The following is a 130,114-nucleotide window of genomic DNA, read 5'->3' on the forward strand; positions in this document are numbered from 1 at the left end:
ATGTTCATGTGTCGACAGAATTATACACCAAAACTGAAGTTGTGCTGTTGTTTTCAAAAAAAATGCAACCTGAAATTGCTTTTTAAACGGTCAAGCACAAACTTTTCTGTTGTGAAATAAATTACATATTATATTTAGGATAATAAATGGAATCAAAAGAACAGAGTGCAATTTAAATAAAAAGCACCCTCCACCACCAGGGACACGGGTGGTCCTGTGGGTTAAACCACAGAGCCTAGGACTTACCGATCAGAAGGTCGGCAGTTCGAATCTTCACAATGGGGTGAGCTCCCGTTGCTCGGTCCCTGCTCCTGCCAACTAGCAGTTCAAAAGCATGTCAAAGTGCAAGTAGATAAATAGGTACCGCTCCAGCGGGAAGGTAAAAGGCATTTTTGCTGCTCTGGTTTGCCAGAAGTGGCTTAGTCATGCTGGCCACATGAACCGGAAGCTGTACGCCAGCTCCCTCGGCCAATAAAGCGAGATGAGCACCGCAACCCCAGCGCAACTGGACTTAACGGTCAGGGATCCCTTTTTACCCCCCACCACCAGTAGCAGGACAGGAGCAATAGCCAGGTCAACTGCAAAGTAGATAAAACTTTTGCTACCATCTTCCTGCTTTGTTTTGCTACTGCTCCAACCTGAAGGGAAAGGAAAGATGTCAGACCACCTCTGGAGGACACTTGGACCCACCCACCACTGATTTGTAACAGCTGGCCTTGACACCAGGCTTCAGGGAGGGCTGGGGAGGTTAAAGGGGGGAAGTCGTTGGTTCGATGTAAATGATTTTTGGACTGGGGGAATTGAGGTTTTGTTTATTTTTGTTTATTTGCTAATTAGGGGTGAGAGTATTGCTTTGTTTGTTATTTTTATTTATGTGTTAGTTAGTTAGTGGGTCACAGTATTGCTTTGTGTATTATTTGAATATGTTTTTTATGAATGTTATGTTACCGGTATATGAAACACTAGTGTATTATATGACACACCCCTCCCACTTCCCCCCCCCAATGGTATTATGCATTGTATATCTATTTTTTGTTTTTCGGCTGTGTGTTGCTTGGAGACCTTTGGATGACAAGTGACTAATAAGTCTAATAAGATCACAAAAAATATGTATTCAGCTCTTTGTGCCAGTAGCAAAGTCATTATTCAGGAAAGAAAACTGAGTGGAGTCCAGAGCAGTGGGAACAGAGTACCACTCTGAGACAGGGCTTCACTTTTTTGCTCCTCTCCCCTCTGTACACCCCCAAAATCTATTGTGGAGGCTCTCCTAACCCACTGAAACCAAATGTGAGATTGTTGCAAGGAGGAAAGGAAAGTCCCACTGTGTGAGCAGAAGTCTGTTCCTCTCACACACAACAGCACTGGATACAACTCACAACCCCTCAGGACTGGAGAGTTTTCACTGTTTTGTTATTGACACAGTAATAGTGAATTTATGCTGGACTGTCTACACATCATTCTGCTATTTTAGTCATTCTGTGATGCTTCCTCAATGCTACCACATTAGCGCCATCTAGAGGGATGTTCTTGCCCTGAAACTTTTGCAGGTGCCAACAGTATTGAAATTGGGTTTGCTTCTAACCACCCCAATATCACCATGAGCACAAATAACCATGAATGAACAATAAAAAGGATGTCTGGATGGCCCCCTGTTATTTGTTGCAATTTTTCTTTGGCTTATCATGAGGTGCTAACATTAAACTAGGAATGATAGTGTGTGTTGGCAGGCCATAAGACCAACAACAGCTCAATTCTATTTTTTCAAGCTCCTTTCAATGTCACAAGTCCCATCAAAGTTCTGCCTCCTGGTGGCACATGTGGTATTATGGGTAATACAGGATTTGGGCTATACCAATCATCTATCTTACCACGTACAATCTCCTGGTATCTATGTGGATGCTTGGCGAGGCTCCCCAGTAATCAATGCTACTGTGCCTCAAATGTGAATATGGTTTGGTCATCCTGGTGGCTTCTGGCACCAGACCCACCGGCAGACTAACTCCATGTTACAAAGAAGTCTGCAAATGAGACATGAAGGTTTGCAACACCAACCACTTGCAGATGACCGTTGTGCCTGAAGACAGACAGTCAGGTTGTCAGAGTCAGTGGCCAGAGAAGGAATGACAACTGGGAGGAGCGCAGGCAGAAGAAATACCATGATGCAGCAGCAGCAGCACAACTGGACGCCTTCATCTGCCCCAGCTGCAACAAAACATGTCTCTCCCATATTGGTCTCTACAGCTACAGCAGGCGCTGTAATTCTCCAATGGTTTGACTTCACCCCCAAAGGTGCACTCCTCCATTGTCTCCCGGGACAGACGGATGCCAACAATATTAACCAGCCTTTGGACAAATTCTCAGGAGAAGCATCCATGAATGGAAGCAACCAACGGATTCAAAATGCAAGGAATGAGATTCTAACTAAACATTAGGAAGAGCTTTCTCATGGGAAGAGCTATTCAGCAGTGCACCGGATAGCCTCGGAAGGTGCTGGACTCTCCTCCATTGCAGGTTTTGGTAGCAGGTTGTGTGGAGCAGCAGCAGTGCTTAATTGTCCTCCTGGTGGGTGCATTGGTGCTGCTTACCAGGAGGAAGGGGTTGGAGCAAAGTGGGAAGGGAGTTAGTACCAGTGGAGTCAATCCAGCACTCTTGCCAGTGGATTTGCTCCTGCTGCACCTCCCACTTTCCCTCTCGGGAAGCAGCAGTGACTCAGCTGTTGGGAGTTCAGATAAGCACAGCCAGCCACCCCACCATGCCAACCACTGCTACCAAGCAGGACGGTAACAGTATTTTGGATGACAGCAGTTTTTCATCAACTAGCACACTCTACTTGGAATGTAGATTAGCAAAAGTGGAGATAAAAGGGCAAGACCTGCAGCTAGAGAGTTCAGTTTCAGCATTATCAGAAGACTGAACTCTTCTGTGCCCATAAATAATAGGCCTTTTCAAAATTCATTTTTTACTGCAGTCCCTGGTGAGGCTTTCTGTGATTTCTTTATCAATATGCATGAGAAGTACGTGCCAAGGATGTATGTGCTGTTTGTTTAGCATCTCATTTTCTGGACTCAAAATATCACCTCCTCTGGGACTTGCTCCAAAATGCAGGTTTAGCAGCAGGTCCTCTGCTGTTACTTGCCATGCCACCTAATTGCCTAGATGCCTGCTAGGAATTTGTTTCACAGCAGGTGCTTGAGACTAACCGCCAATGGGGAACAGCAACCTAAAATAGTGGCATCAACGATGAAGGTCTTTCTAATAGCAGTGGCTGGTGTACATCAGTTCTTGTTGGGTAGAAGGCAGGGAATCCAACAGTAGGGGGAGCCAGAGCCAAAGACAGGCAAAACCAACAAGTTTTGTCTCATCCTCCACCCTGCTGCGCTTTACAAGGGCAACACCGGCACTAAGGAGGAGGAAGGTGAGAGTCAATGCCATCCTCTGGACTGATGGTAAGTAAGAAGGCATCAGGTGGGAGCCCTTCAGGTCTTGGGCTCCTAATCCCTTCAGCCAGCATAGCCAGTGCCCAGAGATGATGGGAGCTACATTGCAACAATTAGCTTTAGCTCTTTGACAAGTTGGGATGTGGGTGGTGCTGTGAGTTAAACCACAGAGCCTAGGACTTGCCAATCGAAAGGTCGGTGGTTCTAATCCCCACGACAGGGTGAGCTCCCTTTGCTCGGTCCCTGCTTCTGCCAACCTAGCAGTTCGAAAGCATGCCAAAGTGCAAGTAGATAAATAGGTACTGCTCCGGTGGGAAGGTAAACAGTGTTTCCATGCGCTGCTCTGTTTCGCCAGAAGTGGCTTAGTTATGCTGCCCACATGACCCGGAAGCTGTACGCCAGCTCCCTCGGCAAATAAAGTGAGATGAGCACCTCAACCCCAGAGTTGGCCACGACTGGACCTAATGGACCTAACTGGACCTTTACCTTTACCTTTACCTTGACAAGTTGGGAACAGTTTACCTATGAGATTGCCTTACCGTTTCAATCTGAGGAACTGGTACAGTTACAGGTGCCACCACAATCCCTGTTCCAGATTTGTAAGATTAGTTTAGCGTGGCATCACTTAACCTTGGGAATCTCTTCCTCTTGATATCAGGCAGGTGCTTTCACTGTATTCATTTGGCACCTGTTAAAAACATTTGTGTGCAGACAAACCTACCCAGGTATTTAGAATACTGATGTGTGTCAGTCAACATATTATACATTTTAGAAACCAAACTCTTCACTTCAGAAATGTGCTAAATTCTGTGAACAATTCAAAACCTTCTTTGGAGCATGTGTGGCCTTCTGAATCTTTGGTTGTTGTTGTTTAGTCGTGTCCGACTCTTCGTGACGCCATGGACCAGAGCACGCCAGGCACTCCTGTCTTCCACTGCCTCCCGCAGTTTGGTCAAACTCATTTTAGTAGCTTCGAGAACACTGTCCAGCCATCTCCTCCTCTGTCGTCCCCTTCTCCTTGTGAATCCTTGGTAGTGAACCTAAAATGCCACACGGTGGCAGCATTTCCATACATTAAGTGTCCTGTTGCCTGTTCCGATACTCAGCTAAGGGCCCTTCAAGGCATTTTCCAATAAATCGTGTGAATTGGATTATGTGAAGAGGGCAATTAACAGCTCAGTCCTAGGCATACTTATCTATGAGTTGGCAGGTAAATGTACATTGAATTAGAGTCCATTGAGCACAGTGGGGCTTAATATGCATAGCATCACAGTCTACAACGCACTGTCCAGGTAGGTTGAAGGTGAGAGACGAGCTCTAGGCAAGCAGTCATTATAAGGAGAAAAGCAAGCTAATAAGCAACCTTACCTAGCTGGTTTTGTGCAGTTGGGCAACACTTCTTCGGAGCAAATGAAAATATTGTTATGGCTGCTGGCCAGCTATTCATTGTGTCTCGCAGATTTCTGCTTAATGACCCAGGAATGATGGCTGGGAGATGTTGCCTGAAAGGGAGCTAATGGTTAGGAAAGAGTTGAGAACTCTTTTGAGGGTGAGTTTTCAGAGCTTTGAAAGGTGACGCACCTTTTCCCCTGGCCTCCTTCCTCAAGCTGGTGCTCTCTGGCCTATAACGCCCATCATTTCTGACCTTTGGCCATGTTGACAGCAGTTGGAGTCCAACAACATCTGGAGGTGGCTGATGACGCTAGCATTGTATGTGAAGGAACAAGGAGAGTGAGTACACCAGAGCTTTCCAAACTTTTCATGCTGGTGACACATTTTTTAGGCATGCATCATTTTATGACACAATAATTCAGTTTTACTAGCAAACTGGAGGTTAAACCAACCCCTTTCCAACCCCAGGAGGAGCGTGGGGAGTGTCTGAGTGACACACCTACACACTACAGCCAACATATTAATGTGTTGTAACACACAGTTTGGAAAGCTCTGGTGTACACCCTAGATGAAATATGAGGGTGACTGGTTTGAGTTTTGATTTGCTGCAGAGTTGATTGGTGTTCCTGACATATAGCCAGTGTTGTTGATTCATCCTCTATACTGCTTTGAAGTATAGTGTCTGGATCAAGGGAAGTAGTAGTCTTGGGACTCAAATAGTCTTGGGAGCTGCAAACAAAACGTTTTAAATGTGTTGTAAAGTGCAATATACAAGTGTGACACTAGATGGTGACACTGTGCCATGCAAAATTCAATGTATTTTTCAAAATGTTGTTTAAAAAAGCATTTTCACAGTGTTTCTTATATCTCTGTAGATTCCACCTTGCTGTATTCTGCCTTGGTCAGTCCACACCTGGAATACTGTTTCCAGTTCTTGGAGCTATATAATTTAAGAAGAATATTGACAAGCTGGAACATGTACCGAGGAGGGTGACCAAGACGATCAAGGGTCTGGAAACCTTATGAGGAACAGTTGTCTTTTATAGGTAATTTTAATGTTTTAATTGTTATTTTTCTAAGCCGCTCTGAGTTCTCATCACAATCAAGAGGTGTTTAAATTGTGTTAATTAATTAATTAAAATAGACTTAAGTTATTTGTCTGTTAATTGCAAGTGGGTCTACTCACGACTAACACTCAATATCACCCACTATTTCTTTGTCCTCAAGCTTGGAATCTACCCATCCAGACTTCTGCAGCACAAACATCAGAAAACAAACAAATACTGAACATTAAAGCATGGTGAATTGTGTCCCATCCATATGGAAATACTTGTTTCCCGAATAAATTTGTTCCCTGTATAAACTTTCCCACCCAGCATTATTCCTGAACCAGTGTTGAAGGGGCTTTCACCACTTCTTCAAACGCAACCCGAGCCTTCCTGTATCTGAGCCCATTATCACAATGGCACTGTCTAATTACATACATGAGATTCTAATATGTAATTTCCCATTCCTGGAGCAACAGCCGAGTTTAAGCCTTATATGAACGAACCTATTGTTCGCTTCAAAGGATTCTGGAGGAGATGGTTTCCCCATACAGGTGTGGTGTTGCCTCTGCCTTCAAAGGAATTCTCCCTTATTAAGGGGGAAAAGGAGTCCTGTCTGATACACAGGCTTCTCAGATTAGCTCTATGAACATCTTTTTAGAGTAATTCTTACTATCACAATAGACATACCTACAAAAAAACACAACAGCCATAAAATACAGGGAACTGTGAGGTGTTTCCAGGTGGGAGTTCAGTGTGGAATCAGGGCTGCTCATCCACACAAGGTTTTTTCAGAGTCTGCAAATATCTTCCTCATCAAAATTCCAACCTGTGTCTTTGTTGTTGTTGTTGTTGTTGTTGTTTGTTGTTTACACTTCATACAAATTTGGAAATGTGGAAATCCAGTGAGTAGAAAAAATAACCTGTTATGCATTTGCAGTCTCTGTTAGTGTGAAAACTTGTTTGGTGCCTTTGGGGTGGGTGGCTGCTGTGCTATGTCAATGGACAGACCCCAAGGCCGTTTGCTCATTGCCTGGGCAAAACCATGCCATTTTGCTCCTGAACGCTCAAGTAATGCAAGTGTTCCTATTTCCACCGACTGTCATGTGCTGAAGGCATGTTTGAATGTTAAGAAACCAGTTAGGAAGAGCTTCTTGTCCCAAGATCTCCCTGTGCTACATGTGAGAGATTGCTTTGGAGACTAATGCAATACATACTTTTTTATCATAAAAACAACAACAAGGTTTTGCACAATACCTCTTTCTCACTCTTGAGCAAGACTAAGTCAGGTAAATATTGCTGTTGAGCATGACCTCAGTATTAAAAGCCATTATTCAAGAAACCCAGATGGAAATTGCCCTCCCTTTTCAAAAAACAGAAGCTTCTAGGAACATAGGAAGCTCCTTCATACTAAGTCAAACTATTTGTCCATCTAGTATTGTCTACACTGACTGGCAGTTCCACAATTTCTGGCAGGAATTTCTCCCAGCCCTACCTGGAGGTTGAACAAGGGATTGTCTGCTTGCAGGTCAGATCCTCTACCATTAAGCTAGGGTATTCTTCCCCTGTTTCTGCCTCTTGTGAAATAGGACAGCTAAGGCTGGTAACATTTGCTCTTGCACTCTTCTGTCCTTCCTGGGATTTTTTTCTCCCTAAAGAAAAGGTGCACAGGTCTATGCATACCTGCCAGAGAAAAAGGCAAGGGAAGGGCCAAAAAGCCACCTCTGGACTTTATGAACTTCAGATTAACTTCAAGTATTTTTGTACAGTGCAGCTCCCATTGTCTTTAAAACACGTGCACAGAATTTATACCCCAGCTTTTTATCTCAGGAGCTCACAGTGCCATACATAGTTCATGGAATAACAGAATTGTTGATTACATGCTTTAATGGCTGTTACTAATGACAAATGAGAGGTAATTCCTTCGATTTCTGCTCCTGTGTAATTAATTCTTCTGTGATTAAGAATTTAAAAGTTAACCAATTTCCCTATAAATAAACAAGAACAGCTTTGGGAAAAGAGAAAAATACTGCATGTGCAGGACTGTGATACATTAGCTCAGAGGAGAACTGCTGGGGTGTAACAGCTGATGCACTTTCCTTTTCCTTTTTTAGTGACAAATAGGCCCCATACCCCCAAAGCAGAGACATCATCTTGCCAACCAAGGTCCATATAGTTAAAGCTATGGTTTTCCCAGTAGTGATGTATGGAAGTGAGAGCTGGACCATAAAGAAGGCTGATCGTCGAATAATTGATGCTTTTGAATTATGGTGCTGGAGGAGACTCTTGAGAGTCCCATGGACTGCAAGAAGATAAAACCTATCCATTCTGAAGGAAATCAGCCCTGAGTGCTCACTGGAAGGACAGATCCTGAAGCTGAGGCTCCAATACTTTGGCCACCTCCTGAGAAGAGAAGACTCCCTGAAAAAGACCCTGATGTTGAGAAAGATGGAGGGCACAAGGAGAAGGGGACGACAGAGGACGAGATGGTTGGATAGTGTTCTCGAAGCTACCAGCATGAGTTTGACCGAACTGTGGGAGGCAGTGGAAGACAGGAGTGCCTAGCATGCTCTGGTCCATGGGGTCACGAAGAGTCAGACACGACTAAACAACAACAACAACAAAGTATACTAGTTTTAATAAGTGTTGCAAGATTTAGACTGGGAAGTACTCTAAACCTCCTGAGAAGAGAAGACTCCCTGAAAAAGACCCTGATGTTGAGAAAGATGGAGGGCACAAGGAGAAGGGGACAACAGGGGATGAGATGGTTGGACAGTGTTCTCGAAGCTACAAACATGAGTCTGACCAAACTGCGGGAGGCAGTGGAAGACAGGAGTGCCTGGCGTTCTCTGGTCCATGGGGTCACGAAGAGTCGGACACAACTAAATGACTAAACAACAACAAAGGCCCCATACTTTAAAAAACCATTGGTTCATGCAGCCTTTGCCAAGCCAGTGCCCTCCATCAGGGGCTGATGGGAGTTCTAGTCCCAAACTTCTGGAGGGCACCAGCTTGGCAAAGGCTGCCTTCATGATACAATCTCCACTCGCCAAAAAAACACCCAGATGGGCGCTGTCCAACAAAGTAGTTCCATTAGTGCAAGGACTTCTGGCTGAACAGGGGAACTTCCTCTCCCTCTCCTCTCCCTCAAATCTAAATCTGCTCTGTTGGGAGCGTAGGGGCACACAGAAAGAGAGAAGACCTTCTGTTGCTCTCGTTTTTCCTCATGTGATCTTTGCTTCTTTGAGAAACAAGGATAGTCAAACTTTATATAAGCAAACGCAAATGGTAACAATCTCTGAAACACTGTTTTTGTTTCCTTTGTAAGAGGTGGAGCAAAGTCTCCGTTTCTGCAAGAGCATGATTTATAAAGAGCCGGGGTGAAGTGCGGAAGACTCCACTTTCCCTCAGAACACTTAATCACATGGAATTATATGTGTAATAAAATAATAAGTGTGTGCAGCTGGAAGAGAATGAATCACTGCTGGTGGCAGACTTAGCTTGGGACTATATGTAAGACTAGGAGATCTCGCTGTTATTAGTTTCTAAAATAAGATGCTCCAGCTCAAACCTGCCTGGAAGCCATACTTTCCAATGGCCGGCACCCTCACTTTTCTGCCAGATGTGTGGGGTGCAACAATAAAGAAAAAAGCACTCTTAATATACTCAGAGGTGCTCTTTTTCTTATTACTGGAACTGTATCAGGGTGTTGAACACGGGCTCTGGTACTAAATCTGGGAAACCACTGTTAAAATTAACCTGAGAGGGAAGATTTGCTGGAAAATATAGCATGAATTCCTCTCAGTTGCCCTTTCCCATCTAAATTATTTTGTTTAAGGCATTTTGAGCTTACGTTTTTATCCTGTGGTCCAAGGTCACAGTCAGTTCAATACATTGGCTTATTGAAGCAATACCTAGGCTTCTCACTGAATGTCCAGAATGAGGTGGAGAGCTCTCTGATATAGAAGGGTGTGTAGGTGCATGAAATATGCATCGTTTATTTTACAGCCAATGCATAACTTAATAACTACATACATATATGTTCCTATGGCTGCGTATATAAAAGCCACAACAGAAGACAGGTAACACACTAGTTACATATCTCAGCAGACCTCAGCAGACTCACAACATTTGGAAGTCCAGGAACTGTCCTGCGTGCCACAACCATCTACAGTCGTATCTTGGAAGTCAAACGGAATCCGTTCTGGAAGTCTGTTCGACTTCCAAAATGTTCAGAAACCAAAACACGGCTTCTGATTGGCTGCAGGAAGATCCTGCAGCCAATCGGAAGCCACGGAAGCCCCATTGGACATTCAGGTTCCAAAAGGATGTTTGAAAAACTGGAACACTCACTTCTGGGTTTCGATCATTCGGGAGCCAACGTGTTTGAGATCCAAGGTACGACCGTATTAATGATTGTGTCCCTCAATGGCAATATCTAAGGATTTGTTGTCTTATTAAAAGGGAATCAAACCTTTAGGCTAGGGGCAGGAAACCTTTTTCAGCCTAGGGGCTGTATTTCCTTCTGGACAACCTTCCAAGAGATGCACACTGGTGGCAGGAGGACCAGAGGCAAAAGTAAATAGGGCGATTACTATGAATTTTGCCTTTGTACTGTAAGCTGGTATCTTCACACTCAACACACCATTCTGCTTCTTCCATGCAGGCAGGCAAGAGGCATTATCAGCCAGGCAAAAATACATAAGGAGGATGCAAAGTAGGTCTGGTGTGGGATGTGGCCGGGGGGGGGGTGGCTTGGAGAGAGTTCCAAGGACCAGACAGAGATGCCCATGGGGCCACATTTGGCCCTGGATTTGAGCTTCCACACCTCCTTTCTCAGCTTGTGAAAACCCTCTGATCTATTTGTGCATGTGACTTTTGTGGTTGGGGGTGGGGACCTCCTGAGCAATGAGCTCACTTCTGTAGTCTTACTCCAGCTTAAAAATGTGCTTCCACAGACCTGAAAGAGGAAGCAATCCAACTTGGCAAGCAGCCATAGTGCCTCAAAAGACTAGGCAAGATCAGAATACAGCTACAAGCTGTGCGTCTGTGTGTGTGTGTGTGTGTGTGTGTGTGTGTGTGCATGTTAGCAACAACAGAAAGTTACAGAAATCACTCAGAAGCCTTGCAACCTCAAAGCAAAACAGCCTCTTTGGATGACCAGAGATTTGCAGCTTAGGGTCGAACTACATGCTACATACAAGCAGGTGTAACTTAACTCCTGCGTCCTTTCATTTTACGTATGTAGGGAAGGGGAACCACTTTCACAAAGGGGCCATTTGGAGAAAGGGTGAGGGGAATCATCTGAGCCCCCACCTCCACCCCTTTCATTATGAAGGTAGCCTCATTCAAAGGAACCTCCATAAACTCTGAAGTTATTTGGATAGTGAAACATCCAAACGAATCTATGTATTTTGTAAATACATGCTCATTTTATTTGAAATCTCTGGTGATTTCATAAGTGGCTAAATGTCATGCACATCCATTCCCCCTGCCAGTTATTTTCAACAGAGCAAACTCCTGGCAAGCAGTAGCTCTGCTCAAAGAACCTAAAACATTTAACAACATTTACAAGTAACTACGGGCTCCCAAAATGGTGCAGGGAGATGGGAAGGATGGAGCTAATATTTCCCACTCCTAAAATCGGGGAGCGGTATAATTATGCTCAAGCGTGCATCTTTGCATAATGAAGCTTGGCTGAGAAGAGAATGGATGGGCTTTATTCCTGAGCTGGGCCCTGTGCTGCTTCAGAGTATAAATGCAATGGGAACTGCAGCAGGCCGTGGAAAGCGGGGAGTCACTTTTCGGGATCCCTCATGGTTGCTCCTCTCGCAGCTAAGCATGTTGGTGAACAAGCACGTTTGGTGGAGCAGAGAAAAAACATGTCCTTGAGCATCTGTAGCCCACCTCGCTGGGACTCCTCCAGGAATGATTGCAGCTGGCCGTTCTGCTGGAGCAGAAGCTACAGATGGGGAAAAGACTGATTGCCCTTGAACAGGGAACAGGAGGTGCCTTTGCTACCTGCAGACTAGATTAGACATGCAGAGAATAATGTGTCTAGGATACACAGTGCTGCTGTGAAATAAAGGGTTCATTATTTCTCTATAGTGTAGTGCTAAATCCTCAGGGCTATAGAGCTGCTTGTATTTATTTCACTGCTGTGTGCTTGCAGCTTAGTAACTAGAATACTGACCCTGGAAAAGGCCACCTGTACCTTATTCTGGGTGCGGGGAGTGGATCACAGCAGAAGCTAATGCCATGAATAAAGGGAAAAGACAAATCATGGACATTGATGCGACTAACAGGATGATAGCAGGGCCAGGCCAGCTCTCTTCTCACGATCAAGGTCCATAAGTACCCAAGAATGGCCAAGTCATTTTGGCACCAGAGGCTGAAAATCCCACAAGCACCTCTCCCTAAGCATAAAAATGTAGTAATAAAGCAATTCAAACTCTGACCAGGCAGGGTGTGACACAGTAGCACAGCCACTGCCAGATCTGCAGCCCTGGCATTCACACTGGCTGGGGGAGAAGGCAAGGGAAAAGCCTGCTCCGGAGCTGGCACAGGAAGTGGGTCAGGATCTGGCCCGATAGTGTTGTGGGGCCAGATTAAGATCCAGTGAATTCCAGGCTGGCTCAGCCCCTCTTCATTCCCAGAATGCCTCGTGTAGTCCTTCCCAATGGTGATAATTCTCCCCTTCCACACTTTCAGCCAGTGGAACAAGGAGATCCATGCTGACAGAGTGTCACTGTTGTCAATTGGTGGGGACAGGCCATTGGAGCTCTTGTGGGCTGGGTGTAGGGAGACATCCACCCCATTCACACACCCTGTGCAGCAGATGGGGGGGGGGTTGTGCCTGAAAAGTTGTTGCCTTTCCATGATGCCCCAAATCAGCTGCCATTGGTGGTTGCTTCACTCTGCCTAATGGTTTGGTTAGACCTGAGGAAAAGCGTCCAGCTCAAAATACATTGATTGATGAAACCTTCTGGGGTTTCTGTTGAAGAGCTGAGCTTACTAGACCAAAGCAAAGTTCTTTGTGTGAGTTTTTTCCAGTACAGTGGTACCTTGGGTTACATACGCTTCAGGTTACAGACTCCGCTAACCCAGAAATATTACCTCGGGTTAAGAACTTTGCTTCAGGATGAGAACAGAAATCGCACAGTGGCAGTGCAGCGGCAGCAGCAGGAGGCCCCATTAGCTAAAGTGGTGCTTCAGGTTAAGAACAGTTTCAGGTTAAGAACAGACCTCCAGAACGAATTAAGTTCTTAACCCGAGGTACCACTTTCAATAGAAGAGGGAAGGAGGCCACTTTCACCAATTTTCCTCATCCCCAACACCACCTCTCATGCTGTTATGAAGGGTCCCACAACCACGCAAAGCAGATTTGGGGAGTGCTCTGACCAGGGCAGAGAGAGATTGGGTGGGGGGAGCAAGGAACTAAGTGTTTCATCATCACTCTCCCTGGCATAAGGCCAGAACATCACACTTGGATTCATCAGGAGTTGTCTTCTGAAACTGCTTTTTTCTCACCTGAAGGAGCTTCGGATTAGAGGGAAAGCAATAATGATGGATTCACATTTTGACTGAGAGGCTATTTGGGCCTCACAAGCATACTCTAGGAAAAGAAGCCCCAGAGCCTAATGAAAATGTCCTCTTCTTAAGACCCAGCCACAGAGATACATAGTTGGCTTCTTCTTCTTATTGTCTACATTAAGGATTAAAGGCTGCTTTTGGTTTTCTAAGGAAACACAGCAGACAAACATGTTTCCAGTTCCAGAGTTTGCTCACACCTAATGTCTGGACTTGCCTAATCTACCACAGGCTTGGTAAATCCACAGGAACTCAAGGGCTGGGCCATTATAACATCAGGAAATGCAGCTGATGGCAGCTGCTGACATTGCTAATTTGGAGCTGCAGTCCATGTTGAATTTAGGCTGATCTAGGCTGTGGTGGAAAAATACATGCTGAGGTCTTTCTATATTGTCTTCAGGGCCAGCTCAATACATTTTGCTGCCTGAGGTGGACAAGATGGTGCACCTCCACATTTCAAGCAGGCAAGCAGCCTTGACAGGCAGCTGAATCTTCCTTCAGTATTGGGGATGGGATAGTGTCCTCTGCAACACCTGAGGCAGCAGGCTAGTTTGAGGAGTCAAAGGCATGCTGTTTAGCAGGCATAGGTGTACTCACAAACAGAGAGCCTTAGGAGAAAAAAATCAGGGGCTGTTGCCGCGCACCCCAGCATATGCCGCCTGAGTCAGGTGCCTCATTTTGCCTAATGGCAGGGCTGGCCTTGGTTGTCTTGCAATACAAGCCTTTATTCTCTCTAAAAAAGCATGTTTCTGAAGCAGATATAAACTGCAGGCATTCTGCATGGATTGGATGGCGACATAAGATTATGGAAACTGAGGAATTCATATTATTTATCTGCAGATACAAGCTTTAAGTGATAATCAGTGTGATCACTTATCAGAGCTATAACTGAGGGGTAAGCTGTTTGGACACCAAGTGATAAAAATCCCTGGGATCCTAAATAACAACTGCTTTCCCCCTCCCCTTTACTGTACTTTTCCTGCTTGTCTCATTTTCTAGTTCTTGCAATAGCTGTAGTTTGCATAAAATTGCAGCCCACAACAGCCTCCTGCCATGCAGACAGACCATGCAGAGAACCCAGAGAATCCATGCAGAGAATTCACACTTTCTATACCAGATTTAATTGAAGCAGACCCTTTCTTCCAGTTTGTATCCAAAGCAAGCACACAGTTTGCCTTTCAGTTTAAAAACTCACATTGAAATCAGCAGCACAAGGACAACGCAATATGTAAAAAAAATAAAAATAATAATCATAAAGGAGTCTGAAAAATCCTGGAATGAAGAGGCAGAAATAGCAGCAGTATTACAGGTTGGAACATGTACTTATGATCATGCAAGAAGCAACAATACTGCAGAATAATTCTAATGTGGGTTGGACATCAGCTGTGTTTATAGTGATCGTGTGTGTGTGTGTGTGTGTGTGTGTGTGTGTGTGTGTCTTATCAATCTGTGCTTCCTAGTCTCTCTCTTTGAAAACTTAGCATGGGGTAACTGAGTAAGACAGATTCCATGGCTAGGCAAAATCTTACCATTAATCCCAGGGTCTAGTCTTTCTTGTTAGGTGGGCTGAGAGTGTAGATTTGAGAGGTATGTGTTGAATGTAACTTGTTCTCACTTAGTGCCAAACTTTGCAATCATAGAATTGTAACATTGGAAGGGTCATCTATTCCAACTCCCTGCAATGCAGAAATCCCAACTAAAGCATCAATGGCAGACGGCCATCCAACATCTGCTTAGAAACCTCAGTCTGTTCCACTGTTGAACAGCTCTTACTGTCAACAAGTTATTCCTGAAGTTTAGTCAGAATCTCCTTTCTTGAATCCATTTGTTCAGCTCCTACTCTCCTACTTTCTCCAACTTCCATGCGACAGCCCTTTAGATATTTGAAGATGGCTGTCATATTTCCTCTCAGTCTCCTCTTTACCAGGCTAAATATACCCAACTCTCTCAACCATTCCTCATAATGCTTGGTTTCCAGATAATCTTTGTCGCCCTCCTCTGTTCATGTCAATATCTTGTCAATATCTTTCTTAAACTGTGGTGCCCAGAATTGGACACAGGCAGATGTGGGCTGACCAAGGCAGAATAGAGTGGGACTATTACTTCCCTTGATCTGGACTCTATACTTCTGCTGATGCAGCCTAGAATAGCATCAACATCTTTTTTTGCTGTTGCATCACATTGTTGACTCATGTCAAGCTTGTGGTCTACTAAGACCCCTAGACCCTTTCTACACGTACTACTGGTTTTTCCTGCCTAAGTGCTGAACCTCACATTTGTCCCTATTAAAATTTATTTTGTTAGTTTAGGCCCAGATCTGCAATCTGTTAAGGCCATCTTGAATCATTGAATTCAAAGGGACAGAAAGAGAAGGGTCTGTGTTTGGTTTCACTACGGGGTAGAGGAACTTCCTGGCTGAAATACAATTTTTTAAAAATGCAATAAATATATAAACCACTAAAAAAAAATAAACAGCAGAAGCTGTAGTTAAAACAAATCTATAACATTCATATGGACAGATAAAATAACTATCAAGGCTGATTTACCTTTCACAGTTGCAAGACAGACGACAAATGAATAGCATTTGTCTCAGCTCCAGGTCATAACATAATTCTGATCATATCCCTTCCAAACTACAAAATAAAACCCTCCAGATGTGCCCATATCTGCCTTACGATAAATCATAAAGCAGTTATTCTATTAGCAATCTACCACACATGTGCCATAATAGTTTGAAGGCAGGAAATTGGTACATAAACATTTCCCAGCATGGAGATGAAGTGATAGGATATTGCACCTGCTAAATTGCAGCCTTTCCTACACCTGCTCAAAGCACAGTGAGTCTGCCAGAGAAAAGTCATCAGTCTTAGGCCAGGCACTTGGCAGAATCTGTCCCAGCCACACTTCCCTATGTTATGTCTAGCTACTGATTCTCAATCCAACAACAAGGTAGATTTGACAATATATTTGATAGTCTGCTCAGCAGGTGAACTGTTCCCCGCCCACCCTAAAACTGTTCTGGGGGTTCTGTCATCTCTTCAGAGCAGATTTGGGAACATTGGTGGGGTACATGTGGGGCGGGAGGGGGAGACCCCTTATGCAAGCAGAATTTGTTCTGCCTGTGCATTTATTACCACCCAGTGACTCCATCTGAAAGGGACCTGGTTTCCATTAAATTTATCTATGATATTTTCAGAGGCTGTGCAGCCAGTTTTCAAAGATGGCAAGGATGTTTTCTCTTTTTGTCCAGCTCTTGTTAGGGGCCAAATGAGGTTCATTGTGAATTCTGTGGATGCAATTAAAGTGCACATTTTTTAAAAAATGTAAATGGTTGAAGGAGTGGGGAGGTGGAGCTCCACCCTTTCCCTTCTGCTGTGATCCTGATGAAACACACACACACACACACATGGCTGCTATTTGCATTTGAAGGGAATCCTGTACTGCCTTGAGAAGGGCAACTTTTGTAGGACATAAAATTCTTTCTCCACCCGTCCCCCATGGTCCCCATACCACTCACCATGTTAATTTCATTCACACAATGTCACCTGGTTTGGCCTTTTTTGCATAGCACTTCCTATATCCCATTTCACAGTACAGAAGCCAAGAAACAACATTTGATGTAATTATTTGAAAGGACTTTTTACAAAGTTAGGCTGCAGGCCACCAATGTTTAGAAGGAGTTAAGTCAGATGACCCAAGTCTTCTTGCTGCGGGATAATTATTTCTCCATAATATTTATTTAATTCCCACTGTGTTTTAGGACTGCTTAAAAGTAACATGGTCTCTGCCAGAAGCATGTGCAATCTAAGTAGAATGAGCAAAGGAAGAAGATTGAGAATATTACTAATATCTTGGCAGACAATAACAAACATCAGTAGTACAGGAAAGTTACCGAAATCTTTCCAAGATCTGGAAGAAAACCTAGACCTAATAGACATATGGAGACATCTACACCCAACAGAAAAACAGTTCACCTTTTTTTCAGAAGTGCATAAAAGTTGGGGCAGAATAGATCAAATCTGGACCTCGAGAACACTCACCCTAAGAGCAACAAGCTGTGAAATCCACCCAAGAACACTTTCAGATCATAATTTGATAACTTTAGAAATTAAAGGTGCAACACATGGAAGTTTCAGATGGAGACTAAATGAATATCTATTAGAAAGTGATGACGTCATTGAAAAGGCCAAAACTACCTTAAAAGAGTACTTTGACTTGAATCTGAATATAGGAATAAACATAGAAGTGGTATGGGACGCCAGTAAGGCGGTAGCAAGAGGCTTATTTATTCAGCAAAATAACTATAAGAAGAAGATAAGACAGCAGAAGAAGGAAGAAATACTTAAGCAACTAAGAGAGTACGAGAAAAAATTAATAGATCACCCGAAGGACGAGCAAAGTATTCGAACAATAAAAATCCTACAAACACAATTTTCGATGCTGACGAGTCAAGAAATTGAATGGAAAATCAAACAAATGAAGCAAAGATATTTCGAGTCAGCGAATAAAATAGGGAAATTCTTGGCCTGGCAACTGAGAAAAAGACAGAAGCAGAATACGATAAACAAAATAAAGGTAGAGGAAGATCTGATAGTAGACCCAATAAGAATACGAAAGAAGTTTCTCGAGTTTTATGAGGAACTATATAAGAAAGGGGAAGAGGATACAACACAAATAGACAGATATTTGAAGAGACATAAAGGGAAGACCATTACAGAGGAAGAAAGATTCCAATTAAATAAACCCATTAGTATAGAAGAGGTACAGAATGCTATAAAAAAAATGAAAATTGGAAAAGCTCCAGGCCCGGACGGTCTCTCGGCTAAATATTATAAAGTTCTAGGAAATCAATTATTACCGACGCTCTGTGATACCATGAACAATATCTTAAGGGGAGGAAAAATACCTGAGTCGTGGAGGGAAGCCTTTATAACATTAATCCCAAAACCGGACACAGATAAAATGTACATTAAAAACTACAGGCCAATATCTCTATTGAACAACGATTATAAAATATATGCCGATATTATGGCAAACAGATTAAAAAAATGCCTGATACATCTAATACACAAAGACCAAGCAGGCTTTTTACCGAATAGATTCCTGAAAGACAACGTGAGACACACCATAAATTTAATCGAATATTTGGAAATCAACAACGATACACCAGCGGCTTTGATTTTTATAGACGCAGAAAAAGCGTTTGATAATGTCTCTTGGACGTTTTTACTAAAGACCATGGAAGAAGCGGGGATAGAGGGAGAATTTCTGAAAGGAATACAGGCAATATACTCAAAACAATCGGCTAAACTGGTGATAAATAACATTCTTACAGATACATTCCAAATTGAAAAAGGAACCAGGCAAGGCTGTCCCCTCTCCCCGCTTTTATTCATTATAGTATTAGAAGTCCTGGCAAACATAATAAGATCAACATCTGACATCCGAGGAATTAAAATAGGATCAAGGGAGTTTAAACTAAAAGCTTACGCAGACGACCTGATGTTATCTTTAGAAGAACCGCAAAGGAGTATCGAGAAGGTGTTGGAAATATTAGAAGAATATGGCAGACTAGCAAGATTCAAATTGAATAGATCAAAGACCAAGATATTAACAAAGAACCTGAGAAATGAGACAAAAGAAAAACTAGAGAGACAACATGGAATTGAAGTAACCAAGAAAATAAAATATCTAGGTATATGGCTCACTCCTAAAAATATAAACTTAATTGAAGATAATTATACAACGACCTGGAATAAAGTTAAAAAAGACCTGGATGTCTGGAATAGAGTAAACCTTTCGTGGCTCGGCAGGATGGAGGCAATAAAAATGAATATTCTCCCTAAGATGTTGTTCCTTTTCCAAAATATTCCGGTTATTAGAGGGACTAAAATATTTAAAGATTGGCAGAAAGTCCTCTCAAGGTTTATATGGCAGGGAAGGAGGCCAAGGATCAGATACAAACTACTTACAGATCGAAAGGAGAGAGGAGGATTGGCGGTACCCAACCTAAGATTGTATTATGAAGCGGCCTGCTTATGCTGGGTGAAAGATTGGATAACTCTGGAAAACAAGGATCTACTGGAACTTGAGGGGGTAGAAAACAGGTTTGGCTGGCATGCCTACCTTTGGTCAAGTAAAGGAAAAGTACATAAGAGCTTTTTGAACCACATTATCAGAGGTCCGATATATGAAGTCTGGGAAAGAAACAGAAAACTGTTAGAACCCAAAACACCCTGGTGGCTGTCCCCAACAGATATTTTATCATTTAAAAAAACAAATTTGGATGAACAAAGCTTAACATATGAAGATCTACTGACAAGTTCCCATGAAGGTTGTAAATTAAGACTGTACGAGGAGTTGAAAGAAAAGTTGAAGGGTTGGCTACATTATCATCAAATTAATGCAAGATGGATGGAAGACAAGAAAGTAGGAATGAGCGAGAAGAAATCAAAATTCCAAATTGAAATAATTGAAAGTAAGTTTAAGTTATTATCCAAAATGTATAATATTTTACTAGAACATGACACAAAAGATGTAGAAATTAAAGAAGTTACGGTAAAGTGGGCAAGAGACCTGGGACACAATATAGAACATGAGAAATGGCTAAAATTATGGAGTGAGGGAATAAAATTTACAGCAAGTGCTGCAATTAGAGAAAACTTAGAAAAAATGATATACAGATGGTATTTAACCCCAGAAAAACTAAATAGGATGTATAAGACCGGTAACAAGGCCTGCTGGAAATGCAAAACAAATGAAGGGAACTTTATACATATGTGGTGGATGTGTGAGGGAATAAAAAAATTCTGGAATCAGATATATGATGAATTAAAAAAAATATTTAGATTCACATTTCCCAAAAAACCAGAGGCCTTTTTACTAGGGATGGTGGGAAAAGAAATACCGGAAAAAGATAAAACCCTGTTCCAATATGCAACAGCCGCGGCTAGAATGTTAATTGCCCAAAATTGGAAAAACTCAACTTTACCAACGGTGAAAGATTGGCAACTGAAACTCTATGGCTTTATAGAAATGGCAAAAATGACGCAAAGAATTAGAAATCAAAAAAACACAAAGTTAAAAGAAGATTGGAATAAATTTATGGTATACATTGAAGGAAATCTTAGTAACTTACCAACTACAGTAGGTCTGACCTAAATCTTCCAATGTTACAAACTAAAAATCTACACCAGCTGTATAAAGAAATCATTAAAGGTAGAAATCCGAAATCAGGAGGGAAGGAAGTTGTTATTAGCAAACTGTCTGTATGTACTCTTTCTTTTTTCTTTTTTTCTTTTTCTTCTAATTCTTTTTTCTTTTTAATGTCTTTTTAATGTGTATTGGTTGTGTTTTTTCTTTGGATGTGTGTGGTGAAGAAAACTTAATAAAAAGCATTTATAAAAAAAAACAAAGTAGAATTGTTTTATTTATATAATTTACAAACCACTTCCCTTGAGGCACCCCAAAGAGATCTACAATATTGTAAAAGTGACATTACTGTACGTAAAACAGTTGATAATAGAGATAGACTTTTAACCATTCAAGCAACAACAAAAACATAAAAAATCATTTTGCCCACTTGCGTTCTTCTCACCAGGGTGGTGGCTTTGATTTGCCTTCCTGTTACTGACCATGCATATGGCTTTGTGTTTCCAACTCAAGACCCGTTGAAGAACATCTCATCCAGTTCAATCTTTGAAAAACAGCTTTGAAAAACTTTTTCATATTCTCCAGTGTGCTACCCTTGCCATTGTGGCGCAACGGGGTTGCCATTCTGTGACTGAACTTACGCTACTTGTTGAACGGTTCATTTATCCAGTCTGTATAATGTTTATTGCACATGTAACTTGTTAAGATACAGTTGTACATTTATCCACTCCATGTTTACAGTATCTCCAGGCTTTGTTTTGCATATGGCACCTTAGTATGTTTGTTGCTTGAATGGTTACAAGTCTATCTCTATTCTAGCTATTATTCTAGTAAATTTGGTTTTATACTTATAAGCCAGTCTGTGGTGTTGTTGTTTTGTTGCATTATTATTACTGTCACCACATTTGACACTTTGTGCATATACGTAAAACAGTTGAAACAACTGCATATAGAAAGGCAATTCAACAAACATTCTAAATATAAAAAACCAGTGTAAAACATCAACATCACATGCACAAAATCAATTCAATTAATAGACGGGTAGCAGCTGGGATTTTAGAAGGCTTGTTTGAAAGAGGAATGTTAGCAGGCGTTGAAAAGATGATAGAGAGAGCACCTGTTTGGTATGCAATGCCAGGGAGTTCCAAGCTGCTGAATGAACTATCAATTTTAGTCCTGGAGGCAATGATGTTGTATGCATCATCTGGGCATGTTACATGCATTCCTTCCACCCAAACCAAATAAGTAATCACACCCAAGCATAGGCTTTTTTTTGGGGGGGTGCAGGTGTTTCAGGAAGCCAGCTCAATTACAGGTCAGTGGGTCTACCCCTCTCCACAGCTGGCGCTTTTAAATCTATATATAGGCCTTGATTTAGATTTGAAGCATAAAGAGCTGCTAAGCCAGCAAACTGATGACATGTAATTGGAAAAACTTTCAGGGGATGCATATAAGGGGGTATGGCAGGTGGCTTTGCTTGAAAAGTTAACACAAATGTTAAAGAGTTGCCAGTGGGCCGGGGAAAAAAGACTTTTCTGAATGGGTTTGATACATGTTTAACTTTGCTTGCAGAACATGGATGATCACCACCACCAACATATACTTGATTTTGGACACTATTAACTGGGCTGGACTCTTTGCTCTGGAAAGCAGAGATGAATGGACTCTCTTTTGACTGAGACTGGAGCTCAGGGGCTCTCACTCAGCCTTTGGAATTGACAAACATACCTTGGACTTCTGATGTGAAATGCAACTGTTTTCTTTCAACAATGCAGCAGGGGGGAAGCATGCTGTTCAAGTTTTACATGCGTTAAAATGCATTGGGGGGGGGAATCACATTTCTGGCCCAACTTGGTTATGATAGCTACTGATGGATACTAATGAGTTTCACAAATAATTTTTGTATTGTTGGGGGGAGGGAGAATCTCCTTTCCCATTTTGTATGCACACTCTTCTGTCTTTTAGTAGCATCTTTTAGTAGCATCCAAATCTAAATAAGAAAAAAAACACCTGATTAAAGGTAAAGGTAAAGGTACCCCTGCCCGAACGGGCCAGTCTTGACAGACTCTGGGGTTTGTGCGCCCATCTCACATCTATAGGCCGGGGGCCAGCGCTGTCCGGAGACACTTCCGGGTCACGTGGCCAGCGTGACAAAGCTGCATCTGGCGAGCCAGCGCAGCACACGGAACGCCGTTTACCTTCCCGCTGGTAAGCGGTACCTATTTATCTACTTGCACCCGGGGGTGCTTTCGAACTGCTAGATTGGCAGGCGCTGGGACCGAGCAGCGGGAGCGCACCCCGCCGCGGGGATTCGAACCGCCGACCTTTCGATCGGCAAGCCCTAGGTGCTGAGGCTTTAACCCACAGCGCCACCCGCGTCAAATACAAAAGCAAAATATTCTATCTGTCTGGGGGAATGAGGGAGCACCGCGCCTGCTAACTTTGTTTTCTTTTAATAACATTCTTTGCCTTGTATTCCAACATGCAAATTTTTCCATTTATAATCACTATTTGCATCATTATCTACCTGCTACAAGATCCTGGTGTCATTCCATATGTTAATCACAACATAGTCCATGTTTTCTATCCCCTGCTTTGTATTTGGATTCTTAAATCACCTTATGCTTCCTTCAGGTTAGAAGTTAGCCTGGAATTAATTATTCCAGTTCCTGCGATGGCAAGGACGCAATAAAAAATGAGTGTGAGGTGGTGGTGATGATTAATTAAATAATTTCAATTTTGATGGTGTTCACACCTTCACTTGTCTGATGTGGATATCTATTTGGAGGAAGCCGGGTTTGGTTTTGCTTTTAAATAACATTTTGCAGCAGAAAGCAGATAACAAAATCCACTGCAGAAAAATGGGGAAGCGACTGAATACAAAAGCCAAGTCACAAAATAATAGGCTTGTGTTTTCATTGCTATTGAAAAGGGGAATTGGATTGTTGGAAATGATCACAGGGCTGTCAGATCTACCTCATGTTGTTGTTTCTGTCCTTGGAACGGCAGAAATACTTTGCCCAGTGCAATTCAGCACTGGCAGATAACATGAGTAAGGAAATCCTGGTGCCAGCCCTATTTTCCTGAAATGAATAGAGGAGATCAGGCCTCATTCAGACCTCCTGTATGACCCAAAGCCTAACCTTATGTCTACAGAATGGCAATATTGTGTGCCCATCAACTTGGAGGGGGCGACAGTGATCCCCTCAAATATTTTATTGGGGAGGGGCAAAGGGACCTTGGTCCCTAGGAATCGGCTCCTATGGCACTAGTGAATGAACGTAAATATGCCGGATTTACTTATAAGCTAAACAAGCTATAGCTTAGGGCCCCACTCTCCCCCCCCCAAAAAAAATTTCACTATTAATATACAGTGGTACCTCGGGTTACATACGCTTCAGGTTACATATGCTTCAGGTTACAGACTCCGCTAACCCAGAAATATTACCTCGGGTTAAGAACTTTGCTTCAGGATGAGAACAGAAATCATGCTCTGGTGGCACGGCAGCAGTGGTGCTAAAGTGGTGCTTCAGGTTAAGAACAGTTTCAGGTTAAGAATGGACCTCCAGAACGAATTAAGTACTTAATCCAAGATACCACTGTACTTCTTCTTAATTGGATTTCAGTTCAACAATTACTTTGATAAAATACATATTTTGTTATGTGAAAATGGCTTTAGATACCTATTAGGTCCATAAATTATCATATAGCATATATTAGGTCCTGTTGTGACCGACTCTGGGGTTGTGGCGCTCATCTCGTTTTACTGGCCGAGGGAGCTGGCATACAGCTTCCGGGTCATGTGGCCAGCATGACTAAGTCACTTCTGGCAAACCAGAGCAGCGCACGGAAACTCCGTTTACCTTCCCGCCAGAGCGGTACCTATTTATCTTCTTGCACTTTGACGTGCTTTCAAACTGCTAGGTTGGCAGGAGCTGGGACTGAGCAATGGGAGCTCACCCCGTTGTGGGGATTCGAACCACCGACCTTCTGATCGGCAAGCCCTAGGCTCTGTGGTTTAGACTTAGACCACAGCGCCACTCGTGTCCTACCATATAGCATATATTCAACACAAAAAAGAGCGACAATTTGTTGTTGACAAAGGACAGCTGGACATATAAAGGGTCCCGTTACCTTCATCAAACCTAAATCTGGCCCTGGGCACTACCTGGATATTGGGGGCTGTTTTGAACCTGGGATCTTCTGGATGCAAAGATGATGCCCTGCCACCGAATCATAGAATTGTAGAGCTGGGAGAGACCCCCAAGGATCATCCAGCCTGACCCCTGGAGCAAACGGTTCCACGAAAAGCAGCACCTGTTGAATTTCCGCCTTGCGCGCCGCTTTGCCGCTGACAGAGCGGCATCTCTAAAGCGGGGGGGGGGGAGGCAGCCCCGCCCCCTCTGCAGCCTCAGCAAAAAAAAAAAAAAAAAAAGAACACCCCATAGCACCCCACGCCCGATGCCACCGAGCGACGGGGGGAGGAGCCAGCGCCGCGCGAAGTCGGATTGGTGGCTCCCTAGCCCTGGCTCCGCCTCCTCCTGCCTCAGGTTGTCGCTGGAAACCAGAAGCCGCCAGTTCTGCTTTCTGCTCTCGGCCGGCCGGTGAGGAAGACCCGGGAGTCCCAGCCGGGGCGTGGAAGAAGGGCGAGGCGCGCGGGCGCGTGGAAGTGGGGCTCGGCTGCTTCTCGAAGGGGAGCCCCTCGGAGCCGGTAAGCCCTCGCCGGCTCGTGCCCTGCGTGGCGCGCTTCTCTCTTTCAGTTCGGCGGCGCGGCAGTGTAAACAGAGCAAAGGTGGGGCGAGGAGGAGGAGGAGGCTCCAGGAACAAGCGCCTTTTCTTGCAGGGCCCCCTTCGAGCTAAGCTCTCCAGCTCGCTCCTTCTCGGCTGCTCGCCTCTTAGGGGTGCGATTGTCGATGGCTGTGTGTTGGGGCTCTCGAAGGGAAGAAAGTTCAGACCCCGGAGGAGACTCGGGGAACTGACTCGGTTTGGGGGAGAAGGCAGCAGCCCAAACAGACCCTGGGATTTGAAGGTTAACCTCACCTCTGACTTCCCTGGGTCTAAGTTTTGACATGGCAGAAGGAAGTTGTGAGCTCTCCCTCCATGAGGACTGGTGACAGATTCCTCCACACAGAAAGCTAGCCCGTTACTGAGGTAATACAAGGACCAGCCTTCTCTCTGAATAGCTGGCTTTCTGTGTGCATGGAGTTATTTTCTAGGGAGCACGCAATCCTGTGCAGGGTCCACTTGCGGTTTGGAGCATTCACAAGTTTATCCCTGTATCTTGTGTGTTTAAAAACCCAGGCCATGCCCTGTGTTTATCTTTAGGCGCATGCTGGCTTATCTGAAATCTTTGATGCCTGCAGACCATTCAGATAGTGAAGTTGGACATTATGTAACCTGGGGAGTCTTGTGTTCACCGGGAAGCCTCCCATATCTTTTAAACCATATTATCCTGGCCTCCAGACCCCTTGAGGTGGACTTCTGTCAGGTACAAGCTTTTGTAGGAGAGGAGGAGAGGAGGAGGAGGAGGGAAGGGAAGGGAAGGAACTCTGCTTTGGAAATCCAGTATAAGATTCTTCAAGCCTATTCTTCAGAGGTTTCTGTTTTTCTCTGCTACCTGATGTAATGTCCAAGCAAGAGTTAATCTAAAAGATTAAGCACAATCTTTTGCTCATACAACATTTTGGATTCCTCCAGCATCTCCATTGTTTTTCTGAGTTCATGGAACAACTATCTTTAAAATACTTATTTGACATGGTTTTCTTCCATAGAGTTAAGAGATTCCCTAAGCAAGATGAGATAATGCATAAGACTGGAACCACCTGTCTTGCCCGACTAGAATTTGTGCCAGGGGTGTTTAAACTGACTGTTCTCTCTAAGAAAACAAAAGGGAGAGTGACTTTCGCAGATGGATGAGCACAATACTGGCATTAATTGTGAAGGGGAAGACCTAGTACCTTGAAACTTCAGGCTTCTGGCATTGATTTTTAATTTCTTCCAGCCAAGTGAGTTGGAGTTGATTGGCATGTTGCTTTAGGGGTGAGGAAATTGTTACTGTAAGGATGATGATCTCTAATAAAGTTGAAGACAAGCATATAAGGTATTAAGGAAGCTGGTGGAGTTGCTAGGCATTTTTAGCAGCTGACTTATAAAGGGACAGTGGAAAAAACAATGGGTGGCAGAACAGGAAATCTGTTCAAATGTGACCTTCCTTCCATCACAAAGGGTTTGGTTTTTTTTAATAGTAATATTAGACTGCAAGCATTTTCTCCAGTGGACATTAGTATGTTCTGTTCTCATTTGTATTCATCATTCCCTTCAGCTGGAAGTAGATCTAGTGGAGGAAGCTGTGCCATTCAGAGATGGGGATGCTTCCACTTTCGTATAATCTTGGAGCGAGCACTTCATATGAAAGTATTCTGTAAAGAGCCAAGCTGTGCTGTTGCAAGCAACACCTTTTCCCCTACTGTTGCTATGCTACACAGGTTGCCTAAAAGACTGTCTCCATTCTATTCCATCCCTTTCGTACATTTATCGCAAGTCCTGAAATGGGAAGGGAGTGAGCAGGTGTGTGTTCAGTTTCTGCAAGCATTCTATGAAGCTCTGACCCTTCTCTTGGCTTGTGCCTCTTACAAGAGTGCATATTGCACGACGTTCCCAATGCCTTTTATACGTCCTTAAACTTTTGACTAGCCGGCTATTCATAGTGCACCAGCGTTTTTGAAATTTTCCATGAGTAGGAGCAGCTGCTACATTTAGTGTCTGTGGGGAAGAATCCACTTTGAACCTGACTAACTTGAGGGAAAGAAGTTAAAAAAACAGAACCGGTGGCATTTGTTAGTACGCTGGAGGAATGTTGTTAGTCAAGGCTTATTGACACAATCAAATAGCAAAGGTTGTTCCCTCATAACTGATATCTTGGGGTGTTCATCCCTGTTTACTCAATCAAAGAATTCCAGGTTCTTTTAGGTGTATTACCCACAGAGCCACCTTTCTGACACTAGCATCATGGCTGCTTACCTGGACAGTGAGGAGTGAGGCAGGCCAACAGAGAGGTTGGTCCTATGGACGTCTGTTCTATCCTGACTCTCCATTTGTACCATCCAAGTAAATGCCGGTGGTGCCAGTGTCAGGACAAGGGCACCACAGCACTGTGTTGGCCACTCTTGAGACACCCTGCTTCCTATTCTGACAGAAATGTTGATGCTACTGTGTTTTTCTGTGAATGCTACATGACATGGAATCTCTCTTGTTAGAGGTTATTGGGTGACCACCTAGTCTTCTCATCAGATGTCTCACATCGAATGTAACTGATCTGTAGAAAAGGCTCTACGATCCGAAAATGCACATACTTCTGCAACCCAAGAAAATATTTAATAATTTGTTTTTAAAAATACGCTGCAGTAGTAGTAGTAGGTTTCTTGAATTAGCAAGGGGTTGGACTAGATTAGCGTTTCCCAACCTGTGTCCATGAGCTTCATTCAGGTGGTCCGTGATGTGTCTGTATTAAATATTCATATTGATTTATAATTGAATTTTTATTGCTTCTTTTATTTGCTGTAATGCAATAAAATGGAATTTGAATTCAGGTTGTAAAACAACAAAATACAATATAAGAAATAAAAGAAGCAATAAAAATTCAATTTAAATCATGTGGCATCTATTATTGCACATTACAATTGCTACAGCAGGCAGGCAAATCATTAAGTGGTCTGCCAAGACGCTTAGCAATTTTCATGTTGCCATTGGAAGGGGGGAAGTTTGGGTACCACTGGACTAAATGAACTTTAAGGTGTCCCCCCCCCAACTATATTATTATTGGTATGGGTACAAAAGGTCTTCCTGGGAATTATGGACTTTCTGCCAATTTATTTCAATCTGCAATTCTTCTCTTGAAAGTGGCAATAAAGAAGCTGAAGTGAGGTGATTCCAGAGACTTTTATATCCCAGGGTGGTTAATTCCATAAGATACTGTTCTTGGGGGATGCCTTCAAGAATGTGGATTTGAACCTGCAGCCCCTCACTGATAATCTGCACTGTAGAAGAGGCATTTTCCATGTATAATCTATCTGTGTGAGCAAAAGTAAGAGAAGGGCAAACTGGGGAGTTATCACTAGTTGGAGGGGGGGAGAGATCAATATATTGGGTAGAGATGCAAATAGTGTGGGTTAAAGGTCCCAAGAGAGAGTCCCTGTTCTTCTGAATAAATTCAGAATTGGACTACAGTGCATAATATATCAGCTGGCAGTCTTGCTCTTGCACATCTATTCAGGCAAGATTGAAAACTTACCCTGGGGGCTACTGTGCTACATCCAGTTACAGTGCTTTCCTTATATTAAGAGAGCTGTGGCTGCACATTCTTATGAGCAATTCAGAACACGGCAACCACTTGTGCCGCTATAACTTATTTTAAAATCTGGATTGTTTCAGTTTCTGACATTTTAGCTGCCACAATGCAAATTTGATTGGTTTTCAGTATTGTGGTAGCACCCTCTAGCAGCTAGCTCCAAGGTCCCTCATGCAAGGCAGCTCATCCACTCTAAACCACAAAGGAAAATTACTGCCCACAGAATAAAAACAGGGCCCTGAGGCATATGAATTTGCTTGACGTTTCAAGTGGAGCTTCAGAATAGAGATAGAAGTCGAACGCTGACCCAGTGGCGTAGCGTGGGTTGTCAGCACCCGGGGCAAGGCAAGTAATTTGCGCCCCCTAACCCGGGGCAAGGCAAGTAATTTGCGCCCCCTAACCCCTAACCTGCCGCCGCTGCCAGCTTCTTCTTGCTGCTGCCTGGTCTGGTCTGGTGTGGTTCTCTCCTGCGCTCAGTGCTGCGCTGGGCGGCCGCTGCACTGTCCCTCCCCCAGATAGTCCCTCGCTCTCTCTCTGCACCGCACGCCTGGCACCCACCCCCTCCACAGTGGGCGGCGACCCAGCGGCTCGGATCGGATTCGCACAGCCAGCACTGCAGTGAGAGAGAGTGAGTGAGCCAGGTAGGGGCAGAGAGCTGCGAGTGCGAGCGCCTCCCCCAGATGTTGCACCCAGTGCGGCCTGCACCCCCCACGCCACGCCACTGCGCTGACCTTGCCAGTCTTAGGGCAGTGTTGTGTCCTTCAAATTCTTTTTTCCTTGTGGCCTGCAACCTTGGACCCTTTCCCTTTCTCTTTTGAAAAACTCCAAATGGCAAAACATTATGTATCCCTGATGAAAGAAAAATTTTGGTTGTTCCATTGAGTTTAATTTATAATCCATCTATGGAGGTGTACTTCATAGCTTTAGCTGTAAAACCCGTGCTTGCAGTTTGATAAAAGAATATTATCTTTTTCATCCAAAAAAATAATAATCTCATTTTTGTCATCTTCAATGTCATTTTGCCTTCCTGGAAACAGATATTTTAGCATGCAGGAAAAAGCACATTTTCCTTCTGGCTTTGTTACACACATCAGACTTTGGTCAGCTAAAAGGCAGGACTTCCTGAAGTTCACAAAGCTCTCAGTGGAGCAAAATATCCCTATCATGGTCAAAGTTATTCTTGATACCTTCCAGGTGCAGTACTGTAATAACATTGTTCATAAGAACAGTTGCTTGAGTTATGTGAAGAATTGTAGGGAGAAAACTTCCCCTTGTCTCCTTCAGTACTTTCAAAAAAATTCCTTTTGAGAGTCCCTTAAAAGTAGTTCCTGCTAGCCTGGCTTTCTTTCACAGTGCCAAAATTGAGTTATAGGGAGAAGTCAGAAGTAAAGCCAGGAAGTCAGACCCAAAAAGCAAGGCCCAGAGGAATGAACACAATGTGGCCTAGATCACATTAAGCCAAATCTTACTTAGTGCAAGTGTGCATGTCTCCAGAGAGGAGATAATGGATGCTTTGCTTCATCCTTGGCTGCCTTCCTGATATGCTGCCATGAGCTAAGCCAGGGGTCAGCGACCTTTTTCAGCCATAGGCCGGTCCACCGTCGCTCAGACCATGTGGTGGGCCGGACTATATTTTTTTTGGGGGGGGGGGGATGAACGAATTCCTATGCCCCACAAATAACCCAGAGATGAATTTAAAACAAAAGGATACATTCTACTCATGTAAAAACATGCTGATTCCCGGACCGTCCGCGGGCTGGATTGAGAAGGAAATTGGGCCGCATCCGGTCCATGGGCCTTAGGCTGCCTACCACTGAGCTAAGCCATGGTTTATTGGGTTATCTGAACAGATGCTCTCAGTTTGCCCCCTCCGGACAAACCTTGAGCTATAAAGAGCAAACCTTGGTCACAGCTCGTGGTTTGTCTGGAACAGCAGCATTCTAAGTTAAACCATGGCTTAGATCACAGTAGCATCACAACAGGAAGGCCAGAGAAGTAGCAAATCAACTGCAATCACCTCTCCAAGGAACCACACACTTGCACATTTGTACTAGTGTTTGGCATAGGATGGCTTGATTTGTGTGATGTGTGAACCAGACCTTTATAGATTCTTTATTAAGTGTGTTGGGCACCCAATACCATGTACTTGACCCCATTTTTCATCTAGTATCTATCTAGTAAAAGGAAAAGCAAATGATGGAAGTGCTCTTCTGGTTCCCCCTACCCCAGGAAATTGGAATCTGTTTGTGCAATCTGCCTATTGAATCTGTCCCTTATCCCCTTATTAATGTGCAGTGCCCTTTTTTGCAAAGGGAAATGAGAAACAGAAAACTGCCTGGTGGCTGCTGTCGATGAAAGTGCCTGGATTTCAATCCTGCAAGCAATTAGGCTTTGCAGAACTGTAGGTAATCATCTAAAAATTCCAATCAAGATTCCTTTTTAAGGTGGCATTCCCCCCCCCCTTGTCATGTCTGTTGCATCCTGCACTTGCTCCAACCCTACAGGCTTTGCTCTGGGGGCATTGTGAAGCTGTTCTTACCGAAGTATAACATCTACATTGGATATTGGAAAGAACAAATGCACTAGAAGCCTTATCATTTGTACCAGTTCCTTGCAATATCTCATTATCTGCATTAGACATCTACTTTTGGAATGTCTAACTGTTTTGAGACCCCAGTACTATGAACGATTCTGAGCATACAAAGAGTAAAATTTGGCTTGGTAGTGAATGGCTGCATCACTCACATATTTGGGAATAGTCTGAGGGTGCTACTTTCAGAAGTCACTGAGCCCTGAATTGGAAAGCTAAAGCCAATAGAAAGGAATTTGCTCAAGCCCTCCATGTGAGCCTGAGCACTTTTGAGTCTCAGATAGGGGGTATGTGCACCTCGTCCCAGAAATATGAAACCCAATCCAGATCTTAGGGGTATTTCTAGATGGTGGACTTGTCACATATCATGAATGCTCATTTGGTGTGTCTTGCCCTCACAAGCTACACAAGGATTATGCCAGTCCTCTTGCTTGAGCCTTGCTACTTTGCTACTCCTAGAAGCAGAACACAGACTTGCAGAATTAGGTGGCACAATCCCAAACAGCACTGGTTGCTCCAAACCTCAGCAGGGATGAGTTCCTCTTTCTTGTTGCACCTCTCTACAAACACACACACATATGCACATGTTGTTTGGGGGCACAGTCTAGGGACCCCAAACTCCAGGTCTTTTGCACTGAGCCCCAGATTTTCTTTCTCACCACCTTCTTAAAAAAATTGCTTACAGGGTTGCTGGGCATGACACAAAGTGCTGTGACCCCCAGCCACAGACACCCCAAATTAATTTGCTCAAGAGACCTAAATCTGCATCTATACATATAAGTTAGTACATGCATTTCCACCCCACCCCCACCCCCACCTTCATATTTGTGTCATGGGCCTGTGCTCTGAGACTTTTCAGTATCTAGCAATGGCTCTTTGTGTACACACACATGGACTCTCTGACTCTCTAACACACACACACACACACACACAGAGAGAGAGAGAGAGAGAGAGAGAGAGATTATTGCTTAGCAATACAGTTAAATTTATTTTCTAGATTTCTACAAGTGAGTGGGAGAAACTGGTGTTCATAACTGTCTTATCTTTTTGGCTTCTACAGGGGCCAGAGGGCAGCAGATGCTTTCTTTCACTATCCCTGCATTCTGTAAACAATGAAGCAGTCAATATGTTTCTCTGCCACCTGCCTCCCTGCACAGATATTCATGTTGTATGGATTATTTCCAGAGCATGTCTGGAACTAACCACGCTCAGGCAGAGAGATGAGTAGGGCCAAAGTTGTGACAGTCTCTTGTTTCAGATGTGGGGAGTGGGCATTGGAGGGCTTGTGAGGCAAAGCAAATTATGCTGTGTCCTAGACCTGGCTGTTTCATATCTGCACACCTTGATGCACTAAACTCATTTCAGACAGACAGGGAAGTAAACCTAGATGCACAGTCAGGACTAAGGAATTAGGTAAGGTTTTGATCTAATCTTTCTGAAAAAAGCAGAAGTAAGAAAAGGCATGTGGTTCTTGAAGACAGCAGCACATCAAAGGCATCCACTAGAGAAGCACAATAGAGAAATGTTCTTATGAAACAGGTGAGAGATTAGATAAAAGAGAAACAGAGGGAATTGTGATGGGTGCACAGAAAAGGCTAGCCTAAATCAGTCTAGCTATTACATACAATGTCAGCTGCCAGAGTATTGCCTGGTACAATTGAAATAGCTCCAGATGAGACATAAGGTCAAATGATATGTGATGGTGTAGTTAGGTTTGTTGTTCATGTGCCTGCTCTATTCATCTACAAAGCAGTGCACGGGGTCTATTTTTAATATAAAAAGGGATATTTGGGTGAGGGGAGTTTAATTCTCCTGTGCCTTAGCTGCTGTCTCCCCAGACACTCCCCCTGCCCACTAGATGTCAATACCATGTGCTTTTTGGCACATCAACATTTGCATTATAGAAGCAAGGAGCTTTGTGTCTGGCATAGAGTCCAGTATCCTATGTTGCTCCATTTCATCTTTCTCCTCTTAATCCCTGTTTCAAACCTGTATTGCTGCATAGATAAATTTGAAAACATGTCTGCAAAAGCCAATCTCAATTCACAAACTGCAAGGAGACTGAGCAAGACTTTTGATGGCCTGGTGGAGCTCAAGTGCTCTGCTAGGTCCTCATTTCAGCAGAAGACTGCAGTGGTGGGGGTGTGAGGACATCAATCAAACTCACTGGCGGAGGTTAGGTTTGGTTCAAAATGTGCCCCTGGAGTAGTGGTGAACTTTGGAATTTGCCATTCAGAGAACAATCCAAACCCCTGACCAGCAGAGGGATGGTTCAGTGAAGTGGTGGGTCCACACCCACAGCCCTGATTCAAGGCTGGTTGCAAGGAGGGGGGAATGTCTCTTTGCCACACCAACTCCCAGGCTGCTACAGTCAAGGGGCCCAAATCATAACAGAAGGATCCAGTGGAACCTATGCCAACCCCATAACACCCAGTTCCAGGTCTGTCCACTGGCTGCTGCCAGCAGGGATACCATCGGCAGTAGTTTCCACCCACCATTTGGATGGGTGCCTTCCTCTTCACCAGAATTTCTTCTCCAGCAGCAGCAGCAACAGCAGCAGCAGCAACAACAACAACAACATAGCCAGGCAGAGCCTAATCCAAACTCTCTCCAGTATGACAGGTTGCGGAGGTTTGAATGCTTTGTCACCCAGTTCCAAGTATTTGCTGCCTAGATGGGAAATGGGAAAACAGGAATTGGCTTAATATTTCCATCCTTTCCCAGGGAGTGGGGAACTGGATCTGGCCAGCAGTTCCCCCACTGTCGGTGGACCACTTTGTCAGGTGGGCAGGGCCAAGTTTAAGCAAAAGTATGTCTGGCCTGCTCTCGCACCTAATCTGACCCCAGCTGCTTCTGTAATCCGGGTGTCAAAGGATCCTACCCTATGCTTTGTCACCTTCTCTCAGGATTACTTGAAGCTTACTCAAGTGTTAAGGAAACACATGGGCATTCCTCCTGAAATCGTGCTGCCACTCAGAATCCATGTGGGAGATGACATGTTCAAATGTTTCCTTAACACAAAACCATCACTTGCTTCCCCATATATGGAAAGCTTGCATGTCCGAGAAAAGGTACGGTAATCCAATACCTTTATCCCAGTGTGTTAGCTTTCTACCTGCAGGGAGTTCTTTATGTGGGAAAATCTGGCATTCTTAACTATGAAGTACCAGTGAGCTTCTTTCCCTGCTTTCCCCACCACTGCTGCTTGCATTGCATCCTCTCAGAAATAAAGCAAGCTATTCCCCAGAAAATAGCTTGCCTTATTTCTGAGCTAATCCTCCTTCTACCTAACTCCATCCCTGTGAGCTTCGACATGCCTCCCCTTTCCATTTAAATCTAGAAGCAGAAAGGATTCTGCAGCAGAGGGAGGAGAGGCAGGCCTACAGCAATGACTCTGGGAGGAAATTACATTTCCTTAGGGCAGGGGTAGGCAACCTAAGGCCCGGGGGCTGGATCCGGTTCAGTCGCCTTCTCAATCCGGCCTGCAGACGGTCCGGGAATCAGTGTGTTTTTACATGAGTAGAATGTGCCCTTTTATTTAAAATTCATCTGTGGGTTATTTGTGGGGCACAGGAATTCGTTGTTTTTTCTTTCTTTTTCAAAATATAGTCCGGCCCACCACATCTTCTGAGGGACAGTGGACCGGCCCACGGCTGAAAAAGGTTGCTGAGCCCTGCCTTAGGGCTACTTCCTTAGAAGCAGAAGTAAAACAATTTCTCTAAGATGTGTGATAGGATCTTAGATGGAATTGTGTCTCCGGGTGCTCGGCTTCCAACAACCATCTCTGTGCCAGATCCACAGCTTGTCATCCTTCCTTTGGAGATCTCCCCAAGCCATAGCCTGAGTATCTTTCAGAAACAGTGTAAAATTATTCTCTTTGCTCTGGAGAGGGGATATGTAAGCTGGTAAGAGGGCTTTAGGTTTTGGCATTTGTTATTAGCGATGGTGGCGTTTGCTACTTTTTAATTCTGTTATAGTGAACTAGCTTAATTTTTGTTGCTATTGAGTATTGTCAGACAGTTTGTTCACAACTAGGTAACCACTTCACTATGCTGAAGATTATGGAAAAAACAACAACTAGTTAACAGATGTTTACTCTAATTTAAAGAACGAGTGCATTTTAACCATCTCTCTTAACCTAAGTGGAAATATGTTGACATCTGAAAATATTTAATGCGAATTTCTCTTGGTGTGTTAGTTTTATACCCAACATTATAGTCTCTCTTATCCTTTTATGATCAAGGTAAATAGCATGGTGTGTGTGATTGTTCTTGCTAGGATGTTTTTGAGAGAGTGTGTGTGCACGTGTGTGTCTGGGCTATTTCTGTACACTGGAAGTGATTTTGAATTTGCTGTGGCAAAAGACTGCTCCACACTTCATGCATTTCCCTGGCATACACAGTTTATAGGTGTGTGTGTCTCCTGTGTACCTCTCAGTGTGTTAGAGTCATACCATGGGTACACTGTGTATTCATGCCAAAGGAATCAGTGAATGATCCTGAATTTCCACAGCGTGTGTATGTACAGATAGATAAGGGTAAACAAAAAGGGTGTGTGCCTCTTTCCACTTGAAATATACAGCATTACAGACATTTCACAAATTTATGTAACATGGAGCATTCCTAATATTTGGTCGAAGCCAGGGGCGCGGCTGAATCTCTTGTTAAGTGATTAATAATTGTTGCACAGGATTAAGGAATTATTAACTGTGATTTGCCGAGCATGCCAAAGCCCCCTTCCCCCTGTAAGATGCATGTTGCAGTTTATTGACTTCTGCCAGAAATTGCTGTAATGGCTCTTATCAAACCCAGTTTGTACATTCAATTTATGTTACAGTTTACATATAGGACTCCAAAGATTTCTCAAACTACTTAGGCTGGATTAGTCCTATTTTACTTCAGAAGATTTTATTTTTCTTTACAAAGTCCCAACAGCTTGTGCATACAATAGAGCAATTGTGCAATTTTGGTAATAGAATATAGCTTTTTGTGTGTTTGAGCTATGGAGAAGGGGGTGTGCGTGCTCACCAGTAATTGTACAGTTGTGTATTTGTAAATAGCATTGGTTTGAATGGTCATTACTGCTGCAAATAGAAAATTCAATGGGACCCAAGAAACTCATTTGTTTAGCTTTTGCATTTCCCAGCTTGTGTATTAAAGACGTGTGTCAGGAAGCAGCTGCAATATGACCAAAGTCCATCATTGTAATGTTGAAAAAAACTAGCCGCAAACCTTTATGCATTTATTCCCTCTCCATGCCGCCAACACTTGTGCTCCATCTTTCACTAATGAAAACTGAAAGCAGCTTGCAGTGCTTTTTGTAAAAATAAAACTACAACTAAGACCAAGACCAAGAACAAATATAATAAAAACAGGCAATTAAACAACGTATCATTACAAGATCCTTGTAAATTTCAGTCCAAACAATCAAACATAACAAGAAGTCAAAAGATAACAGGAAAAGTATCCTGATCATTGGAGGATGGGTACAACGTAGCCAGAATGGTTGCAGAAGAATTGATACTTAGAATTTTTGCAGGGATGCGGTTTTCTGAAAATTTCCATGTTGAACTTATCCTTAGCAATTCCCCCTGTAATTATCATTTTTCTCTTTGATCTGCACAAGAATTGGATTTTTTATTATACCCCTAAAGTAAACAGCTGCATATAACAATACATATGAACTCTATACAAACACGTATTAATACTTACAAAATTATCCTGCAGAAATATACAACCATGTAGGGCATGATTTTTTCATATATATTATACTTCTAATATACATAGTGTATATATATGTGTGCCTGTATGACAAAAAGTGAGCAGCTCTTTCATAAGTGGGTGATTCATACAAGGGGTAATTCAATCCAGGCAAAACTTGATTTCCATGTATAAATCCATGTAAAACAGATTCTTCTTCCATCCGTAACTTTAATGTATTATTATTAATGTAATGTAATTTATAATAAAATGGCAATATTTTGAGAGGGCAACCCTTTCCTCTGTGTTTAGACTCTGAGGAACAAACATGTTTTTACTTTATAGTGCACCAATTGCAATCTGAGAAGCACACACAAACTGTGAAATTTAGTGATTTCTAAGCTGGATGGAGTCTCCATGGAGACTGAAATGTTTCTGTACTGGTTTCTGTATGTTCCAGTTTTTCATGCCTCATTAGTGTCCATTTTGTTGAAGAGTAATTATGGCAGCAGAGATTCACACATGATATTCAGCAGCGTTGAAAGTTATTTTAGGTTTATTTGCATGTTACATTGTGGTGGAAACTAGTGTTTATGTATGAAGCCGTGAATTGGTCATCAAAATTTTGAGAAGGGGTGGGGGGAGGCCATAAGGGAAAGGAAGGTGCAGTGCACCAGAAATCAAGTGTCACCAAACCATGGTTGAACTCATGAAAGTGTGACTCTAACCACTACTTCCCTTGGCAAAAGTGTTATTTGTTCAAGCTTTGTCTGAAAGCATCAAAGGCGGATGCTTGATACCCCTGTCTTATTGGAGGCAGTTTTTATCCCTGAGTTTCATCTCTACATTTCTCAGTGCATTTATCTTTTTTCCTGATTAGACACCTCATTTCCACAAACCTTTAGACATGATAGCAAATGCCAGTTTAGAAGCTTTAATTTACAAAGCTGTCATATAGGTCTAAAAACGATGTCTGTGTGTCAGAGTGAGTTCCCATGTCCCAGTCTGCTTTGCTTTCCTCATATATCTACTTCCATCTCTGTCACAAAACCTTCTAGTTCTCAGTTATCAAACAAGGTAAAGTTCCCGTTTTATTTTTCCACTAAGAAGTTTGTTCCTAATCATGAATGCTGCACCCGGATGAAAATGGTGAATATGCATAATTGTGTATTAAATACTTGGGATTGCTTCTCGGCTGGTGTGTAAATTCTTGAATCTCGGTCTGAAACTTGAAGCATCCATGTTGCTATGGAGGCAGTCTGACATATCCTCCAAAGTCAGTGATGTTACCCAAACACCCAACCAAGGAATATGTGCTCCCACACAGATTCTGGTATGGTGAGCAGCACCCAGCATGAACTGAAAATGCACTCCAGAATCCTCTGTTCCTCATTAATAAGTTGCATGGCAAACAGACCCAACCAAAAGGCCTGGTTTCCCTTTCTGCATTGTAGTAGGTTATGCTCTGAGTATATACAGTCATACACCACCTGGATTGCTCAGTTGGTTAGAGCATGGTGCTGATAATGCCAAGTTTGCAGGTTCGATCCTCGTATGGAACAGCTGCATTGCAGGGAGTTGGACTAGATGATCCTTAGGGTCCCTTCCAGCTCTACAATTCTATGATTAAATCCATAATTAAACCAATTGGACAGTGTAGCACATACATATGTGGCTATAATGCATTGATGATTTAATGATTTTAGAACATCAGGCTCATGTCATCAGCAGTGTTCTTTACAATAATAAAAGTAGATTACTTGTTCTTCTGAAACTCTTTCACAGGCATTGAATGTTTTGAGTGGGGGTTGTGTTCCTGACACCTGCACACACTGGCAGAGCATGTGTATGCCTGCCCTGCCCCGTTATGACCCCTGCCTCACCCCCTTTTCCAGCCACTTCTGGATTGTGGCGATGCACACATGCACAACCGCACATGCTTTGAACGCATGCAAAACGGTTGTTGCCTGTACTCAGAATACTGTAATGCAGTGTTCTTCAACCTTGAGTCCCCAGATGTTTTGGAACTGCAGCCAGTAGCAGATTTAGGGGAGCACAATCAGTTTGCTTGCACTGAGCACAGAGCCCAAAGGGATACCACAGCTGTTATTAGGAATGGAGTGCAAGTGGTGGGGGGCACCAAATTTTGGCATTGCACAGAGCGCTGCTGAAATAACATCATGTGGGTTATCTTCCCTCTTCTAACTGGGGCAGAGAAGGCTCACTCAACCTGTTTATGTGGGCTCTAGGCTGCATGAGGAGACTCTAGGCCAGGGGTCAGCAACATTTTTCAGCCATGGGCCAGTTCACCATCCCTCAGACCATGTGGTGGGCCAGACTATATGCCTATACCCCACAAATAACCCAGAGATGCATTTTAAATAAAAACACACATTCTACTCATGTTAAAACACGCTGATTCCCAGACCGTCCACAGGCCAGATTGAGAAGGCGATTGAGCCGCATCCGCCCCCAGGCCTTAGGTTGCCTACCTCCTCTAGGCTGCTTTGGATGCAAATAAAACCAAGATCTCGAGTACTTACATAAAGGAGGCGATGACAGCAGGACAAAAACTTGACAGCCTTAGATGAAAACTGCAGAGGCTGCCTTAATCCTGGGCTTTTCAGTCAAGGGGGAAGCAAAGCCCAGCAAATGTAAGGCTGGAAGCCTGGAAAGTTGGGTTTGGAGAGATCCCTCCAGCTCTGAGGACAAACCCACACATGTGCACTCTGAAGTAGTCGTGTGCTTTGTGTGCACTTTGAAGGGGAAATACTTTTGAGCTTTTGAAAGAAGAAATCTGTTGCTCTTATGAAAAAGGAGTTTCTCTTTAGAGAAAGAAGAGCACCCCCATTTGCAAGCAGTATTATCCCTAGCATGAAAATAAATACCCCACCCCAGCAAATTTCTACCTTAATTCCTCTCCTGACTCGTATCTGGACCTCCCTCCCTGCGTATCAATAAATCTCCTTGGGCCCCTGGGCAGGAACAATAGCAGCACTTTTCTGTGCTGCAGTGAGAATTTTCTTAGTGCTGTCCATTGGGCTTTGTTGTTGTACAGTTTCTAAAGAGCTGTGGTTACTTTGTGACGCTTTAAAGGCATTGGCGGTGCAAGCAATGTGCTCCCCCCCCCCCGCCTCAGATTGGGACCCAGCAAGGGGAATTATGCTGAGGTGGAAAGAAAGCCAGTGCAACACAGTGAAAAAGCTCTTTTTTAATGTTAAGCTCCCCTGCCTTCCTGCAGGAAAGGAGATTGCCTCAAAGTGTTTTCTGTTAGAGATTGAGAACAGGCCATTGGGAAATGAACCACCCCAGCAGCCCGCCTTCTGTTTTAAGCTCTTAATCCATCCTAGCCTCCCATTATGAATGATTAATTTATACAATTAGTAGTGTTATGGTAATGAGCTAATGGCATCTTTGTTGCCATCCTACGTGGGGATATAGCTAATTGCATGTTGCATGATTGTTCCCAGAGGCTTTTTTTAACACAAGAGGAGAGTGACTTCTACTTCTTGCCACTGAGGCAATGCCTATTACTGATCTGTAGGTGATTTAGGTGCCTACTCAATTAGGTAGAGTATGGTGCTGGTAATGCCAAGGTCACGGGTTCGATCACCATATAGGCCGCCTGAATATTCCTACACCGCAGGGGGTTGGGCTGGGTTCCTTTCAGCTCTACAATTCTATGATTCTAAGTACATAGTAGAATTATGTGCTTCCCAGTATTGCACACTCAGGGGGCCCTAGGGGTACCCACAGATGCTAATGTTGCTCTATAATCTGGAGGCTGGATGCTTCTAAGGTGACTTTCAGGCATTTGATGCAACCAGTAACCCAGACTCTACCCTGATTTCTGTGAATACACTGTACCTTTGCATAATTGGTAGGCGCTTAGGAGGAAGGTGTTGATAGCTGGTGCTCCCGTCAGCCTTCTGACACCTTCATGGCAGTTCAAAACACCTGAAGAGTACAACACTTATTCCAGTTAATGGGGCAGGTTTCTGCCCTATATTGGTGTATCCAGCACACACAAATTATTTTTCTAACTGTTCAATGGTTCGCATATTTCTTGTTTAGATTTATACTTTGCCCTTAAAATATCAGAGTGGCTTATGCTAAAATTAGTAAAAGCATAATTAAATAACTAATATATTAAAGTCATCTGCAAACAACAGCATTTTTGTAAATGCAGCATAAAACTAATCCAAGTAAAATCATTCAAAATATATTCATCTGGTGCTAGAAAGGTATCTGAGCAGATGCCGAGCAAGGCTTTTCGGAGGAGAGTATTCCAAAACTGGGGTACCACCACTGAAAAGGCCCTTTGCCAAATAGCCATCTATCACATCTTATTGGTTCTGATGTTCATTATTATAAAACAGTGATTTAACCTAAGCTGATCTGAGAATGTGCCCTCCTCACTCCCATCAGTTCAGAGAGTCAACTTGGGCTGCATCAACTGTGTAGCTGAGAACCTGTAAGAGAAACAGAGTAAATTAAAATTTGTATTCTTCCCCACCTCAGATGTATTCAGATCTTGTTCCCGTGCTTAGTCTACTTCACTCACCCACTCTTCTTCCTCTTTGAAACTCTCCGATCTCTTGTTCTGAGGCAGCCGTTTAGTCTCCCACACAGGTTCAAGTTTTCTCTACATGCAAGTAACTCTGATTCTGGTGTCCTTGAGAAATTAGCAACACTTTCAAAAGAAAGGGAGAGAAAAGGGGGTGAACTTTGGGAGGCTGGGGAGATGACAGAACACCGCATGAGGTAGAGAGGGTGTTCAATCAATTCTGAGAAAGATGCACAGCAAGGTTTTGCTGCCCTTCTTGTTCTGCCCAAAAGCATCAGGTCCAACAAAGAATGAGTAGGTAGCACTGATGGGCAGGTGACTCATACACACACTTTTTCTTTGTGTGGCTTTGGGCACATTATTCACTTGCTCTTCCCTGTCTTATGTGTAAATATGATAGTGATTCTATATTGTATCCCTAGTGTTCTTTAGGTTTTCAGGATAAGGAACTTTTCTGTGCTTTCCCCTGCATATCAAGGCAACAGCCATCTTCATGGAAGGAATTTTAAAAGTGCATGATAGCACTAGGCCTACTGAACAAGAGTCTTCTAATGTGGTTAGATTCCTGTTGCATGACCTAACTATCAACTCAGCTCCACTCACCTGATTTTGGATGGGGTAGCCCCCTCTTTCTCTTTAGTATGGCTGTGTAGGAATTGCCAAGTCACAAAGAGAACTCAAATTGTCAAAATACAGACCTATCTTTGGAACATGAATATAGGCATATTCAGTAGGAGGTCACGTAATTCACACCTTTGTGTTGCCAGTTTCATACGCTAGTTTTTATTTATTTTTTATTGTAGTTAGATTTCCATGAATTCAGTATTATTTCCCTAGCCCTGGCGATGATGGTGATAAGTAGTAGATACAGTATCTGCAGTAAGGATATCTGAATAAGCTGCAGCTTCTCAAATTATGAAGGGTGCTTTTCAAATGAATTTAAATAGTGTAAGTTTAGCATCAAAAGCGGACCCACTCAGGGAATTTGCAGCACACTTTATTTGCAAAGAATTGCATACTGAGAAGTGATGTATGTATCTGTGTGGGAGGTACTGTGAAGGCCACAGGGGCAGAAACTGTGGTTTCTCTGAGCTTGTGAATATTTCCAGATTCTAGATGATAATTCTTAGCAGCTACTGGTCAGATTTTACAGGGATAGTATGAATGCTGGTTCAAAATCTATCAAACTGCAGAAAACTGTGGCTCCATAATTGCAGAATCCACAGGGCTTTGTTGTTGGTTGTTGTGTAGTCCTGTACCTTTCTTTCTTTATTGGCACTTTTGGATGCAGTATTTTGTGGAAGCTGGTGAAAATGCCATGTATGCTACTCTTTATTAGGAAGCTAAGGCTTGCGTTGGGACTGAGCCTGCAGAAGCAATTTGTTTCATGTGTTATAGAAAAATGATAACAGAAACGAACATCTTGCCCCCATTAGACTATGACAACCTGACATGAATCAGGATGTTCAGAAGTTGGATCTGTACTACTTCTCCTTTTGTGGGAAAACCAAGTCAAGTACTCCATTCTCTGTGAAGCAAAGCTACAAGTAAGGCTATAAATTGGCAGAAAGGAGGTAGAGTGTTAGGATCCACGTCAGAGTTCTGCTCCTTCAAGGCCTTATCCTTGAGAAAGAAAGGAAGTGATCTTCTGGGGTCATCCAGCCCTGGAGGAATAAAAGCCTTCAGTTCGCTCATCACTTTGAGCTTGCCTTGCCTCATCTGGGTGGTCTTGCTAAGGGAGGGGCTAGATACTGCAAAGCAAAGTTGTTTGGATGAAGGAGTTAGGGTTGTTATCCTACTGTTATCCGGAATGAGGCAACCAGTTTGGGGTGTCCTGATGCGGCAGGGAAGTGCTAAGTTATTTAATTTATTGTTGTACTATAATAATAATAATAATAATAATAATAATAATAATAATAATAATAATACCCTGCCCATCTGGCTGGGTTTTCCCAGCCACTCTGGGTGGCTCCCAACAGAATTAAAAACACAATAAAACACCAGACATTAAAAACTTCCCTAAACAGGGCTGCCTTCAGATGTCTTCTAAAAGTCAGATAGTTGTTTATTTCCTTGACATCTGATGGGAGGGCATTCCACAGGGTGGGTGCCACTACCAAGAAGGCCCTATGCCTGGTTCCCTGTAACCTCACTTTTACTGCCAGAGAAAACCACATGCAGATTTTCTGCCTTGGCTGCCAAAATAATACGACCAGCTTCCCGGGAGATATGCAGCTTCCCGGGAGATGGGGAGAGATTTGTTCACCCTGCCTCAGGTAGCAAAATGTCTTGGGCCTGTTCCAGAAGTAGTAGTAGTAGAACCTGGGACTGGAGAAGTGGATTGTTCACTTGTTTAAGATGTAGTACCAGCACCTTGCATGATATGCTGCAAAATGAAGGGCCTTGCACACACCTTGCATCAGACACACCACTGAATAATGGGACCTTATGGTGAAGGGTGGTTAATAAATCAAATTGATGAAAATGTTGATGTGAGGAGAATACAATGAGACCTTCCTCACGTGATGTGTGACCAAGAGACAGGTGCTTGGAACTCAGCTGCGATATAGTAACCCCTCTGTTTTAGAATGTGTTTGTGTGTGTTTGCTAGTTAGATGTTAAAACTAGCCCCAAAGTTGCCATGGTAGCATATAGATTAGGTGCATCTTATATGTGCAGATTTGAGTTCAGTCCCAGAGAGATGCCAACTGTTTCTGGTCCCTAAAATGCTTCCTACACTTCTGGTGTTTGCCTTGAAATGTGCCTACATGGATACTTAACTGCATTGATGCTGTGGTTTTTTTTCTTCTAAAATTTGCTGCTGAAATACCTTCATGTCTTGAACTGTTAGCTATATTCTTATTGAAATATTGTTTTTGAAACCATGTTTCAAAACCACGTTTTTGTTGTGATCTGCTTTGAACATAATTTATTTTGTGAAAAGGCAAAACATTAATTAGACTAGTCATAGGATAAACAGGGACATGTGTAGCTTTCTCCCTTGGCCCATTGTGAATGCATATGTATCGCTGTTTAGGCTCAGGTGCAACTTAAGTTATTGTTTCTAATTTCCAAATTTGCACAGTAGTGATCGGCTAGCCCTCATTTCACTCGCAAAGCAAACACACACACCCCTCTGAGAATTTTTTGAATTGTTTTTTGTCTGAACAAAGATTTTAAACAGATACTTGAATATGAACATATACGAAAATGTATTGCCTCCTTGAAGTTTGGGAAGGAAGGGCAGGGAGGACTGAGCAGGTACAAAAGCAACTGTCTTTGCAAGAGGGAAGGTGTAAAAAAAGCAAAGCTCATTCTGCAACGAAAGCCACCCACCCACCCCTGTTCACAAGTACATCTGCCTTCACAATTATGCATCTGTGCTGCCAAATAGCTTCCAGATACCAGTGGAGTCCCTAGCATAGCTAAATGCCAAAAGGCTGCTGCTTCCATTTTATAATGAACTACATGATTTGTACTGTTCTTGCAAATGAATATAGAGGGCTAGAAGGCGATTATACTGACTCTGGAAAGCAAGCATTTATTTTTCTTCACTTTCCTCAGAAATTTCAAATCATCTGTATGCAGGGACAATTTGATGTCAGTTGGTGTCTGGTCACTTCCTGGCGACCTTTTTATTCACCCTGATTTGCTTGCACAAAAATTTGCAGAGAGGCTTTGCAGGATCATATCAATATATTGTTACCCAGTGCATTTTCTCATCACTTCCCTTACTGCAAGAAGACTGGGTGGAAGTTCAGGGTTTGGAAGCAGGATTGGTGCACATGGACCACACATCCACATTAATTGCCCAAACTGAACTTGTCAGTATGTGACTGGATCCCACCTGCAAAGGAGCAAACCATTTGCGCAAGCTCCACACCTGAACCAGGAAATGCTAGTCAAGCCCCATTGATCTCCATAGGACTTGTGTTAATCATATCCTGTTTATATTAAAGGAATTTAAACATGGTATCACTTCTATCCTTTGCACATTTTGTTTGAATTCAGTGGGACATACTTCTGACTAAATATGCATTGTGTTGCTCTGTTGCTGTCTTTGGATTGGGCCCCTAGTATAAAGGTCAAGGGACATGGGTGGCACTGTGGGTTAAACTACAGAGCCTAGGACTTGCCGATCAGAAGGTCGGTGGTTCAAATCCCCGCGATGGGGTGAGCTCCCATTGCTCTGTCCCTGCTCCTGCCAACCTAGCAGTTCGAAAGCACGTCAAAGTGCAAGTAGATAAATAGGTACCACTCTGGCAGGAAGGTAAACAGCGTTTCCGTACGCTGCACAGGTTCGCCAGAAGCGGCTTAATCATGCTGGCCACATGACCCAGAAGCTGTATGTCGGCTCCCTCGGCCAATAAAGCGAGATGAGCGTCGCAACCCCAGAGTCAGTCACGACTGGACCTAATGGTCAGGGGTCCCTTTACCTTTACCTATAAAGGTCAAATGTAGCTCACTTCAAATTGCTAATGGTGCAGTATGAAGGAAAGAGTTCAGCTAAGTGCAGAGTGGGCTGGTAAGACATCAAACTACAGAGACTCACGTAAAAGAATTTCTAGGAATGTAGAGTTTTAGCAGCATGTAATACTTCGCCTCCAATACAGAGTAGGGTGGGTCTTGCCAAGCTTCGCCAAACCTGAGGAATGTCCACCCATTGAGGGCAAATGAGAACATTCAGGGAGTTCATTTGAGGAAACTGTTTGTTCTGCTGCAGTGATCTTTTCAGCCTGGCTTGGAAATAGGTACTTCATCTGAGCTCTTACCAAATGTGCGGCCTCAAATCAATCAGGCGTGCGTGAGATGTTGGAACATGATGCCTGTCTCACTCGCTTGCTGTGGTTTTTATTTCCCTTGCTGCCTACCAATTTGTTCTGGAAAGCAATGGGCACAACTCTCCTAATTTCTAATAACTTCTCACCACCTCCTGTAGCAATTATTCTCCCTGCTGAAGTAGAGCAAACCCACCCACACTGCATGCTTTCAACAAAGAATGGAAACTTCCCCAGAGACAATTGCAAATGATGCTCCAGGCATCCCACTGCCTGGAACAATGTGGGCTGTGTGTTGCAGGAGCAGGGGCAGACTTTGGTAATATGGTGCCCTGACTGAGGACAAAATTGGGCACATGCCCCTAAATATTTCTTATTTTCACAATAATACCTTTTGGTATAGTTGCTTTTTAAATGGATCTTCTCAGTAGGTACCTATATAAATATATGTTGTTGTTGTTGTTGTTGTTGTTGTTGTTGTTGTTGTTATATATCTTGGCTTAGCATCCTGTGCAGGAGAGCCAGCTGCACCACCCTAAATCCGGTGCTGCTACTGGGTAAGACTGATGAGGTAACTATTTGAAATAGAGCGATGGAAAGAGATTTCATCAAAAAACGACACACATTATCAGCTTAGAGCTCCTAATTTTTGCTAGTAAGAGCAGTGATTTGGTGTGGGGGAAATTAATTTTGTTTTGTTAACTGATATTGATTCTGTCATATTGAAGAGTTAGAAATGTGTGGAAATATTAATAAAACTATATCTGTTCTGATGACACAAGATTAGACTGTGATGAATGTGTCTTCTCGGCTCAGCTGATTATATAAACAAGCAACTCTTTTTCTGTATGCGTGCCTTATTTTGTTTTTCTGCATTGTTGTTTTTTATTTTTAGTATGGCTAGAGGCCTCAACAGCTGGAGGTGGCCCAGGCCTCCCTGGACCTCTAATTTGCATATGTAAGATAACCACTGCAGAACAAATGCTACAGATAAACTGCTTCTCAATGGAAGTAGTTCACATGTCAGCTATAGGGAAACACAGTTAGACATTGTCTCTCTGAACTTGTACAGAGAAGGGGGTTGGGGATAGTGCCTGCTGATCCCGTTAGTGATGCATGTTCATTGTAATGTCTGAAAGAACCTGAATGCCTGTGAGTAACCTGGGACCCTTGTAATATGCAGAGTCCCTATTGTGCAGACAGAGCCTACATGAGCACACTTGGTAAGCATATAGGCTCTTTCAGACATTGTGTAGAAATTGTACCAGGTTAGGGAACAGCAATCACGAAATTAAAAGACGCCTGCTTCTTGGGAGAAAACCTAGACAGCATCTTTAAAAGCAGAGACATCACCTTGCCAACAAAGGTCTGTAGAGTTAAAGCTATGGTTTTCCCAGTAGTGATGTATGGAAGTGAGAGCTGGACCATAAAGAAGGCTGATCGCCAAAGAATTGATGCTTTTGAATTATGGTGCTGGAAGAGACTCTTGAGAGTCCCATGCACAACAAGAAGATCAAACCTATCCATTCTGAAGGAAATCAGCCCTGAGTGCTCAGATCCTGAAGCTGAGGCTCCAATACTTTGGCCACCTGATGAGAAGAGAAGACTCCCTGGAAAAGACCCTGATGTTGGGAAAGATTGAGGGCACAAGGAGAAGGGGACAACAGGGGATGAGATGGTTGGACAGTGTTCTTGAAGCTACCAGCATGAGTTTGACCAAACTGTGAGAGGCAGTGGAAGACAGGAGTGCCTGGCGTGCTCTGGTCCATGGGGTCTTGAAGAGATGGACACGACTAAATGACTAAACACCAACAGGGGACAATCCTACCCCTCAGAGTTCAGAGTATGATTGAGCAGGGCTTAAATGAGATAAGTCATTTAGTGACATTGAGTGGCATGTAGAGTCAAGTGTGAATCAGACTGGGTTTTTTGTTTTTGTTTCTAAATAAAATAGAATCTGAATTCTAAATGCAGTTCCCACTGGGTTGCTACTGGTCATTTTATATTGCTTGGCAGAATAAGAAAACCAGAACTTCCAGATCTGAAAGTACAGAATATCTGAATAATCCAGTCCCATTGTATTTCTTTGTATGACTTTTTCAGAATTGGGAAGAGAACATAAGCAAGTTATTTAGATTGTAAATTGCTCAGAGGTGGAGAGAATGTCTCCTATTCTATAACTTCTACACATAATCCTTAGTATGCTTAACAGAAATGACAATAACTATGTCTTCAATTACAGGTCTCCTACCTTTTTTGGAAATTATATCCATGAGTTCATAGTGAAACAAATATGCAGTGAAATGCATGAATGAAAGGGACACAGCAAAACAATGGGAAATTTAAGGACTGAACATTCTAATTTTATTCTGCTGAAATTTTGTTCAGCATATATTTCCTTTTGATTCAAATGCAAAGTGATAACCTAATTTAAGAGGCAGTATGTGCCATAGTGATTTAATCAAATTAGTAGTTGAAGTCTGTCATTCTCCAAAGTCTGCAGTTACATAGTTTACCCATGTCAGCAGATATTCAAATTATGTAAAATGTATGTTAATCTTCAGAATATTACATAGTTGCCACATTTTGGCTTACGCCTTAAATTTTCTGGTTGTTCCAGTCTAACATAAGAGATGGGATCCTCCCTCTTAATTTAGGACCATGATTGGTGTGTTCTCTCTCTCTCTCTCTCTCTCTCTCTGTATACCCCCCCCCCACACACACACACTTAACATTTTAAGGAGAAAATGGAAAGGGGTGAGTCAGGGTTGCTTCCCTTTCTGACCACACTCACACGCCCAGCGGACTACCTGGCAAGTCCTACAAGGCACCTGGGACTGGTGAGGCAGGAGGTGCCCTCAGGAGACCAGTTTTGGCAGCCACCTGTTATTCTATAGCCTAGGGCTATGTTGTCTCTTAATCCACTTGTGAAAAAGTCCTTACAGACCTGAGGCCTTCTGCAGTGATGTGGACTTTCAGGTTTCATCATAGCAACCCCTAGAGCAGGGGTTTCCAGTGGGAGCCAGTACACCCACCGGTATCTCCTAAGCCACCCTTGAAAGGTCTCAGGAAATATGCCCTCAGAAATCCACAATACTCAAGAGACTATTCAATCTTCCTGCTCTGTTCCTGTTTGTACTGGCTCAGCCATTTCTACATCGAACACCCCCCTCAAATCTTCCCATTGTGTCACTAGATGCCAGAATTGGGCATCCTCCTTTTAATCCATTCTGAACAGGGGAGAGGTGCAATGAGCTTTTTTCTGTGAGCAAGTGCTGATGGAGGTGCCTTTCCCCCCATTGATTGGGGGGGACATGCCTATACCATTTTGTAGTCCTCTATCCCCCCCCCCGGTGCTCTTTTAGAGGTGGCAGCTATTTTCTGTTATGCAATGTTTGTGACTGGGGCCCAGAGCACTTTCCTCAAAATTCCATATGCGTCTACTGACCCCAAAGGGTTGGCAACCCCTTCAGTGATCCAATTTAGCATGTTTATATTACTCGTATTTATTTTAAAAAGCCCAACATCTTGAAGCTGCTAAGCTTGCCTAATACTGCATTTGCAATTAGCTTACATTCATTGTTACTAACAGACTTATGAAACAGAAGATTTTCAACTGAAAGTTTTCTGCCCCACATCACTGACTAGACCTGAAATGTATCTCTTGGGAGGAAGGTTTTGAACTTGTCTAAAATCCAAAACATCATGTTCAACAGTGGAATGGACTCCCTCAGGAGGTTGTGGACTCTCCTTCACTGGAGGTTTTAAAGCAGAAGTTGGATGGTCCTATGCTTAGATTCCTTGCCCTGGACTCCTGGCTTGCAATCCTGCCAATCCTTCCTTCACCCTGAAATAGCGTTCTCACGACCCTTTTCCAGACTAGCCTGCCCTATTATGGCACTTTATCAGTACAACCCAATTAAATACCCACACTCACAGAGGCCCCCAAAGCAGTCTGTGCACTTTGGGGGGGGAACGTTTTTAAAGAACTGAAATAAATGAATAAGAGCTGGCTATGACAGGCTGTTTGGTTTTTTGTCTTTTTTACAGAATGCAGTGCAGATCTGGCTATTGTGCGGTAAAACAGCATGCAGCATACGTAGAGGAGAGCCTTTGGCAATAAGTAATCAGAGGGAAAGGGCACTCCAGCAGTGATCCTTGGTGTGGCGGAAAAGGTAAATACACAAGAGCACCTTTCTTTACAACACCCCTCTTTTGAGCTTCCTGTGAAGTCTTTTTAATTTTTAAAATTTCAGTAGAGATGTTAAGGAAGCTTATCTTATGATTACATTTAACTTAGAGCCTCTCCAGGCCTCCTTTTAACTGTTCTTTTGTGATCCTTTGTGATAATGGTGGCATTGGGGTGGTTATACACAATCCTGCTTTTAATATTGTTTGGACCTTCAAAAGTTTTGGGTTGCACATACTGCTTCGTTTCTTGTAGTGCATGTGCCATAGCTTCCTGCTGAAATCCTGTGACTCTGGGGGGTGGACCATAGGCGCCGACTCCATGGGGCCTGAGGGGGCTCGAGCCCCCTCAAAAAAATTTTGGGGGGGGCTCAGCCCCCCCCATAATCTCGGGCGCCCTTCCAGCAGAGCGCCGCCGCCGTCCCCCGCCTCCTCCCCACCTGCTCCCTCGCCAGCCAGCCAGCCAGCCGCGCGCCCTAGTCGGAGAGCCCCGGCCGTCCCCCGCGAGATTAGGGAATCCCCGGGGGCGGGGGCTCCTGCCTCGCTGCTTCGCAGCACCACCGCCACTGCCAAGGCACTGCCAGGGGGAATTTCCTTCCTCCCGGCGGTTTCAGCGGTTTAGGGCCGGAGCGGAGGGGGCTCGCCCTCTCTTCTCCGGCTAGCCCCACGTTTCCCGCATATCAGCTGTTCCGGAGCTGATTAATAGGCGCAGCATGCTCTCCCCTATTCGCTCACGAGGAGGCGGCGCCACTTTATTTGCATATTCATGAGCTTATTTATTATTCATGAGCTTTCCCGGGGCCCCCCCCCCAATATTTTTTATAAGTCCGCGTCCCTGGGGTGGACCCACTTTTGTTGTACTATACTGTAAGAGTGCCCACCTAGATGGCCATAATGGGGTAGCATTATTGAAGCATTGCAAAACAACCAAAAGTGAAATGGTGTATGGATGTTCTGCAATTCCACTTCTAATGCACTATTGTTGTGTCAATGACATATTGCAGAACACCCTCCTCCAGACATTAGTCTGGAGGGGACCTGATTTTTGGGCTGTATTTCTATCGTATGCCACTTTGAAACTGTGGTATTAACCAGTATTCAGCTTATTTCAACAAATGCCGAAATGCTGTGGTATTATAGAATAGGGATGACATCACAAAAACTCACATATGAAATATGAAAATAGCAAAGAGAAAGCCATTTAGAATTTAGAAGAGAAAGCCATATCAGAATGCGATAAAACGTATCATTCAAATTTAAAGGTCCTGGAAGGGTACAAAGGTCTGCACCTGGCATTGCAAAGACTATAACAAAGGCCCCAGGTGAACCTCTTGAAGGGAGGGGGCATAATCCATAGCTGGGTTGCATGCACAGTTGCTTTTGGTTTAGCCTTTGACAGGGGAGCCAAACTGTTTGGTTTCCTGGCTTTGTATGATGTGGCTGTGTAGCAGCTTTAAGCAGCATAGATTTGGAGCCCCACGGCAGTGAGGCTTAGGCGGCTAGTGCTATGCAGCAGCAGCACTGCTGCTACACCAGCCTCTGAGAGTAATCTATTATTTATTGCCCCTATTGCAAAACTGGTTCATTAAGCCAGGATAAGAAAATGGGGTAACTGCCGTCTTTGATTACAGCTCCTGCTGCTGAGTTCTTATTAGGCGGAAAGTCCAGGGAATATTGAACCCTTTGGCCTTTAACCGGAAATCTGGCTTAGAGGCTGCTAACCCCATGTTACTGGGGAAGGCAAAGTTGGACTCCTCTTCTACCCACCCACCCAGGTTTGTGGGAGCATTGGGCAAATGCCAGGTCATCTGATAGAGAAATAAAGGCTGATCCATTGGGATGCTTCCTTTCGTGACAGATGGTTCATGCTAAAATTCACTGCCCTGCACAATTATTAAAGGTGCTGGGGCCCTATCATTTTTCATCTGACCAGCCTAACATTCATTTTAGTGGCTGCCCTGTTCTGGCCCCAAGGAGAAGCACTCTGTGCATGGCAGCAAGGAGAATTAGCAATTTGCCTCTGTGGGGGCTGGTGGTGAACTGAGGCCTACTGAGCACCTGCCTCCAGCCCAGCTGTTAGGCTCCACCCCCTTTCCACATTTCTCCTTCGCTCCATGATTTCCCATTTGATGCACTCCCTATGGTGTTGGAATGGGAAGGGTGCTTTTGAGGGTGTCTGCCCTAGTTCTACGGATCTTGGGATCTGGTCCAGTGTGCCCCTGGTCACCAGTATCAGGCTCAGAACCCAAAGCTGCTCCATAAGATAGGGTACTAATGCCTAGATAGTCACGCTAGCCCCTTAATTGTTCTATGTAGCTATTTCAGTTTCTGGTGTGGGTAGTGAAAACAAAATAACAATGCTATGCATTATATTTCCAGAAAAGAACTGTTATTGATTTTTCCCCCCTTAAAAAATAAAGCATGCTTGTTGTTTGCTGCCTCCAGAAACAATATTTTCTTAATGGCATTTTTGAAACTGAAGGAGTTGAGGGACTGATTTGTGTCAGAATAAGCTTCATAATTCTGCCTTTTAAAACAATTGCAATATTTTCTCCATGTTTTCTGCTTGCTATGGACTGAGCTACAAAACTATGAGTAATCCAAGAAAGACCAAGAGATGATCCTGAAGAATAGGGTGCCAGTAGAAGAATAAGCAACCTTGAAAAGGTGCAGCAAGAATGGACCAGTGCAGGTTCATCTCACAAATTTGTTCATGGAATCATAGAGTTGAGGGTTGTCAAGTCTAACCCTCTACAGTACAGGAATCTCAACTTAAACATCCATGACAGATTGCCATTCAATCTCTGCTTAAAAGTGAAACAGACGAACTTTGTGAATGTGTGCGTTGCTTGAATGGTAACCTCTGGGAGGTGGCTTGTCACATCTGACTGCAAGAGAAGATGTCAAATTAGAACTGTGTGAACACACAGGGAGAACAGGGAGCACCAGCCCATTCTATTTCCTATTCCACCTGTATTATGTAACATCCAGAATTATCCTTAGCCTGCATCCCTTTGCATCATTCCAGATCATATGTAGGTCTGTGTGTTATCCACATGTGGGGAATTGCACCTTGAAAGCTCAAATTTTTGGTGCTGAGAAGATCTATGTTATGATTATGAATACTTGATAACTTTTTATGAGGGGGGACAGGTCCCCTTACATTTCTGAAAAGGTGGCTGATTTTTCTTCAGAGCAGCAGTTTATAACTTTGTGGGGACGCCAAGTTAAATTCTTCAGCACAGCAAATTTTCATTTGTCACAATGCCAAGTTTTAATAATTATTTTAACTGTGTAATGTATTTTATTCTTTGTTGTTTTCTAATGGCTAATGGCTTCAGCTTCATTAAGTAAATAAAAGATAACAATAACATATTATGATTACAGTGGCCAGATGGAAAAGAGAACAGGATCCCGCACCTTTAATAGTTGTGCCAGATGCTGAAATTCCCACTTCTAAGGGTGCAGCCCTGATTTGTTAGTTAGTTAATTTTTTAAAAAAGTTTTTTAAAAATAAAAAACATGTTTCTAGTCCTTCTGACTGCAAAAATAGCTCCTTTCCTCCAGCCACTGGCACTTGCTTAACATTGCTAGCCGAAGCAGACATGTACAAATGCCTGTAAAATAATCTGGCATTTGTATACAAACTTGGGCAATATATGCAGAGCATAGAAATAGAGTTTATATTCAATTTTTGCTTTGCAAAGTAAGCCCATCTCTGAGAATCACTCATTCATTCACTTTTCCCTCCTCCTAGCCCAAACACTTGCTCTTTCCTTTGAGCTGTGAACTGAGCCCAAGAGACCTGTTTCTCTTAATTGCTCCGTCTCGCTTTCTTTCCAAGCCAGGAATAGAAGCCTGATACCTTGGATCCCACTCCCTCTGCTTTAATCACTTGCTGCCACATGACACTAAGAAGAAATAATTAAGGGCAGTGCAGAGTAAAAGTAAGATGGCTAGTCTTAGCTGTCGCAAGTAGCAGGACCTCTTCTCACTAAAGGGCAGCATTCTTAACTTGTGGTTGTCTCTCCGCTATTTCCTTCTGAGGTTGGATTGATGGCAAGCTGAAATCTTGCATGTCTGAAGTGGAACAGTCATAGGCTTTTCGTGACTCTGGGGATCCTGGGAGCTCTGTGTGGACTGGAGCGTGGCAAGGATGTAGAGATAATGAAAGCGCTAATTAAAAATAGGAAAGGGAAAGAAAGAAGTAGCCAGCCTACACCAACCCACAGTGTCTGTATGGGAACTTTTTATTGTAGTGTCAGTACCATGTCTGTGCTTCTCAGTGTTGACTCATTACCTGGGAAGAATATCCAAGTGATTTGGTTTGAGGATGTGTGTAGATTTAGGCAAGATTGGGTCAATAAATGTACTGCCGAGATCACCTTGTTTGATGTTGGAGAAGTCAACATTTTAAGAAGTCATTTCATTTTTCAAAACATTATTTAGTCTCTCTGCTTGAGCCTGAAAGTAAACAAATAAAATAAAATCCTACAATATGGAAAGACTGAGGGATGGAAATTTCAAATCACATCTCCATGTGTAGCGGAGGAGTGGTGCTGTGGCTTTATAAAAATCACCCCTCAATCCTCTCTTGATGGATGCTGCTGTAGTTCTGTGAACCTCTGTGGTGATAACACTGATTGACACTGGCTGAAGGCGTGTGATGCTTTGAAAAGCAGGAGTGTACCATGCAAAATGCTGACACAACCAACTTCTTTACAGTTCAACAAGAACCCCTCTAGGAAAGCAGACAATATGGGTATTGAACAAGCCATGGGCACTGGGGTGTGACTTGACAAGCTGGCACATAGTAGCACGTTATCCGGCCAAGGGAAACACAAGATGCTTTTTATCACATCCAGTAAAAGAATTGATTCCTGGTGTAGATTCATTTAATGAGGTTAAAAAAAAGTGACTGTCGTTTTAGTGTCTTCTGTCTGAACTGCTCCGCTCTTGTCACGGTTGGAATGAAAGGCCTTAGACTGAGATAGCATCCACCCTGCACTATCTGTCGGTTTCTCTCTTTTTATGCAGAGGTGAATATACCAAAATGAAAGCAGCCCCCTCTGCTCTGCTATATAGTGCTGCTTCCATTACTGGGCGTTTCTAGGTCTTCAATGAAACCCAGGTGAAGCTCCTTCCTTTGCTTCTTATATGCACATCCTCATTGCAGATTAATGACTCTCATCTTCAAGGGCCTTGGGCATGCCTATACACCATCCCCGACTCAACACTTGCAAAGACACCAACCTTGATCACTCCCTTCTTAAAACAGCAAAAAGCCTAGAGTCTTCCTGCTGGGCAATTTACTGCACAAGGAAGGAACGCCCATAAAACATCTGCAGACTGACTTGTTGCTGGTAAATCTCTTGAGCCGAAGAGAATAGGCTTAGATTCCCAGGTGGAGAGAAGTTGACACAAGTGATGAATCTGATTACAAGTGAAGAATGAAGGCCAGGGGATCTCTAAGGCGGGCGAAAGGTGTGTGTGCTTCTCATGCTTCAGTAAGAGCTGGTTCATACTTCTTGCATTTGTTATACATTCCGCAGAAGTGGGCTGTTGCTCATGGAAGATTATGCTGCAACATATTTCTTAGTCTTTAAGGTGTTGCTAGATTCTTGTTTATTTTGGGGGTGGATGTGACAGTCAACATGAGACTCAAAAGTTTTACCTTTCATGGATCCTTTCATGATCCTTCTTTCTTCCTACCCTCCTTTACTTGTGTGATTCTGAAATTTCCAATATATACCACTTACTTTCCCTGCCTTCTTGGTTATCTTGTACTGAATGTTGTTTGTATGCACTGCACGGGGCAAAGGCTCAGAAGGCTGTGTTATGAAGTACCCCTAATATCCATCTTTTGCCACAGTAGCCTGTGCCTGATCAGGAAAGCTTTGTTTTGGTCTAGAGAGACAGTAAAAGAAGGTGACTCGAGGTGACCTTCATTCTGAGCATTTATTCTGATTTGTTTGCAGGCAGGTTAGATGACATTGGTGATACTTAATGAACATTCACTTGTGAGGAGGTATACAGTGTTGAATCAAAGCAACTGTTGTCCCACACTTTCCAGTGCATTTTCGTGTCACTTGTTGCGAAAAGTCTGGTATTTGGCAGAAGTAGGTTTATTGCGCAAGAGTTTTTTCCAAAAGCGCCTGCAGCTAGACTGCCACCACTCTCCTAAGTGCCTTACCTATTAAATGAGTATTAGTGACTTTTCAATAGCTGTTACTCTGGGGAGGGTAACACTTCTTTAAGAGTGACTACACTCAAAGTCTCTGGCAAACTTGTCACAGCAGACCTCTTAGAGTCCCAGCACTCTGTTCCTGTGGACAGGCGTCAGCATTCCCTTCACCACATGGAAAAACTCTGCTGGTTGGCTGTTTGTAGATGTGATGAAGGCAGCAAAGTAAGCAAAGTTAATAACTAATAAATGTGCAAATGCCCTTTTGATATGATCAAATGACTTGAGATTTATCTTTGTTGCCCTTGACTACATTACCTCTTGAAGTGCCAAATTCTGGAGCATGTTCAGGTTCAAGGTCAAAAGTTCCTAAAATAAGTGCCAGGCTTGCAGGCTTGCATGCATACTGTATGCTTCATAACATTTGGGTTCTTCTCTGTGCTGCTTGGCTTGTGGCGAAGTATGTCACTTCCACTTACATGAAAGTAAGGGGAGGATTAGCACTGGGAGATCTCAGATGCATCCAGAAGGCAACCCACTCTTCTACATATGTACTGAAATGCATGACCAGGCAAATGGGATGCTGCAAGTACATTCAGTCCATGTAGCTGTGGCTGGGTGATAGTGGGAGTTGTTTTGATCCAACATCATCTGGGGCAGCAGGTTCCCCACCCTTGATATAGATAGGGTGGAAATAGTCCCATTTCTAACCATGCTGAAATAGGGCAGAAGACAAATTCTGTCATTTTGGTCAGCCTAGCAAAAAGCTACTGCAAAAGTTTTTCTTTCATGTAACCAGTGCTTTTTTTCTGGGGGGACGCATACGCCCTAAACATTTTGTGAATCTTTGCACTTTTGTCCATTTACTGTATTTATTTTCCCCAATTTGAGCTATAAAATGGTGATTTTCTTGAGTCAAAATGAGAGTACCCCAAGCATTTTTTTTGGGGGGGAAGCACGGCATGTAACTCACATTGTTTTTGATCTCAGGCTTTAGCAGTTTTCTGTAGGAGACATATTGATGAGCAGGATGCCAATTGACTTCTTGCAGACAAGAATGTGACCACCTGGCAGGGAAGCCATGTTTCTTTTTTGTCAGTGAAATGTCAAGACCCTGACTGAGCGGCAGAGTCCTGTGGAGAGAGATGAGCAGGTAAGGCAGGGAGATTGCTCTGTCCTCTCTGCTCTCAGGTACTGAGTAATGGGCTCAGCAGTCACTTAGAGCAGTATAGAGAAAGGCTTCTTACAGCTAACAAGTGATGTAACCCTTGCCCTTTCAATTGCATAGCAAGATCTTGGGAAGGATTGTTTTCTGCTCAGGTGGAGAAACCAAAAATAGGGTCATCTCCATGTTTTTGCCTCAAATAGTGGCAACCACCATGCTCAGGTATGTGCTTCAACATCAAGGGGATTGATTTATTTGATATTTTTCCAAAGCCAGTTGTGCTTCCTTGGTTGGAGGGGTTCTCGGAAAGCCATCTTCTCACTGCTTTTTATAAAAGAGTACTTTCTGAAATAGGGATGCGGGTGATGCTGTGGGTTAAACTACAGAGCCCTAGGGCTTGCCGATCAGAAGGTCGGCGGTTCAAATCCCCGTGACGGGGTGAGCTCCCGTTCCTCGGTCCCAGCTCCTGCCAACCTAGCAGTTTGAAAGCACAAAGTGCAAGTAGATAAATAGGTACCGCTCTGGCGGGAAGGTAAACGGTGTTTCCGTGCGCTGCTCTGGTTCGCCAGAAGCGGCTTAGTCATGCTGGCCACGTGAACCGGTAGCCGTACACCGGCTCCCTCGGCCAATAAAGCGATGTGAGCGCCGCAACACCAGAGTCGTCCGCGACTGGACCTAATGGTCTGCTAATTGTGAACTCTGCTTCTGAGAAATGACTGGAGAAATTCTCTGCTGCCCTGTAGAAATTAGATGGAAATGACACCCCCAATTTCTCTGCCCACAAATTATGGCAGGGCATAAGAGAGCATTTGCACACACTTCTAGTGTGGGATGAAGGCATGAATTGCAACTGACTTTCACTTCCCTGCACCACTGCAAGACCGAATGTTGTGGCTGGAAGAAACAGGGAGTGGAATGGTTGTGGGGAGCAGGTCCTGGGTGTGTGGGCAGAAGTGGGGATTACAGGATTAGCTGTGCAAAGGATATGAGTTGGTTCTAAACCACTGAAGAGGAACTAGGGCTTTCCAAACATTTTTTTGCTGGAAAATTTTCTAAAACAATTTTGTACTCTACCTGCAGTGTTGACAGAACCACGTTTCCTCACAATGACTGTGGTTGCAAGGAAGTGGAAATAAAGGACACCTTCAGTTCAGTCTAATATCACTGACTCACTTCTTACAACTGTTGTCCTTAATGAACATTTGGGCAGCCTTAAACATTTGTCAAATTAAGCACCAAAGGGCTGCAGATTGCAAAATAACCTTGAGATTCTATCCTCCTGCAGTCCTCCTTTACCCACCAGCAGGGTTGACAAAAGTGTCCTTTCAGCATTTCCTGAGCTGGGAGAAATGATGTGTTCAGTGGAGAAAGAATCTCACTAGATTCCTTTTTGCCTGCTGCCTTGTGTGTGTCTGTTGACTGCATTCTCTTTGCCACAATTCAAGTCAATCATTTAATGGCATGGGATTCCTTAGGGCAAGGCTGAAATCACACGTGACACCAGCTGCGTGTATGCTTCCCTTGACTTTTTAAAGACCCAGAGCAGCCTTGGGAGGTTGCAGGTTTAAAGGGGGCTGGAGGAGGACTGCTTAACCCTTTCCCTTCCATCCATTCCCCCCCCCCTGTTCAGTGCCCTCCAAGCTGCTTTAACCCAACGATAGGAAATAATACAGTCACGGGGGGAACCATTAATGTATCTAATTCCAACTGATGGCAGTACATAATTTATCAAAGAGATGGAAAAATTGTGTTTTATGCTAGCAGGGGTATAAACACCTTCCTAGCCTAACCTTGAACACATTCATGAAAGGGAGATATTTTCTACCCCACTTGGACTGCTTTCAGCTCCTAGATACTGCTGCAGTGGCATATGCACTCAGGGAATAAAAAACAGGATATTCATGCAATAGCCATAGGTTGTCAGACTTCAAAGACCCTGTCTAGGTTATAAAAGTGTTTTTGGTTTTTTTGCATTTGCAATTGTTTGTTTGTTGCAGAAGATTCAGGCACTTTCCATGTTTCCTTTTCAGGCATGTCATTTTACATTTTCCCTCCAGCAATATTTTGTTCCCTGTGCAGCCGTTGATTCTTGCACAATTGGTACTCATGCGAACATGTGATACAGCAGTTATTAGAGAATGTAGGGAGTTTAAAGGCCAGTTGTTTGCACACATACCTCATGGGTCCCTAACAGTTTCAGTTAATTCCCTGTTATTTGTCTCCAGACTCCCCAGGATGCTCAAGAGAAAAGGAGAAAGCTGGAGGAATGAAAAAGGCAGGGGCTGTTAAAAAAAGAAAGGAGCATGAAGCAAAAGGATGGTTTGGCGCATACACACACATGCACACTTTGTTTCAAATCTTGTCTAGGATGTTGCCTTTGTCAGGAGCAAACTACAAAACTTTTCCCTGGCTAATTTCCCTCTGAGCCACTTCCTTATGCTCAGAAGTCTGGCTACTGGCCACCAACACAGTCTTTTCGATTCTCTGCTTCCCAAACCTCTACTTCACAGCACAAGGGGAGTGTTCATTCAGCTGCGTGTGTCCATGTTATAATGTCTGAGTTGACACACTGTTTTCAACTGCAGCAGCCTTTCTCATGTGGTTTCCTTCAGAGGCTTTGCTTCCCCTTCCTTCAGCTACAGCACACAATCTTTCTGTTGTTTGTGAAGCAGTGTGGCTATTCTTCCTCCACTCCACTCCCCCCCACTCAAGTAAAAGGCTATGTCCCTGGAGCAAAACTTGCTCCCTTCTCTCGCTATCCCATTTTCACGGAATTGACTCTCTCGCTGCTTCTCCCAGCGACTGCACTTCCTTCTGGAACCTAGTAGAATTTGGTTAGGGCTGCCATACATCTGGATTTTCCTGGACGTTACTGGGATTTCAAAGGCGGAATTGACATGGGGGGGGCGGTTCCTAAAGATGGCACTTTGCCCTGGCAAGTCAATCGAATAATCACAGGTTTTTGACGTTTTTGTAACAAAAGGCTCAACAACTTGGGGGTATCCTGGTTTTTACTTTGGTGTTTGGGCACTCTGATTCAGCACATCCAACCATCTCATCCCTGTACATTGAAGCACTAGTTCTTGATCATCCAGATAAACCAATATGCACTCCAATGTCATGCTCACTTCATTTAGTATTGGGGGCTATCAGGAAAAAATAAATAAAAGCAGGGTAGTGCTCAGGGAGCAAATACAAAGTTGGGAGTGTGGTGAAGGAGAACACCATGCACATCACAAGCTGTCCACTGAAACATAAGGAATTGTTTGCCTTAATGAGCTTCTACCCCAGTAGTGGCTGTGAGTGTAAAACAAGTTGTCCCCGCCCCCCAAAAAATGTATTTTTGGCAGTACAGGGCAATCCTGAATATTGTTTTATTTTACAGTGGTACCTTGGGTTACATACGCTTCAGGTTACATACGCTTCAGGTTACAGAGTCTGCTAACCCAGAAATAGTACCTTGGGTTAAGAACTTTGCTTCAGGATGAGAACAGAAATCGTGCTCTGTGCAGCAGCAGCAGGAGGCTCCATTAGCTAAAGTTGTGCTTCAGGTTAAGAACAGTTTCAGGTTAAGAACAGACCTCCAGAATGAATTAAGTACTTAACCCGAGGTACCACTGTACTTACGGCGTTTGTTTACCACACCATAACATAAAGTTCTCTGGCTGTCTTACTATAAATGCGTAAAAACCAGTTTTATCGAATAAAGGGCAAAACTACATCAATACAGCAAAGTGGAACTCACTGAAAACCCAAGCTAAAATAAAATAATTTAAAATAGGAACCCAGTCTTTCCGGGTGGTGGCTTGTTTTTTTAAAGGGTTTCTGGTAACAGAAAGGTCTTCACCTAGCACTGGGAAATTCACAGTGTGGTGCACTGAAAAGGCCCTCTCTGTGGTGGCTACCAGTTGGAGCAGGTCCTCCAAATAGGATCTTAAGATTTGGACAGAGTGGGGCTTGGGAGCATTCAGAATTGAGATGCATTGTCAGAGCTAAACTGGCAGGAAACATTTTGATCCAGGACTCAATACTGGGCAAACCTTACCCCTTATTTTGTTTTGGCGCTTCGGAGTGCAAAACATTGTATGCAACTGAGTAATACTTGAAGTAAATCTATTAAAATAAGTGGATATAACTAACACCCATTGATTTCAATGGGTTTGCTGTGAGTAGGGCTTAGTTGGCTGCAACCCAAAGATATGACATAAAATAAAGTTGCACTATTCTTCCCATGTAATTGCAGTAGCAAAATTTAACATTTTGGAAAAGCATACGTTGAATGCTAGTTTGGGCTGTAGTTAGAAAGTGAACTTTTGGCAGCTGACTGTATGAAATCCATCCAGAGGGAGAGAAGACTTTTTGTGGCTCATTAGTAGGTAACCTGTTCTATGGAGCTATAATGAAACCATCTGCCCCAAGTTGCATGCAGGCTGAGAGAAGAGTGAAACAAGTAGGTGGAAGGGACATGCTGTCATAACCAGTGACAATGCTGATCAAGCACATGGGAAAAAATGCTAAGGCTGCAATCCTGTGGCTTGACAGGTCTATTTCCAGTCTATGCCACTTTTTCCTGTGTTCGTTCCATTAGAATTTGCATTATTTTTAACAGCTGTTTTCCTCAAAGTATGCATTTTATCCTAAAATAAGCTTTCTGGTATTTTTTGAGCTGTAAGCTGGATTGCAAAATTTGTAGAATTGCAAAACCCAAAAGATTCAATCCACATAATAGTCTAGGAAACATGAATCAGTTTGGCTTGCTGAAAAAATGTGGGCCAAACAACAACCTTGAGCATCCCAGTGTGCACACTTCCTCCCTGTGGGGATCACATTGGATTAGGTTACATGGCAGAAACAGAACATGTGTCTATAGCATTTCCCCCATAAGTTTCATCCCATGAGCATATTCAGAAATGGACATAGAGCCTGACCCTTGAGCTCATTCATGTCAGTGCAGATCTTTCCATAAACATTAAGGGGTCTTCAGTCAGGCTCTTGTAGCGTTCATTATGCATTGCTCTCTCAGGAAGCCCAGAGGTTCTTAGACTAGGTCCCCCTCATCTGGGGTAAAAAAAAAATCTCTGGCTGTTCTTCAGTTGATTGACCTCCAAAGAAGCATGGCTTTTCTGCTGCCTGTTGCAAATTAAGTCTTGAGACGGAAATTCTCTGATGAACTTCTTCAGCTTTTGGAGTGGAAAAATGTTTCACAACCTCACTCTCTAGTCGTCTTTTTCACCAGCACCTGTTTCTGTTGTGAAAGTGGCAATTATATTATTATTATTATTATTACCAAGAAGGCCTTGTTCCCTGTAATTTCACTTCTCACAGTGAGGGAACCACCAGAAGGCCCTCAGAGCTGGATCTCAGTGGCTGGACGATGGTGGTGGATATGTACCTTCAGGTATACAGGGCCGAGGCAGTTTAGGGCTTTAAAGGTCAGCACTAACACTTTGAATTGTGCTCGCTCAGGGGTCACATAACTCGTGGTTCCTGTTGCAGCTGGCCATCATTTCACAAGGTGGCACTTGCTCAGATTTGTGTTCAGTTATCACATAACCATATCTCACCAGCTATGATGAGGCATCGCCATGACGCCAAATCAGACTGAGGGCAATGGTTCCTGTCTTCATTTTGGGGTTTTTTAAAATGGTGCTGAGCAACAGAAAGTGGTAAATTCATCTCTATATGTAGCCAACACCCAATATCAGTGAAATGGCCCATGTGTATAAGGTGGCAAATTGAGGAGGGCATGTCAACTCAAGCCTCTTTGGAATTCCCGCTGATGGAGAACTTTTGCTGCACCACAGGTAGAAGCTCTCTGCGCTTGAGGGTCTTGCAGCTGAAAAACCTGAAGCAGACAAACCCTTTGGGACAAGTATGTGAGGTGAAACCTGACCCTGACAAATGTTGGGCAGGCTTTTTAGCAACCAGACAGCACCCCTAGCAAAAAGTTGGAAGGCTTTCTGATTTATTACAACTATTGGTTAGAAGTACAGACTGAAACAGGGTGAACACTTGTTCTTGCAGGAAGCAAATGAGCAGCAACAGCCCCATCCATCTCAACCTGTGGACACTTTAATTGGAGTTCCCCCTGGAAGTGGCAGAAATGTCCCCGTCTAGTTAAGAGAAGCAGCTCAAGTTCTTGAGTTCAGGGAGTCATAAAGATAATGAATGCGGAATAGCCATGCACACAGCAACAGCACCTAACAATATCCTGTGATTTCTCAGCAACTATTTATACCCCCACATCACTTCCTCTCTGAGCAGAGTTATATTTAGTAGTACGTAACAAACAAGACATATGAAAAGAAATCTTTCACAGTCTGCAATTTCTGTGCTACCTTTGTTAGAAACCACTGATCCCTAGTACCTGTGGGCACAAAGAGGCAGAGCAAAGGGTCTTGTTTTTTAGCCAAAGCTTGTTTTAAGCACTTAACTCCACTTTACCTTGAAGTGTGCACTGTAGCAGCATATCAGTAACAATTTATGGTAAGCAATAGGAGTGAGGAACCTGGTGACCTCCAGATGTTGTTGGAGTCCAAATCCTGATTGACTCTGCTAGCTAAGGCTATGGAATACAGATGCTGAGAGTTGTTCAGTAGCATTTGGAGGACCATAGTATACTAGTTTTTTCACTGCAGATGGTGACAGCAGTCACGAAATTAAAAGATGCCTGCTTCTTGGGAGAAAAGCAATGACAAACCTAGACATCATCTTAAAAAGCAGAGACATCACCTTGCCAACAAAGGTCCGTATAGTTAAAGCTATGGTTTTACCAGTAGTGATGTATGGAAGTGAAAACTGGACCATAAAGAAGGCTGATCGCCGAAGAATTGATGCTTTTGAATTATGGTGCTGGAGGAGACTCTTGAGAGTCCCATGGACTGCAAGCAAATCAAACCTATCCGTTCTTAAGGAAATCAGCCCTGAGTGCTCACTGGAAGGACAGATCGTGAAGCTGAGGCTCTAATACTTTGGCCACCTCATGAGAAGAGAAGACTCCCTGAAAAAGACCCTGATGTTGAGAAAGATGGAGGGCACAAGGAGAAGGGGACGACAGAGGACAAGATGGTTGGATAGTGTTCTCGAAGCTACCAGCATGGGTTTGACCAAACTGTGGGAAGCAGTGGAAGACAGGAGTGCCTAGCGTGCTCTGGTCCATGGGGTCACGAAGAGTCAGACACGACTAAACAACAACAACAACAACAAAGTATACTAGTTTTAATAAGTGTTGCAAGATTTAGACTGGGAAGTACTCTAAACTATGTATGAAAGCAAAATGTTTCAAGAAAAGCAGCTCAGACACAGCCCTTTTGCAGGTGTTTACATTGCAACTGAAACAAAGGGTCTTTTGGGTAGGAGTCATTCAGCTCCAGTTTTTCTATGTGCATCATTGGCATGTTGGCGTCTGCACATTCCCACTTTTTCAGTCATGGCTGTCCATTGCTATTGTGCTGCTTGCCATCCACACGAGTAATGGTGTGTCCAGAGGTGTTTTGTGTAAGTTTGTCACTCCCTGTAGTCACTTCTCCTCCACCCTCTACTCCCTTCTTTTGTTCTTGGCAGAGGTATTTCTTTACCTGTACGTGCACAACTTAAAAAAAAAAAAATCCAGGAAATGTGCCAGAGCAAACTAAAGTTGTCAGCTTTAGTTATCATATTTCACAATGCAAGATGGAGGCTTGTGCTTTTAGGGGGTGGGCAACGTAAATTTCCAGTTGTGTTGCTTTTAATTTTTAATGCTGAGGAGTTGCTCAACTAGAGTGACATTTACCTGACTAAGGTTTGCACAAGAGTGAGAAAGAGGTTATGCAAGACCTTTGTAATAACACACACAGTCTCTCTCTCTCTCTCTCTCTCTCTCTCTCACACACACACACACACACACACACACTTAAAGCCAGATTTATGAAGTGCAGTTCATAAGGTAATCTCTGTTGAGAGCTTGAGAGAACAGTTCTTCCTCACCATGTTGAAACTGAATGTGTATTCAGTATCTTGCAGTTAGTGGAAGTAGCCAGTCTCATCACAAACAAAATGACTGAGGTGTGCTCAGGTGAGTGTAGCATTATAGGCCACCCAATGACATAAAACCACACGTGGCCAAAAAAAAAAAAAGCACTGACAAGCTTCAACACCAGTATTAACTACAGATGGATTTTTATTTATAGGTTATTTTTTCTTGCTGGTAAGAGGAAATCCGGATTAAATGTGTAAAAAAAAAAAAAAAGCATGGACTTGCATTTTGAAGATGACATCATGTGGACACTGCAAAAACCTTCCATACATGAGCAGGACTGATTGCATAATAAACTCTGATTTGGAAGTTTCCAAAGTGGCTATTCTGTAGAGATGCTGGTCCAAGCCAGTGCTATTTTTCTAGAAAAAGAGGTGCCGGAACTCACCATGAACGCCTCTCTTGTTCTCTTATAATGGCAGTGGCACCTACCTGAGAGGTGCCAGAACTGAGTTCCGGCTGAAAAAAAGCCCTGGTCCAAACCATTCTGAAGTCTATGCAATCTAGGTAGACCTTTGTCTGCCCGGATTGCAGGAGCCCATTATGAACAGGTAGATAATCACTATGAATTCCTGAGGACAGACATTTCTGTTGTAGCCATAATATGCTGTGTATCAGCCTGGGTCTAAAACACAATTCCCCAAATGTTACATATATTGATGCTGATTCCTGCCAATAGCATTTAGCTTCATGTAAAATGGTCAAAATTGTGCATGAGGAGTGCAATACAATTCAACCTTTCCTCTACTGAGAGACCACATAGGATAAAATATATAGCATGTAGATGTGTGGAAATCACAATTGCTGTCACACTGTGTCTGCTAAGCTGCCAGTGTAAGACTCAAAATGCCAAGCATGCAAATCTAAATGAATCTTCTCTTAACCTCCCTTGTCTTTCATTGCACCTTCACCACTACTTGACTGGTCCTGGCTCCACCCCTTAGCGCTCCTTGTTTTCCCCCTCCACTTGCCGTGCCAGTCACAGGGACCTAAGAACCCGCCTTCCACTGAGACAGACCACAGCTCCACGAAGCTCAGCATTATCTATTCTGAGTGGCAGAGGCTCTCTAGGGTCTGGGACAGGGTTTCCTAGTCCCATGCAGAGATGCCAGGGAACTGCATGCTGTGTACCTTCTCCTTGAATGGTTTCAAGGCACATTATGCAGCAGGACTGGGCAGTGCCTGAATGGGAAGGCGCTTGGGAACCCTTCCTTCCATGGAAGAAAAGTGAGGTATATAAGCCTCTGGCTATGGATTTAGATGAGAAGCTGAGGTGGCAAAACCCCAAAGTGCAGGTCATTCCTAGGATTGCAGTGACCTACTAGTACCAGTGGTGGAATTGCTGTACTGTAATGGTAAGTCGCAGGTGGTGCTGTGGTCTAAACCACAGAGCCTAGGGCTTGCTGATCAGAAGGTTGGCGGTTCGAATCCCCGTGACGGGGTGTGCTCCCATTGCTCGGTCCCTGCTCCTGCCCACCTAGCAATTCAAAAGAACGTCAGAGTGCAAGAAGATAAATCCCTTTACCTTTACCTTACCTTTACCCCTTTACATTTACCTAATGGCAAGTCAGGAAGTCATCAGTTTATTTATTTATTCTATTCTTGTCCCATTGTCCCTCCAAGGAGCTCAAGGTGGTGCATGGTTCTCCCCATTTCATCCTCACAGCAGGGACACCTACCCCTGGGGACGAAGCCCTTTCGAGCACCCCCAGTATTTGGGGGGGCAGACCCCAATGTCCAAAGAAATCAATGGGTAGAGGAGGCCAAGTGCAGAGCTAAGCACAGAGCTGAGCAAAGCATGGCTTCAGTGGCAGGCTCCTGCTGCTGCTGCTGCCATGTAGGGGAAGGAGGGTAAAAGCAGACCCTTACTGGTGGCAGTGGCATCAGCAGCAGAAGGAGCTGCTGGTCATTGAAGCTGCACTGCTGCTGCCGCTACTGCTGCTGCTGGGTTCATCTCCACCCTCAACTCCTCCTGATGTTGCCCCCCACAATTGCCCTCTCAAGCTGGTGCCTCTGCCTCTTGTAACCCTGTGAAGTAGGGTAGGCTGGGAGAGAGTGACTGTCCCAAGACACCAAGTGAGCTTTGTGGCTGAGATGGGGAGTCTAGACTTTGGCCCCCCAGGTCCCAGTCCCAGTACTCTGGTGCTGGTTCTCGGCATTTGGCGCAGACATGTCAGTGCATAAATGGTAGTCACTGTGTAGATTTCACCACCTTGTCCGTTGTTCTGAACCTAACCTGGGTTGAGCCATAATCTGAATTGTTTACATGCATTCTAAATGTTGACCAAAAGCAACTAAAATTTTAGTTGGGATGGCAACTTTTGGTTCTGTGAACTGGCTCTGAACTACATATTTTGGCAGTTGTGATATTCCTTGAACCATCTTGCTTTTGCAGTGACCGCATGCCCTCGTTTGCAGGGTCACTTGCCAGGTGAAGGACTATATTATTTTTACTGGCTGGCTGTGTGACGCTAATTCCTGTGTCATGGCTTCTGAGAGGCATTCCTTCCATGCGTGTCAGCTTGAGCTTGCTGCCTATGCTAGATCAAACAACTTTGTGCTCTGCACAGCCGTGCAGAACTTGACCTGAGTGCTAACTTGGCTGAGCTCCAGTCTCCCACTGGCTGAGTCGGGTGGTGGAATGGGTAATGATGGGCAGTGAAGCAGAACTAGTGCGGAGCAAGGTCCTGCCTCTGTGTAGGGGGAAAAAGAGAAAATAACTCAAATCCTGTGGGAAACGCACATACTAAGCCCCAGGGCCAGAGTAAAGGATCTGCCCTCCTTAATTTCTCAGTCATGTGCTCAGGGAGGAGGCCTGGGGACGGGCTGGGTGGGGTGGAAATCACCTCAGGGCAGCTTTTGCAGGGTGAATTTCACACTGCCTGTTAGGATAATGCTGAGGAATTTGGTACAGCTGTGTTTCCTTCCTGATGCACAGAGAAAAGCCTGCTTGCCAAGCCTCTTGTCAGTCTACCGTCATTCATGAGCATTTAAAGCAAGGTAATTGTGGGTGTTTGCTAATGCTAGAGCACCATCTTTTTAAACATGTTGTTATGCATAATAATAGAGTTATCCTCCTGTGTGTTCACATCCAACCTTGGCACTTGACACATAATGCCGTGCTGAAATGTTGGGTGCCTGTGTGTTGAGGAGCGCTGAAGTGCAGGTGTTGCCTGCAAAGCAAGCAGAGCTGTGTGCAAGATTGTTGTGGCTGATACTGATTGGGGATATTGACATTTCAGGACCAGATGAATACAGGATTAAATTTCTGTCTCTAAAAAATGTGATGGTCCTGGGTATTGTAAGACTGAACAGGAAGAAACAGGTGTGGTTCAGTAGTAATAGTTAAAACTCCACTCCTATCATACACAGCTTCAGCCCCTTATTTGTGAAATATGAACAATAATACTACTTCACAATGAAAGTAATCAAGTTTGCAGACCAGTTTGCAAATTAATGCCTCAGAAGCAGCCCAGTTTGGTATTCAGGATTCATCCAAAACATATGAGCATGCTCATAGTAACCAGATACCTTTGGGAAGCCCACAGCCAAGGCATGAAGGCAATACCCTTCCATGTTGCTTGACTTATGCATGCCCCACCCCCACCATCTGAGGCTGCATATATATTACCAGCTTAAAACTAAACTAGGTCATTCTTTTTCTCAATTTGGATTAAAGCTGTTGGACAGGGAACGGTGGGTGAGAATGCATCAAACCCAGGACCAGCCCATCCATCAGGCAAGGTGAGGTGGCACGATTCACAGGGGCAGCAGACCTGGCCTACAAGGAATGCATCGCTTGGTGTTGCTGTGGTGGCAGCAATGGTTGCAGCATTCTCCTTGGAGACCTGATCTGCCACCTTCTTGGCAGCCCCCGGCTATGCCCTCTCTAAGAGTGGCCTCTAGGCAAACAGCAGGTTCTGCTGATCTCCTCCCACCCGTGTTTCCAAGGTAGATCTTTATTTCTCCCCTTCTTCCTGAGGTAGATCTTCGCTTACCCATTCTTCCCTGGTGGGATGAGGTGCCATTTTGTGGTTCGCCTCAGGTGCCAAAATGTGTTGGGCCAGCCCTGCTCAAACTCCACATTTTCTAAGAAATGACAGGTTACATATGGATTTTGGCTAGCTTCATGTGCACGAAACTTTCCAATTCAGCAGTGGGAGCACACTGGATGCAGAGTAAACAGAGGTGTGTACACAGCCTGTTTCAGATGCCTCTGAAACTAGAGGTTCCGTTTAGCTATGCGGCTAATAGCAATTGAATGACCTTTGCTCCATGAATTTGTCCAACCCATTTTTAAGCCATCTGGATTAGTAACCATTGCACCTTGTGGCAGTTGTATGAAAAAGTGCTTTATTCTGTTAAAGTTGCATAATAAGTAGTTTAACTGGCAATGAGGCATCAATTGCTCGAAGAAAGGACCTGTTGCCTGTTAGTAGTTTTGAAAGGCAAAATTTCCTTTGTGAGTTTAGGGGTGTGTGCATTGTAGGAGCTGATCCTGGGCTTCTGGCTTTAGAAGAAACCAAAGAGGAAAATCTCTTCCACCTTTAACACGGTTTACATTTATTTAAACCTGGGATTGTTAAAAGCTAGCACTATTCATTACATTTCAGATGGCTTCACAAGAACACCATAAAAAAGGTAGAAATTTGCTTTCACTTAGTAGCATCCATAATTGCAATGGTGCCAAGAAGCTCATTTTGGTCCTCCTGTTGCATTATATGCATATAATTTCTAACTATGCAATCAAGCAAGCAACTGGTTGCCACAGTGGCTTGATGCTATTTGTGATGCTCCATTCAGATTGCAAAATAACCCTTTCCTTTCATTCCGTTTCCTTGCTGGTATGTGAGGGATGCTTTCTCCAATCTGCTGCTACAAGAATGATACATTTTAGAACGTAACTTTCCAAGCAGCCTCTTAGTTCCTAGTTCTATAATTTAGCAGCTTGAATTACTAGGACCTTTGTCATTCCCTTCTAATAATTTGCCCATGTATGGAGATGGAGGTGTGCTAAAAAGTAATAGCACAGTACAGTGGTACCTCGGGTTAAGTACTTAATTCGTTCCGGAGGTCTGTTCTTAACCTGAAACTGTTCTTAACCTGGAGCACCACTTTAGCTAATGGTGCATCCCACTGCCACCGTGCCACCGGAGCACGATTTCTGTTCTCATCCTGAAGCAAAGTTCTTAACCTGAAGCACTATTTCTGGGTTAGCGGAGTCTGTAACCTGAAGCGTATGTAACCTGAAGCGTATGTAACCCAAGGTACCACTGTATAGATGTCAGGTTTTTGAAGTGCCATTGTGTTTTCTGTTATATCCTTCCTTCAAATCTTCTGTTCCTCCTCACCTTATCCTCATTTTGTGACATGACTATCTTGACAGAGGCAGGTGAAGGGGAGAGGAAAAAAGTATTTGCTAAGCAACCCTAATATATGATCCTAAACTGCCCCTTGGACATGGCACTCACATTCACAGGCACAGCAAAGGCAACTGTCCCACTCTGGTCTCATCCTGACTGAGCAAGGGTCGCACAGTGTAAACTTTGAAGCCAAAAGCAAATGTTCTGAACTCAGGGCACAGCAAGTAAAGGGCTGGCCTTGTAATGTCCCCAAAACAGCAGTAAATTAGGCTGCATAATGTTTGTGTCATTGATAGATAATCTTTTAAGCTTTTGGGATACATGTATATAAACCCATGTGTTCTGTTGCCATGGTGAGGCAATGTATTAGCTCTGGATACTGCATTTGACCACATCAGACTGGAATGCCATCATCATTTGTGCATATATCCCATCGTGGGACTGGCCAGGGAACAAATTGCACCTTGGCCTTGGCCTTAGTTCTGCCTTGCACATAATACTTGAGTAAGAAGAACTGTCCTCTCTGCTTGGTGCACTGGAAGTTCTGGCTAGTATTTCAAAGCTCGTCCTATCTTGCAGGATGAGAAATGTCTTTGGAAGAAAGTTATTTGTTTAATGGGAATCTGTTGTCTGTGTGCATGTTAAGACTGAGGAAAGCAACTGTCCACTGATGAGGAGTCATCCATAAATGCATTCTCCCTCCCACCAACAATTGTGAACCATCTTTTGCAAGGTTTTGTTTCAACCTCTTTTAAACAGTGCCTGTTATATTAACTATGTTGTCCTAGTTGGCAGAGGGAAAGTATGTTTGGTACAAGGCTCAGCCTCCACTGCAGCTCAGAGACAGGCTGTTCTGGTTCATCAGAGGGCTGTCAAGTCATTAGAGTAAAAGCATTTATGGATTGGAAATGGTATTTTCCCACCACAAACTCCTCCCAGTGCCTCCATAAACCACACAGCGGCTAGCAAGGCTTTTTTGGATCTACGTGGTTGCTTAAGACTGCAAAGGCTGGTGAGTTACAAGGCAAAATTGCAACGTAGAATGAGTGAATTGAATATGAATGATTTGAGGAAGGAAGATATTGAAATAAGAAAAATGAAAGTGGTAAGCTGGGGTTGAAGGAGCCATGTTTTGTGTGCCCATCTGCATAGCCTGGGAAAGTGCTGTGTGGACTTTAGCTCAGTGGAAAAACTGCTGAGGATTTACTGAACTGTGTGCAAGTTTACCTTGGGAGAAAGGCAGAGAACAGCAGAGAGGGTAGTAAATCATATCTATGGCAGAAGGACATGCTAGATATCAAAGCAAAGACTAAAGGTAGCAAAGGGCTTGTGGATTATGATTGAAAATGGATTTGGGAATTGGCTGGGCTATTCTAGGACTGGGATGTTGATAGTGGCACGTGGCTGGCATTGGGAGAGTCCTTCAAATAGCCTTAGGACAAGAACTGAAGGGCCAGCTCCAATCTGCCTGACTGCTATGCCTCAACATATGTGCATGTTTAGCTAGCTAGGTATTTGCTAAATCTGCCACTGGAGAGCATTGATTTTTCTGCTAGTTTAGGCTACAGTCCAAACCTCCGCTTCCCAACAGCAATGGCTTTACAGAGAGGTGGGGCCACATTCACAGAGAGGACCAGAATGTGGCAGGAGGCAGTAAGATCTCTGTGCCAGCCTGGAGCTGCTACAGGGTTTGAGAGCAGTGAAACTGGCTTGGGATCCAATGGCTCTGGCTCATCCCCACCCTGTCTCTGGAATGTCCTGTTCTGGCAGGCACCCAGTCTGTGATGATCCAGCCCACCCACACGTTCAGAGGGTGAAAGCAGGAGTACCATTTCCAATGTCCATGGGAAGGAGGGCAGTGCAAGACCTTGGGGTCCCCAGAAACCCTCTGGCTTCTTCTCTTTCCTTTATTATTTATTTTCTTTACAGGGAACCAGACAGAGGGCCTTCTCAGTAGTGGTGCCCACCCTGTGGAACACCCTCCCTTCAGATGTGAAGGAAATAAGCAGCTATCCTATCTTTAAAAGACATCTGAAGGCAGCCCTGTTTAGGGAAGTTTTTAATATTTAATGCTGCATTGTTTTTAACACTTGATTGGGAGCTGCCCAGAGTGGCTGGGGAAACTCAGCCAGATGGGCGAGGTATAAATAAATTATTATTATTATTATTATTATTATTATTATTATTATTATTATTATTTACAACAACAATTTATATACCATGTAACACCATGGTCTCGGTGCACTATAAAGTAAGGTTTAAAAGATGCAATGAAGATAGACTTTATTGGTTTCAGCTGTGGAGCAAGTTTGACAGAATTGGGCCCACAGTACTGAGCACATGGCTGCTGGAAGATATGAACCCTATGTCCAAGCCATGGAATACCACGAACAGTGATTCCCCAACAAACCTGGGGGTTCAGGCAGGGATGTAAGAAATCTGATAGTCCCTTAGGTGTCCTAGAGCCAAGTTGTTATGGACTTTGCATGTCAATACAAAGTTAATACAAAAACCTTGAACTTGGCCTTGCAGCATATGAGGCATCCATTGCCCACACACTTTCAAGCTCATCTCCCCAGCCTAAAGGACTCGAGTCATGTTTCTTACTCCACCCCCAAACCTCCCCTCAAGCATGTAAGCAACACTGGTCCTGGGTTCTGGATTATGTATATTCTCAACTTTTATGTTTTAGTCTAGGTGTAGTTCTTTATTCTAGTATTGTTTTTGTTATTTTTTTTTTTAAATGTTGTTTTCACATGCTGCAAGGGCTATGACAGAACCATTTCCATCACAGGTTGCAAGAAGGGAGTATTAAAGAATAATTAAATTGGAAATGGCGGCAGTATAAGGATGAAACTGAAGCAAAGAGATCACCGCAGGAATAAAATTGGATCTAATTTATCCAGGAGACAGAGAAGGAAACAAGTGAAATGTACTCTTAAGAAAAAGCCAAATGAAGTGAATCTTCATACAGTTCTGTCAACAGCTCCCTAAGGGTAGGTTCTGTCTAGCTGCATCTACACTGCTGAGCAGCTGCAAGAACCAGCAAAGTGAGGGAAGGTAATCACATTGGAAATAAACAGCGTTGCATGCATACCACAGGTGTGTGTATTTTAGCAGCTGGATTGATAGGGCTAGCCCTTGGGGCTAAAATGGTTTTAGCATTAATACTGTCTTGGAAACAAGTGGAAACTGTTAACGAACTACATGCTCCAAATCTGTGTGCAGGCACTTTGAAATTTAAAATCTAACAATGCAGTATGAAGCAAAAGTAGAAGGAGCCTCTAATAAATGCTAAAGAAGGAAAGAAGATCAGTTATTGCTTCACCCAAGGGGGGGCTGAGCCTTAGCACACCACAGTGTTCGATTTATTTATTTTGCTTGGAAAGCCTATCAGAGTAATCTTAGGCAAGTTTCACACATTATGCCCAAAGCCCAGGATTCCGTTTCCCAAAGTGGCTAGAAAGCCTTTAAGTAGGGTGTGGAGACAATAGCTCTCTTGAACCATAGCGTTTACGAAAGCAAATAGCGTTTATAATTGTATACACTGTTTTCCTGGGACATTGCAGTGAAAGTCTGGTTAGAAATATGGTAAATAAATTCCCCCTTCAGCAACTGACATTGAACTGTAGCCTGTTGCTGCGAAACCTTAGTGTCTAGTATATGTGAATAGACATTCTCCATGAATTTGTTTGAATTCTTTCCAAAGCTAGCTAAGCTCGTGCCTTTGCCACATTTCACAGCAGCGAATTCCATAAATCTGTTATGATCTGTGTGAAGAAGTGCTTCCTTTTGCATGTCCTGAATGTACTGCCAACCGACTTCATTGGGTAAATCCATGGCTGGCTTCCTGCTTTGGATGTATTTATAGAAAAGTTTGCTGTTTTGCCCCTGTATTCTTAACGATGGGTTCCTCACATATTGTTCTTGTTGTTGTTTTCTTGCTCTATTGTTAAATTGCATTTGTTTTGCCAGGATTCTTTCTTATTTGAGTGACACTTCCACATCTTTAAGGAAGCCTTCTTGCTTTTTATAGCTTCCTTGGTTCTGCTCTTGCTGGCAAGCTGCTCAGCTATCTTTTCTAAAGTATGGTGTGCTCAGCTTCTATTGCTACAGCTTTAAATAACCTCCAGGTACCCTGAAGACATTTAGAGACATAGAATCGTGGAGTTGGAAGGGATTTCGAGTGTCATCTAGTCCAACACCCTGTAATTGAGGATTCCCAACTAAAGCACCTATGACAGATGGCCATCCAACCTCTGCTTAAAAACCTCCAAGGAAGGAGAGTCATCCACCTTCCAAGGGAGTCCGTTCCACTGTCAGTAAACTCTTACTGGCAGAATGTTCTTCCCCATGTTATCGTAATCTCCTTTCTTTTAACTTGAATCCATTGGTATGGGTCCTATGCTCCAGAGCAGGAGAAAACAAGCTTGCTCCATCTTCCATGTGACAGCACTTGAAATATTTGAAGATGGCTATCATATCTCCTCTCAGTCTCCTCATTTACAGTCTAAGCCCACCCAGATTCTTCAACCGTTCCTCATAAGGCTTGGTTTCCAGACCCATCATCTTGGTTGCCCTATTCTGTACATGTTCCAGCTCGTCAATATCCATCTTAAATTGTAGTTCCCAGAACTGGACACAGTATTCCAGGTGTGGTCTGACCAAAGCAGAACAGAGTGGGACTATTGCTTCCCTTGATCTCGACTTCTGTTGATACAGCCTAGACTAGCATTAGCTTTTTTTTGCTGCTGCAGCACACTGTTGATTCATGTGAAGCTTGTGGTCTACTAAGATCCCTAGGTCCTTTTCACATGTAACCAATCACAAGCCCAATATCCCCCATCTTATCCATCTTTGACCTACTTGGCTTTCCCTTTAACTCATTTGTATATTTTATTTTGTAGAGGTTTTGTCATTTGAAATTGAATGCATCTGGAAATTGGAAATTTCCCTTTTACATATATACCTAATTTGATAGCCCTGTATTCACAAAGCCCTTGCTTTGCCAACACTTATTTCTTGCCCTGGGCACTGCTCAGCATTAAGTCCAGGCTCACATTCTCTCACACACACACTTATTTACTTATTTATTTATTTATTTATTTAAATACAAGCCGCACTTTCATAGAAAATAAACTACATCTCCCATCAGCCAGATTGGCTGGGGCTGATGGGAGCTGTAGTCCAAAGCATTTGGAGGGCACCAGGTTGGCAAAGCAAGAACATGTCTAGAAGAGCAGCAATGCTTGGGATGCTGGAAACTGCAGCCAGACTGGCCTTCGTGCCCTGGGTGCATATGTGCTAATTAACAATTGAAATGTCCCTGTGGAAGCAAAGTTAATTAATGGGAGCACAAGATGTACAGTTTTAGTTGCTGTGTTTTGACAATCTCTCTCCTCTGAGAGGCTGCAAATTCCTAACTGTATGTGAGCTGAAATAAAGGAGACCTGAGTCTGCCCCAGCTAAGGCACTGTTATTCCCTGGGCCCCAGATGTACAGCCCAACCAATGACACATATTTTACATTGAAATCTAAGTCTTAAACTGAGATGATTCTCTGAGAAGAATCCTAGTCTTGCCGTCTAGCTGCTCCAAACAGCTGATAATCTATCGTGCTTATTAGTTTTGTTGTGGGGTGGGGGCGGGGAACCCCAAGGGGAAAGCAAAGCTGGTTTGAGGCAGCTGCAGGCAGCAACCATCTGCTAATGTTTTTAGAATGAATCATTTCTCAGGTAAAGGCCAAGGAAAGGTGGCCTGACTAGAATGCAGGCAGCCTGAGAGGAAGCTGAGTGATGAGCTCATTGTTGCTTTTAATAGATTGTGTTTATAATTTGAAGATAATGTCTCTCTAGCTTTCAAGGATGCTTTCACAAAACCACAAAATTGGCCCCAAGTGATCTTGAATCTGAGGCTTCCTGAAGCAGCCATAAACTAGAGATAAAGTGACAACTGAGTTTCATTATGGGTGGTCAATTTCAGTGTGCTTGAAGTGTGTATTTGGAGGCTTATGTTGGGGACATAGATGTATCCAGGTTGCATTTGCAATTGCTTCTTTCAGATTAGGAAGCAGCCACTTAGTGTGGTGGCATTTTGTGCGATTCCAAATCATTATGTAGTATTTCATGGCATTTGCATGCTGCCCATCTGGGCAGCTTCCAATAAACAAGACTTATTTTCATTTAAATGCAAAATGAGACTTAAAACCAAAGCCTTGCATAAATAAAACAAAAACAAAAGTTTCCACGACCCAAAAAGTTAAAACACAGATTTAAGAACTGAGAGGCCCAGACTGCAAGTTGTTTGAGTGAACAGAAAGGTCTTCACCTAGTGCTGAGAAGACCACACAGATGGTCTCAAGTAAGCCTCCCTGGAGAGGGTGTACCACTACCAAGATGCCACAACCAAAAAGGTCCTCCTCCTTCCCTGGTCTCATTCAGTGGGACCACCTGGAGCAAGGCCTTTGAAGATGATCTTAAGGTTCTGTTGGGTACATGTAGGACACATTAGTTTTTAAGTAACCTGATCCCAAGCCATTAAGGGCTGTAAAGAATTCAAGAATTTACCGTCTAGCCCTGGGATGGGGAAACTGCAATTCTTTACCCCATTTCCCTTGGCTCGCACTGATGGGGTAATTAGAAGGAGGGAGAGAACTATACAATCTTGCAATGCTGCAAACCCCACCCACTTTGGACTGTGGCTCCACCCACCATCTGTGCTGACTCTGCCCACCATTGGCTATGGCCCAGATTGACTTGTCCTATGGGTCAATCGCCCATCATAGGAAAAAGATGGGAATATTGTTCTGGGCTTTGGGGATGAGTAACCTATGATTGTTCAGTTTTTGTTTTGCCATATGGGATTTAGGTAACCTTGGGCAAAATATCTGAATGTAGCTCCTCTCTCCAGATACTTTTATTCCAGTCAGCAGTAATAATAATAATAAATTATAATAATTTATTATTTATATCCCACCCACCTGGCTGAGTTTCCCCAACCACTCTGGGCGGCTCCCAACAGAATATTAAAAACACAATGAAACATCAAACATTCAAAACTTCCCTAAACAGGGCTGCCTTCAGGTGTCTTCTAAAAGTCAGATAGCTGTTTATTTCCTTGACATCTGATGGGAGGGCGTTCCACAGGGCGGGTGCCACTACTGAGAAGGCCGTCTGCCTGGTTCACTGTAGCTTCAATTATTTCAGTGTGAGAAAGAAAAGACAAAAAATCACAACCATTTCAACAACTTATTTCAAATTTCTATCGGACTTCCCCACATCTCCCACATAATGCATTCTTGACAATAAAGTTATCAGCAAATTATAACCTTGTTTCATGTGTTTCTTTGTACTTTCAATTGCAGTTTAAGTTTAAATCTCTTATTTTCCACTTACTCTAAAAATATAACACATTATCATTTTTACCCATTTAAACTTTGATTTTTTCATAAATATTATCCAATTTCATATATACTCCACTTTCGTTGCTGGGGCTAACATTCCAAGTCATGCGGCATCTTAAGATTCATATAACTTATAATACTTTTGCAGATAGTCCTTAAATTTTTTCCAATCCTCCTCCATTACTTCTTCTCCCAAATCTCGGATCCTTGCAGTCATCTCGGCTAGTTCCATGTAGTTCATCAATTGCGTCTGCCAGTCCTCCAGTGTGGGCAAATCTTGAGTCTTCCAATGCTTAGCAATAAGAATTCTTGCTGCTGTAGTAGCATACATGAAAAAAGTTCTATCCTTCTTTAACACCTTCTGGCCGACAATGCCCAGAAGGAAGGCCTCCGGTTTCTTGGGGAAGGTGTACTTAAACACCTTTTTTAACTCGTTATAGATCATTTCCCAGAAGGCCTTCAATCTTGGACAAGTCCACTAAAGGTGAAAGAATGTCCCCTCAGCTTCCTTACATTTCCAACATTTATTATTGGACAAATGGTATATCTTAGCCAGCTTGACCGGGGTCATGTACCACCTGTATACCATTTTCATAATATTTTCTTTCAGAGCATTGCATGCAGTAAACTTCATACCGGTGGTCCATAACCTCTCCCAGTCTTCAGACATGATATTATAACCAATGTCCTGAGCCCATTTTATCATAGCTGATTTAACTGTCTCATCCTGAGTGTTCCATTTAAGCAGCAAGTTATACATTCTCGATAATAACTTGGTCTTTGGTTCTAACAACTCTGTCTCAAGTTTCGATTTTTCCACCTGGAATCCTGTTTTTTTGTCTAGCTTAAAGACCTCATTAATTTGGGCATAGTGTAACCAATTTTGCACCTTATCTTTTAGTTTTTCAAAGCTCTGCAACCTCCAATTACCTCCAATGTTTTCTATTATTTCCCAATATTTCGGCCAGCAGGCCTCCATATTGGGTTTTTTCCGAGCCTTGGCCTCTATTGGTGATATCCACCTCGGAGTTTTGCTTTCCAATAAGTCTTTGTATTTTTTCCAGACCATATATATTGCTTTTCTGACAATATGGTTTTTAAACATTCCGTGTGTTTTTCCCTTGTCATACCACAAATACGCATGCCAACCTAGCGAATTATTAAAGCCTTCCAGATCTAGGACATCAGTGTTTTCTAACAGAATCCAATCTTTCATCCAGCAGAAGGCCGCAGCTTCATAATATAACCTTAAGTCTGGCAGGGCAAACCCCCCTCTCTCCTTTGCATCAGTTAGTATTTTAAACTTTATTCGGGGCTTTTTGCCCTGCCAGACAAACTTAGAGATGTCCTTCTGCCACTTTCCAAAACATTCCACTCTGTCCACAATCTGCAAGGCTTGAAACAAAAACAACATTTTTGGCAAAACGTTCATTTTTATAGCTGCAATTCGGCCTAACAAGGATAGTTTCAATCTTGACCAGATTTCTAGGTCTTTTTTAACTCCTGACCAACATTTCTCATAGTTGTCTTTAAATAAATTCAAGTTCTTAGAAGACAGATTGACCCCCAGGTATTTCACTTTTTTGACAATGTTTAGTTCTGTTTCCTTCTGAAACCCCTCTGTTTCAATAACTGTCAAATTTTTCCCTAACACCTTAGTTTTTTGTTTGTTCAGCTTAAAACCCGCCACCCGACCAAATTTCTGAATCAATTCCAAAACTCTTTTTGTACTAGATTCTGGCTCCTGTAATGTTAAAACCAAGTCATCTGCAAATGCTTTCAGTTTATATTGTTTCGCTCCGACCCGTATTCCTTGTACCTGCCGATCCTTCCTTATCATGTTCAGCAAAACCTCCAGGACTGAAATAAACAATAAAGGGGAAAGGGGGCACCCCTGACGTGTTCCTTTTTCAATATGAAGTTCTTCTGTCACCACATTGTTCACTATCAACTTAGCTTTTTGTTCTGAATAGATTGCTTCTATTCCATTCTCAAACCCCCTTCCCACTCCCATCCCTTCCAAGTTTTTCTTCATGAATTTCCAAGAAATATTGTCAAAGGCCTTCTCCGCATCAATAAAAATTAACACTGCTTTAGTGTTAATATTTGTTTGTAAAAGTTCCAGAATATCAATAATATTCCTAGTGTTATCAAACAAATGTCTACCTGGGAGAAAGCCGGCTTGGTCCTTATGAATTACTTCATTTAATACTTTTTAAAATCTATTAGCCAAAATATCTGCAAATATTTTGTAATCCACGTTTAGGAGTGAGATGGGACGGTAGTTCTTACGTTGAGTCTTTTCAGTTTCCACTTTAGGTATCAGTGTGATGAATGCTTCTTTCCACGTATCTGGTGCCCTCCCTCCCCCCATAATCTGGTTGCAAACCTCCATTAATGGTTGTATCAAGTAGTCTTTTAACATCCTGTAGTACTTGGAGGTAAGTCCATCAGGGCCTGGAGATTTGCCTAGTTGCATATTCTGAATGGCATCCTCGATTTCCTGTTGTGTTATTTTACAGTTCAAGATTGATCTCTTCTCTTGAGATAGTTCTGGTAGGCCATTGTCTTTCAAGAATTGTTCTATCTCAGTTGCTTCCTCGGACCCTTGTGTATACAGTTTTTTAAAGTATTTCTGGAAACACTTTCTAATTTCTCCCGGTTTCTGAATATTTTTCCCTTCAACTTCTAGGTTGGTAACATAATTTAATTTTTGTCTCTTTTTCAACTGCCAAGCTAGCAGTTTCCCACATTTATTCGCAGATTCAAAAGATCTTTGTTTCATTTGTTTGATTTTCCATTCCACTTCTTGGTTGATCAATTTCGTATATTGTGACTGGTGGAATTTGATTTCTCTTAAAGTCTCTTTTGATTTTGGATTCAATCTTAATTTTTTCTCTCCATCTCTTATCTTCTCTAGTATCTTATCCTTTTTCCCATTCCAGAATTTTTTCTTAATCGTATTCTGTTGTATCAGAAACCCTCTCATAACAGCTTTGCTTGCGTCCCAGATTATTCTTTTTTCCACCGAGGTATTCAAGTTGATTTCAAAATATTCCTTTAAAGCTTTTTGGGCCTTCTTTACAATCTCTTGATCTCTTAGCAGGTTGTCATTCATTTTCCATCTGAAGGAATCGGCAGTAGTAAATCTCATTTCCATTTTCAGAGCGTTGTGGTCGGAGCAAGTCTTTGGGCAGATTTCTACTCTTGTAGTCTTAGGTGCCAGCCCTCTAGTTGTCCAAATTTGGTCGATTCTTGTCCATGACAGGTGGGCCTCAGAAAAGAAAGTTCCTTCTTTACCTAGGGGGTTTCTTGTCCTCCATAAATCAATCAAATCCATATTGTCAGTTAGTTCGAAGAAAGTTTTTGGTAGTCTTCCATCCTTGGTCAGGTTCTGGTTCTGTGACTTATCCATATAGGTAGAGACGACCCCATTCATGTCTCCCATCATGATGATGTTAGAGTAGTCCAGATAGTCCAGTAGTGTCTCATGTAGCTTCTTCTAAAATTCTGATTTCCCCTCATTTGGTGCGTAGATTCCTAGTATCAAAACTTTTTCTCCTTGGATTTGTATTTCAATTGCCAGGATTCTTCCTTGTTCATCTTTAAACAAAAATTTTGGTGATAAATTCTCCTTTGCGTAGATCACCACGCCTCTCTTTTTAACTCTGTCTGATGAAATAAATTCTTGGCCTAATCTTTTGTTTATTAACACTTTCCTATGGGACCTGGTCACGTGGGTTTCTTGCAGACAGATTATGTCCAGATGTTCTTTCTTCAAAATATGGAAAATCCTTTTGCGTTTTTCCGGGGAATTTGCACCATTAATATTCCAACTATACAGCTGTAGAGACATCCTGTATCAATCTGTTGTTGCTCTTTATGGGGCGTCTTCTTTTTTATCCGAATCCGAGGGTGCTGGCTCTTTTCCAGACTCTGGTGGAGGCCAAAGGGCTGCTACTCCCTTCTGCAGGTCTTCTCCGTGATCGTGTAGAAACTTCTGGCTATCCTCTTTCGTTTTGATTTTAATCTTCTTTCCTTTGTAGTTGAATGATAGGCCTTGTGGAAACTCCCACCTGTAAGGTATTCCACTACTTCTCAGAAGTCCAGCTAGGTCAGTGTAGTTAGATCTGAGATCCAGTAGTTGTTTAGGGATATCCTTGTAGATTTGTGCTCTTCTGTCCTGGATCTCAAGTGCTTTATTAAAATGTAGGTCAAGTAGTTTGTCTCTCTCCTGCTTGGTCCTTAAGATAATCAAGCAATCTCTAGGCCTGTCTTTCCTGGCAACTCTTCCCAGTCTGAATGCAGTTGTTATTTTAAAATCTGTATCTTCCTTTATACCCCAGAATTTAGAGAATTCTGCTGTCAAAAAGCCGGTCAAATCCTCTTTCTCAATCTCTGGGATAGAGCGTAATCTTAAATTATTTTCCCTGTTTCTCAGTTCCACCATAGACAGGTAGGCCTGCTGGTCGCTGATATGTTTGTGTAGCGGCCTTACCTCTCCTTTCAGTTCATCCACTTTCTGGATTGCTTGACCTGCTTTTTCATTCGCAGCCTCGGCCAATTTCCGATTTTCAGATGTAACGTCTTTTAAATTCCCAATGTCTTGTGAATGCTTAGCCACCTGTTCAGAGAGTTTAGTAATTGAAGATGTGGCTAAGTCAATTTTTGCTGTTTGGTCATCAACCTTTTTGTTCAAAATTGCAAATTGTTGTAGCATTTCCTCTAAAAGAGTGCCAGATCCCCCTGCTGCCATATCCTCAGTTGTTGGCTGTTCAGCTTCCTTAGATGGAGCTGTTGTTAAGGGTACAGCTCCCTGTAAAACAGCAGGGACTGAAGATCTGCGAGCCTGAGAGATCAGAGTTGTTTGTACAAATTGGCCTTTCCCTGCTTTCGACGCAGCTCTTGTTTTTGGTGGGCCACTCATTCCACACCTGTCTTTGGATTCAAGGTCAAGCTGTCAAATATTCCATGGGAAAGACAGGCCTCAAAGTAGATAACCAAACCACAGAGAGTCAAAACAAAGTTGGTTCTCAGGAATTTGTAAATCCCAAACTCCACTAGAGGGAGTATTGTTGCAGTTCAGGAAAGAAGAAACAAAGTTTCAGTCGCCATTAAAGTTCCTGCAGTTAAATACATTAACAATAGTCCTTAAAGAAGACTTTTTTCCACTGGCAGAGCCCTTTCAATGTTGCCACAATAGTCTATCTGAAGGTGCAAGATACAGTTATTTAATTGTATCCTCCAATGATGCCTCTATGTATCCATTTCGACTTTGTATATGTATCCGCAAAACAGCCCTTTTCCCCCTGCAAGCCCGGGACTGGGGTTTTTAAAGTTTTTAAAGTCCACAAAAGGAGAAGGTCTCCAAATAAAATCAACACAATAGCAGAGAAAAAAAAGAAGGCTTGCCTTTCCCTTCAGTTGCTAGCTCCACCAGACGCATGATACTTCCCGTTTTAAAATCCCTTTCTATTGCTTCCAGCTTGTCAGTTCCTTTGCCTTTGATAACTAAGCACTACCGGGAGACGGACTTCCTTTTTCTCGTCTCCCGCTTTCAGCCAAATTTTCAATTTACAGTCCCGAATTTAATACTCTTCTTACTCACGAGTAGATGGTTTAGAGTCCAATACTTAAGGAAGAAAGGTCGGCGCTCATCAGCAACAGCCGCGTGGCTTCACTCCCGCAGAAAGAGCGATGAATCCACAGCACCGCTTCCCCTCCGCGCTTCCAGAGCCCCTTACGGGGTCCCTTCTTCGTTTTGGGGGTCGCTCTGGGTGCCCGCTGGATCCCACGGCCACGAGCTCGCTCTGCTCGTGGTTTATCTTAATGGGTCGTCGCTTTGCCGCAGCGAACGACCCTTTCCTGCGGAGCCCCTCTTCGCAGCGCAAAGAGGACCGCCATTACTTGTTTCGCGCCGCCTCCGGAAGTCTGAATGTAGCTCCTCTCTCCAGATACTTTTATTCCAGTCAGCAGTAATAATAATAATAAATTATAATAATTTATTATTTATATCCCACCCACCTGGCTGAGTTTCCCCAACCACTCTGGGCGGCTCCCAACAGAATATTAAAAACACAATGAAACATCAAACATTCAAAACTTCCCTAAACAGGGCTGCCTTCAGGTGTCTTCTAAAAGTCAGATAGCTGTTTATTTCCTTGACATCTGATGGGAGGGCGTTCCACAGGGCGGGTGCCACTACTGAGAAGGCCGTCTGCCTGGTTCACTGTAGCTTCAATTATTGCAGTGTGAGAACAACCAGAAGGCCCTCGGTGCTGGATCTCAGTGTCGGGGCTGAACAATGGGGGTGGAGATTCTCCTTCAGATATACAGGGCCAAGACTGTTTAGGATACTTTGAATTGTGCTCAGAAACATACTGGTAGCCAATGTAGGTCTTTCAGGACTGGTGTTATATGGTCTCAGCAGCCACTCACAGTCACCGGTCTAGCTGCCACATTCTGGATTAGTTGTAGTTTCTGGGTCACCTTCAAAGGTAGCCCCACATAGAGTGCATTGCAGTACAGTCATACCTTGGAAGTCAAACGGAATCCATTCCAAAAGTACTTTGACTTCCAAAATGTTCAAAAACCAAACCATGGCTTCTGATTGGCTGCAGGAAGCTGCTGCAGTGAAGCAGAATCGGTTGAAGCCCCTTCGGACGTTTGGGTTCCAAAAAAAGTTCGCAAACTGGAGCAATCACTTCCGGGTTTGTGGCATTCAGGAGCCAAAACGTCCGAGTTCCAGGGCATTCAGGATCCAAGGTACGACTGTAGTCCAATTGGGAGATAACCAGAGCATGCACCATTCTGGTGAGACAGTCTGCGGGCAGGTAGGGTCTTAGCCGGCATATCAGATGGAGCTGGTAGACAGATGCCCTAGACACAGAATTGACCTCTGCAGGGTCAGTATTGGGCTATCATTACCAGGCACCTGCCAAGGCCCAAACCTTACTTATCATGGGGTCTATTGCTAACCCACCCTGGCCATGCTCCTCATCCTCCTTATTGCTGTTGCTCCCTTTTTACCTGTCATCTACCAGCCTGCAAACCAGAAGGTGCAACAGTTTATCCTTGCTCTGTCCTCTCATTTTGAGCAGACATAAATCAAAGTCAATGAGCAGTGGTGTGGAGGTGGGTGCTCTGAGAGCATATTTCCCAAGCCCCACCCCTGCCCACCTAAATCTGGAGCTGGCACTCCAATACCAGAAGTTGAAAGCACATACGCTTTTCTGTATAATCAAAACTCTGCATTTAAGCACATGGAACTGCTGCTGTTGTGTTACATTGGACCCTAAAAGTCCGTTCCAGGCCTGCTAAATATAGATCCATCTCATCAGATGAGAAATAAGCTCTAACCCAAAGTTGGATGAACTGCTCTTGAATGGAACACTGGATATTTTTTGGGGAAATATCTGTCATTGCAATGGGGCTTGGATTTCCTCCTCTGTGCTTGGATTGCAATGCCCAGGTACACTGCTCTCTAATCTGACTGAGTTCCTCAATGGACTGTTTTTCCTTCCTTCCCAATCCAGATCCTGTTGTCACCTTGCTACAGAAGGTACAATGAACAAGATGAAAACTTTCAAGCGGCGTTTTTCCCTTTCGGTTCCCCGGACAGAAACGATTGAGGAGTCACTGACAGAGTTCACCGAGCAGTTTAACCAGCTCAACAACAGAAAGAATGAAGGTAAAAAAATAACAGGGGTCAGCAGCACTGAATGGGAGGTGATGGGGAGCAGGTCTCAAAGCCCATCTCAGGCAGCTGAAGTTCCCAGAGACAATAGGTGTCCATACAATTGGGGGTAGTGCATGCTTGGTGGTGATTATAGTTCCATTTACCGTATTTTTCGCTCTATAACACACACCTAACCATAACACGCACATTGTTTTTAGAGGAGGAAAACAGGGGGGGGGAATTCTGAATGAAACAGTGGATGTATCATTTTTGTGCCTCATGCTGTGGCCACAGACATGTGATCTGATGGTGAGTTTGGGGTAGCCCAATGCAAAAATCCTGAGAATCCCTGTGGATCTGTGCTTTGTAACCACGTTTTTGCACCATTGTGGCCCCAGGCAACAGTGGGTGCGTGATTTTTTTGGTGCAGGCTGTAGCCATGGACATGCTATGTGATCTGATGGTGAATTTGGGGTGACCCAATGCAAAGATCCTGAGGATCCATGTGGATCCGTGCTTTGTAACCACGTTTTAAGTGGGGAGGGAAGGAAAAACACAGAAGGGACAAGGAGCATGAGAGGGGTGTGCAGAGAAGCAGCTGGCTAAGAATGCAGGAGAGGGATTTAACGGGAGGGAGGAAAGGAAGGCAAAAGTTCCCCCCCCTCCCCATACACACACCCAAGCCAGCCCTCTCTCTCTCTCTCTCTCTCTCTCTCTCTCCCACCTGCATGTTTTCTGGCTGCCTGTGAGTCCCTAAAATGCTTTCCTGGACGCAGCAGCACCGGAGCACGGAGAGGAATTAGAAGGAAGGATGGGATTATGTCCTTTCCCCTCTGCTTGCCTGGAGGGGAGGGGATTTGCCTGCTCTTTTTTCCGAATGAGCAAACAGGAACCAAAACAGAACAGGGTGGGCAGTAAGACCCTGAGGCAGAATGCAGGAAAGCAACAGCTTCCTCTCTCACGGAGCTCCCTCCTCCCTGACGCGCGCGGTTGGATTTTTGCTGGATTTTTGCCCCTGCGCTCCGGCCAGTCGGCTCCAGGGACCACACATTCACTCAATAACAAGCACAGACATTTCCCCTTACTTTTCCGGAGAAAAAAATATGTGTGTTATAGAGAGAAAAGTACGGTAATTTAGTTTACATGAATAAATAAATAAATCTCTCTGTTTCTGAGGTACAGAGGTGGGTGTGGATCCTTATATAGGCAAAATGGCACTGTCCACACAAAAATAATATTGGCATTAATCCATTATACAGGTAGCAGAGCCTAGGGCTTGCCAATCGGAAGGTCGGCGGTTCGAATCCCCGCAATGGGGTGAGCTCCCGTTGCTCAGTCCCTGCTCCTGCCAACCTAGCAGTTCAAAAGCACGTCAAAGTGCAAGTAGATAAATAGGTACCACTCCAGTGGGAAGGTAAACAGTGTTTCCGTGCACTGCTCTGCTTCACCAGAAGTGGCTTAGTCATGCTTGGTAGATGAAGGGAACGCAGTGGATGTAGCCTACCTTGATTTCAGCAAGGCATTTGACAAGGTGCCCCATGATATTCTTGTAAAGAAGCTGGTAAAATGCGGTCTTGACTATGCTACCACTCAGTGGATTTGTAACTGGCTGACTGACCGAACCCAAAGGGTGCTCATCAATGGTTCCTCTTCATCCTGGAGAAGAGTGACTAGTGGGGTGCCACAGGGTTCTGTCTTGGGCCCGGTCTTATTCAACATCTTTATCAACGACTTGGATGATGGACTCAAGGGCATCCTGATCAAATTTGCAGATGGCACCAAACTGGGAGGGGTGGCTAACACCCCAGAGGACAGGATCACACTTCAAAATGACCTTGACAGATTAGAGAACTGGGCCAAAACAAACAAGATGAACTTTAACAGGGAGAAATGTAAAGTATTACACTTGGGCAAAAAAAAATGAGAGGTACAAATACAAGATGGGTGACACCTGGCTTGAGAGCAGTACATGTGAAAAGGATCTAGGAGTCTTGGTTGACCACAAACTTGACATGAGCCAACAGTGTGACATGGCAGCTAAAATAGCCAATGCAATTCTGGGCTGCATCAATAGGAGTATAGCATCTAGATCAAGGGAAGTAATAGTGCCACTGTATTCTGCTCTGGTCAGACCTCACCTGGAATACTGTGTCCAGTTCTGGGCACCACAGTTCAAGAAGGACACTGACAAACTGGAACGTGTCCAGAGGAGGGCAACCAAAATGGTCAAAGGCCTGGAAACGATGCCTTATGAGGAACGGCTAAGGGAGCTGGGCATGTTTAGCCTGGAGAAGAGGAGGTTAAGGGGTGATATGATAGCCATGTTCAAATATATAAAAGGATGTCATATAGAGGAGGGAGAAAGGTTGTTTTCTGCTGCTCCAGAGAAGCGGACATGGAGCAATGGATCCAAACTACAAGAAAGAAGATTCCACCTAAACATTAGGAAGAACCTCCTGCCAGTAAGAGCTGTTTGACAGTGGAATTTGCTGCCAAGGAGTGTGGTGGAGTCTCCTCCTTTGGAGGTCTTTAAGCAGAGGCTTGACAACCATATGTCAGGAGTGCTCTGATGGTGTTTCCTGCTTGGCAGGGGGTTGGACTCGATGGCCCTTGTGGTCTATTCCAACTCTATGATTCTATGATTCTATGCTGGCCACATGACCCAGAAAAACTGTCTGCAGACAAACGATGGCTCCCTTGGCCAGTAAAGCGAGATGAGCGCCACAACCCCAGAGTCGTCTGTGACTGGACTTAACAGTCAGGGGTCCCTTTATCTTTACATCTTCTAGAAACATAAGTTGTACAAAATAGAATGTTGAGAGGCAAAATAATTTAGAACCATCATGCAGAGGAAGTGAGTTTTCCATTCCATTGCTTTGCATGAGTTTATTCAGATTTTTGCAACTGGAAGGAAAGCCACTGCCAGAGTAAAAAAAATTTACTCTACCTTTTAGCAGGTAAATTATAGAGATTTTACTGTCATTTACTAAGAGAGGAAGCATGGGTTTTCTAACTTCCTCATAAGGCAATTAGTAATGAGGAAGATCCTCTGTCTCACCCATAGTATTAACAGGGACCCAGACTTTTCCCTCTGTATGCAAATGGGTTTTCAAAATGACAGTACAATAAAACAACAATTTATAGGTCCTCTTATTTGTCTTGTGCCTGGAACCATTAGCAGTAAGAGAGCTCCGGATGATTCAGGGTATAAAAGTGAAAAACAATGAATACAAACTAAGTCTATACATAGATGGCATTGTGGTGACCTTAACTGATGCGGTCTGTGAAATTAATTGGAGCTAGAGGTAGCTGAAAATGGAAAATTAGCTAGTTAAAAATAAAGACAGTGAAACGCAAACAATTGGAATTAATCTGCAGAAGAGACATCTGGTGTCCTCCAGATCACTTGGACTACAACTCCCATGCTGCCTGCAGCTGTTGAGAGCCAACATTGTCCTGGTTGGAGCTGATGGGAGTTGTAGTCCAAAACTGGTGAAAGCAGGGCTAGCCTATCATTTAAACAACAGGCAAAGTAAGGTACTTTGAGACACACTTGAATGGTAGAAAAGAAGAACTATGTACAAATAGAAGGAATGTGTTTTGATGTCAAATCCCCAACAGGACAATAGCTACAGTTGCATCTGCCATTTTCAATATGGTTTTCTTCTGTAAATATGGTTTTATTATCTCAGATTAGCTTATTGTTTCAAGTGCTGCCCACACAGCTGGAAGTTAACCACATAAAAAAATAGCAGGAGCTTTCTCTCCAATTTTTATAGGAAAGAATGAGAAACATAAACCAAAGGAAACAATAGCACAATATGCGAAGAAAGGGAAAGGAATGGAAAACTTTGATCTTCAGTTGTGTTATCAGAGCAGTTGTTTACAGACAGTTATGGATTGGATCTTGATGTGTTTATTTATTAGATTCGGTTTTGTTTTATTTGTTTATTCGTTTCCACATTAGTGCGTCAGGCGCCCTACAAAGATAGAAGGATATACAAGACAAAATAATATGTTGTTTTTTAAAAAAAACAAACCAGATAAAATCATTCCAAGTACAATAAAAACAGAGTGGCAGATGGTTATGCCCAGTTAAAATCCCCATAAGGCTGAGTACTCATATCATAGGCCAAAAGCCTCCTCTTTAATAAGGTCTTTGCCTGACAGCAGAAGGTTAATCAATGAAGGGGCAAGACCAGCTTTCCAGGGAAGGGGATTCCGGGGGGGGGGGGTGGATACTGAAAAGGACCTCTCTTAACCCTTCCAGATGGGCCTCAGATGGGCCCCATAAGATCTTAAAGCCAGGGTGGACTTATGTGGAAAACAATAGTTCTTCAGCTGCCCTCATCTTAATCTGTGTGTGTCCTTACAAGTCATAACCAGCACTTTGAATTGTGACCAGAAACTGACCAGCCGCCAAGAACATAAGAAGAGCATTCTGGATGAAGCCAGTGGCCCATTTCGTCTAGCATCCTGTTCTTCATGAGATGGCCCAAGCCATTTTACTGCCTGAAGCAAAGGACAAGGTGGTGCATTCCCCATTCTGTGCACAAAATCTTCCTAGACTCGTAACTGAATCTTACTTCAGCACTGGTCTCAACCCTTGAGGGACTCTACTTTCTATCTCTCTCCATCAGAGAACTGTCCATTTATTCCTACCCTCTGCTTTCTGCTATTTCTCCAGTTCCTGATCCATGTCTGGATCTCTCCTCTTATTCCATGACTACTAAGCTTACTCGAGAGTCTTTGGTGAGGTGCCTAGTTGAAAGCTTTTTGAAAGTCCAAGTATGCTGTGGCAACCAGACCACTTCTGTTTAACTCATAAAGATACAAGAGACAGGACTTGCCCTTGCAGAAGTCATTCTGGCTCTGCTTCTTCTATATGCTTGGCTAGTTGATCTTTAACAATACCACCCATTTAAGCAGAACAGACATTAAGCTAACCAGCCTGTAATTTCCAATTTAAAAATTGGTGTGTCATTAGCTACTTTTGACATTGTCAAAATTTATGAGCTATATTTGCATAATAGAGAGAAGACAAACTCTAGCTTTGTTCAGAACTGGTCAATTAAATACTATAAAACCAATCACACTCCTCAATGAATAGAATATATGCTTTTGAATTGTTCTTGTTTGATTATAGTGGAATCTAATTGTTGAGGGGCTAATCTTGCATCTTTTTCAGATTTCTTAAGCTGCATATCTGTGCACAGTTACCTGAGTAAGCCCATTTAACTTAGTGGGGCTTACATTTGAGTAGATATGATTGCACTATTAATATATTGATTTTTAAAATTTTGTAATTAAATTTTAAATAATGTGCCCATTATTTAAGAACATGGATTGCCTCCTGTTTCCTGGCTAAAACATCCTGCTCAAGTTTATGGTTTAGTCTACAGTAAGCCTGTAATGTTGTGCTCTGGGCATCACACCTAAAGCCAAAATTGTATATAGTCAAAACCCATTGGGTTCAATGGCAAGTGGGATTGCCAACATCATTTCCCACAGAATCCTATCCCTTTTCATATATTTTTTGCCACACACGTAAAGCTGAATGTGTACAAGTTAAATGTGCTTAAGTTACAGGCTTATTGTATTTGCAAACAACAAGAGAAGAGTGGGGTTTGGCTAAACTTGGACTATATACAGCATTACAAGGTAGTAGCTTTGGACTCTGCAAGGAGCTTCGTACCAAATGATTTCACTTCCAGGTACCAGCACCATATTTCTGTTACTTTGATTTTGATTTTTTTTTAAAAAAAAAAAGCTTTTATTGTAATTTTGAGCCTTTGTCAGCTGTCTTGGAAACTTATTGAAGGGCAGCATATAAATCCATAAAACAACCTAATAATTTCAGTCATATGAGTTCACTGCTGTCAAGGACCAAGGACAATGGCCTTTGACTCCTTCCTCTCTCTCTCTCTCCCCCTCTCCCCCTCTCCCTCTCCCCCGCCCCCCTCTCTCTTTCACACACACACACACCCCTCACCTGGGCAGAGGGAACAATAAATCTCGCACAGGAAAACTTAGGTCAACGATCAGAAAAGCAACCAATTACCTAACTGGGCACAAGGAGTTCCAGGCAGTGCCACCTTTGGGCTTGGCGTAGTCTGATGGTACAAAGCTGGGGGTGATATTTTTCAAAGTCCCCAGCAGCCCAAGAGGACCTTATTCTCCTCCAGCTATACAGACCTCCTGTTGTGCCAGTCCCATTTGGAAAAACTAGGGATGTCATTTCCCTACCTCTGATTTACAGCTATTGGAGACCACTGAGGTCCTTCTAAGAACAACAGCAGAGTTGCAATTGGACTAGCATTGGTCTATTCCTCTTCTCTACAAAATCTCAGAGCGAATGTGGAGCAAGTCAGGAAGATTATCTAGGCTCTCTGCCTATACAATGGATACAGTAATTGTTTTCTCTTCCTCTTCCTCCCACTCCACAGAAGAGCTGTAAAGGTAAATGCAATAAATTTCGTGCATACAGACAGACTAGCAAATGCTACAGACAGAAACAGATTGAGGGGGATGTCTGGTTTTTCATCGGGTGGCTGATTGGGGTGTAAGAAATAAAAGATTAGAGGAAAGAATAGACCATATAAAACAGATTTTTGTGGAGATTGGCCCTTAGGACTGAGCAGAAATGTTAACGCTTAGCAAAGTAATTAAAAGTTTGCAATTCAAGTAGAGCAAAGAGAGATTCTGGCCTCTTTCCCCAGGAGATCAAAGCTTGTTTTTGGCAGAGGCAATGTTTAAATATATTTATAAAAGGATCGAGACTTGTCAAAGGCAGTGGCAGTGTCTGCAGTTTCTCTTTTAATTTGCTTTGATATTGTATGCACCCTCATTATGCTCTGACTGTCGAATCCTGCTGTAATCCTCATAAAAAAAAAGTGGAACAGAATCAAACAGGTCTCTGCAGTGTTCACCCAGAGTCTGCTTACATCTCTAGTAAATACCTTGGCCAAGGCAGTTACAGGGCTGCAGCCCAGTAGGATTCCTGCTATGGAACTCTGCTTGCTTGGCACTGTCTTTCACTTCCCTGCTGACTGAGTGGGATCACTAGCTTGTCTTCATAGGGAAAATACTCTAGCCCCTTTCTCTTTTTCACCTGGGACAACCTGAATTCTGCACAGCATTCAAAACGTTGCTGTATGACAGCTTTTTTATTATTGTGGTGTTATTATACTTGCTTCTTCTTCTTTTCATCACATTTTCGCCTGCCTAATAATCATTTAAATTGGGTTTGCCATTTTGATCGATAGCTGCCAGTGCACTAGCTAATGAATCTTCCATGTGCGGACTAGTTGGAAGCTCGGCAAAGCATGAGACTCTTAATCTCAGGGTTGTGGGTTCGAGCCCCATGTTCGGCAAAATATTCCTGCATTGTAGGTGGTTGGACTAGATGACCCTCATGGTCCCTTCCAACTCTACAGTTTGCAATAATAGAGTTGGAAGAGATGTTGAAGATCATGCAGTCCAACCCCCAGCTTGGTACAAGCTCTACTGTGCAATCTGGAGACAGATTTTGTTCCACTGTGTATTCTAATGCACTCATGATGTTTGTTTTCAGGGCCACCTAAGCATCATATTTTTAGCGAAGTAGTTTTACAGGGTAGTCTTCTACAAAATATTGTGTGAGGTTGGCATGACACACACCTCATGTTTTGCAAATCTTTACTCCTATTTGATGTGTTAATTCTGAGTTTATTTCTTTATTCATGTGAATGTCATTAAACATCCCTACAATAGATTTGCACTAGGGCAGAAATGAAATGGCTCTCCCAAATTTTCTCCCCATTTGCAGATGGCAAATCTATAATATCCATATCGGAAACCATTTTGGGGAAGCATTTTGGGCCACACTGAACCAGTATTCGGGAAAGGGTTCACTTATCAATGATGGCCAGGAAATATTGATGCTTTGAAGAAGTTTCATCTGCAGTTTTTCATGCCTGCAATGAGTTGTTCAATACAGGCAGCTGTTTTGATCCATGCAGCGTGTACAAGTTCATTGGTTAGTGAGCAAATCGTACAACTGTCCAAGTAGAGTGAAATGAACGCAGTGAAATCAATGTTTGCCATGTAGGGTAGTTTTCAGCTGGTGAGACTGTCAGCTGTAACCCAGCAGTAAGTGGGGAAGAGTGTGAGGGAACATGCCTTGGGCAGCTCAACATTGTATTTTAGTTTGCTTAGAAGTCCACCTGCTGATATTTGGCCTTTTCATGCTCATAGACTGCATTTCCTGTGATGAATAAAGCACACAGAGCAGATGCAGCTGGAAGGGGGTTTGGGTACATAAGAGATTTCCAGTTTGGACTAGTGATCAATTCTGTTTTTCTGTTCCTGGCAGTGATCCCATCCCTATCCATTTCATCTGTCCTTCTGATTATGTTATCATTGCTGGAATGGTGAGAAGTGTTCTCACTGCCCTACTCCCCACTGCTTTGTGGCAAAATGACCAGGGCAGCCTTTTGCAAGTGCACATCTTTCAGAGGAGTGAGCACACGGGAGGCCTAGATTAATTTTCATGGTAACGTCATACTTTGAAATGCTTGGTAGTGAAACAGCAGTTATTATTGACTGTAATGTTTCTCAAAGCAGCCTTGGCATATGCCCCAGAAGCTAGCAAATTCACAGTCTACCCCTACCACCAAAGTATATGTCTGTTAAGTAACTTCATTATATAGTTTCCATCCTTTGCTGTAGACACACCGCTTTATCCTAGCCCTTTATGGTTAAATCTTTTATGAAACCACCACAATTGCCTGATGTTCACTCCTGGGTTTGTTTTCAAGTGTTTCATTGGCTTTTAATATGGTATAATTATAATGGTTGTAACATGCCTCAGGACCTTGTGGTGAAGGGTGAGTAAGAAATCCCTTAAATAAATAAATACTCTCCTGCCTTTTACCCCTGCCTCTCCTGCTTCTTTTGAGAGTTTACAAAATTTGGTTTTTTTAGAAGGAATGGAAGAAGCAGCACAATCTCAACAGGTTCCTGCTTCTCTTCTGTCTCTTTTTGAGAAGCATGGCTTTAATGTGTGCAGTCATGTTTCAGGCAATTGAATCGTATCGCCATGCCACTTCAACAGACCTTTTCCCCTGTTGGCAGCATTTCGGCAGCATACTTGTTTGTTTGCTTTTATAATAATAGTCAGCATTTAAACTTGCACTAGAATGCTTTTTCATCTATATATAAAAACATTATTTGCACAATAGCTTTTAAACAAGATGGGTTTTAACACGAATTTCATAAAATGATTAAAAAATATTTTAAAAAAGCTAAAATGGTGTGCTTTATCATAGAAGTGTAGAGTTGGAAAGGACCACAAGGATCATCTATTCTGATCCCCTGCCATGCAGGAATCACAGCTAAAGAATCCTTAAGAGATGGCTTAGGTGCATGATTACTTTCCTGCTCAACAGAACTTCAGCTGTCAGGGAAAAGGCTAAGCTTTCTTATGCCCACTAGTGAGGACGGAATATAGCAGGATGCATATGCAAAAGTCCACATGCAGCTCCATATACAGCTTACAGGGAGGGAGAACTAAAGAGCAGAAATTGGAAGGAACCATTTAGCAGTGTCACTTGGCAGATCAGAAACAAGAGGATGATTTGCATCTTTATGCCATGCTGGCTCCTAACTGTGTTTGAAATCTGACTTAGATTAAAATTATGCAGGTAATTTCTTTTTCCATTTTTCCCATGACCATTTTTTAAACATGGACAACGTTGCCTACCTCCGCAAAGGGCTTATGCAATCAGTTCGCGATGCCAAATTCAGTCTTGTTTGATTGTGTGTCATGTATGGTGCTTCTGCATCCATCTTTTGTATCCTTTGTCAAAAGAGCCCAGTTTCTGCCATATGGAAGGGCGAAGGCAATGGGCAGGAAGCAGGGCTGAGTTCTCATTAAATGCTACATCTCTGTCCAGAAAGATGATAATTAGCAAACAGTTCATTTATTTGCATGCCTATCCTAGAAATAATGCCTCTGCAAATTCACAGGGTTTTATTTCATGGGTTTCTGGGTGACCTGCACTGAATTTGTGAACCGCTGTCCTGGGCCTTTGAACTCCAGAACCTCCAAGCAACCCGTCATTCATCACAAGCCCTATCAAGCTTAAGTGCGGAGCATAGAACCACAAGCCAGAGAGAAGTAGCTTTCCACAGAGGACTTCTGAACCTTCTTTGTTCATATTTCATTTTCCATTTGTGACTCAGTAACACTTCAGAGCTGTGCTCTTAAGAGAAGAGGTCATTTAAATGTTTTACAGCACAATCCTATGCATGCCTACTCAGAAATAAGTCCTGTTGAGTTAAATGCGGCTTAAAGGTTACAGGATTGTAGTCTTAAAGGGTCGTTTCTCAAAGCAGCAGAACCAGTTGAATGCTTAAGAGTAGGTGTGTGCACGCACACACACACACACACACACACACATATATATATATAATATTTTCCCCACCTTTATGCCAAGTGGCTGAAAGTGGTGTATGTGGTTCTCCCACTCCCTCTTTTGTCCTCACTAAGCTTATTATTATTATTATTATTATTATTATTATTATTATTATTATTATTATTTATTATACCCCATCCATTTGGCTGGGTTTCCCCAGCCACTCTGGGTGGCTTACAGCATATATAAAAATTGTAAAGCATCAGACATTAAAAAATTCCTGATACAGGGCTGCCTTCAGGTGTCTTCTAAAAGTCAGATAGTTGTTTATTTCCTTGACATCTGATGGGAGGGCATTCCACAGGGCGGGCACCACAACCAAGAAGGCCCTCTGTCTGGTTCCCTGTAATCTCACTTCTTGCAGTGAGGAGACCACCAGAAGGCTCTTGGTGCTGGACCTCTGAGTCCGGGCTGACCGATGGGGATGGAGACGCTCCTTCAGGTATACTGAACCAAGGCCATTTAGGGAATTAAAGGTCAGCACCAACACTTTGAATGGTGCTTGTACTGGGAGCCAATGTAGGTCTTTCATGACCTGCATTATATGGTCTCGGTGGCCGCTCCCAGTCTCCAGTCTAGCTGCCGCATTCTCAATTAGTTGTAGTTTCTGAGTCACCTTCAAAGGAAGCCCCATGTAGAGTGCATTGCAGTAGTCCAAGTAGGAGATAACCAGAGCATGCACCACTCTGGCGAGACAGTCCGCAGGCAGATAGGGTCTCAGCCAGCATACCAGGTGGAGCTGGTAGACAGCTGCCCAGGACACAGAATTGACCTGCACCTCCATGGACAACTGTGAGTCCAAAATGACTCCCAGGCTGCACACCTGGTCCTTCAGGGGCACAGTCACACCATTCGGGAACAGGGAGTTCCCCACACCCGCTCGCCCCTGTGCCCCCAAAACAGTACTTCTGTCTTGTCAGGATTCAGCCTCAATCCATTAGCCACCATCCAACCTCCAACCGCCTCCAGACACTCACACAGGACCTTCACCGCCTTCACTGATGTATGTACGTTAGGCTGAGAGATGGTGACTAGCGCATGGGTGGGTCCTAGTCCAACACTCCAACCACTACACCACACTGCATCCTCCCCAAAGGGCTCTTTTCACAGCTGCCATATTTTGCCATGGCTGCCAACTAGAATTAGGGACCTTTGATATGATAAATGTCATTCTCAACAGCTGTTGGGGGGGGGGAATCAAACCTGGTAAAAACACAAGCATTATCTAGACCAGTTCCCTCATGCACAGCAGATTGTGACCATCTTCTTCTGGGAAGAAGGCTTGTGACAATCCTTCCTGTTTGGCGTGGCACATTAAAATACATTTGGGCCTTCACACCATCATTGCTACTGGCTAGTGTGCTCTACATGGGAGGATTAGTGGAAGTTTTAGGATACTTTCAATGAGCCTGGGTCCTTAGGTTAGCACCTGGATAGAACACACACACACACACACTTATGGGGGATGGAGTGGTTCTGAAACTGGGACATTGGTGTGCTACTCCTTCAAAGTGTACCCCCGAATGGTTATGGCATTTCTAGGACACCCAGAAAAATGGAATGGGGTGTGCGTATAGCCTAAGATTCACTAATCAGTAGTGAAATTGGAGAATTGAACACTTTAGCACTTAGCACTCACAACGTGAGGCATGATGTTTACTTCATAATAGTTGCCAACATTCCAGCACAAAACAGAATGTTGGGCTGTGGGGATTCTATCCTGGCCTCTTTTAGTCTTGGGTTGGGTAGGGGGAACTCCATGTAGCACAGCAACCAGAAACAGATCTGTGCTTTCGGAATAGCAGCTTAATTTACTAGTATGCCATACACCAAAAAATTATAAAATAAAATTGGTAAGAGCTGTGTTAACAAGCTACAAACATGGGGAATTTTTTATAAAATATTTCAGGCTTCTCTGCCACTCAAATCCTTTTGAGTCCCTCTTTCAATTATGTCTCAGGGCTGCTTCACTCCTATGGTTTCTTATATGGGCATTATTTTTTGCTTTGGGAGACCATGTGTGCAGTCACCTCTGATGAGTATAGAATATGGATGTCCGTTTGCTGAAACAACGTATGATAGGAAATGGCAATTGGTTGTTGCTTCATGTCTGTGCTCATCAAAATGGAAGCAGCAGGTGGAGACTTCTGGCAAGTTTGGGGTTGTCCTTTCTTATGGGTGCCATTTGGGAACTAATAAAAATGCTAGAAGGTCATGCAAATGACCAAGTCTCTGTGAGCTGCAGTATCCAGATGCAAGGTAGTGCTTAACTAGTTAAATCCATCCAGGTTAAGTTTTTTCCAGCTGTAAATTCCTTAAATAATGTATGGTGTTAAGTCAAAAGTATAGTTAAGTGTCCTAAGTGCTCAGGATAGAACGGATTAAAAAGGTTAGAGCAAAAAGGTCACTTTGTTTGCCTTCATTCCTCTCAGCAGTGACTCCAAACTGTCCAAAGTGTTGACAGTCTGTGGAATCATCTGGTCAATTGCTATCTGCTCTTCTTTTCTCATCAGATATGGCACAAGGGCGCCTGCATCTGAGTCAACTGAACCGGGACATCCAGACGCAGCCCAGCTCCACTTCGCCTTTGGAAGGCCCGTCCCCAACCACTGTGCGTTACCGAAATGGCAACCAGCGTCGGTTTTCAATGGAGGTGATACGCAGTTGCAGAGTGCAGGGAATCTGTATGGAATGTTAGAAATTAGACTTGTGTACAAGTGGCCTAAGGGACGCGGGTGGCGCTGTGGGTAAAACCTCAGGGCCTAGGACTTGCCGATCGTATGGTTGGCGGTTCGAATCCCCGCGGCGGAGTGAGCTCCCGTCGTTCGGTCCCAGCTCCTGCCCACCTAGCAGTTCGAAAGCACCCCTAAGTGCAAGTAGATAAATAGGTACCGTTTTATAGCGGGAAGGTAAATGGTGTTTCCGTGTGCTGCGCTGGTGCTGGCTTGCCAGAGCAGCTTCGTCACGCTGGCCACGTGACCCGGAAGTGTCTCCGGACAGCGCTGGCTCCCGGCCTCTAAGTGAGATGAGCGCACAACCCTAGAGTTGGACACGACTGGCCCGTATGGGCAGGGGTACCTTTACCTTTACAAATGGCCTCTTGAATTTTGCCGCCCTATTTGTGGGCACAGAAACTGAGTGGGTGGGGTGCCATTTCACACAATTTCTCCAGAGGGAAAAGAAATTCTCCAGCAGTTTCCCGGGCATGGCACTCACCGTTAGCAATGACAAGTAGCATAGACTCTTTCCTCTTTTTTTGTCGTAGTGGCATCCTGGCCATCATTCTACATCCCCCACAATGCCAGTGTTCCAGGACATTGTGGAGCTGAGATGGCAGCTGCCCCCAAAATAATAATAATATTGGGGGGGGTTATTACGCAAAGTGGGCTTCTTTTTCTAGGAGGCTGAGAAAAAGAAAAAGAATTCTTGAAGTGCTTTCTGAAATGTCATCAGGTGTATTCTCAGAAAAATTTGGAGAAATTTTGTCATTAGCTCTAATAGATATGATGTTTATGGTCCCCTTTTAATTGCAACAGAATGCTGACTGCTTGAGAATCAGAGTCAACCAAGAATCTTTGAGAATGAGTGGTCTGTTCATATCACAAAAGAACTAGTGTTGCAATTGAAATTTATTTTATTTTAATGTACTTATACCCCACTTTTCAGCTCCCAAAAGATTTGGGCGATATACAAATCAAATATCTAACAACAACAACATCAACACTGGAACAAAGTTGATGGCCCCTTCCCACATCTTTGTGATTTCCTCCCCCAATTAGTGTATTCAGTTAGTCTTCAAGATGTGTGTGCTTTACTCAGTGTAGGAATTCTTCTTACGAAACTTTGAAATAGCTTTGAAATGGCTACATGAGTGCCTGTTCAAGGATGTTCCCGTAAAGTGGTCAGCGTTGGCAAAGGACATTATGTGACCTTGGGGAACTTGGAGTTACTTTTCCGGGGAACATGTCTGTGCCGGTAGAGGCTAGTGACTTCTTGAATTTGCAAGCTACAATTCCGCCCCCCGGCATCAGAATTTGAATTCCATTTGTACACAAAAGTGTAAAATGCCATGGTCTGCCTACTGAGAAGCAATAATTATTTCTCCTACACCCATAGATGGGGGAATCACTTCTTTGTGAGAGGACATGAGTATTAGCTCCAGACAAAGTTGAGACCCAGTGTTTAGAGATTAAAGTCACACAACATGACAAAAATGCTTGAATTCATGTATTTTTAAGAGAACACACATAACACTTGCTCAAAACTAAAGCCAGGCTCTCCTGCCTCATCTTCACTATCAGTTTGAGGCTAGAGAGTGGGTTGAAGAAGTGAAACAGATAAACAGGGCAATGCAGTTGCCTTTAACTGTATTTCTCCCACCCTTCAAATGCTAGCGCTGCAACTGTTCTATGTTTCCAAATGAGCAGAAGATGAAAGGGTTGTTGTGGGACATACAGCATTAGGGCTGTGACCACCAGAAGTCTTTTGGATGGCTAGGAGGCCTTGGGAACTAATTCTGTGCTGCTCTTCTCCACAGGACGTCAGCAAGCGCCTCTCTCTGCCCATGGATATTCGCCTACCCCCAGAGTTCCTCCAGAAACTAGAGATGGAAAGTCCAGAAATTTCAAAGCCTCTTAGCAGGATGTCTCGACGGGCTTCTCTTGTGAGTCCCACTCTTTGACAGGGGTTTAGAACATGCAAGTTCATGCAATGCAGCAGAACTTTGCCCCTGTGCACTTGCACATATGAAAAAGCTCAAGTGTGATGGGCCTAAACCAGGGCAAACACCTACTTCAGTACTGAAACTGCATCGGAAATGTGTTCTGTTCAGTTATTCCAGTCCCTCTGGGCAGCTAAGGCCAGCAAGTAGCTCTTTATTTTCCCCCAAGAAGAGGTGGGGTTGGAACTCAGAACTCTAAGGCGGAAAGAAGAATGAAACTTTATATCTCAGGGTTTCCCATTTACCTGTGCAGTGTTGTTTGTCTGTTGAATAAAATATATGCAGCTGAAGCAAGTGTCCCATAAATATCAATAACCTCATAAATTAACAATGTGTGCTCCTTTGAAACTCACAAATGTGGGGCTGTTACTTTTGTGAAACATTGGATCATGTTAAAGCCTCCTTTGCTTTGTCTGCAGCCTTATTATCATTTTCACACGCAAATAGAAGTATTCCTGCTTAAAATATGGAAAATGTTTGTTTTTTCCCTTCCACCTCACTCCACCTCTGGCCAGTCTTGCCTGGGTTATGTCTGTGCAGGTTGCAACCCGTTTTCAGAGTTTGTGTGTGGTTGACCCTTTAGATCCAGTAGGAATCATAGTTGTAAGATTCGTTTTAAACCAACAACTGATCAGGCCAAGAAACTTGTTGAGCTGGAGGCAGAAAAGCAGGGAGAGGGGCGCTTTTTGTGTGGGGATCGTGTAACATCTCTGAGGTATCTAAAATGCATTGCAATCCAGTCCTAAGCATTACTTGGAGGTGCATAGGAGTGCCAGACTAGAGAAGTATGTCAGAAGTGCATTGTGTTGAAATACTGGTAGCTGATTCCAGGAAAAGGGACAAGCTATGTGTCGCTTTAAGCACACACTTTAAAAACATGCTTACCACCCTGTTTCTTTAGCAAAAGCAGCTCCCCGTATTGCTTTCTTTCTCTGCTTTCCACACTCACAGCCGCTGTGTGTTTTAAGTTGCAGTGTGATTGATCGATCTGAATCCCATGGCTAGAATCTTGTTCACGTTCCCTGCCCCCAGTATTTAGGCGCTGAGCTTGAAGAAAACACCTGAAATACTGAGCGAGAACCGTTGGTTAATTCATGATCCTAAATTGCTTCAGATGCAGCCCATTCACAAGTTTTCCCTATTGAGCTGAAAATGAAATATTTATTGAATCCCATGGGTCCTTTTCTGCAAAGGTGGCTGTCTCTTTACCACCACCTAGTGCTGAATAATATCATGCTTAAAAGGCAATACATGACCTAAGTAGCATTAATACTTGCTTTGAAAAGCCTCTTATCACCACAGAAGGTTTAATCCTGTTACTCCATCATGTTTACAAATGGTACGTACATTCAAACACCATGTTCACACAGTAAAATGCAGGCCAAATATGCAACGTTTAACAAGAGGCATTGTTAGCCCTTTTTGATATTCAGCAAGAATAGAGTACATGGGATGTGAACAACATTTAACTGCTTATTCAGGGCCATATGAGGTGTTGGTGGAAGAGGTTGGGGGGATTGACCTGGTTCTCCTGACCCCAGGTCAACGCTGAGCCAGGATCGAAAGGCATTACACAAGGGAATCTTGTATAATGGGAAGGGAAGACCCAATTAGGCAGCTTAAACAGCTCTCTGAACAGAACAATCTGGCAGACTGATGAGGCAGTGTGAGAAATGAAAGCAGTTGGAAGTTTTCCTTGCTGCAACACACCCCAAGTGAAGAAAGCGATTTCACTGAATATATTATGCACTAGCACTATGGGGACTTGTCCATGATTTCACTTTTGCAAAAAGTAGCTCACACAAGGTGTTTAACTGTGTGTTCAAGGACCTGCCTTGATTTTTTTGTCCCCTTCCTCTCCACCAAATGTATTGCAGGCAAGAACTGCTTTGCAGAATGTGATCATCATTAAGTTTCCTAAGGAAGAGAATGTGATCTTTTGTATTGACACTTCTTCCTTTTTCATGACAGTCAGACATTGGGTTTGGAAAGATCGAAACCTATGTTAAACTGGAGAAGCTAGGGGAGGTAAGAATAAGCTCTGTCATCATTCTACTCCCATGTTGTGTCTTTGTGATAGAATTTTAACTGTTGTCATCCACTTTGGGAGCCAGTCTTGATATGTTAAGAGTTGTATAGATTTGAAATCGGGGTTGGGGGGCAGTGGCTCTCCAGGTGTTCCTGGGCCTTGACTCCCATCATCCCTGAACCTTGACCTTGCTTGCTGAGGCTGATGGGAGTTGGAGTCCAATAATATCTGGAGAGACACCAGGTTCCTTGCCTGCATTTAAACTTGCTCCTTGAGTTGTGAGTAGAATTTTTCAAAAGTTTTGCAAGGGATCAACAGCATAAGGAAACAATTTGGTTCTGTTCAGTGTCCTATAGTACGGACTAGGATGTGCTTCCCAAATTGAATGCTTCCTCCGTGCTGAAATAAACTTCTTTTTAAAAACTAATTTCAGATCATTTGATGCAGATTATTAAGCATATATTTACCAGCAAATGCTTCTCAAAGAAGCATGACAAGAAATAAATCTAGTTTGTCAACCCAAAAGAGACAAAGTTTTAAATCAGATGAAGCCCATCTGAAGATATTGTTTGGAAGAAGACTGCAAAGGAGTCATTTTTAATCCAAATTAAGCAGGGGTGCTACAGAGATCTAATCTAGTTCAGCAGAACCAGAATAATGCTGTTTTGTGTAGGGAGTAATGAGTGGGGTTTGCTGTGGGATTTGTTAGTGAGCTGCTTACTTTTCTTGGCTTCTTCCTCTCAGGGCACCTATGCCACTGTCTTTAAAGGGCGCAGCAAGCTCACCAAGAACCTGGTTGCCCTGAAGGAGATCCGATTAGAGCACGAGGAAGGGGCCCCCTGCACAGCTATAAGGGAAGGTGAGGAGCAGGGTTCATTTTCCAAAATGTAAGCAAATGGAGAAACATCAGGCAATGCTATTTCCACATACACTTGCCTTGCTTATACACAAACATGGTAAGGAATGGAAACATCCGATCATGTGAACCTGCAATAGTAGCAATGGAAATACTGGCAATGGGTGCCACATGCCAGTGGGGGGGGGGGCTAATCCAGATGCCAGAGTGGGTGAGGTAACAAATGTAAATTTTACCTTGTACAATAGGGTTCTTTCTACCCCCACTCACAGACCCCCACCCTCCATCCAAGCAAGCAAGAAACATTATCAGAGTTCAAGGGCACATTCCAGACAGACAGACACACTCACTGAGTGTGAGAAACGGGGCTGCTGTGGGGTCTGGCTAGGGAGTTCTGGTCTGGGGGGAGTCTTGAGGGCCACAGAGAGAGGCCTAGTGGTCTGCCTTCAGTCCCCAGGCCTGAGATTTTAGTGCAGGGCGTACACCCCACCCGCATACCCTTGTGACTGAAGTCTCTCTGCCTTGCAGTTTCCTTGCTGAAGAACCTCAAGCATGCGAACATTGTGACCCTCCATGATATCATTCACACGAAATGCTCCCTAACTCTTGTCTTTGAGTTTCTGGTGAGTCAGGACCTTCTGTCTTACGGAGAGGCTGGCTGGTCCAGGCTTGTCTGCAGCGCAAGTGTTATTTGGGCAGTAAGGGAAGGGCTGTAGTTCAGTGGTAGAGCATCTGGTTCACATGCAGAAGATCTCAGGTTCTATCTCTGGCATCTCCAGGTAGGGCCAGCTATGTCCTTAACCTGAATCCCTGGGGAGCTGCTGTCAGTCAATGCAGACAGTACTGAGATAGATTGACCAAAGGTAAAAGGCAGCCTCATGTGTTCAGGGTCAGTGGTAAGTCTGAAGGTTCCCTGCCCACCAACAGCAGCATCTTGCAGAAAATGTGGTCTCCGTGTAGTACACAGTAAAAAAAAAAAAAAAAAAGAAATCATGTTCTCCGACCACAATTGCTTACCAATATTCCAGGTGGAACACCATGCAGGTCCAATTGGGTTTGGTGGGCTTGCTCCCAGCTAGGTGTGAATAGGATTTTCCCTAAATAGCAATAGAAAAATGTGTGTGTTTTCTCAGAACAAAATGTGGTTTGAGTTCAGGGAACCTGGAAATTCTCCACAACATACGTGCCAGTTAAGGGACAAAATACTTGGACTGAATCTGACCTAGCTATGTTGATTAGGATAGTGACTTCGAATCTCTTGCTGTAGCAATCTACTAGTATGCATTCATATAACAAAACAGATACATCTGGAAAGGTTGTGTAGTTTTGATCTGTGTATGAGCCAGAGGAGACAGTTCACTTCAAGCATCTACCTTGCTTCAGAACTGCTGGGAAATACTACAGTGGTGCCCCGCAAGACGAATGCCTCGCTAGGCGAAAGGGTTTTCCGTTCTTGAGCTGCTTCGCTAGACGAATTTCCCTATGGGCTTGCTTAGCAAGACAGAAAAGTCTTGCGAGTCTTGCCATTTTTTTTCGCTCCTCCCCTTTTTCTAAGCCGCTAAGCCACTAATAGCCTTTTAGCTGCTAAGCCGCTAAGCCTTTAATAGCCGCTAAGCCGCTAATAGCACTAAGCCGCTAATAGGGTTGCTTCGCAAGACGAAAAAACCGCTAGACGAAGAGACTCGCGGAACGGATTATTTTCGTCTTGCGAGGCACCACTGTATTTGACTTGCAATTTTTTTGTTGCCAAATACACTTCAGGGGCCTTGGTCTTCAAGGCAACTGGGGCCTCTCAGGACATGCTTGTCTTTGCAGGACAGTGACCTGAAGCAGTACCTGGATAACTGTGGGAATCTGATGAGCATGCACAATGTGAAGGTGAGTGAACAGGCTGGATAGGTACAGGGCTTCCTCTTCTGTAAAATGATTGGTAGGCTTTCAAGTCAGGGCAGGGGTAGGAATCCCAAAGTGGCCCTCATGGGCCCCATTTGCAAGTGGGTAGGGTTGCCCACCCTTCAGTCACATGGTGACCTATGTCAGGCGCAGGAAAGGAACAATTGAGGGTACACAGTTGAGGATGTGTTCTGCTTGTTCCTCTGTAGTCACAGCTTTACCTGTCCCACACCTGATGGCAGGTGAGTGGCAAGTGTGTGTGACTTGCCCAGAATGGCCTTGTGGGTTAGACCGGACTCGGGCAGCCCAAGGGGTTTTGGCACCTCCAGTGAAACACCCTGCTGTCACCCCCATGATGGGGTGCATACTCCATAATGAATCTCCACTGCCAGGTCCTTTCCAGATCCCCCTTCCTGCCCTGCAGTGGAACTTTGCATCAGCTCCTCCCTTAAGCAGAAGCTGATGCAAAGCCCCCCAACCAGGTGGCAAAGCTGAGTGGCAGAACACTTCCCCTCTCACTGACTCAGCAGGAGGGGAGGCATTCCACAGAGCTTTGCCACTAGTCCCTCTTGACCCCTAGAGGCTGGGGAGACCAGCAACAAAGCTGGGCAGCAGAACAAAGGTGACACCCCAAGAGGGATGCTGCCTGAGGTGGCTGCCTCACCTAGCCTCATGGGTGAGCCGGCTCTGAGACTGGAGGTCTGGTGGGCCAAATTATGCAGGTTCCCCCACTACCAAGTTAGAGGATTTTCCATCTCTTTCAGGAATGATATCTCATGCCTTAATTCTCCACAGAGCAGAGTCTACCATTAAACTATCTCTAACTGCTTTCTCTCCCCTCTTCTTTCCCTGTGGTTCCAAGATCTTCATGTTCCAGCTGCTGCGTGGTTTGTCCTACTGCCACCAGCTCAAGATCCTACACAGAGATCTCAAACCACAGAATCTGCTCATTAATGGGAAAGGGGAACTGAAACTTGCAGATTTTGGTAAGTTAGGAGATAAGCTGGGGACATGCCAGCACAAATTTCAGTTCGGTTTTGAATAGGAGGGTACTATGTCAGGGAGCAGAAGGACCAACCTGTGGCCTGCCAGATGTTTTTGGACTGCAGCTTCCATCTGCCCCAGCCAGCATGGCCTATGGTCTTGGGAGGAAGGGAGCTATGATTCGGCAACCTCTGGAGGACACCAATTTCCTATCCCTGGCTTAGGTGCTCCTACATTTTCAGATTGTGAGGAAATTATTTTGGGGGACTTCTACCACTACTGCCCCCCACCCCACTTCTAATTTACATGCAACAAGTTTTAAACGGAGTAAAGGTGTTTGCCAAACACAGACTTTCAGTTATTTGTTCATGTGGTGCTTTATACATTGTGGCTTAGAGACCATATGAAACTCCACCACCCCACACAAGCATCTTTAGGCTGCAATCCTATACATAGTCACCTCAGAGTAAGCTCAGCTCAACTCAGTGAGACCCACTTTTTATTAGACTTGTCTAGGATTGTGCTACTGGCAACTTGTATTTCAAATATTCTGATCTGTCATGCTTTGCATCTCTGTGCAGCTCTCAACAGCGCTTGTCGAATATATGACCAACATTAGCAAAGCATTACAATTTGTGATGCTCCATGAATCCTGTTGGGCTGCTGGGTTTACTTTCCAAATCCAAGGAACAATTTCCATTATTGCTCTTATAGGTTATACAATTATGCAATGCCTGCTCAGTGAAGCAATCACGAAATTGATTTTTCCTAGCTCAGCCCACTGTATTTTTCTCTTGATTCTTTAATAAAATACTCCCAGCCACTCTCTAGGGCCACTGTTGGAGTCATGGTAGATAGTGTGGTACCTGCTAAAGCCCACGCCTTTTCTGGGGAATCACTGTCCCTCACACATACTGTCAGGATGAAACTGGTAGTCGCAAACCACAGGATTGCTTCTCACTGACTTCCCTTCCACCCTCAGGTCTAGCCAGAGCCAAATCTGTCCCAACAAAAACATATTCCAATGAAGTGGTCACATTGTGGTATCGGCCTCCTGATGTCCTACTAGGATCCACAGAATACTCCACTCCCATTGACATGTGGTGAGCCAAGGGGTCTGTGTTTGGGAAAGGGTGGGTACAATAATTCTCTCCATTGTGACTTTTTTTCTCCCGGTTTGCCTTCTCCATATTGCTTCCAGAGCCTTTTCAGTGTTTAACACTATTCAGGAGGAATGTGGGACTTGGTAGTTTAGAGATGTTTGGCTGGATGCCAGCACTCATCATTCCTGACCATTGGCCATGCTGGCTGGGTCTGGTGGGAGTTGGGCTCCAGTATCATTTAGAGAGCTATAGGTTCCCCATCCCAGCTACAGGCAGTTTCTCATGGCTTGTTCCTTCATGTTCCTGAAGTCCTTCTTTTCTCTACTGATTAGTTTGGGGGGAGGGAGAGAAAAACAGTTCCTGCCTCTCACATTGTCTTCTACAAAACATCTTGGTGGTCCTCCTGCTTTTTCTGCAGAGATTGAAGCAATGAGAGGAAGACTTGGCAGAGAATAGGATGTTCTGAAGGACCTGATTGCTTCATGTTCTTGTATCTCTTTTTGGTCTGTGGTAGGGGTGTGGGTTGCATACACTATGAAATGGTCACAGGACGGCCCATGTTCCCAGGATCGACCGTGAAAGAAGAGCTGCATTTAATATTCAGGACATTGGGTGAGTCCTTTGTAATTCTCTACTACTTGATGTGGACTGGGGAGGAGGGTGGAATGAATAGAAGAATACAGAAAAAACTGTAGCCTTTAACAGCTACGTGTGAACTAGCAGGGTTATTTGGCTGGTGACAGAATGCACAGCCCCCAAAGCAAATCTCTGTCAATGATGTTTTCATAATTTAAATATGCATCCAAGGTTTTATTTTGTTTTGTTCTGATTTTGTTTAAGAGCACATCCAGGGAGACCAGGGTTCAGACTTCCACTCAGCCATGAAGCTCACTGGATGACCTTGGTCAAATCACCTCACAAGGTTGTCCTGGTGATAAAATGTGGAGGGGGAGAAGTATGTGAAACACCTTTAGCTCCTAGGAAAGGTGGGATGTAAATGCCCAAAGTCCCAAGTTTCTTACCCATCATTTTCAGTTTAAAAGGGTCTGAGACAGCAGGGCCAGAGAAGCCCAGTCAGATTACACAACAGTAGGCTAAATAAGTTCAGTGACTCAGCATCAGCCATCCTCCTGTGTTCTAACAGCCCAACACTCCATTTGGTTTCTGAGTCTTTTAACAGCAAGTGTGTTTCTCAGTGTTCCTCTGCCGTGAAAAGGGCTTTGTGTCTGTGGGTGGGTGGATTTCCCTCTGTGTTGAGTTTTTCATGATTCTAAATTCTAAATGCCAGATATTGGATTCCATCTTGTGCAACGCTCCATGTGGATACAGTAAATGTGAAACTAAGCCTATTTCCTGCAGGAACCCCTACAGAAGAATCTTGGCCGGGCATCACATCCAATGAAGAATTCAAGGCATATAATTTCACACAGTATCGAGCCCAGCCATTGATAAACCATGCACCAAGGTAGGACAGTGGCCTTAAAAGGCAGGGCAGACTTCTTAATGGGTTTCTGCTGCTGGAAAATACTAGGGGAAGGAAAGCACCAGTTCTTGTTTTTCACTGGATAAACATGCACACAAAACAAGCAAGGGTGACAGAAGAATCTCTGTTAATTGTGTGGAATAGTATATCAATAATCTGCATTGTGATCAACATATGATCAACAGTTCTTCTTTTTCTCAGTACAGTGGTGCCTCGCAAGACGAAATTAATTCGTTCCGCAAGTTTTTTCTTCTTGAGAGTTTTTCGTCTTGCGAAGCATGGTTTCCCATAGGAATGCATTGAAAATCAATCAATGCGTTCCTATGGAGACTGTCCGGGGACAGAGGGGAAGCGCCGCGCGCCTTCCCCTCTGTCCCCTCTTTTGAAGCAAGGGGCGGAGGGGAGAAGATCGCTTCTCCCCGTTGCCGCCCCTTGGTTCAAAAGGGGTCTGGGGAGAGAGGGGAAGGCGCGCGCCTTCCCCTCTGTCCCCGGAGATTGCGGGGCTGGCAACGGGGAGAAGCGATCTTCTCCCCACTGCCCCTTGCTTCAAAAGAGGTCCGGGGACAGTGGGGAAGACGCGCTGCGCTTCCCCGCTATCCCCGGAGCTTGCGAGGCAAGCTTCGTTTTGCGAAGCAAGCCCATAGGGAAATTCGTCTTGCGAAGCAACTCGGAAATGAAAAAACCTTTCGTCTTGCGAGTTTTTCGTCTCACGAGGCGTTCGTCTTGCGGGGCACCACTGTATGCACCATCCCCATCTCCTTTTGGTCTTTCTGGGGCTGCCACTAGGTGGCATCAGCATTCTGCAAGCAGCATCTATGTCCAACTTGTTGAGTTGCCTCTTCCCCAGGAAAGAACCTAAATTGCCACTTGTGGTCTAGTATTTTCTAGACGTTCCACAGCTTTTCTTCATATGTTCTGGTGTACACGTGTCCCAAGTGTACTGCCCTTGACAATAGCCAATTGCCTCCCAAGCTCCTTTCTTCTCTTGCAGACTGGACACAGAAGGAATCGACCTTTTGAAGAGTCTCCTCCTGGTAGGTGGCTTCAGTTGCTGAGCCAGATACCAAAGATTCCATGCTTCATCCAACATATACTTTGCTGCTGCAGCTGCTTAATGTCCGGGATGGTGGTGATGGCTAAGTACCAATTTTAGTGGTTCTCCCACTTAATGGCTTAACAGGGAGTATCTAGGTGCACAGGGCAGAACCTCCCAGTGACAGCTGCAAATATTCTGCTGAGGGAATTGTTTCAAGTGTCCATCTTCTTCTACGAGTCTTGATATTTCTGACAAAGACATCTTTGTGCCTGCTTCTTTTCAAGGGTATAAAAGGTTACATAGGGATGGTTTTTTAAAAGCTTTAAGATACAGATTATGTCCCCTTTCTTACCTCATACAGACAATGGCTTGGAGTGATAAATGAATGAAGTGTCACATCAAAGTGTAGATCTCTTTGCCCATGTAAATAATATTTTTGATGATTTGTGAGAGAGATGTATTTACTTATTTGTTTGTTTATATGGTCATCTGTCATGGATGCTTTAGCTGAGATCCCTGCATTGCAGGGGGTTGGACTACATGACCCTCAGGGTCCCTTCCAATTCTATACTACTTTTATACCATGAGACTCTTAATCTCATGGTCATGGGCTTGAGCCCTGCGTTGGGCAAAATGATTCCTGCATTGCAGGGGCTTAGATGACCCTTTTTGCCCCGTCCAGCTCTATGATTCTTTGATTCTATTATTGTGTCTCATTTTGCATTTAAAACCCAAATGAAAATCCATATATAGTTACATGTTTTATCACAAAATACAATGTGTTTTCTCTCAATGTACACATTTCTAAATGTATTGTATCCTAAATTGGTGTGCATTTTTGGGGCATGAAATCATACTCCAAAATTTGAGCAGGTGCAGAATCATACTCACACACTCAAATGAGCACCTGGGCCCATGATGTAAATGCTGATACTTGCCTGTACATGGACACTTATGTCTAATCATATTTTGATCCGTGTATTGTCCTTAGCTTAAAATGAGGCTAATTAGCTTTAAAATGCTGACAGAACTAAATTCTCCTCCCCCTCCAGGTGAGAAACAAACCCAACTGGTAAGCAAAAGCCAAGGAAATACTACAGCCATTGGCAGGACAATTCATAGCACAGAGACCTGGGAATAGTTGGACAGCCCAGACCTCATCGAGTTAAAAAATAGAAGACCCTGATCAAACCTATCAGACCATTTAAATTACCCCAAACTGGCTGGCGTCACTGAATCAGTTTCAGAGGCTCCCTCTGGGAGACAGGGAGCTGCCTGGTCTTATGATTGCTGGATCCATCAGCTATCTAACTTTGCTGCCCACCCACAAGTTAGTTATGGGGGAAGCCTATTGAGGACACCCTGCCCTAGCCACCCTAGAGTCAGGCACTCACAGATCAAAACTATGTCAATACCTGTTATCTGTTAGGTATGACTTACTGCCACTTCACAGAGACAGAAATTACCAAAGTGGAAATTAGTAGGTAAGCCAGTCCTCAGAAAAGGATTTGCTCAAGGAAATTCAAGATGTCTGGTCATAATGGGGAACTGAGACAATGGTTCCTCCTTTCTGGACCTGAACTTTGATCTTTCCAAGCTTCCGTAATCGAAATCAATGGAAGTCCAGAGCATTGTTGATTGTTCTGGTGGCTTGGTCCTCCCTCTCCTGCCAAGATTCTTTTGCTCCTGTTCAAGCTCTCCTAGGAGAGACATTGTTTAGCTCTGCAGCAGCTGCCTGACCTATCCCAGCTGAGCAAAAACTAAAGTACAAAACGTAGAGTTCCTCAGGTACAATTGCATTTATCTTGGTCAGTGGGATATGAAGTGGCAGGGAATATTTCACTCAGGTTTGGCCTTGAAAGCCAAGGAAGCTTTCTCCTCCCCTGCTCAGCTTCGATTACTGGCCTTGCCTTCCTGTATGTGCATATTTCAAAGGGGAAGCCTGCGTCATCACCTATTCTTTCCATAATCATTGAGACCATTAAAGTTCAGTCATTCTTTCCAGGTGCATTATAGCTACACACAATGATAATGCAAACTCTACAATGAAGATCATATTTATCCTTCAAGGAGCTTACGACTGTAATCTTCTGCACACTTACCTGGGAATAAGCCCCACTGAACGCAATGGGTCTTGCTTCTGAGTCCACATGCATATGGCTGTGCTTTAAAGGAATGTTGTATAGCATCAGAACAGCCTTGCAAAGCAGGGTAGGCTGAAAGAGGTGGACTTGTCCAAGATCACCCAGTGCTTCCCACTTGCTTCACTATGCTGTCTCTGTGTACAGGCAGGAAAGTATAACTGCCGCATAACAAGAAATGCCACATATTATCCAGAAAGATAGGATGTGGCTGCATGCAGCCTGAGCAGCAAAAAGAAATCATGCATGGCACAGCTGCACAGGGGAGTTGAGTATTTTGCTGAATCAGTTGACCTCCATGAGCCACATAGCACCCATACTGAGTTGCACAGGAATGTAGGAGGGTTCGGGAATCAGGCATGCCTGCATACATACACACTCAAATAAGCACCTGGGCACATGAGATAAATGCCCATACTTACATGCATATGGACACTTATGTGTAAACCTTTCTGCCTCTCTCTCTTGCTAGTATGAAGCCAAAAGACGCATTTCTGCAGAATCTGCCCTGCGGCACCCTTACTTTACGGCACTCGGTGAACAAGTGCACCTCCTTCCTGAGAGTAAGTGTGTGACCACTGCTGCATGGAGCAGCTATATTCTTCTCCCCTGCTTTGACTGTGCAGGTGACTCACTAAATCTACCGTATTTTTCGCTCTATAAGACACACTTTTTCCCCTCCAAAAATTAAGGGGAAATTTGTGTGCGTCTTATGGAGCGAATGCAGGCTCCATGGCTTCAGCGATAGCAACGCGAAGCCTCCGATGCGCAGTGGGAGCACTCCCGCGCGTTGCTTTTGCTGAAGCCTAGAGAGCGAGAGGGGTCGGTGCACACCGATCCCTCTCACTCTCTTGGCTTTGCTTCACTGGAGAGGCGCTGCACAGCTTTCCCTCTCTGCGCAGCGCCCCTTCAGCGAAGCAGGAGGAGAAATGGAAGGGGCTCCGTTTCTCCTGCCGCTTCGCTGAAGGGGCGCTGCACAGAGAGGGAGAGAGAAAAAAAATTCTTGTTCTCCCCCTCTAATACTAGGTGCGTCCTATGGTCGGGTGCGTCCTATAGAGCGAAAAATACAGCAGTTCAAGGAGCACAGCCTGTTTTTCTTATTGCTGACTTAAAAGAAAGGGGATGGGGAGTTTGAGTGCAAGGAGAGAGATAATTCCCAGAAAAGGAGAAAAGGAACTGCTGCCGGGATGAACCACCTCTGACAGATTTGGTAAAACCTAGTATAGTAGTCTCTTTGCACAGACAACACTACTTGGAAAGATTAGAAGCAATTCTAAGAGAGTCATACAGCATCAAGGACTTTACTGGAAACCTAAGGCTTATGCTGAGACCTTTATTCCCTTCCCTTCCCTCCACCCTCTGGTATACCAGACAGACATTTCATATCTCTCCTGCAATCCTTGTTTTCTGTAATATAAAAATGGAGCTGGTGGCTGCTCTCCTATACACACTTACCTGAGAGCAATTCCTATTAAACTTAGTGGTCCCTGCTTCTAAGTAAATCTGCATAGGATCAGAATGGCAAGTGAACTGTGAGCAATACAGTCCATATTCTCTGCCCTTCATCTTCAACTAGGGGCACCTCTTCCTGTCTCTATGCTTCTGTCTCAGTTCTCTGCAGAAATTGTAATTTTGAGGTACGCTAATTCTCATCCCCTCTGTCCTTGTCTCCTCATCCACCCTTTTCCTCCAGCTGCCTCCATCTTTTCTCTGAAAGAAATACAACTTCAAAAGGACCCTGGCTATCGAGGCTCAAGCTTCCAGCATTCTGGTAGGTACCTGATGCTTTTTTGGTCTTATTGTCTTGTGGGGTGGGAGACGAGCAAGTTTCAGGGCCTTTCAGAAACATGTTGTCTTCTGTGCTACTGCGCCACTCAGTCGTAAGTCTCCCAAGTGCAAAGCAGCCATGTTGCAACTTGATCTCATAGCACGCTCCTCTGTGTGTGCTAAAGCATTATTGAAGCCTGATTTTGCTGCCACCTATTTTGTAAGTTCCCTGGTGTAGTTAGCAAAATGAAAAGGGGGAGGGTAGTGTCCATCACATCTTTTGCCCTGCTAATAGTCGAATCCCAGTAGGCCAAACTTCCTTCCCACTTGTTCTTATGACATTCCCTGGACCAAAGATCTGACAGTGCTTCTTTACAATAGACAATCCCACTCATATGTACACCTTGAATGGGAAGCTTTTAATGTTCCTGTCCCTGCTAAACATACCTTGCTGTGTGCACTTGCCCAATTTCCAAGTTCGTTTGTTCTGAATGTAGCCTTAGTTATGGTGACAAAGTTGATCTATAAGCATTATTCAGGTTCCTGGGCTCTATTGGCTGTCCTTTTTTAAGACTGTTTGAAATACATATTTTAACCATTATTATTATTATTATTATTATTATTACTACTACTACATCCCACCTTTCCTGCAAGAGGCTCAAGGTGCTGGAGTACATGGTTCCTGCCCTCCCCCTCTTATTTTATCCTCACAACAAGGCATGAAGCCAGTGAGCCAGTATTTGAAATATTAGCTAGCGTGCAGCACAGCATGGCCTAACTGCTTCTGAGCGATAAACTTCAATAAACCTTACAATGTCCAGAGCCGCTCTCTGGCACTTGTTGTGACTGTTGTGATAATTTAAATCATTATAAACCTTTAGAAGCTGAGGAAGAAGGGGCTGAGCAGCTTTCTCTCTCACGCACTCTCTGTCTTATCCAAATATTCATCTTCACAAGGCACCCTTCCTCACGTGCAATTCAGCAAAGCCAGAAGTTTCAAATTTGGGTATTAGGATACATTGTGCAATTTTTCCCCCGCATTTATATGATTTAGGGGATCATGACTTCAGATTTTGCCTCACCTTGGCATAGAAGCTGTCAGCTTCCCGCCCCCCGCCTCCCCATCCTTTCCCCATGCTAGAGATTGTTAGAAAAAAACGTTAATCAAATACTGTGTTCATTTCTGGTCACTGTGTCTCTAAAAGGATATTGTGGAGCTAGAAAAGGAACAGAAAGGGTCTTGTGCTCTTAAGTTCCTTGGGATTTAAAAGGGCACCTTGATCTGCCCTTCCCCCTGGAACAATGAACCCCTAAAGAGAGGAAGCTGCCTTATACTAAATCAGAGTATTGATCCATCTAGCTCGACTGCTTCAATCTGCAGAATTGGCACTACTGCAGGTGCCACATAATACTCGTTCCGCATTTGTAAGAACTCAATCATTTAGTGCAGACATAGGCAAACTCGCCCCTCCAGATGTTTTGAGACTGCAGTTCCCATCATCCCTGATCACTGGTCCTGTTAGCTAGGGATAATGGGAGATGTAGTCCCAAAACATCTGGAGAGCCGAGTTTGCCTATGCCTGGTTTGTTGTTGTTGTTTAGTCGTGCCCGACTCTTCGTGACCCCATGGACCAGAGGAAGCCAGGCACTCCTGTCCTCCACTGCCTCCCACAGTTTGGTCAAACTCATGCTGATAGCTTCAAGAAAACTGTCCAACCATCTCGTCCTCTGTCGTCCCCTTCTCCTTGTGCCCTCAAGCAGGCACTGTATTCTTTTCAGTGCCTGCTAAATATATTCTTGTTTAGACAAGCCTCCCCAGATGCTTAGAAATGCTGGAGTGACTTTTAATCTATTTTAGTATATTTTAACTGTTGTATGTTTTATGACTGCAATTTTTTCATGATTTCTTTTTTTTCTGTTTGTAAACTGCTTTGAGGGTTGTTGTTTTTTACAATCAAGCGATGCATAAATTTTAAGAAATGAATGAATAGCTCAGCACTGCCTACACTGACTGGCAGCAGCTCTCCAAGTTTTCAGACAGGATTTTCTCCCAGTTCTACCTGGATATGTCAGGGATTGAACCTGGGATCTCCTGCATGCAAAGTCCTGTGGAACTGCAGCTCCAAGCCATGTGGGAAATCTGTGGCAGAGAAGAAATTGCATTCTGAGTTCCACCTTAGCCACTTACAGTGACACTCGGTATCTTGAGCATGAATCCTCCTTTAAAACTGGAGAAATGTAATGAACAATGCAACCTTTAGGAATCATCACATCCCTGTGATGATGTGGCTCTGTGAACAATGAAGCTCTTGATTGTTGAAGTGTCACAGATGGTCCATTATGCTAGACCATACCCCACGGGCAAAAGCTCGGGGGACAAAAGATTCCCTGCGAAGGTAGCCTGTGTGTTTGAACTGGTAGTTCTGGTGTATGGTTTGGAAATTGCACTTACATCACCTTCTGTGCAAAGGGATCGAGCAACTTTATGTTATAATTATCCCTCAAAATGTGAGTCAATGGACAATTGGAGATAAAACTGGGCTTGGGAGGCTGGTTCAGTGACCGAACCCCAATATTGTGCCAGAGATCCCTGTATAGAGGCATTGTCCTTGCATGCCTCAGTTCCCCGTACGTTGCCACCCTGTTTTGTGGAGGAAAACTCCTCTTTGAAATACCCTTTGCTGTGTAATCTTCCAGGCTTTGACCCATCGTTCTCAGGCCTTTTTAACATTTCTCATTTCCCCCCAGCTCGAGGAAAGAACAGGAGGCAGAGCATATTTTAAACCTGGTTTAACTCATTCATTGCATCACTGGGGAGATCAAAGCACTGAGAAGGGAGAGGACCACACAGATCCCATGGAGGCCACGCTCAGAATGATGAAGGCCGGTATCGATACAACCAAAGCTGCCCTGCATTACAAAGCTGCTGCATGACTGCTTTCCAGGATTCCACAACTTTCAGCAGTCCCCCACCCACAACACCCCAAAAAGACCTGGTGCCTGGCCCAGCCCCCATCCATCACACAGCAATTGGCATAATCCTACTCTCTGGATGAGGATCAAGCAATTAACTGCCCCAAGTACGGTTGCTGCTTCTTTAGAGGGAAGCAACATAGAGGCAGCAAACCAGGGCCAAGATCTCGCTGCAGAGTCAACACCTGTTTTGCTTCTTAGATGACGTGTCATGATGAATGTGCAGAATTCCATTCTTTGTTTCTCCCCCCACCCCCATCACCAGGCGACTCCTAGGACAACATGATGAGTATGATGTTAACAGCAGGAAAGCCCTTTGATCCACTTTTATGCAGCGTTCTCTGGCTTTGAACTGAAAAGGAAACCTGTTTTCTTTTGAGTTGCTTCTGCTCTCTTTATCAGGAATGAATCTCAATTCCAAATGGTACAAACATTTAAGAGAGAGGATGGGAGTGGGGAGGCCTTTTGCTGGATTTTCTTTGCCCTCTCGCTCCCTGCCTCATTCTGTTTTCCAGTGTTTGTTTTCTGAACTGAAGCTGCTATACAAGGAATCGTGATTTCTTAGATTTCTACCCAGTGTTTCTGAGAATCTCTCTGTAGCTCGTCCTGAGAATCATTCATCAGAAACCTAAATAAATAGGTGCACTTTCGCTACAAAAGAGATCCAGGATCCCAGTAATTCAGGAATTGCAGAAACAGCTGAGTCCCTATAAAATGTGTCACGGTAAAATGTGAAAGAACTCAAGCCAATCTTCCACTTGCTATTCCAAGTTTCTTTTGTGGATTCTGCCTTTGTGACCAGAGTTCAAAGATGTTCTGTCCCCTTACTTTTTTGCCCATATCACCAGGGAAAGAAACCTTATTTAATAACCAGTAAATGTTTTCAAAGGACACATATGCACACAAACTGAAATCCATGCATGTTTACTCAGAAGTATATCCTGTTATATCAGTAGGGCTTACTTCCAGGTAAGTGTGCAAAGGCCTGCAGCCATATGAACCCAGTGAAATCTATAGGACCTAAGTGTGCTCTTAGGTTCCAGGGCAGGCAGTTTGTTTTTGCTGCATCAGCAGCAGTTGCTATTCAGGCAAGTCAAACAAGGCTCTTTGGGGAACATGTCTCCAAAAGGGCAGGCCAGTTCTGAAAATGTCTTGATTGTGAACGTTAAAAAACAGAATCTGAACTTCTGTCACTTTTCCTGTATTGGTCTATTTTTATTTCAACCGTCAGCTAGCCACCAGCGCAGTATGTGTATGGACAGAAATGTCATGAGAAAATAGCACATTCTTATAATCAGATATGGTTTCTTTCTGTTCTGAGGTCTTATCCTGATTATAAGATTCAATCGGTACAGCCTCATGAGAGAAATAACCCCTCAGGGTTCCAGTCACTAAAGGGAGACATTTGACTGAGTGATATTTCTGAATACTGGCAGAACTATACAGGCATCTGTATGGTGCAGTAAATCAAGCACACAGCTGGACTTACCAAGACTTACCAGATTCCATAAGGAGCACCAAGTGAACTGTCTCCTCTCTTTATCTCTCTGATTTTTCTTTTTTCAAATAAACTCCTGGCCAGGCAGGGTTTAGAGACAGAGATGGTGGCATTGCTGCCCTTTAAGTTGAAAACTTAGGTAAATAAGCTAGCATTGTAGTTCCCCTTCTTGAGGCGAGGTGTTTGGGACCAGGAAAGATTTCACTGCAAATATTGCATGTATTTCTATCCAAGGCAAATAATTGGGTGTCTAATACAAATCAGTATGTGAAATTCAGCCTCTTCCCTCTTGCTGCTTTTTACCCAGCAGTGCTGCAGGGACAGTGGAATCTACAACTGACAGAATTCCCCTTCTCTGCAACTCTTAAGGGCATGACTAGGTCTGGACTCAAGATGGAGCGATCCTATGACCTCTTGACATCTTGAGCCCTTCAGACTTCCCTTGCCTGTCCACTCCTTCCTGATCATAATGCACAACCCTTCCTGCTGCGCTCTGTGTGATGTTTTACCCCAGACTTTCTTTTCTCATCCTATCTTCATGCTGTGTCACCTGCAGCTCTTGTTTCCTCAAGCCACTGCTTTTCAACCCACTTCTTGCCTTCATCCTTTTGCTTTAACCATCCTTTCTCTTGGCCTACCTGTGCTGCATTCCTCATAACATAGCTCCCTGATAGTGGCTACCTTGGGGTTCATTCAAAATTCCTTTTGCAAGAAGCTGCTTGGTTTCTTGTTTCTTTTCCTCAGGCCTCCTTAATCCCTTCAAGTTCTTGTTTCTCAGTTCACAGGCTCCTTTGTACCCTTCCTTTAACCACCTTGCCTCTGAATCCTCTGTTGTTTAAGCTTCCCTACCTCCTGGAGCTTTGCACTGCCCCACAAAGTTGTTCCTATCTCTACAGCTTCCATTCAGCCTTAATCTTCAGCCAGACTGCCACCTTTCCCTTCCCTCACAGAAGTTGAACAGAAAATATTCTGACAACTTTAGTTTCCTGAACCTGCAGATAAACACATTTTACATTGACACACCATTTCAGCCAAACAGTTTGGAACAAATAGGGCCTCTCAAAATAAGGTGGTCCCTGCATATTCAGAGGATGCTTATGTGTGCCAACGTATTTTCATCTGTAGATTAAGAGGTAAATAAATGTTTAGAAGAAGTTTGTCAAGGAGCTATGCCCATGGACCTCCAAGATCTATGGACTGCAGAGGGCAGTTGAGCCAGGTAATGTTGAGTGTGTCAGTTGAAGTGGGCGAAGAAAAATGGGCAGACGTATTTGCCTGCTTGAGTTTCTTAAGAATATTATTGGGGTGGGGGGAGGTTAGGGTTAACTGGATGCATCCCATAAGTTTTTAAAAAATCAATAACCCTTCAACATTCTGTATTTTTCTTTCTCACTTTCTCACTCAACGCTCAGATTCAGGGCTGGCAGCCAGCCTCAAAACTCCATCCTTAAAGCTCTGTCTTTAAAGTTTTCAGGAGGATGGCACCTTCTCTGCCACTCTACCAACCCTGAACAGTGCTACAGTGGTCCTGTTCCAACCTAGAGCAGGCCCTTTTCCCACCACGATGTTTTGTTACAGGTGCCTTGTAGATTTTGCAAGAGTAAACTGTAACTGGAGGCAGGGAATGTGCATTTCAGCATGCGGACTGTGCTCTTAGAGATACAGATTTCCATTTTTGAGTCAGGTCCTGCTGTTGCTTCCACAGGAAAACATCGTGTGAGGCCCACTCATTTTGGTGGTGCTTCTTTATTAGTACCTCAAAGGTCAGATTATATATCAGGCCTTACGACCACATATACATTTACATTTCAGAACTCTTTACATTCTTCTGTTTCTAAGTCTCAGCCTTCAGTCTTGTGCTTGCTTACGTGAGAGTAAGCCCCATTGAACTCAGTGGGATCCATTTCTGAATAGACATATGTAGGGTTGCCCTATTAGCGTGGTGCAGGAAAAAGCAAAGCACTTCTATAATCAATGGAAATAAATAACCAAGCACAGCTCACCAGCTTTTCTCTTCACCATATGTAAATGAAGCAAAGTTTGAATGTTTTTGTGAAGTCGGGTTATTAGACTAATAACATATGTCCCAATAAACACTCTGTTGAGCTGAGCTTATAATGGTATTGTTTGCCTCATTCCATGCTCAGATTGGGTGCTTCAAATAATTGACTGCATGCGAATGCTTAATAGTCACTTAGTATTGACTGAGCTTCACTGGCTATAGTGGCTCAACTGACAGTCCTATTTATGAGTTAACAGCTCAGCTGCCTGTTTGATCCTTAGATGAAATTGCTCCCACAAGACACCGACTAAGCAAAGCATTTAATCGTATGCTAATGCTCAGCACCTAGGTTGCCTTATGGAGATCAATACACTAAGAATTAGGCTTGTGCCTGAGTACCTTGGTAGCTTGCTGTAATAAATCTCTTCCAAGGTAATAGGATGATAATCCATATTTCTGCTTTAAAATAAAGGGTTGGGGGCATATGCCCCTTTCCGTAGCACTTACAAATAGATTTGTACACCAAAAAGCTGCCTTTGATTTTTATCTCGCCCTTACATACTAAAGCTTGATTCCTGTAATTCACTTGCAGGGTAATCCTAAGCAACCTTACAATGAAGTCCCAATGAGTTCAGTTTTGCTTCATCCCTATTGGGTTTGTATTCAGGATCGCAGCATATGGACAGATATTTTGGCATAGTGGGGCTTACTTCTGAGTAAACACGTGTAGCATGTTAACCATCTTGAGTCCAAATTTTTGCAGATTCTAGCTTCAACACTTATTATTATTCTCCCTTGGTGTTTGAAAGTCCCATTCAGGAATCTGGCAGGATTTTCTGCCTCCCCTCAGGTGGTGGCTCAACATGGAGTTCTGAGCACCTGAAGCAAAATAAACTATATAAATTCAAAGCCTGCTGATGTCATACTGGAGGAGGGGAGGCATCAACATAATCATACTATCAGAAACTCTAACAAAGGGTTCCAGACCTAAACAAATATACATACCTGTGAAAAAGCATCGGCTTTAATACAATGCTTTCCTAGAGAGAGATAAGAGCAGTGTAACAAACATCTATCCTTTTGGGGCTGATGGGGGATAACAAAATTAATATAGTGCCGTGTATATTGGGGCCAAAGTCAAATTAGTACAGTATTCTCCAACCATAGAACCATAGAGTTGTAGAATTGGAAGGGACCCTGAGGATTGTCTAGTTCAGGCTTCCTCAACCTCGGCCCTCCAGATGTTTTTGGCCTACAACTCCCATGATCCCAACTAGCAGGACCAGTGGTCAGGGATGATGGGAATTGTAGTCTCAAAACATCTGGAGGGCCGAGGTTGAGGAAGCCTGATCTAGTTCAACTAATCTCAACTAAATCATCCATTACAGACGGCTATCCAACCTCTGCTTAAAACCTCCAATGAAGAAGAGTCCACAACCTCCCAAGGGAGTCTGTTCCACTGTCAAACAGCTCTTGCTGTCAGAAAGTTCTTCCTAATGTTTAGTCAGAATCTTTCTTGTAACTGGCAAAGGAGTGGCAGTCAGTGCCACCCGGATGAAATCAGTACATCCCTCTTGACTTATTTGAGTGTCTTCATCTACACATCTTCTAATGGCTTTGAACAAAATCCCAGAGCTTGCTTAATTGAGACTATGAAAGCGACTCTCATCTTGACCCAGCGATTTCATTGCACATATACACCAGCAACTTTCTAGTGCTGTTCCATAATTCTTATTCACTTCAGTGGGATTTTCCTGTGAAAAGAATCCCAGTGTCCTCAGTTTAAATGCCCACAGAACCTCAGCAGAACTTGTGCCTACAGCTTAATGCAAAATCATTGCAGCTGATGCATGTAACCACCTCCTACAAAACCTGACCTAAGGGATACTATAACTGTGTCTGCAAAGTCCTTGAACAGCAGGGAAAGGTTATTCTGGCATTTATATGCAATGATGCAAAAAACTCCTGCTGAACTTCCTCTTGCCAGTCCGCTGTTAAAGATCTAGGAGTTTTGCTGGGGGCGGGGAGGACGCTGGCGATCCTACATAAAACTTGGGGGTACTGTATGTAGTTTTTCTGCAAGAGTGCAAACGTGTGTCACGATTCAGCAAAGGAAGTAATACACAACTCTCTTTTGTTTCTACTGACCAAAAAAGAGAAAAGAAACAAAACAATGCACTGTAAAACATGCAGAAGTTAAAATCACATGCTTTAAAAGTTCAGTATTCACAACTAACAAAGAATCCGTTTAAACTACATGGTGATTCATAGCTACAGACATTAAATCTTATTCAGAATGTTCTTCTTCAATCAACAATAAATTAATAAAAGGTATCTTTAAGCATCCTAGATGTTGGTGCTGACCTTTAAAGCCCTAAACGGCCTCAGCCCAGTGTACGTGAAGGAGTGTCTCCACCCGCATCATTCAACCCGGACACTGAGGTCCAGCGCCAAGGGCCTTCTGGCAGTTCCCTCACTGTGAGAAGTGAAGTTACAGGGAACCAGGCAGAGGGCCTTCTCGGTAGTGGCGCCCACCCTGCGGAACGCCCTCCCATCAGATGTCAAAGAAATAAACAATTATTTGACGTTTAGAAGATATGTGAAGGCAGCCCTGTTTAGGGAAGTTTCTAATTACTGGTGTTTTAATATATTTTTAATCTTTTCTTGGAAGCCACCCATAGTGGCTGGGGAAACCCAACCAGATGAGCAGGGTATAAATAATAATTATTATTGTTATAGCTGTTTTGCACATTCACATGCCCAACTTCTATTCAAATTTTGCTTCAGCCTCACTCTCTGCAATTCTTGCATGGCCAAAACTTTGAGTGACCATGGATTTGGGGCAGCTGGTCCAGTAAATTTTGCTACTTGTGATAGAGCAGCAGAAAAGGTGTTTGACCTCCCTGGCTGTAAAAATACAACAAAAAGTAAATGTAAAAACCTAACAATTTTCTGCTCTTTCATGACGTCCCAAATCTGCTACCTGAGGCAGCTGCCTCAGTCTGCCCAACACCAGCGTTGGCCTCAGGAGACCTGAACAATGGTGGCTAACAACTGATTTAATATATCAGCAGGTTCTGTTTGATGCAAGACCTGTAAAGGGAAGCGGGAGCATGTGCCGGCATTGTGTAGCATGGAATGTGGCCATTCTGTAACTCCACCGAGTACATGGTGAGCTATAGCATGCTGTAAAAGAGAACCAGTACAATCTAAATCTTGCCATTCCCATTAACATAAATCCTTCACCTCTTGGCACTGTTAGTACAGAGCAGATCCAGAGTCTGAAATACAAGGAAATGTCTGAGCAAAAGACCAGAGCTGAAAAGTGGTTTCCTATGGCTATTAGGGAGAGCGGAATTAGGAACCTTCTCTGAAGCTGAAAGCCTGTTCCTGTAACTTGTTCCTCTGCCTACTATTGAATAATTTAGCCAGGTTTCCCCCACAGCTCCTTCCTGAAGGATTTCTCATTGTCAGGACGCTGTTATTTATTAGGTCATGTCTGGATATCAGTGTGAGTTTGAGATAACCCCTTTTGTTCCAGTGCAGTTCAATGGCTCTTTGCTCCTATTCAGCTAAGTGATAATTGTGTGCAAATATTTGGCTCTAGGCTGTGTGAGCCTTGATTTATAATCCCGCTTTGCTTGCCCACTCATGTGGCTTGGCAGACTCTGTTCCAGTCGGTGGCTGTGTTTGTTTGTGTGCAGACGCACACACTGCCTGTATGACTTTTCCTTTTCCCTTGTGCCTGAGTAAGCACTTGCAAGTCAGTAAGTCTGTGTAGGTATCATTCTAGCAGAGGCAGTAACAACACTAGCATGTTCCATTTTGTAAAGTCACCTAGTCCCTCTGATTGTTTATATGCACTATCTCTATTCTCTTCACTGGAGATGACCAGACTGTTATTAGAACGCAGTGGTAAGTGGCTACCCTAATTATTTTGAGACATTCGACTCCTCTGTATACACTACCTGTGTCCACTGCAAAGGAATCCAGCTACTTGGGCAACTTGTGGTTCTTCAGGTGTTGTTGATCTCCAACTTCCACCAACCCCAGGCAGTATGGCCAATGGTCAAGGGTGATGGCACTTGTAGACCAGCAATGTCTGGAGGGTCAAAGCAGCCCCAGCCCTGAGCTGCAGTCCTATACATATTTTCTCTCTCTCTCCCTCTCTCTCTCTCTATATATAGCCATACCTCAGGTTGAAGTAGCTTTGGGATGAATATTTTCAGGTTGCGCTCAACGGTGACCCGGAAGTAACGGAGTGCGTTACTTCTGGGTTTCACCGTTCACGCATGCGCAGACACTCAAAGTGATGTCACACGCATGCGTGGAAGCGGCGAATCGCAGCACGCGCGGACATGGGTCGTGTTTGCTTCAGGATGCGAATGGGGCTCCAGAACAGAACCCGTTCGCATCCAGAGGTACCACTGTATATATATTTCTTTCTTTTACTCGTGCCAATTTTTCCTTTCCTTTCTTCATCCGGAAGAATTCAGTTCCTAATAACTATATTGATTCAACAAAAAAAAAACGTAATCTGAGGGAGCTAGATGGGACCCATTTTCCAACACAGAGCTTTGCCTTCTCCACCTTCAGCCTGAACTCTTGTACTCATACCTGGGAGTAAGACCTGTTGAACTCAAAGGGGCTTACTTCTGAGTTGACATGCATGGGATTACGTGGCCAACTACCTTGCCTTCTCAGATCTTGGCAAAAACTTGAAGTGGAAAAAAGACATTCTTAAGGCATAATAGAAATTTTTGATTATGTTATTATTACATTTAAATCCTCCAGGGAACTCAAAGTCGCGTGCATAGCTCCCTCTCTGCAGAGAGCTAGTGCACTGTGCACAGTGTTGAACTGTGACCTGGGAAACCAGGGTTCAAATCTCCAATCTGTCAACTATTCTGCTTCTCATGGGGTTGTTCTGAGGATGAAGTTGTTTGTTTTGTTTATTACATTTACCGGTATATTTCACCTTTTCTCTGAGGAGCTCAAGGTGCAGATGCATACTTCACTTCTCCCCTTTTATCGCCACGACAACATTGCAAGGTAGGTTAAGCTGAGAGTAAGTGACTGGCCCAAGGTCACCCAGTGAGCTGCATGGCTGTGACTGAGAAGGGATTTGAACTCGGTTCTCTTGAGTCCTAGTCCAACAATTTAACCATTATGCCATGCTGACTCTCTCCCTTTCCTCCAGCATATACTGGGAAACTGTCACATATTTTCTCCACCCCATCACTTCATTTCATCCCTCTCTCCCTCCTCCCCTCTCTCCCTCCCTCTTTCTCTCTCCCTCTCATGCATTGCTTTCACTTTATAAACAAAACAAGACTGTTAGAACATGAACTTGAGGTGTGCTTTTTATTTTAAAAAAAAGTTTACTTATTTAATTTAACACAGATGTGAAGGCAGTACAGGCAAGCAGGCAAATATGTGTTTCCAGCAGGTGCTAAGATCAGCTGATGGCAGGTTAGGAGCACAGGGCCCGGCAATGTCATGTTTTAAAGGTCCCCTTTGAAAACGCTTTCACTGTCCAACTCAGGCTCACTGGCGCCTGCCTCACGGTCTCTTTCTGAGCCCCAGGCTGTGGTCCTGTTTTCATAATTGCTGAGACCTGGGATGGCTTCACTTTTGGTCCTTTTCCTTCCCTTGTCTGGTTATGGGTATGAATCCACGTGGCCCATTTACACTACATACTGGGTTTAAGTGCAAAAGCAGTGCACTGTATTTCATGTGCACCGTACTTCTTTTCCTGATGAGGCCAGGATGTGAAACAGATGAGGCTTTGGAAACCAATAGCCACAGGCTGATGCCTGATCCATACTACTCTGGCTGTGCCTGTATCTATCTTAGTTCCTGTCTTGTAGAGTAATATGTGGAATGTGCCCAGATGCTCCCTTTCTTGTCTCTTGCTTACTGGTGCCCTGCAGCAAAGAGGCCCAAATGTAGCCCTGAGGTCAGAAACGCCTCCTTTGGTTTCTGCCTCACCCTCCACATCAAGTAGAGGAGGAAACTTGTGTATTCAAGACGGCACAATATATCCTACTGTGAACATTCTCTCGTGCGATTCATACTGAAAATGCAGATAATATATTTAAGTGTATTGTTATTGTACAAACAAAAGACGTGTTTAAAGGGGAGATGATTGTATAAGATTTATTCCAAGTGAAGCAATGATGTTTTTAATGGAGAGTTTTGGAATAAATGGAAAAGTTACCAATATAAAAACCGTATTCATTTATCAGTGCAGTGTCTGAGTGTTTTATAAAGAATGAGTGGGTGTGGGTGTTTTGTATTGCAGACGTGACATGGATTATTGTGAATGTTGATCATTTTCTCACAGAGGCTTGTACTGCAAATATATCATAAATGCTACAAACACTGGAAATAAACTTTGCTGAGTACCAGGTTGTTCTGATCAGAGATTTTATTTTGGAAAATAGAAAGGTGAAATGCCAATCTCTGTGTTGTTGTTTTTGCTTTAAAATGCAAAGGCTGGCTGTTCCAAATCCCTCCAACATGGTGTGGATAGAATCATTTTTAAAAGGAAGGTGCATTTTATGATAAAAGAACAGTTGCACAGCTTAAATTTGTTGTTGTTTAGCCGTGGACCCCATGGACCAGAGCACGCCAGGCACTCCTGTCTTCCACTGTCTCCTGCAGTTCGGTTAAACTCATGTTGGTAGCTTAAATTAAATTGACAGTTTAATGTATTTCTTTATGGTAATTATATGCCACATTTCAGGACAAAGCCCTCCTGAAGTGGCTTACAGAAAAGTACAAAGAGACGTGCCTGATACACATTGATGACATGTGACAATGACATGATACGCATTTGAGCAGTTGCACAAGGATTTCAATAAGCTTTACTGCAATATTGACCTACGCCTCAAACAGCCAATATAAGAGATTCACATAATGAGCATGAAAACCACTACCTTATAGAGGAAGTTATGCTACGCATCCTTACATGCTTCCAGCTCCCACCACAAAACCCACTGTCTCCAGCCAAGCCATACAATGCAACCACATTTGATCAGATTCACCAGCCAGTGATTCACAATGTAAGAATTCCTCAAAGTACAATACCTGCCCAGTAAATAGGGGGAAACAACAGATCAGCAAAGCAGAATTTGTACCCAGGAACCATCATCTACAGGGCAGACAGACTTAGAGAAGAAAACAACAGAATACCATATGTCATGGTTTGTAACTAAAACCGCTTCATCATATTAGTGATCTGCAACTTCTCTTGACCAATGACACTTTGCACAGGCCTTGGGTGGTAGGGCAATACAGTGGTACCTCTGGTTATGTACTTAATTCGTTCCAGAGGTCCGTTCTTAACGTGGAACTGTTCTTAACCTGAAGCACCAATTTAGCTAATGGGGCCTCCTGCTGCCGCTGCTGCGCGATTTCTGTTCTCAACCTGAAGCAAAGTTCTTAACCCGAGGTAATATTTCTGGGTTAGCAGAGTCTGTAACCTGAAGCATATGTAACCTACAGCATCTGTAACCCAAGGTACCACTGTACTTGCTTATTCTCTCTCTACTTAGCAGCAACAACAGACCACATATAACAACGATGCAGACACAGATGATGAAGAAGAAGAGTTTGGATTTGATATCCCGCCTTTCACTCCCTTTAAGGAGTCTCAAAGTGGCTAACATTCTCCTTTCCCTTCCTCCCCCACAACAAACACTCTGTGAGGTGAGGCTGAGAGACTTCAAATAAGTGTGACTGGCCCAAGGTCACCCAGCAGCTGCAGGTGGAGGAGCGGAGATGCGAACCCGGTTCCCCAGATTAGGAGTCTACCGCTCTTAACCACTACACCACACTGGCTTTCACAGGACCAGCCCCTGTGGCATGCCCAGATGCCAACACTGTCCCTGTATATGCTCTGGCAACATTATTACAAGAACTAATGCCATCCACAACATTGAGCTCATTCACTTGCTTGTCTTCCAATTTGATACCTGCCAGCAGTGCCTTTCTGCAGTCCATGTAGGAAAAACAGGCCAGCCCACATGTATAATTAGGCCCGGTAGGCCATTTTGGCACAAGCCATGCCCACCTGCCATTCACCTGGTGTCAAGTGGCAGGCAAAAAGGTTGGCTGGCTTGGGTCAACAGGGTGCACCATGCAGGGCTCTTTGCAAGGGGCAAAAATGCTTTGGAGTCCCCCAATTGGCACCTTCAAAGCATTATGAAAGGCTCTGCTGCTCAAAGTTACAGGTCACTTTATGTCATTGTGATGTCAAGTGCCGGACCTGTCAAAATTTACCCACTGGGCAACTCAAGTTCCACACACTTGCTCTACACAAAAGAATGACAATTATATATATATATATAAACTGAAGTAGCAATTTTCGAAAGCTAGAGGGAGAATATTTCAACCTCCCAGGGCACTCTGTGACATTAGAGTGACCTTCCTAAGGCAAAGGAGTTTCAATGGGAAACTATCACTTGTGGTCTGAAGCAAGAAACAGGGAATTTTAGCACATTAATCATGTTAACTGGCTTACCAAGACCAGGATGCCTTTGTTATCAACACCTGCTTTGTGAATTACCAGTTAATT

General features: G+C 43.7%; 1 protein-coding gene across 5 annotated transcripts; it reads left to right on the forward strand.

Moving 5' to 3' along the window:
- The first annotated feature begins 25,190 nt into the window (after positions 1 to 25,190).
- CDK18 (cyclin dependent kinase 18) lies at positions 25,191 to 120,688 on the forward strand. 5 transcript variants are annotated; one of them, XM_082228363.1, is made up of 17 exons: positions 25,191 to 25,328; positions 50,649 to 50,773; positions 86,449 to 86,603; positions 99,562 to 99,701; positions 101,586 to 101,711; positions 103,740 to 103,796; positions 104,542 to 104,656; positions 105,182 to 105,276; positions 106,469 to 106,531; positions 107,409 to 107,532; positions 108,513 to 108,633; positions 109,148 to 109,245; positions 109,993 to 110,098; positions 111,108 to 111,150; positions 113,766 to 113,856; positions 114,987 to 115,064; positions 117,809 to 120,688. In XM_082228363.1, the coding sequence occupies exons 3-17, from the start codon at positions 86,480 to 86,482 to the stop codon at positions 117,841 to 117,843; spliced, it is 1,416 nt and encodes a 471-aa protein (XP_082084489.1). In that variant the 5' UTR covers positions 25,191 to 25,328; positions 50,649 to 50,773; positions 86,449 to 86,479; the 3' UTR covers positions 117,844 to 120,688. The 5 variants fall into 5 exon arrangements, with proteins under 5 accessions (XP_082084489.1, XP_082084490.1, XP_082084492.1 ...); XM_082228364.1 differs by having other exon boundaries at positions 99,562 to 99,659; XM_082228366.1 differs by lacking the exons at positions 25,191 to 25,328; positions 50,649 to 50,773; positions 86,449 to 86,603 and adding an exon at positions 92,751 to 93,050.
- The last annotated feature ends 9,426 nt before the right edge of the window (positions 120,689 to 130,114 follow it).

Source organism: Podarcis vaucheri, assembly GCF_965113315.1.
Source record: "Podarcis vaucheri genome assembly, chromosome: 6".
Taxonomy (NCBI): Eukaryota; Metazoa; Chordata; class Lepidosauria; order Squamata; family Lacertidae; genus Podarcis; species Podarcis vaucheri.

Coding starts and splice junctions, on each gene's coding strand:
- CDK18 (XM_082228363.1), top strand. CDS start 86,480: ATGAACAAGATGAAAACTTTCAAGCGGCGTTTTTCCCTTTCGGTTCCC. Junction 99,702..101,585: donor AGCGTCGGTTTTCAATGGAG/GTGATACGCAGT, acceptor TCTTCTCCACAG/GACGTCAGCAAGCGCCTCTC. Junction 110,099..111,107: donor TTGATAAACCATGCACCAAG/GTAGGACAGTGG, acceptor CTTCTCTTGCAG/ACTGGACACAGAAGGAATCG.